This window comes from Podarcis raffonei, chromosome 3 (genome assembly GCF_027172205.1).
Source record: "Podarcis raffonei isolate rPodRaf1 chromosome 3, rPodRaf1.pri, whole genome shotgun sequence".
Taxonomy (NCBI): Eukaryota; Metazoa; Chordata; class Lepidosauria; order Squamata; family Lacertidae; genus Podarcis; species Podarcis raffonei.
In genome coordinates, this window is record NC_070604.1 from 1,315,141 (window position 1) to 1,458,026 (window position 142,886).

The 142,886-nt window shown below is 44.2% G+C and overlaps 2 protein-coding genes and 1 long non-coding RNA gene across 6 annotated transcripts; 1 reads left to right on the top strand and 2 right to left on the bottom strand.

Moving 5' to 3' along the window:
* Positions 1-20,654: 20,654 nt before the first annotated feature.
* Positions 20,655-59,295, bottom strand: CD2AP (CD2 associated protein). Of its 4 annotated transcripts, none has more exons than XM_053380288.1 (18): positions 59,158-59,294; positions 53,052-53,212; positions 47,379-47,532; positions 45,409-45,509; positions 42,733-42,853; positions 42,179-42,324; positions 40,385-40,493; positions 38,850-38,944; positions 35,932-36,036; positions 35,280-35,316; positions 34,637-34,699; positions 31,304-31,463; positions 30,355-30,497; positions 29,209-29,324; positions 28,821-28,910; positions 27,919-28,106; positions 25,953-26,016; positions 20,655-24,167 (listed from the first exon to the last, which is right to left on the bottom strand). In XM_053380288.1, the coding sequence occupies exons 1-18, from the start codon at positions 59,159-59,161 to the stop codon at positions 24,126-24,128; spliced, it is 1,899 nt and encodes a 632-aa protein (XP_053236263.1). In that variant the 5' UTR covers positions 59,162-59,294; the 3' UTR covers positions 20,655-24,125. The 4 variants fall into 4 exon arrangements, with proteins under 4 accessions (XP_053236263.1, XP_053236262.1, XP_053236264.1 ...); XM_053380287.1 differs by having other exon boundaries at positions 42,179-42,366; XM_053380289.1 differs by lacking the exon at positions 28,821-28,910 and having other exon boundaries at positions 42,179-42,366; positions 59,158-59,295.
* Positions 59,296-62,622: 3,327 nt separating this feature from the next.
* LOC128409850 (uncharacterized) lies at positions 62,623-63,640 on the bottom strand. The gene is made up of 2 exons (XR_008329324.1): positions 63,527-63,640; positions 62,623-63,225 (listed from the first exon to the last, which is right to left on the bottom strand). It is a non-coding gene; the product is annotated as an uncharacterized LOC128409850 (long non-coding RNA).
* A 1,261-nt stretch (positions 63,641-64,901) lies between these two features.
* On the top strand, positions 64,902-108,795 carry TNFRSF21 (TNF receptor superfamily member 21). The gene is made up of 6 exons (XM_053380291.1): positions 64,902-64,997; positions 68,944-69,595; positions 79,560-80,066; positions 88,819-89,084; positions 106,213-106,426; positions 107,560-108,795. Exons 1-6 carry the CDS (start codon positions 64,956-64,958, stop codon positions 107,787-107,789), a joined length of 1,911 nt encoding a protein of 636 aa, XP_053236266.1. The 5' UTR covers positions 64,902-64,955; the 3' UTR covers positions 107,790-108,795.
* The last annotated feature ends 34,091 nt before the right edge of the window (positions 108,796-142,886 follow it).

Here is a 142,886-nt window from a genome sequence, read left to right on the forward strand (position 1 = left end):
TTGGAAATATTCTTTTGGCAGGACCGTTGCCCCGGAGGCTTTATACTCTTTGTATATGTTACCAAGAAGTTGTCTAGTCTGTTTACAAGCACTATTGAACCACAATGCACCTATCTTCCTTTGTGTTCGATTTATTTTATGCGTCGGGACAGAGAAAAAGGACGTTAGATCTTCCGACAGGTTCGAGAATAGTCTTAGAGTTTGGTCATAATCATAATAATCCTCGATTAAGCCTGAGTATGCTTGTTTTAGTCCTTGTTGGAAATATGCTGAGTATTTTTGGGCCTGTAGTTCGGACCATTTTATACTTTTGATTTGCAATGTTGAGTTTGTAATCAAATGTGTTGGGTGTCTGTCTCCATCTGGGGTCCAGTCTATAGTCATTGTGGCGACCAACGGTAGGTGGTCGCTCAGTTGAATATTTTCAACTTTAAAGTGGGAAAATTTGGGGAATATGTCATGAGATACTAACATATAATCCAGGACACTGTTTGCAGAGGAGCTTATGTGTGTAAACTCACCCGGTACGTCAGGCGGGCAGTTCCCGTTTAGAATCACTAAGTTTAAACGTAGTACCAATTGGTAAAGAAGGGTTCCTGCTTCATTTACCCTTTTGTCTTTGGAAAGTCTTTGATTATGGAGGGAGAGGTCATTAATGAATTCTGGGGTTATCCACCATTTGGCTTTGATTAAGGACTCCCAGTTTGTTGCAATGCGAGCATTGAAGTCCCCTGATATAACATTGGGTATATTGGGGTATTTGGAGTGACAAAGAGTAAGATGTTCCTCCAAGATTCCCCATTTATTGTATAAGTCTGCAATGTTGCCTCCAGGAGGAAGATAAACATTTGTTATAACAAGTTCAAAGTTTTTCCCCGTAATCAGGGCTGTAATTGCAAAGGTGGAAGCATTTACAAGCGTGAGTTTTGCCTGTATTTTCAAGGAAATTGCTATAACTAATCCTCCACTAGGCCGGCCTCCTTTAGTGGACGGGCATGCCGGTAATGATGTAACATCAAAACCATTAATGTCTACTCTCCCCTCTTCCCATGTTTCCTGCAAGAGAATTACTTGGTGTGAGTTTATTAGTTTTACAAGGTCCGGGTCAGATTTTTCCCCCTTCCAGCCTGCTATGTTCCAGCTTAAAAGAGAGAACGGGAGAGGATTTGACTGAGGTTTGGGTAGTCACAATGGAGAAGGGGGGAACGCTGATCTTGGTGGGTTGTCAAATTTAAAAAAGTCAGTAATTTTCCTTTGCCTAATAGTAGATGACTTCTCTCCTTTTGGCACAGGTGTGCTTCTTGAGCTATTTGTAATTATGCTCTGCTCGCCCGATCCTATAGGGGTAGTGTCCTGGTTTGGTCTAGTCTCCTCTCTGAAATCCCTTATTTTATCAGAGAGCTTATCACCTAGGGGAGCAGAGATTAAGTCAGTACAAGTTTTAACTATTATTGGATTTTCCTTCCGTGGGTATATCATCTTATTTATATGGCCCAAGGGGTCTTCTGTCCAGTCCGTATCGGTAGCGGATTGAACTTCTAAATCATCAGCTAGAGATTCTCCGTCCGATAATGATGACTCCAGGTCAGGCATTGAGGAATGTGTCGAAATTTTGTTTACATTTTGCTGTTCTTTAGTAGGTATAACCATTCCAGCAGGTGCAGGAAGAGCTGGTTCCAGATTAACTAATAGGGGTGGCGAGACGATTGTCTGTATCATTGCCTTGGATTTTATGGACCTATTTTGAGGCTGTGGGCTAAGTTTGAGAAGGTCCACTGAGCCTCCAATGGCCCTGTTGGTTTGAATTTCTTTATTCTACTAGTTTAGTTTCTTCTTTTTCTTCAGTTTTATATAATATTTTGTAATAATTTATGAAGCTCCTTTTTATTTTTTTCTGGATCCTCAATCTCCTCCCTTTGATTATTTATTTTCCCTATTATTTTATCTTTTTGTCTTTTCTTTAGTAACCATGCTAACATCCGCCTAAGCCTAATGCCGAAGACATTTAATTTTGTTTTCTACTTCTTTGTTAATTAAATTCGAAATGTGTGCTTGTAGGATCTTAATATCTTGTCTGGCCTTTTCATTTTTTTGGGTTTTTGACAAAGTCTTTCTCACACTGTCTGATCTGTTTTGTTATTTGCTGTATATTATTTCCCTCTTTCCCCCTCTTTATTGCTGTCAAATCTGTGTTTGGATCTTAAAACAGGTTAAGTTAGAAAGCATCACAGCCATTTCCCCCATACCCCATACCTGATTCCACGTTGCTCAGGGGGGCTTCTTGGCTGAGCCCAAGTAGACTTTCCAGGGAGATGAATATCTGAAAGAGGGGACAAGAAACTTGCAATCCATCAATTTCTGTGGGTGACAAGGGTACAGCATGAGACTCTTCAACTCAGGGTCATGTGTCCCCCATTGGGCAAAAGATTCTTGCATGCTGGGGATTGGACCAGATGAGCCTTGTGGTCCCTTCCAACTCTACAGTTCTGTGATTCTGACTTACATCCAAAGCACAAATCATGGATGAGGATGTTTTTATTATGGTCCAATCTGAGGGCTTAATGGATGTGCTTCCTTCAAGAGAAGGGGGAGGGCTGGACAAGGAACAGATACCACACACCCAGGTCTCTGCCAAAGATGGCACTCCTTAAATTAGAAAACATATTTGAAACCCCCTGGTACCTGCCCACCCATTTTAGCACCATCATTCAGCATTACCATATACAACTGGGAGATCAGGGCCACAGATGAGAAGCTCCGGGCACATCCCACCCTCTCAGGAAAAAGATAGTAAGTCCGCTTCAAGTCTTCCCCCCCCCCAAGTCAAGCTTCCCCTCTGCCAGTCTCTCTCCCCAGGGTGTCACAGGACCGTCTCCCATTATGCCTGGCCTACAATTCCACGGCTGACAGTGGGGGGGGGCGCCCTCCCCTGTGACGGCCACAGGTGGTGATCCTGCCACAGCAAAGTCAGGCCCCAGACCTCCCACCCCAGCGATATCCATTCAGTCAGCCACCAAACACAGCCCCACCCTGCAACTGCACCCAACACTCTCCTACATCCAGGCTGGTATCTCAAAGGGCAAACAAACTGATGCGGGCCAAAGACATAATACTATTCTTGGCTGGGAGAATGGGGACCAGGATGATCCCAGCTAGCCTCTCCTGGCTTAGTCCTCTGCCTGTTGGCTACTATTCTTATAGGCAACCACAACCCAAGGTACCAGCAGAATAGTTGCAGCAAAAGCACTCTAAAACACGCTTTATTGTGGTGTTTCTGCACTCACATTTAGGAATGCCACTCCAATGGAACCCCCCCCCTCTATAGCCACTTGTATGCCTTAAGGACAGCATTTTGTAACTGCTGAGAAAATGGCAAGCCACTAATTAGAGCAAAAACTTCTAATTATCAACACTCTGCAAAGTTAAGACAAATCAGGCTTTTGCTTACATTGTGTACTTTTACATTCAGCCAGATATATTGACGCTCTAGGAGCATTGGGGCCAACTTAAATTATGGTAACATTCTGATAAATGAAAGAGATAACCAGGCAACACAACCTTTATCCTTTCCACCCCAGAGGGAAACTCATAACCAAATTCAGATTGTGAAGAGAGCTGTAGGGGAGTTTTACATTAAAAGTGTTACTTCCAAGAACGAGTATCTGACTGATTTATTTAGCGTTAGGGATTTAATTAAGAACCTATGCACTCATATAAATAGTGACAGAATAGGTCGGAAGATAGATTCTAATTTTGTATTTCCCACACGATACAAATGTCCTCAGGCGGTGTCAGGGATCAGGCTGGGGAGTCCTACTTTGGTGAGAAGTGGTGGGAGCCCCCTCGTCCCGCACAGAACCAGGATCCTGGGGCTCTACAGGAGCAGGAGAGGAGGACTGACCTGGAACAATGGTTTGCTGAGGGGCACAGACGGAAGTTGGGCAGAATTGAGGCAGAACGGGAGGAGAGTTATGTTATGTCCTGAAGTTCTCTTTTTTTTTTTTTAAGAATATTTATTAAATTTTCCAATTTTTTAAACAAACAAACAAACAAAACAAACAGAAACATTAAACACAGACATAAAATTCATAAACCATACTTTTAAATAACAAATTTCTCAGACCTCCTCATACTTCTCCTTCTTGTATCCCAATTAAGATTATTTGTTCAGCAAATCCTTCATTTAAAGCATTACAGCTTATAACATTACCTTATTTTTCAAACCCTTTCTTTTCCCCATCTATGTTCTTATATATTGTTGCAGCTAGAAACCTCTCAGTTTCAATCCAACACCATCTAACTTTCTTAAATTTTACAATGTTTCTGTAAATAGTCCTTAAATTTTTTCCAATCTTCTTCAGCCGACTCTTCTCCCTGGTCACGGATTCTGCTCGTCAATTCTGCCAGTCCCATACAGTCAATCATTTTCATCTGCCATTCTTCCAGAGTGGGTAGATCTTGCGTCTTCCAATACTTTGCGATGAGTATCCTTGCTGCTGTTGTAGCATACATAAAAAAAGTTCTGTCCTTCTTTGGCACCACTTGGCCGACCATGCCCAAGAGAAAGGCCTCTGGTTTCTTCAAGAAGGTATATTTAAATACCTTTTTCAGTTCATTATATATCATTTCCCAGAAAGCCTTAATCTTTGGGCACGTCCACCAAAGGTGAAAGAATGTACCTTCATTTTCCTTACATTTCCAACATTTGTTGTCGGGCAAATGATAGATTTTTGCAAGCTTGACTGGGGTCATGTACCACCTATATATCATTTTCATAATATTCTCTCTTAAGGCATTGCATGCCGTGAATTTAATCCCGGTGGTCCACAACTGTTCCCAGTCAGCAAACATAATATTATGTCCAACGTCTTGTGCCCATTTAATCATTACAGATTTAACCGTCTCATCCTGAGTATTCCATTTCAGCAGCAAGTTATACATTTTTGACAAGGTCTTAGTTTTGGATTCTAGCAATTCTGTTTCCAATTTAGATTTTTCCACCTGGAAACCAACTTTCTTGTCCAAATTATAAACCTCCATTATTTGGTAATAATGAAGCCAATCTCGCACTTTATCTTTCAATTTCTCAAAACTCTGCAATTTCAATCTGTCCCCTTCTAGTTCCAAGATTTCCCAATATTTTGGCCATTTAGCCTCCATGTTAAGTTTTCTCTGAGCCTTAGCCTCCATTGGTGACAACCACCTTGGAGTTTTATTTTCCAATAAATCTTTATATCTAGTCCAAACATTAAACAGTGCTCTCCTGACAATATGATTTTTAAAAGCTTTATGTGCTTTCACCTTGTCGTACCACAAATATGCATGCCACCCAAAAACATTGTTGAAACCTTCAAGATCCAAAATGTCTGTGTTCTCAAGAAGCAGCCAGTCTTTCAACCAGCAAAATGCTGCTGATTCATAATAAAGTTTCAGGTCTGGCAGGGCAAATCCACCTCTTTCCTTTGCATCAGTTAATATCTTAAATTTTATTCTAGGCTTCTTGCCCTGCCAGACAAATTTAGAAATGTCTTTCTGCCACTTCTTGAAACAATCCATTTTGTCCAAAATTTGCAAAGTTTGAAACAAAAACAACATCTTAGGCAATACATTCATCTTTATAGCTGCAATTCGACCCAACAAGGAAAGCTTCAAATTTGACCAAATTTCTAAATCTTTTTTCACTTCAGCCCAACATTTTTCATAATTATCTTTGAACAAATTCCCATTTTTAGCTGTCATATTAATCCCCAAATATTTCACTTTCTTAACCACAGTCAGGCCTGTTTCATTTTGGAACTTTTCTCTCTCTATCGGTGTTAAATTTTTCTCAAGTACTTTGGTTTTTAACTTGTTCAGTTTAAATCCTGCCACCTGACCAAATTCTTGAATTAGTTCTAAAACTCTTTTAGTACTAGATTCTGGCTCCTGTAGTGTCAAGACTAAATCATCTGCAAACGCTCTTAATTTAAACTGTTTGGCTCCGACCTGTATACCTTTAACCATCCGGTCCCTTCTAATCATGTTCAGCAAGACCTCCAGGACCAAAATAAAAAGCAGAGGGGAGATTGGGCATCCCTGTCGTGTCCCTTTTTCTATCTTAAACTGTTCTGTAACCACATTATTTACAATTAGTTTAGCCGTTTGTTCTGAATATATTGCACCAATACCATTCTCAAAACCATGGCCTACCCCCATACCCTGTAGGTTCTTCTTCATAAAGCTCCAAGAAATGTTATCAAAGGCTTTCTCCGCGTCCACAAATATCAAAACAGCCTTAGTGTTTATATTCACTTCCAACTTCTCCAAAATGTCAATTATATTCCTTAGGTTATCCGAAAGATGTCTACCCGGAAGAAAGCCCGCCTGGTCTTTATGAATCTCCTCAATCAATACTTTTTTCAATCTCTTAGCTAAAATGTCAGCAAAGATTTTGTAATCCACATTTAATAGGGATATGGGACGGTAGTTCCTAAGTTGAGTCTTTTCAGTCTCTGTTTTTGGTATTAGTGTAATGTAGGCCTCTTTCCACGATTCTGGTGCCCTTTTCCCCTCCATAATTTCATTACAAACTTCCTTCAATGGTTGCATTAGCCACTCTTTCAACAGTCTATAGTAGCAGGAAGACAATCCATCCGGTCCTGGAGACTTGCCCGCTTTCATATTTAGAATGGCACCTTCTATCTCCTGGTCAGTTATCTCACAGTTCAGGATAAATTTACTTTCTTGTGAAATTTTTTGTAATCCATTCGTCTTCAAAAATCGGTCTATATCCATTTCGTTCTGTGGCCCTTGTGCAAAAAGTTGTTTGAAATATCTCTGGAAGCAATTTCTGATCTCATTTGGATTATGTATGTCTTTCCCTTCCACTTCCAGATTTGTAATTGTATTTAATTTTTGTCTTTTTTTCAGTTGCCATGCCAGTAATTTCCCACATTTGTTTGCTGATTCAAATGTCTTCTGTCTCATTTGTTTAATTTTCCATTCTATTTCCTGGTTCATCAATTCCATATATTGTACTTGAAGTAGCTTTATTTCTTTCAAAATCTCCTGTGACTTTGGCTTTGCTCTCAGTTTCTTCTCTCCTTCTTTTATTTTCTCCAGAATTTTGTCTTTTTTCTCATTTCGACTTCTCTTCTTTATTGCATTCTGTTGAATCAGAAACCCTCTCATCACGGCTTTACTGGCATCCCATATTACTCTTTTTTCAACATTAGTAGCCAAATTCACTTCAAAATAATCTCTCAAAGTTTTTTGGGCCTTTTTGTATACTTCTTCATCTCTAAATAAGGTGTCATTCATCCTCCATCTAAAGGAGCCGGGTGTCATTTGTTTCATCTCCATCTTTACTGCATTATGGTCGGAGCAAGTTTTGGGGCAGATTTCTACCTTTTTTATCTTCGGTGCCATTCCTCTAGTAATCCAAATTTGGTCAATCCGAGTCCAGGTCATTTTTGCTTCAGAGAAAAAAGTTCCCTTTCTCTCTAGAGGGTTCTTAGTTCTCCAAATGTCAATCAAGTCCATATTGTCAGTCAGTTCAAAAAAGGTATTTGGTAATCTCCCATCTTTGGTGATTACTTGTCTTTGTGCCTTGTCCATATTTGTAGAGACAACTCCATTCATATCTCCCATTAAGATTATATTATAGTCCAAATAGTCCAGAAGAACCTCATGCAACTTCTTAAAGAATTCAGATTTCCCCTCATTCGGAGCATACACCCCTACAATCAGGAATTTTTCTCCTTGAAGTTGAATTTCAATAGCCAAATATCTTCCTTGTTCATCTTTAAAAATTTGTTTCGGTGAAAGTTTCTCCTTTGCATATATCACAACTCCTCTTTTTTTAACCTTATCCGATGAAATAAATTCTTGTCCCAATCTCTTATTGATGAGCAACTTCCTGTGTGACCTCATTACATGTGTTTCCTGTAGACAAATCAAATCCAGTTGTTCTTTCTTTAATATATGAAAAACACTTTTCCTCTTTCGAGGGGAATTGATCCCATTACAGTTCCAGCTTAGAAGTTGCAGAGCCATGGTTGATTATTTGTTCTTCCCTCCTACTGCCCCGAGTTGCTCTTCTTCCTCAGTCGGTAGTGTGTCTTTCCCTGGTTCAGCAAGTCCATATGACAAATTTGCTACATCCAAAGTTCCTTGTGAGTCAGTTGGGTCCTGTTCAATCACTCCCTTCTGCAGATTCTCACCTTGTTCATTAAGAAATTTGTCTTTATCCTCCACAGTCCTTATTCTTATTTTCCTTCCTTTAAATTTAAAGGATAGGCCTTGAGGAAATTCCCATCTAAAAGGAATTCTGTTTCCTTTCAGTAGGTCCACCAAATCTCTGTAGTGAGCCCTGACATCCAAGATGAGTTTAGGGATATCCCTAAAAATTTCCACGAAAGAATCTCCAATTTCCAAACGTCTTTGATACTGTAAATTAAGAATTTTATCTCTTTCTTCTTTTGATCTTAACGAGATCAGGCAGTCCCTTGCTTTATTCTTTCTTTGCTTCCTACCAATCCTGAAAGCACTCACTATTTTAATTTCTTCCTTTCCCAAATCCTTTTGCCAAAATTCAGTAAATTCTTTCATAAGAAAGTCCACCAAATTATCTTGTTCCTCTTCTGGTACCGCCCGAAGTTTCAAATTCTTCTCTTTCCCTTGAAGTTCCCACATAGATAGGGCCAAGTCATGGTCCTCAAGCTTCTTATATACCGGTGGAAACCTCTCCTGATTGGCAGTTGCAATTTCTTTTGCTTCTTCGGCTAATTTCCTAGTGGAGGTCGATTCCTCTATAAGTTTCTCAATAGATTGTGTATTTGAATTCACCTTCTTCCCCAATTCATTTATACTTGTAGTATTCAAATCAATTTTTGCTGAGGACCTCCGCTACTTGCTTATTTGTCTCTGCAACTTGTTTAGCTAGGAATTCCAATGATGTATTAATTTTACTTAATGCCTGGGCGATTGGATCTTGAGATGACATAACTTTTGGTTTTTGTTGTGGAACTATAGCTCCTGCCGAACCCGCTGGACCAGACGTTGAGGCCCTTCTCTGCTGATATTGTTTCCCAGATCTAAGCTTTTTTTCTTCCGTTTGTTCTATTTTTCCCTTCTCATCTGCCATATCACTCCCATACAACAGTCCAAGGTCAGTCTCACGCTTAGTTACTTTGTTTTGAAAGGGGATTTCCAGGCTCTGTTATTCTGTAGCACTAAGCTTATTGCAACAAATCTCCTCTAGGGGGACACAGTTTCAATTTCAATTTCAGTGGTAACAAGTATAGTCCTAATAACTCCTCTGTGTTCTTTAGTCAAGCACACTTTCCACCAAAAATAGCTTTTTCTGTCCAAAATCTCTTTATAAGCAATTATTCCCTTCACAGAGTATCAACGTTCTTAACACTTAGCACTTTTGACAGCTGTCAAAAGCAGTCCGTTCCAGGTTTTAGAGGCAGCCGATGGAAATGTCTTTGCAGGAGAATAGTGATCAAATTTCTCCCCTCTGCCCCTGCTAAGCAGAGGGGAATCCTTTTTCTTTAGTGCTGAATTAAAGTCTTCCAGTACGACTTTTAAGGTTTCTACTTTATATTCTCTTTGCTTTGTCTTGTCTACAAATCGGGAGAAGCAGACTTCCTGTTGGTACTTCCCCTTTTCAGTGCCGAATTGTTTAAAAAATTTGTATAAATTTATCTTCTTCCCCCTACTCACGGGTAGTTGTTTTCAGTCCGAATTTCCAGAAAGGCATCGACGCTCTCCGACAATGGCTTGCGGCTTCGCCCCGTGAAGACGGTACGATGGTGCGCGACTCTCAGCTCCGCGCCACTCACCCCCGCTCCGTTCAGAAGCCTTTAAAAAGGCTCCCTTGCAGTGGGGGGGGGCGCAAATGGAGCCCACCGAGCCTCCGCGTTCGCAGGCTTCACCGCCTGCGATTTCTTCGGGTCTCCGCTTCGCCGCAGCGGCCAGACCCACGCTCCACGGGGCCGGTTCCCTCCGGAGCTCAGAGGGGACCCGCCATTAATTGCCGGCGCCGAGCGGAAGTCAAGATTTTTTTGAAAAAATCACTAAGCCCCGGGGTCACAATTTCAGCAAAAATCTGACTTTTGGCAATTCACTCAAAAATGGTGCTAAACGGTTGCTTTCAAATGCTCCCGTGAAAGGTTTGGCGGTCGAAACAGAAGGCTTTTTATCACAGGACAAGAAATCAGCCCTCGACACCTTAACCGGTGGATAAAGATTTTTTAAAACAATCCCTAAGCCCCGGGGTCACAATTTCACAAAAAATCTGACTTTTGGGAATTCACTCAAAAATGGTGCTAAACGGTTGCAAATGCTCCCGTGAAAGGTTTGGCGGTCGAAAGAGAAGGCTTTTTATCACAGGAGAAGAAATCAGCCCTCGACAACTTAACCGACGGAAAAAGATTTTTTTGAAAAAATCACTAAGACCTGGGGTCACAATTTCAGCAAGAATCTGACTTTTGGCAATTCTCTCAAAAATCATGCCAACCTGTTGCAAATGCTCCCCTGAAAGCTTTGGCGAAGGAAACAGAAGGCTTTTTATAACAGGACAAGAAATCAGCCCTCGACAACCTAACCGGCGGAAAAAGATTTTTTTGAAAAAATCCCTAAGCCCTGGGGTCACAATTTTAGCAAAAATCTCACTTTTGGCAATTCACTCAAAAATGGTGCTAAACGGTTGCTTGTAAATGCTCCCGTGAAAGGTTTGGCGGTCGAAACAGAAGGCTTTTTATCACAGGACAAGAAATCAGCCCTCGACAACTTAACCGGCGGAAAAAGATTTTTTTGAAAAAATCACTAAGCCCTGGGGTCACAATTTCAGCAAAAATCTCACTTTTGGCAATTCACTCAAAAATGGTGCTAAACGGTTGCAAATGCTCCCGTGAAAGGTTGGCGGTCGAAACAGAAGGCTTTTTATCACAGGAGAAGAAATCAGCCCTCGACAACTTAACCGGCGGATAAAGATTTTTTTAAAAAATCACTAAGCCCCGGGGTCACAATTTCAGCAAGAATCTGACTATTGGCGTTTTATTCAAAAATGGTGCTAAACAGTTGCAAATGCTCCTGTGAAAGGTTTGGTGGTTGAAACAGAAGGCTTTTTATCACAGAAGAAATCAGCCCTCGACAACTTACCCGGCGGAAAAAGATTTTTTTGAAAAAATCCCTAAGCCCCGGGGTCACAATTTCAGCAAAAACCTGACTTTTCGCAATTCACTCAAAAACGGTGCTAAATGGTTGCAAACAGCACGCAGACCTAGTGGTGGGAGGAAAAAATCCTTAAATAAGAGACACGGGGGAATGATTAATGGACTTCAATGTCTGTACACTAATGCGCAAAGTATGGGAAATAAACAAGATGAGCTTGAGCTCTTGGTACAGCAAACTAAATATGACATAATAGGCATCACTGAAACCTGGTGGGATAAGTCCCACGATTGGAATGTAATAATGGAGGGATACAATCTATTTCAGAGAAACAGACCAGACAAGAAAGGAGGAGGAGTGGCGTTATATGTCAGGGATGTGTATACCTGTGAAGAGATCCAAGATTTAGAACCTCAAAGCCAAAGTGAGAGCATTTGGGTCAAAATTAAGGGAGAGAAGAATAACAGTGACCTCATTGTGGGAGTTTACTATAGATCCCCAAGCCAAACGGAGGACATAGATGATGCCTTCCTGGAACAGATGGCCAAGCATGCAAAAGGAAGGGAGATAGTAGTAATGGGGGACTTCAATTACCCGGATATTTGTTGGATGTCAAACTCAGCCAAGAGCATAAGGTCAAACAGATTCCTCACTGGCCTTGCAGACAACTTCATTGTCCAGAAAGTGGGAGAAGCTACAAGAGGAACAGCCATTTTAGATCTGGTCCTAACCAATGTTGATGACCTGGTTAGTGGGGTAGAAGTGGAAGGATCATTAGGCGCGAGTGATCATGCTCTTCTGAAGTTTACTATACAGCGGAAAGGAGCAGCCAAGCATACTAGGACTCAATTTCTCGACTTTAAGAAAGCCGACTTCATAAAACTTAGGGAAGTGCTGGGTGAGATCCCATGGACAGTAATACTAAAAGGAAAGGGAGTTCATGATGGCTGGGAGTTTGTTAAGAGGGAGATAGTAAAAGCACAACTTCAGGCAATACCAATGAGACGGAAACATGGAAGGTGCCTAAAGAAGCCAGGGTGGCTATCTAAAGAACTTTTAACTGAGTTAAGATTAAAAAAGGATGTGTACAAAAAATGGAAAAGGGGGGAAACCACCAAAGAGGAATTCAAACAAATAGCCAGCACGTGTAGACACAAAGTCAGAAAAGCTAAAGCACAGAATGAACTCAGGCTTGCTAGAGAGGTTAAAAGCAACAAAAAAGGCTTTTATGGGTATGTTCGTAGCAAAAGGAAGAACAAAGAAACAGTGGGGTCACTCAGAGGAGAAGATGGTGAAATGCAAACAGGGGACACAGAAAGGGCTGAACTCCTCAATGCCTTCTTTGCCTCAGTCTTCTCCGATAAAGAAAACAATGCCCGACCTGAAGAATTTGGAGCAAATGATTCAGCAGAGGAAACACAGCCCAGAATAACTAAGGAGATAGTACAAGAATACTTGGCTAGTCTAGATGTATTCAAGTCTCCAGGGCCAGATGAACTGCATCCAAGAGTATTAAAAGAACTGGCAGATGTGATTTCAGAACCACTGGCAGTCATCTTTGAGAATTCCTGGAGAACAGGCGAAGTCCCGGCAGACTGGAGGAGGGCAAATGTTGTCCCTATTTTCAAAAAGGGGAAAAGAGAGGACCCAAATAATTACCGCCCAGTCAGTCTGACATCAATACCAGGGAAGATTCTGGAGCAGATCATTAAGCAAACAGTCTGTGAGCACCTGGAAAGGAATGCTGTGATCACCAATAGTCAGCATGGATTTCTGAAAAATAAGTCATGTCAGACTAACCTGATCTCGTTTTTTGACAGAATTACAAGCCTGGTAGATGAAGGGAACGCAGTGGATGTAGCCTACCTTGATTTCAGCAAGGCATTTGACAAGGTGCCCCATGATATTCTTGTAAAGAAGCTGGTAAAATGCGGTCTTGACTATGCTACCACTCAGTGGATTTGTAACTGGCTGACTGACCGAACCCAAAGGGTGCTCATCAATGGTTCCTCTTCATCCTGGAGAAGAGTGACTAGTGGGGTGCCACAGGGTTCTGTCTTGGGCCCGGTCTTATTCAACATCTTTATCAACGACTTGGAAGATGGACTCAAGGGCATCCTGATCAAATTTGCAGATGACACCAAACTGGGAGGGGTGGCTAACACCCCAGAGGACAGGAACACACTTCAAAACGACCTTGACAGATTAGAGAACTGGGCCAAAACAAACAAGATGAATTTTAACAGGGAGAAATGTAAAGTATTGCACTTGGGCAAAAAAAATGAGAGGCACAAATACAAGATGGGTGACACCTGGCTTGAGAGCACTACATGTGAAAAGGATCTAGGAGTCTTGGTTGACCACAAACTTGACATGAGCCAACAGTGTGACGCGGCAGCTAAAAAAGCCAATGCAATTCTGGGCTGCATCAATAGGAGTATAGCATCTAGATCAAGGGAAGTAATAGTGCCACTGTATTCTGCTCTGGTCAGACCTCACCTGGAGTACTGTGTCCAGTTCTGGGCACCACAGTTCAAGAAGGACATTGACAAACTGGAACGTGTCCAGAGGAGGGCAACCAAAATGGTCAAAGGCCTGGAAACGATGCCTTATGAGGAACGGCTAAGGGAGCTGGGCATGTTTAGCCTGGAGAAGAGGAGGTTAAGGGGTGATATGATAGCCATGTTCAAATATATAAAAGGATGTCACATAGAGGAGGGAGAAAGGTTGTTTTCTGCTGCTCCAGAGAAGCGGACACGGAGCAATGGATCCAAACTACAAGAAAGAAGATTCCACCTAAACATTAGGAAGAACTTCCTGACAGTAAGAGCTGTTCGACAGTGGAATTTGCTGCCAAGGAGTGTGGTGGAGTCTCCTTCTTTGGAGGTCTTTAAGCAGAGGCTTGACAACCATATGTCAGGAGTGCTCTGATGGTGTTTCCTGCTTGGCAGGGGGTTGGACTCGATGGCCCTTGTGGTCTCTTCCAACTCTATGATTCTATGATTCTATGATTCTATGAAATGCTCCCGTGAAAGGTTTGGCGGTCGAAACAGAAGGCTTTTTATCACAGGAGAAGAAATCAGCCCTCGACAACTTAACCGGCGGAAAAAGTTTTTTTTTGAAAAAATCCCTAAGCCCCGGGGTCACAATTTCAGCAAAAATCTGACTTTTGGCAATTCACTCAAAAATGGTGCTAACCGGTTGCAAATGCTCCCCTGAAAGGTTTGGCTGTCGAAACAGAAGGCTTTTTATCACAGGACAAGAAAACAGGCCTCGACAACTTACCCGGCGGAAAATTTTTTTTAAAAAAAAATTCCTAAGCCCCGGGGTCACAATTTCAGCAAAAATCTGACTTTTGGCAATTCACTCAAAAATGGTGCTAAACGGTTGCTTGCAAATGCTCCCGTGAAAGGTTTGGCAGTCGAAACAGAAGGCTTTTTATCACAGGAGAAGAAATCAGCCCTCGACAACTTAACCAGCAGAAATATTTTTTTGAAAAAATCCCTAAACCCCGGGGTGACAATTTCAGCAAAAATCTGACTTTTGGCAATTCACTCAAAAATGGTGCTAAACGGTTGCAAATGCTCCCGTGAAAGGTTTGGCAGTCGAAACAGAAGGCTTTTTATCACAGGACAAGAAATCAGCCCTCAACAACTTAACCGGCAGAAAAAGATTTTTTTGAAAAAATCCCTAAGCCCTGGGGTCACAATTTCCGAAGAAATCTGACTTTTGGCAATTCACTCAAAAATGGTGCTAAACGGTTGCAAATGCTCCCGTGAAAGGTTTGGCGGTCGAAAGAGAAGGCTTTTTATCACAAGACAAGAAATTAGCTCTCGACAACTTAACTGGCGGAAAAAGATTTTTTTGAAAAAATCCCTAAGCCCCGGGGTCACAATTTCAGCAAAAACCTGACTTTTGGCAATTCACTCAAAAACGGTGCTAAAGGGTTGCAAATGCTCCCGTGAAAGGTTTGGCAGTCGAAACAGAAGGCTTTTTATCACAGAAGAAATCTCACCCTGGGCCAGCAGGGGGATACTGTAGATAGTTCAGGTCCACATATGCAAATAAGGGATCGATAGTGATGTTCAGTGATTGGATAGTTACAGAAAATGGTTACTGTGGCGTTCTAGTGGAGCTCTATATAAGCAGGCTGGCTGAGCCCTTCAGTTCAGTTCTGTTCTGGCCTGTGAATAAACAAGAGCTGTTTGAAGAATCGCTGTGTCGTCTGATATATTCACCCACAACTTAACACTGGCAACAAGGATGGGATGGATGGACAACAGAGCACAGCCAGATGCAGCCACCCTCTAAGCGGAGCTGAATCACAGAGCTGAAACATCGAGCAAAATCACTGAACAGAACCAATTCAGAGGTGACCGTTCTGGCTAGAGCACTGTGTTCCATCCATTGTCTCCACATCGGCATCGGAACCATGGCTTCACTTGTGCCTCTACCGCCGTTTGCGCCAGCCTCTGAATCATGGGACTCCTATCTCGCTCGGTTCGACTGCTACCTCCAAGCCAACGAGCTGACGGAAGTATCACAGGAGCGTAAGCAGGGCCTATTCCTCAGCCTCTGTGGGCCTGAGGTGTTCAAGACGGCCCGAGCATTGGTTGCACCTGTAGCAGTCCAGGCAACACCGTGGGACAAGATTCAAGAGAAGCTCCGCAACCGCTATGCGCCAAAGCCATCCAAGATTGCTGCCCACTATGCGTTCTACCATCGGAACCAGGCAGAGGGGGAGTCAACCAACAACTCCACCGCTGCCCTCCAACAGGCTGCAACGCACTGCGAGTTCCGAGACTTAGACGATGCCCTGATGGATCGAATCGTCTGCGGGGTCCGGGACATCCATCTGCAACGGCGTCTCCTCGCCAAGCCAGACCTCACGCTGCAGAAAGCCACTGAGGAGGCTGTGGCCTCGGAAGCTGCCCAGGAGATCCACAAGACCAGCAGCCCGCGTCTTGCTAGGAAGCCAGTTCCAGTGCATCACAGAGGCCAGCAGTGATGAGGCATCCTCCAGTGAAGATGATGACGTGCACCAGACAAAGCGGGAGCGCAGGAAGTTCCAAAAGAAGTCCAAGGGCCAACCGGAATGTGCCGGCTGCGGAAGCAACCATTCCCGTGCCAAGTGTTGATTCAGAGATGCCATCTGTCGGACGTGTTCCAAAAGGGGCCACATCGCTAAGGTCTGCCGATCGGCTCCGTCTGACACCCCCCCTTCACCGACTCGCAAGTCCAAGTCTTCACTCCAGTCTGCCAAGGAAAGCTGTTTCGCTCTCACCAACTGCTGCTGCCCGTCTGGAACCACGATTGGCCAAACCGACTTGCCTATGCGACGCAAGCTGAACGTCATGGTGCTCATTGAAGGAGCTCCATGTGACATGGAGATCGACACCAGGTCTGCCTTGTCCATCGTGTCTTGGAGCACCACCAAAAGACTGGTACCCAGAGTGTCCAAAAGGCAACTCGACTCACCGCGTACACCTGAGAGACAACCAGGGAAACGACATTCCCGTGGTAGGCATTGGCTGGTTCCGGATCGCCTTCAAGGATTTTTCGGGCCTGCTGACTGGTGGTGGTCGAAGGTCAGCGGCCAAGCCTCCTAGGGCTAGACTGGTTTGATGCCCTCGGCCTGGAAGTCACCGGCATCAACTGCATCTCTAACGCAGAGACTGAGGGTCTGCTCAAAGACTTTGCCAAGGTTTTTGATGGCACTTTGGGTCAATATACAGGTACGCCCATCTCCTTTAGCCTTGATCCTGGGCTATCTTATCGACACCTCCAGCCTTCACCTGACCACATCCAAGATCCGTGCTATCCAGCAGGCCCCCATCCCAAAGAACAAGACGGAGTTGCAGGCGTTCCTGGGACTGCTGAACTTTTATAACATGTTCCTGCCCCACAAAGCCAGGGTGGCTGAGCCTCTTCACCGACTCCTCAGCACGAAGACACCTTGGTCCTGGGGTCATCGGGAGACGGCGGCCTTCAACGCGGTCAAGGCTCTCCTTTCATCGGAGAGTGTGCTGGTACAGTACAGTGAAGCCAGGCTGCTGGTCCTTGCCTGCAACGCCTCACCTTTTGGCATCGGCACTGTCCTCAGTCACCGTTTTCCAGACGAAAGAGAAGCACCGCTCGCCTACTTTTCCAGGACGCTATCTCCGACCAAACAGAATTACAGCCAGCTCGACAAGGAGGCACTGGCACTTGTGGCTGGAGTGAAGAGGTTCCATGAATACCTCTACGGCAGGACTTTTGACCTCATCACCGACCACAAGCCGCTCCTGGGCCTCCTCGCTGGTGATCGACCAACTCCACTGGTCCTCTCGCCGCGCATGCTGCGATGGACTGTTTTCCTGGCTGCCTACCACTACCGGCTCGTCCATCGCCCAGGGAAATCGATGGGCCATGCTGACGCCCTCAGCTGTTGCCCTCTTCCAGTGTTTGTGGAAGACCCGGCTCCTGCTTCATTGCTCCTCCTGATTGAGGATCTTCCGGCAGCGCCTGTACTGGCTGCCACTGTGGCCTCCGCATCTGCCCAGGATCGCACCATCAGCCATGTGCTAAGGGACTCACCTGGGAGACTCCCAAGAAACCCTGGTCGAGGGTGCACATCGATCTGGCGGGCCCCTTTCACGGCCGGACCTTTATGGTAGTGGTGGACGCCTATTCCAAATGGCTGTGTCGTCTGATATGTTCACCCACAACTTAACAAGTTAACCGAATCTCCCACACTGGAAGGTATACAGCCTCTTAGTCCCAGGGCTAGGAGACTGGATAAGGTAACATCACAGAAGGCTATTGGTTGAGATTGGGTAAATAAGAGAGGGGGTGGTGTAAGTGGGAGGAACTTAATGGGGAGCACCTGCACTGCGAAAATGGTCGTTTGTTTTTTTGCTGCGTTCATTAAACGTTTCTGATGCTGGCAAGAGACTGCTTTATCTTGCATTGCTTATCTACGGTCCAAGTGAAAAGGAAGCTGGCCCAAAGCCTGACAGGCATCAGGATTCACAGGGGCAGATCCAGATGTTGATCTTTCTTCCTGCCTTGATCCGAAGGTAGATGTTCCCTCCCCTCTTCTTCCCTGGCAGGGCGTGGGGACACCATTTTGGAGTCTGCCCCAGGTGCCAAAGTGCTTTGGCCCAGCCTTGCACACAGCACCTCCAGGTGGCAGCATCACCCCATTGGCAATTTCTTTTAGTGAAGTATCTCTCACACATAATCCCAGAATATGTTGACGGAGCTTTAGCATTCACATGACAAATTACCCACCAATCACAAAAGTAAGGTAATTGTATTTAAGCATATGCCTGTATTGCAAAGCTGATTTCAACAGATAGAAAAAGCGCAAGGGAAGATGTCCTGCTGTCGTTCCTTCAGAAGAGTCTAAAGGGCAGTGTGCTGGAGAGTAGACAAAGATCTGCAAGATCTTACCCCCTCTTGTTCTCCCAAAATGTCTGCCAAAGGAGCTCCCAAGCATGCCATCTTTGGAGCTGGCCACAATTTACCCTTACTGGGAGGTGGGCAAATGTTTTCCCCAGCCTTATGAGGAAAGGTTGAAGGAGCTGCATATATTTAGCCTGGAAAAGAGGAGACTGAGAGGAGATACGATAGCCAATTTCAAATATCTCGAGGGCTGTCACATGAAAGATGGAACAAGGTTGTTTTCTCTTGCTTGAACCAATGGCTTCAAGTTACAAGGAAGGAGATTCTTACTAAACATCAGGAAGAACTTTCTGACAGTAAGAGCTGTTGGACAGTGGAGTGGACTCCCTTGGGAGGAGGTGGGCTCTCCTTTCTTGGAGGTTTGAAGCAAAATCTGTAATGGATGCTCTAGTTGAGATTCCTGCATTGCAGCAGATTGGACTAGATGACCCTTGGGGTCCCTTCCAACTCTACAATTGTATGATCATGTAGCAGGAATAATTAGGAACAGCTGAACTGTTTGCCTTTTCTCCTTTGGATGACATTTTAAATAAATGCCAATCTTAGTGTTTTATGCTCAAAGCAGCTTTAAGGGAAAACAGTGCTTTGACAACTTCTGTGCAAAACTATCACTGGAGAATAAATTCAGTGCACAGGATTTCCCCCTATGCTGTGGTCGGGGAAGTCGGAATACCATAGCAGAACAACTGGAGCATGCAGATGAGCCCCAAGCCATGCCTTGTAAGATAATGAAGAGGAGAAAGTAAAAAAAGCTGGGGGGGGGGAGACTTCACCTCGCTCACTGGCAGGTATCTGTGGGCTCCAGTTCACCATGATCTGAAGGGGCATTAACCAATCAGCTCCATTTGTGATCCTGCAGTTATCCACAGAGGCAATAATAATAATAACTAAAACAAGTAATTTTAAACACAGTAAAAAGGATGACAAATAATTATGTATATCACTTTACCAAGGAAGTTTACAATCCAGAAAAGCTCGGCGAGCAGGCACAGGCCCAGCTCCACTACTGGAAAAGTTCCCATTTATATTACACAACAAATGGAACAATGATGTCTCTTGGCACCACGAAGGAAGGGCAAAGGCCCTCACCGGTTTCAGCCAAGGTGTGAAATAGCCCCAGCCGCTTCCTTCTCACCTGCAGGGCACCTTGTCCTACTCAGCGCACATCCCTCGCCCCACATAGCCCTGTCCTCAGCTGCTGCTCTTCTCTCCAGAGCTGCCACGGGGTGTGCGAAGGCAGTGCCAGCGGAAAGACGAGGCAACATCCCCAGATGCCCATTTCTTTCCAAGTGTCCAGTGCTGGTATTGTTTTGTATGCTTGAACCACAGAAAGGAAGACATGAGAGGCAAAATGTATCTAAAGAACAGATTAAACATTTTAATAGGCTAATGCCATTTGGCTTTAAGAATATACAGTAAAGGATATCTTCTAACAGTCCCCAGTAGAGCTGTGTTTTTCAAGCTATTACCAAGGGTACTGATCAACAATCCCCTCAAAAGAGAACTTTCTCTCCACTTAAAATCTTGTCGTATAGATTTTTTTGTTACATTTAGATTATGAAAACATGCATCTATATTCCTCATATACAAAAATGAAGGGGCATCTATGTCTATGGGGAAAGATTTCCAGTTTTGCAGCTAGGTGTATAAATTTGGATTTTTAAAGAAACCCACAAACAAGAATCCCACGTGACATTGGATTGTCTTTTCCCGTCTGAAAACAAACTGTATGGAGGGCTGGAAATAAGTGAAATGAAAAGAACTCTCACTAGGGATTCTGAAACACCCCCCCCAAAAAAGTTGCACTCAGCTTTCTATAGCTTCCAAATGAGAATATTATGGCAGCTAAAAAGGGCAGAACAAAAGAGAACCATAATAGCCATCACCTCAATACAAATAATGAATATCAGTGGTAGCAATATGGTTGAATTATTTCCATATTGCAGTGTGGACTCTTTAAAGCATGGAAATATTTTGTTCTATGTTACATCTAGCTGAATTACATCTAAGGGGTCTGAATGTTTATGGAGGGAAAATCACATAACATATTAACAGCATATAATTTTATTGTGGAGTTTCAATAGCATGCATAATTTTACAGCACCTGTGAACAAGTCAGTGAAGCATAACTGCTTGAAATAACTTGCATTCTTTGGAATGTCTGCATATGTTCCCTATTTCCCATTATACAATATTAATTTAAGACATATCAGTGAGACCTCTATTGCTAAAAATACTCATAGCAGCATCTTTTAGAAGATTTTTATTATTATTATTATTAAATCAAGTCATTGCACTTCATCATTTATTGCTGCAGCAAAAAAGGCCATTTAATAATTAACACGTCCGATTTCATTGATTGTCAGGTCCTATTCATCTGCTATGAGCTTCAAGGCAGACAAAACTGTCATACAACAACTGATAATTAATACCATTTTGCCTTACACTCTGAATTTTATGTGAAGACCACATAAAAGAACTTTTTCCCAGTAGACTCACTTCTTGTTCTGCACAAGAATAAAACTTCAACAAGCTGGGATCAGAGAGGAGCTATTTCATTGCCCATTTATCTGAGACAGCACAGACTAGTATTTGTGATGCAGCTGAACTACCGCCAGGTTGTAAGGACTAGAGGCAAGGGCCCCTCGCCCAGGGCCACGCAAAACGGGTTGGGGGCCCAAACCAGACAGGACAAATGTAGGCCCCATTTCTACACCTATCTATTTTTATCTGCATTAATCTCTTTTGAATCTTTTTAAAATATTAATATTTTGTGCCCTTGACTTTCTTTACAATATCAATTATCTTGACCCAAGGGTCCTCCTTTGCCTCTGCCAGTGGGGCTCAGAGGGCATCCCTTCAAAATCAGAGGCCCCGACCAACTGGCCCCTCTTCTGTTCTGGCCGGCCCTCACCCAAGTCCGGCAGGCATCTGTGCTTCCACCAAAAGTTCTGTTTGTGGGGAAATACTTCTCCAAGAATGAACATAAGGATAAGGTGTTTTGCCTCCTACAAATTGGGCTTCTGTTGTTTCTTTCCCCCCTTTTTCTTTTTAAAAAACCTTTTAGCACTTCATGGTAGTTTTCTGCAAAAACCCAACAGAAATGGAGAGAAACTGTTCCTCTTTTCTTTTCCACAGATGGTATTTTTTTTGAGAGGCAGTAAAGAAATGCTACTCCTAAAAATTCTTGAAAAGCCTTTTTTATGGCAAAGGAAAGCAGCTGCTGTTTGACAGGAGACAGCAGGAGAGTGTGGCTGGTGTTTCTAAAAAAGCCCAACTTGCAGTGCAAACAAAATCACCTCCCTTTTCCTTCATGGATAATAGAGAAGAAAGGAGTGGCAGTTTCAGTCCTCAAACTGCGCTTTTGTAGAAAGCTCCAGGAGCAAAGCACTCCTGTAAAAATCCCAATGGAAAGGAAAGAAATGGCCCCTTCTTTTTTACATGAACCAGGGCGGTGGAAGAGATGGCTTCTTGCTCCCCCTTTGGGCTTTTCAAGGCTGCAGCAAAAGCACAACTTGTAGGATGGCAGTCACCTGTCTCCTCTGCTTTTCCCTGAGCTTCTGCAGCAGCAACGGCAGGAAGGTGCCGTTTGAACCTTCTGCAGAAAGTCCAACTCTGGGGCAGACACCCTCCTCCCCACGTCCTCTGCACATGCCAGAAGACTCAGTGGGAGGAGGAATCAATGGCAACACAAGTCACAGGTCTGGCTAGTAAGACAAGACAAAAGTTGTTGACCAACAAAAATTATGAATTAGTATCAGATCAGGTTTCCTAGATCTGCCTTTCTTAACCATGAGTCCCCAGATGTTGTTGGACTACAACTGCCATCATCCATAGCCAGCAGCAGTCAGGGATGATGCGAGTCCGGCAATATTTGGGAACTCAAGGTTAAGAAAGGCTGCACTAGCCTGATGGTTTGACTAGTAAGTTAACAAGTGTGAAAACTGGCAACAACAAAAAATCATTAACAACTGATTCATTAGATGTTTGTCATTAGTTAAGCACCAATATGGTAACCAAATAGGCATTTTGTTTTTATACACCCGTTTCCGTTCCTACATTTTAATCCACTAATTCACAAGTGATATACCTGCAAGTAGAAATTCAGATTTCTGCACTTGCTAACAATTAATAATCATTGGTATTCTTATACAACTATGACAAAATACTTATGCCATCCAAGTTTTGTTTAATTAAAGGAGAGCAGTTGAACATGAAAACTACTGACACGGGAAAAGTTAAGATTTCACATTATTTTAATTTGGTTAACTAAAAACCACTCTGAAAATATTGCCTTTTTATACTCTTTTAGAAAAGAAATGAAGGAGAAACAAGAAACAGAATGGGTTTTGTATTTTTAGCATTGGCTTGAATGCAACGTGGAGCCTTTTTAGTTTTCCTCCTTTGTAGGAAGAATTGGGGAGGGGCAAAATGACTCCAAAAAGAAGTCTTTTCTTCCAAAGAAAATCAACTCCTTTCATTTAGGAGCACATTGCAGTACTATGATGTTCACAAGAATCCAGTCTCTACGAATCCTCTTGTGCCTTAGTGTAGGTAGCAGCAGCCCCGGCAAGATTGCATGTCGTCAACAGGTGGGTAGGCCTAAACACTTCACTGTCACATGAAGATTTTAATAATGCTATTATGATTAGTGCTAAAAATCTGTATGAAGCTGTAAGATACTGTAGTGTTAGAATAAAATTTATGAAAGTGAAGAATTGCTTAGCATGCCATGTGCTGCAATATTTAGGCACAACAGGGTGAATTACAAGACCATTTCAACCTTATGCCCACATTCCTTGTGGAAATTAAGCATTGAGCTGGGTGTGGGGGTTTGTGTGGGGTCCAACCCCAAGTCCCTTTCATGACTCCTATAGTGCAAGTGACAGAATATTCTTCTCAAACTATTAAGCAGTTGTGACTTTTCTGCTCCAAAGCAAGAACAACCTCCCAGCATCATCCTGAACTATAAAACAGCATATTATTAATACTCTCACTGCAGACAGGCACAACAGTGTAACCCTGGGTAGAAAGGCAAAAAAATAATTAAAAAAATACAAACATCATCTTCCCTTTAGCATTGTGGGGAAAGTAGTGGCTATAATAAGTACAAGGGTAGACTAGGTGCCTCCCTAGAGGCTCCTTTACAGGGTTTCTTTGCAAAGATATACTGCCTTATATATATAGTACAGATCTCTTAAAAATTAGACTATAGATGCTCAATAAAAATCTAATAAGAACCCCTCTTTTTATACAGATTCAGTAGTATTTTCAAGCAAACCAAGGAAATAAAGGTCTGCGATTCCAGCACAGTAAGAAATAAGGCCCCTCTCCTATATTGGTAAGAAACAAAAAAGCGGTTCATTTTCTTCTCTTAGCTCACTAAATAGAAGATTATATTCATTTATCCTTTTTTTTATGGAATGCTGCCCATTCATTGGTTTGAAGTAAAAAAAGAAAAGTCAAGTTAGCTTCATTTGTATTTTGACTCTGAAATCCTGGCAAGGTCTATGGCTCTTTCATGTCGTTATGACAGCTTTCTTCAGCTTCTCTATTTCCACCTGTGGATGAGACACATTAAAACTTTTAATACAGAAATGAATAACTTTGCCTATATTTTCCAGTAATGCTTAAATACGCGCTACAACATCTTTGGTAGGAAAGCTGATCACCAGAGCCGGGATGGGGAAGCCTGTGCCCCCTCCCCAGATGTGGTCAGACTCCCATCTGCCCCAGGCAGCCTGGCCAGCGGTCAGGGAGGAGGGGAGTTGCAGGCCAACAACATCAGGCGCCCCCAAGTTCTGTATCTTCTATTGTAGGGCTAGTGAAAAGCTTAAGAATTTCAACTGTATTCATTGAGCCATCCAGCCATTGAAACATCTTTGTGAAATTAATGTGCATCTAACCTGAGTTAGGTTTTGTACCATAAAACACTCCAGCAGATAAACATATTTGCTCACAACTGAATGCGTTGAATACAAATGTGAATTGAAACTGTGGTTTAAAAAATAATAATTCTAAAGCTTTTCACTAGCACAAATGATAATAATTTCATGTTATTCATTATCTGCTTCTAGACTAATTGCAACTGAGGCTACTTAAGCTTAAGGTGTGATTCATAAAGAAACATGGCAGAAGCATGGGCTCATCCCCTCAATATTTTGGCACCTAGCATTGTTGGTAGAGCATGAGACTCAATGACAGGATCGTGGGTTCAAGCCCCCACTTTAGGCAAGATTCCTGCCTTGCAGGAGGTACTAGATGGGCCTCATGGCCCCTTCCAACTCTACAATTCTATGAAAAATCTGTTCCTTAATACAAACCTACATCTAAGTGATACAGCATAAAATTAAGATTAATTTAGTCATGAACAGCTGCTAAACAATCTTAAATGAGGTATATACCGTATTTTTTGCTCTATAAGATGCACCAGACCAAAAGACGCACCTAGTTTTTGGAGGAGGAAAACAAGAAAAAAAATATTCTGAATCTCAGAAGCCAGAACAGCAAGAGGGATCGCTGCGCAGTGAAAGCAGCGATCCCTCTTGCTGTTCTGGCTTCTGTGATAGCTGCGCAGCCTGCATTCACTCCATAAGATGCAAACACATTTCTCCTTACTTTTTAGGAGGGAAAAAGTGAGTTTTATAGAGCAAAAAATACGGTATATACCCAGTTTTCTAGAAAAGGTTTTAGCCATTTTGAATGCCCCCCTTCCTGCTCTCAAAACAACACTCATGGAAATGGCAACACCTGGATTTCAACCTAAGGACTTGGAGATATCTCAGGAAAAACAATGCTCCAATATTGTTCCCCCAAGTTTCCTATCCAGTCTAGTGTCTCTACTTTGTATTTGGGGGAATTCTTCTCCCTGTCAGCAAAACGATCAAGTCAATGTGTGAAGCATTTTTTAGTGGCAGAGTTGAATTTAGGACAGAGCGAGCCATGCAGTCACACTGGGCATGCAGCCGAGGAGGGCACCTGCTCAAGGCCCAGTAAGTGCTTGCCTGTCTTTGGGAAGGAGGTGTGAGGACTCTGAGAGGGTCCTAGAGTCCTCTTGCCTCCTTCCTCAAGCTGAGCAAGTATTTACCTGTCTTTGGGAAGGAGGTAAATGGCTCTAGGACTCTGCCAGAGCCCCACACCTCCTTCCCAAAGCCTGGCTCTGCAAGGGCAGTGGGGAGCGCATCAAATGGCCTTGCACAGGGCAGCATATTGCCATGGTCCACCCCCTCCCACCCCAGTAGGGGCTGCTTTATTAAACAATAGCCCCTCATTCAACTTCTAAAAATAATGGAATTATGAAAAACAAAGCCTCCTACTGCTTCAAATAACTTATTCAAACACATTACCTCTAGGTTACTTCGCATCTGCTTCTCTTTCTCCAACTCCCTTTTCAGTTTTTCCAGTTCCTTCCTTTAAAAGTTAAAGGCAAAGCTAGTTAAATTTTGCCATGTGAAATTTTACTTTTTTTTTGTGGTTGAAGACACATGATAGTATATAAACTATGCCCAGACTCAAAGCAGAAAGAACGGCCACAGAGGAAAGCTGCGCAAGTGCTTTGCCTCCAGAATTACACAGTGTGGATCTAAATCAGCAAGAACATCGGCTGGTTTAAATCCATCTCATTCATATTGCTTTACATAGTTCCTAAACAATCGTGCAAAATCTGACCACTAAACTATGTTCATTTGCAACTAGAGAGCATTATTGACACTCATTTCATTTTTATAACTGGGCCTTGCACCATAAACATTTCGACTGCTCCCTCCCCTTTTTTTTATCACTAGAGGGAATGTCTTTAAAATATTACCCTACAGGGTTTCTCATACAAGTAGCACCCATGACAGTTTGTTAGTCAAAAACAATCCTATATATGTTTACTCAGAAGTAAGTCCTGATGAGTTCAAGGGGGCTTTCTCCCAGGTAAGAGGGTAAGGGATTGCAGCCAAAGTGTGGGAATACAGGAGCTGGCACACTGGAGAACGGCTTTCCTCTGTCTTGGCTCAGACCCACCCTCAGAAAAACAAAGAAAGAACTGCCACCACCAACCAATGAAACAAGAAACAAGGAAAACAACCCTTGACTGATGGTTCGAAGGAAGGGCTGAGAGGTATGGAGCAGGCTACAGCACGGTAGAATCACATCACATGCAGGAGTTTTGTTCCAAAGGCAGTGCAAAAATGCTTAACGCCAAACTTCTTGGCTGCTGGCTGGCAAGCAGGGGGCAGCCCTGTGTGAATGTCCTACTTGTTTCTCCACTGCCTTCCCTCAGTTCTCCACAACTGCTTTCCCTGCTCCCTGGGTTGTTGAGGCAAGGAGGAGAGAGCGCCGATAGGCAACCCGGCTCCCTTGGAGAGACACTGAGACAGAAGGGAAGCAAACCCTGAAAAACGGAGGCAGAAGAACAGGGCAGAAACAGGTCTGCAATGGAGCTGCACCTTCGGCCTGCATCCCTGTCTTCCTGCCACTCCTCTGCTGCAACCATTGCTTGGAAGGCCACCACAGGAACCAATCACCCCACCACTGCTGGCTGTCCCAGCCATGGGAGCCAAGTTCCTGCTCCAGACTCTGTCCTCCTCACTGTGGCACCCCAGAGGGGAGGGGAGGATGCAGAGTGGCACCTGGCTTCCTCGGCTGAAACAGTGGGAAGCAGCAAGACAAAAAGGGAGCTGGAGGGAGACCCAGGCAGAAGCTGCTTTTACTTCTGCCTGGAGATCAGCTCGAGCCCAGGAAGTTAAGACTGAATTTGAACAAGTTGAATGCATGTGCGATGTGCCTCCACTGTAGTATAGTTTCCTCAAGTCTCAGGGTATCATCTGAAGGCACATGAGACCCACACCTTAAAGCTAAGGACACCTGGGTCTGCTCAGCGTCTCGATGGAGAACCTTAGAAAAGGCCTGCTCCCTTGCAATCCATAAGGGAGCAAAGGTGGAACATTGGGAGGTATTTAAATGGAATGGAATTGAATGAGATGAATAAAATGCTGGCTAGATAAAAGCTGAAGCCTAGCAGGCTAGTGCTTAAATCTTGGGTGGTCATATCCACACACACATCCCAATTTGTCCATTTTATTAAAAAAATGCAAGATAGATTCTTTTTTAAAACAAACAAACAAACAAACAAACAAACAAACAAACAAACAAGACCTTACTGCCCCTGCTGATCCCCACTTGATGCCAACCCACTCCCCACCCTGCCCTTAAAACATCATATAATATTAATACAGGAGGCTATGCTAAAATCCTTGCACAAAAGAGCCATGACATAAATCTGCTGTATCTTTCACCTACAAATCCAGTGAAATTAGCACTTACCCATGTTCTTTCTTTAGTGTTTCTACGACAGCTAGCAGGTCAAAAACCTGTGACCTGAGGTCTTCCAGAGAAGGCTTCTCCCTTTCATCTATTTCCTGTTTAAGTTTCATTTCCCCAGTAACAGCACCGAGTACAAAAGAATTTGGTCTGGGTGATGAAGACAGAAGTGGCTGAGCAAATAGAGATGGCTGAAATAAGAAGGAGGTCATCTAATAAGTAAATGTGCACTATGCAAATAATGCAAGCTGTCAAAATTGTATATTGAAGGACAAGCAAAGTCTGCTTAATTGCTGCTGACCCCCACCCCGCAAAGAAGTGAAGCTTGAAATACTTCCAGTGACCCCTGGGAAGACAGCTGCTGGGGGCGGGGGAGGCTCACCTGTGGCCCTTAGAAGCTGAGGGACTCCCTCCCATCAGCCCCGGACAGCCTGCACAACAACCAAGGGGGGTGGAAGTGGAAGTGCAAGTGCAGCAACATTTGGAGGGCCACAGGCTCACTCCTGCCACTCGACAGTGGCTTAAAAAGCTGTTTCTTGTATTTCCCACACAGTGGAAAGCCAGGCTTATTTCAGTGTTTCTTAAAACTCTGTCCATCTGACAAAGAGCATCTCCACAAAAGCAACGTATCAATTATGACCCTCATTACCTTTCCCAAGCAATCTTCTAAGCAAGTTTTAAAAATGTATGTTGCTAACAAAGTTAGTGCTAATACTCTGAGGAAATTTTACTTAGAACAGCAGAGAATACATTCAGCTAAAGTGACTTTTTCTACGAGCCACTCAAAATAAATGTATACCCCTTTTCTGTATAGAATCATATTACATGAGTGGATACAACAAAATTATGACCTGCTATTATTAGATTTCTTATTACAACTAACTTAAGCCATCTCAATTCTGCACCTTTTTAACTTCGGGTGGCTTTACTTTGGCACTTTCTTCCTCCTCTTTATGCTCCTTCCCACTTTTCTCTATGCTTAAATTCTGAGTAGTCTAGAGGAAAAAGGAAAAGGGAAAAATCTGCATTCTGTGTGAAGCAAACCCACCTATTTTAAAAGCTAAAAGCACACATTTCCATCTATTACTCCTATTTGTAATATGCATCTAGTACATTCATTCATACATACATTAGACTTGTAAGTGAAAAAATTATGAAACCTGACATTTCTATGTATTATTATTATTATTATTATTATTATTATTATTATTATTACCTATTATTGATTAAATTTATGGTATACCCCCCAATACACAGAAGATAGAGAGAAGACACACAGTTCCCTGTACTCACAGAATTACCGCCGTTGAAGCGAGTGGGAAGCCTCCTGCCAGGCATCTTTGGCCGATTAGCAGTGGGATGTGATAAATTATCTGAGGTAGCTATTATATGATCAAAACTTGAAATTTCTGGAAAAGATTTGAAAACAGAGGTCACAATTAAAGCTCAGAAAACAATCTTAGAGGAGAAGTATAAAATGTTGTCAAAATATATGACAAAAACCATCAACACAATATGACAGCTGGGACAGCTTGGTCGGTGGAGCTGGAGACTCTGAAGCTCCACGATGGGCATTGCAGGCAAGTGGACTAGATGGCCCTCGTGGTCCCTTCCAACTCTACCCTTCTATGAACCTATGATTCTACCAATATCAGTGCAGAAAATAAAGATTAGAGTGGCAATTAATATGCTAAAAGAGGACTCCATATTAAAAATACAGGTGACAATGAAAATTGGGAGCAAGACACAAAACTCAACTGACTCTGTAACTTTCTGATCTCTTTCTCAGAATAAGATTGCAATTAAACATTTAGAAAACCATATACAACTACAAGTGTTAAGTAAATGATTCTATGCGATTAAACAGCTATTCAGCCACTCAAGTCTCAACTTACTGTATCTGTAATGCAGCAACCTGAGTAACAAAAGGATGCATGAATGTATGTATATGAGCAGGGTTGCCAAGTTGTGAAAACTAAGCGCCTTGAGGAGTTCATTTGTGTAAAGCAGGGGTCAGCAAAGTTTTTGTGGCTTGGGCTGGTTCACGGTCCTGCAGACACTGCGGTGGGCCGGAGTGTGTATGCGCGCATGCGCAAATGCTATTTCCGGTGCTCCTTCCGGCGCGGAGGAGGCATGCGCAGCTTCCCATTGGCTGCAGCCAATGCGAAGCGAGCCAGCATCGTGGAAGGCGGTCCCTGCTCTGCTCCGCACTGGTTTAGCCAACTGAGCGGGCGGCAGGGGTCCCCAAGCGGCAGCAAGGGTCCATGTGGCCCATGGGCCTTAGGTTGCCGACCCCAGGTGTAAAGTCTATGTGTTAACCTGCTGCAGTAAAAGCAAGCATCGTACTATGCCACAGACTAACCCACGCATTTATGTCATTAGCTTTCCTGAACAGAAGATTTGTCCGGTTATGCTTCTTCCTTTCTTTTTAAAGCTTACCTGCTTCTTTTAAGTTCTTTATTGCAACTGAATCTACCTCTACTGATTTTGGTCTCAGTGGTAACTGTTCAGAATCTAACTTTGGTTTTGTTGCTGGTTCAATTTCCGATTTTGGTCGCCAGGAAACAACATCCCCATTTGTCCTGTGTTTGAAAGAGAAAATGATTTAACATTAGGTATTACAGCAAAATAGGGAAACAAAAACCCCCCAGCATAATTTTGACAATTTAAGGCTTATTTTTTGATACACGTGTTCATAAAAATAGGCTCATGAATCTAGTTCTCCAAATCTTGGTTTGGAGGCTCAGGAGTGGATCTGGTCCCACCTGCTTCAGTCTCTCCTCTTGCGCATGGATTCTTCCCTTTCATCATCCTTCTAAAATATTCTCTCAAGGAGAATTACACACAGAATAATTTAAAACAGGTAAAACAACAACTACTACTACTACATTTAAAGCAAGACTGAAACCCTAACAAATGGATACTTGTGGTAAAGACCCATTTACCCAGCAGGGAAAAGCCTTTGGGACAAAAACATCTTCAAGTGCTTCTGGAAAGAGCAGCTGGCAGTTGCTTGTCATATCTTGACAGAAATGCTGTTCCACAGAACAGGGGCAACCACAATGTAAACCCTGCTGAGTTGCTGCAGAGGGGGCTTTGGAGAGCTTAGAGCTTGCAGGAGGAGCTCTCCTACAGACTGCAGCGACCTACTGGGTAGATAAGGAATAAGGCAGTGTCTTCAGTAACTGCTAGTTATGAGAGCCACCTCCAGGATCAGAGGCTCCCGTCTCCAAATACTGACCACTGGAGAACAGTGGAAGAGGGCAGTTGCCCTCCTGTTCTACCTGTGGGCTTCCTGTAGGCATCTGGTTGGGGTTGGACTAGATGATCCTTGGGGTCCCTTCCAACCCTACAATTCTGTGGCTTTCACATGTAAGGGCATACTTACTTAGATATTGGTGGTTGCACAACTGGTTTATCTGGCCATTTTAAAGGCGAAATCCCAGATCTCAACGCATTATTTGCCTTGTTTGGCGGGATAGGCTTTTTGGGTGGTACTTGAGGAGCTGCTGGTTTAGATATTTTCTGATCCAAACTTGATTTTTCATCTGGCAAATAAAACAGAAATATCTGTCAGTAGTATTGGGGTGACTGGAAGAAAACGACCTTCTACAACTACCATTAGCTATTTCATAAGCTGACACCATACAAACAATGCAGTTACAATTTTTAGGAGCTTCTCCCAGATATAGGGTGTTCTGAGCAGAGGGCCCCAAAAAGTGTAGCCCTGCTAGGAAGAATTCTGAACAAGGCTGGCTGTGAAAGAAGTAGAGAAAGCCAAAACTGGATTAAGGCCTAAAGCAACAAACCACTCCCTTCTAGTCGGTATTCTCAGATCCAGAAAGTCCCATGGGGACTGAAGCTGGTGTCCAGAAAGTCAAGAGCTGAAAAAAGTTACACTTCTCAAACATCAACATTCATGAACATTATTAAGTTCTCTAAATCAGTAGGTGGGTCAACAAGAGCCCTAGGAAAGGAAGAGCCATGATTTCTAATGGACTCCTTGACTTTTAATCAAAAGATAAAGATGTGTATTTTAAGAATTTCAGAATGATCAGAACAATGAGGAAACTCAAATATATATAAATAGTATCTATATAATACTTAATATAAATGATCAAGAACATTTTTTTTTTAAACCCACTCATACAAAATATCCAACAAGGAATACTATGAACCACCAACTACAGGTACCCAGTAAAAAGTCAATTTCAGCTATGAGTCTCTCTCAAGTTTATACAACTGATTGATGGCTTCTAACTTCTTAGGAAATGCTCTTTATCACTTTTCAGCTGGAATCAACAGCAGTAGTCCTTCCAAAATGGTTGTGTAATATGTACAATTCTTCAAACTTGCTGCATCACTCTTTATACTAAAACTGTTTCCTAATAATGTAATTCTCTCCATAATAATACGCTACATAATATTAAAATTAGAAATACTAAAACAAGTTTCACATCCAACATACTTGTTATCAACTAGACCTCCATATAAAATGCAAACTGGCTGAAAACCAGTCTTAATTCCACAACCCTAAGGAAGAAAACTCACCCCAAATGTATCTCATTGTACATTAACTGTAACATCCTTAAAATGGCATGGTCTCTATAACAGACATGGCTATTTATTTATTTCCTTTGCCTGTCCCCCTACTCCTGAGTCGGTTGGTGAGGGTCCTGCTGTCCCTGAGGAGAGCCAGGCAACAGCAGAATCTTTGCCAAGGGGCTCCTTCCCTTCTAGGTTTGTGCTGAAACGGGTGGACATGATTCATGACAGGCAACGTGCAACAGGCAGCAAGAAATGAGCTAAAGAAGAAGAAGCCATAATCTTTCTCTTATAATGCTTTATAGGCAATTTCTCTAAATTTCGAAAACCTGAGTTTTGTAGTTCTAAAAGCTCTTGGGTCTCCCTAGCTGCTTTGGATACTCACCTGCTAGGAAAGAACAAATCAATTTGCTAAGTGCCCAAAATAAGAGGGTGGAATCTTGTAACTTCTACACGCTGTTGAAATCTCTCCAAGGTTCAGTTTACAAGCTGGCTTGCAGAGCAAGAACAACCCATAGTTTTACAGAAAGGTAGCCGTGTTGGTCTGCCATAGTCAAAACAAAAAAATTTTCCTTCCAGTAGCACCTTAAAGACCAACTAAGTTAGTTCTTGGTATGAGCTTTCGTGTGCATGCACACTTCTTCAGATACACTTGAAACAGAAGTTGCCAGATCCCTCTATAAGGGATAGAGGGATCTGGCAACTTCTGTTTCAAGTGTATCTGAAGAAGTGTGCATGCACACGAAAGCTCATACCAAGAACTAACTTAGTTGGTCTTTAAGGTGCTACTGGAAGGAATTTTTTTTTGTTTTGACCATAGTTTCTTTGTTTACATGAACATCAGACAATATATTGCCACCAAAAAATACATTTGAAGTACAGAACCTGTGTGAAGGGGGAACATGCCAGCTCAAGGTTCTTAAGTGTTTGTTCACATAATGCTTTGATGCTATGTTTTCATAAGTCCACCATTTGTCAGTCTTGACATATGCGGAGCCCTGAGTTACTATCCTGCCCTTCCTCCCAAAGGAGCCCAGGGTAACAAACAAAGCAGTAGAACACCACACCATGATGAAAAATAAAATAAGGAGAAACATTTAAAAATTGTACAAGCATCAAACAATAAAGACTACTGCATGCCCTTGTAGCTAATACTGTAATCCCACAGTTGCCAGGCTAAGTCTGAGGTCTCAAAGAGAACTTGCTCCACCTTCTGGGAGCTACAGTCCAATGGAGCTAAGGTTGGTATGGCAAATAGCAACTGTATCACCACAAAAAAGAGGCATCTATCTGCCCCCCCCCCGCTCTCTCTGCCCTATTCTAATGTTAGATGATTGGCACGTGGGGGCGGTTTGCCCAAAACACATGGCAGGGCTTACTAGACCTGCAGACTCCCCACTGTTGCCCTAAGGGCTCACATCTTCTCTTAAGACTGGTTTTAGAATTGGCTTATTCCAGTTTTAGTAATTAACCTTTAATTGTACACCACTGTGAGCATTTTTTAGCAGAGTGGCAGACTATAAATGTTTAAATAGAGTAGTGTAAAGTAATTCCATAAAACTCTCAGACCTCTGTAGCACAAAGTCTCAATATAAAATAAACTTGGCATGCTATAAATTAAAATCCTACTTGATTGCATCTCCTTTGACTGATAGATAGCCCAGAATTCAATTAAGAACTTTATTCAAGAGAAGCATTAAAAGGGGGTGGGGGGTGAGAGAAACAGTGAGCATGTGCCAGAAGGGGAAAATAAACTACACTGGATTACCGGTCTTCCTAGCTCTGAACTGGATAAACCAGCAGAGCAAACTTGTCCTGGTGTTGCTTCTGCAGTTGGCAGGCCCTTGAGATGGTTGAGAGAGGAGTGACAGAGGAGCATGAAGACAGAATGGCATGTTTTACGAGGCCCTAGTGAGGGGGAAGCCCATGCAGGCGGCGGAAGCACCAAATGTTAAGAATTGGCAAAGATGCAGCGAAGGTTTCCCTGTCAGAGAGCCCTGTGGATGAAGAGGGAAGGTTTCTTGGGGAGTGTAGAGTAGTAGTCAACTACAGAGAAATTGTCAGGCATGGCAGGTTCAGAGACACTGCCCATGTACATTTTAAAAAAATAAATTTATAAACTACTGTGTCAGTCATTTATTGTCTTGATGTGATCAGGGATCAAACTGGCCTTTACCTTTTTCTTCATTCTTAGGAAGAGGAAACTTCTTCTCTGCCATCAGAAATTCTGGCTTTAAACCTGAATGCAAAGCCAATAATTAACTTAGGAACTATGTTTTTTTCTTTTTTGGGGAGGGGGAGGGAGGAAGGGAGAATCAGAATCCTTATAGTTTTTAAGTTTATACAAAAATGGCAGGCAACACAAGAAAGTACAAGTATTTCAAAATGTGTGTTAAGTCCACAGTCCTTGTAAAAAAAAAAAATTGAAATAATTCCATGACATGGTCATGGAAAACCCTTTATACTATTATATGCATTGCTACAAAGGGAACAGTAGGAAAATGTTGGATACATAACATTCAAGGTATCACACGAAAGCAACTCATGTAACACCCTGTGTTTATGCTTACGTACACATTGCGAGTTAAGAACTCATACAATCTCAGCCGTAGCAAGATCTCCCCTATGATCTTTAATACTGGTCAACTGTGTTTAAGTATATTTTAATGTTGGACCACCTTGAGCACTATTTTAAACTAAAAGGCAGGGCTTTAAAAACAAACTTGTGTATCTCCCTCCAATAGAACAGTCTACCAGCCCCAAATCAATTCTTCTTCTTTTAGTCAAAAGTTAAAGAGATAAAATCTTGGTTTGCATACCTGGACCTTTTGCAGGAGGTGGTGGCTTCTTTGGCTTCTGCAAAGGGAACATGATATCAATCACCACTGAGGGTCAATTATAATGCTGAATGCTATATGCTGACTTAGACAATGGTCCCCAGGTGTATCCAGCAAGTCCATTTGCTTTGCTGTAGGTTAGCTGCACGGATTAAGGACACCTCTGGTTTACTGGATGTACCCAGGGACAAACTGTGCCATTACTAGTCTGTAAAATGCCACAGGTATTATAAAATTTTCAAGAGTTGCATATATTTCTGTAACTTAAGTGCTATGACTAAAAAGTAATTTTAAAAGAAATTACCGTATTTTTTGCCCCATAGGGCGCACCTTGTTTTTTTTTTGGGAGGGGGATAAAGAATTCCCCCCCCCAGGCGCGGGGCTGGGGCGGGGGAAGCCCGACTCCTCTCGCTCTCCAGGCTTCAGCGAAAGCCTGCATTCGCCCCATAGGATGCACACACATTTCCCCTTCATTTTTGGAGGGTAAAAAGTACGTCTTATAGGGCGAAAAATATGGTAATAATGAGGCCTAAAGAGTAAAAATGACTAATGAGCTAAATATGTTCAGTATTTGTTCTATTTCTGCCTTGAAGTAGGGGTACATGATTTCTATAAAATGATAGTGAGAACTTACAGGAAAATCTTTATCTGATTCATAAATCTGAACTGCGAAGTTGTCTGGAAAAACTCCTTCTTTTCCACCAAGCTCGCCTTTCCACCACCCAGCCTCTCCAGTATCCTAGAACAACAAACAGTTCTTTGTAAAAACAATTTTAAAAGTTGTAGAATATGTATTTTCCCCCCCAGAAAACACATAGTTTGGAGGAAAATATAATTTACTGCTCAGTTTTCAAAATAAATGCAACTTACACAATGAGAGCCCAGATTTTGTTTCTTTAAAACAACAGCTGTTTAAAAAGCCTGAGCGACTAAGAAAGCCTGGCACCCACAGCCGGCCTTTCACTGCCAAGTCTGCTGTGTACCTGCCTCAACCTCATTTGGTTGAAACATACAAAGCAGGGACTCTGAATAGGATCTAGAGGTTCAGGCAAGCGTATACGGAGGAGAAGGCAATCTCCCAGGTAACCTGGTCCCAAGCTATTAAAGCGTAAACAACAGTACAGTGGTGCCCCGCAAGACGAACGCCTCGCAAGACGGAAAACCCGCTAGACGAAAGGGTTTTCCATTTTGGAGGCGCTTCGCAAAACGAATTTCCCTATGGGCTTCCTTCGCAAGACGAAAGCCCATAGGGAAATCTCCGGGACAGCGGGGAAGCGCAGCGCGTCTTCCCCACTGTCCTCGGACCTCCTCCGAAGGCTGGCGGTGGGGCGGAGAGACCTCCTCCCGCCGCCAGGCTTCGGAAGGCTCCTCCGAAGGCTGGCGGTGGGGCGGAGAGACCTTCTCCCCGCGCCAGCCTTCGGATGGCTGTCCTGAAGACTTGCGGTGGGAGGAGGGTTTTCCTTCCCACTGCCAACATTCAGAATGCTGTTCTGAATGTTGGCGGTGGGGAGGAAAAACCCTCCTCCCACCGCAAGCCCCGGGAACAGAGGAGAAGCGCTGCGCGCCTTCCCCTCTGTTCCCGTACCTGTCCTGAAGGCTTGCGGTGGGGAGAAAAGCCCTTCTCCGCACCGCCAGCCTGGCAAGCGGTCTCCATAGGAACGCATTAATTGATTTTCAATGCATTCCTATGGGAAACCGTGCTTCGCAAGACGAAAAACTCTCAAGAAGAAAAAACTTGCGGAACGAATTAATTTCGTCTTGCGAGGCACCACTGTACTTTAAATTGGGCCCAGAAATAGGCCGGCAAAACAGGCTCAACCACCCTGTCTGTTAAAAACCTTGTGGTCCTATTCTGGACCAACAACAGCTTCCAGACCATTCTTGAAGGCAGTCCCACACTCTAAAGGAAATGTGATCATAGCGCCCAAGCTATTTCCATCTGGCTGTGGTTGCAGCTGGTATATTAGCGAGAAAAGCTGATAAAAAGATCTCTATCTACGAGAGGCCACTTGAGCCTCTAACAACAATGCTGGATCAATAAGCACCTCTAGACAGTGGACCTAATTCTTCAGGGGGAGTGCAAGCCCATCCAGAATGGGCTGAATACCATTCACCTGGGTGGATGACCCACCCACCAATAGTACCTCCATCTCGTTTGGATTGAATCTCAGTTTGTTCACCCTCAGTCCTTTACGGCACCCAAGCACCGATTCAGGTCATCTACCACCTCACCTGCATCTGATGAAAAAGAGAGATAAAGCTGGGTGTCATCCACATAGTGGTGACACCTCAGACCAAATCCCCAGATGACCTCTCCCAGAGGGTTAAACAGCATGAGGGGCGGGGGGAGAACCAGATCCCCCAGGGCCCCATAGCATAAAGGCCAAGGGGCCGATCAACGTTCCAACAGCACCACCTTCTGCAATCAGCCATACAATCAGAAGTGGAACCACAGCTAAGCAGTGCCTCCTACTCCAAACCTCCAGAAGGATACCATGGCTAATGGTACTGAAAGTCACTGAGAGGTTCAAGAGAATCTACAGGGTCTTACTCACCATCCCTCTCTTGGCAGAGGCCATCCCACAGGGCGGCCAAGGCAGTTTCTGTTCCAAAACCATACTAAAACTCAACTGAAATGATTCTAGAAAAACAGTCTCATCCAGGAGTGACTGGAGGTGGCCAGTCACTTACTCAGGAAGGGAATGTTAGTCACTGGCATAGGATTGTTGACATCCTCTGGGTCCAGATTACATTTCTCCACGAGCAATTATCACTTCCTTTAAAGAAACTGGGGCTTCAGTAACTGATGCACAAATTGTCATATGAGTGCATATTTATGCATATGCTTACAAGCATTTACGTGAATGCTTACATATGCATATCATGGCAAACAAGTCTAATAGATCAATTAATGAATGATCATCATCATCACCACAAGCTGTATGTCCAAGCAATCAAAAAATATATATTATAAAGGTTAATTATATAGGGAGGCTCCAATTCAGATGTACAGAAGTCTTAATCATAAAGGTAAAGGTACCCCTGCCCGTACGGGCCAGTCTTGACAGACTCTAGGGTTGTGCGCTCATCTCACTCTATAGGCCGGGAGCCAGCGCTGTCCGCAGACACTTCCGGGTCACGTGGCCAGCGTGACAAGCTGCATTTGGCGAGCCAGCGCAGCACACGGAACGCCGTTTACCTTCCCGCTAGTAAGTGGTCCCTATTTATCTACTTGCACCCAGGGGTGCTTTCGAACTGCTAGGTTGGCAGGTGCTGGGACCGAGCGACGGGAGCGCACCCCGCCGCGGGGATTCGAACCGCTGACCTTTCGATCGGTAAGTCCTAGGCGCTGAGGCTTTTACCCACAGCGCCACCCGCGTCTCTTATAAAACATATGAACCAAGAATAGTCCAATACTGAATATACTTATTTGTTAGTTTGTTAGTTTAAGCATTCAAAACTTAATTTTACTGGACAACATCCAAAAACATTTGAAACTTCACTTTGGCATGCCTAGAACTAACAGAAAAGGAACATGGATGAATGTCTTACCTTGCTTATTATTTGAATAATATCACCTTCTTTAAAACTAAGTTCATCCTCATTAGTACCTTCATAGGCAAATGAGGTCTTGCAATATTCCTTAGCTGAAAAAAGAAGTATAAATATTATGCGTGCCCAGTGCACTCCTGTTGCATGAATGCCAGTGTTTAAAGCTCACCAGTAGGACATTGGGGAGATGGATGGCAACAAAATAGCTAGTAAAATATGCTGAATTTACAGTAATTGAACACAAATGTACTTTTAAAATCCAACATGTAATTGCCCAGAACAAGACCACTGTTTAACATTTAGCTGGCAACAATGTGTTGGTGGTTCCTCAGAACATCAGGGATGTGCCCACAAGACTAGTTAGATGGGCAAATAGCAGTGGGAGGGAGCAAGGATTGGTGAGCTGGAGTTGGCGGCGGCGGGGGGGGGGGAGTCCACTGGTAGCAGAAGAGCAGCAAGGAAAATATAGTCAGCTGTGGCTTCAAATTCTGAGTCATAAAGAGAAAGAGAAGGATAGAGGAAGTGAGCTAAAAGGATAAGAAAGAGAACAAGGAGGATATACAAAGATGCAACATGTGGATTTTATACACCGTATTTTTCGCTCTATAAGACACACCAGACCACAAGATGCACCTAGTTTTTGGAGGAGGAAAACAAGAAAAAAAATATTCTGAACCCCAGAAGCCAGAACAGCAACAGGGATCGCTGCGCAGCGAAAGCAGTGATCCCTCTTGCTGTTCTGGCTTCTGGGATAGCTGCGCAGCCTGCATTCACTCCATAAGACGCACACACATTTCCCCTTACTTTTTAGGAGGGGAAAAGTGAGTCTTATAGAGCAAAAAATACGGTACCTACCATGTGCTTGCATACATTGTCTTGCAATATTCTCTGTCCTTGAAACCCTCATAAAGCAGAAATGCTGTGTTTGTGTGTGGGTATTTTTCTGTCACCCATAAGCTTTACTCCACCCCTGCCAAATTGGTATGGAGACCATGGTGTATGGGGCCCAAGAAGGTGGGCAGCTGCAGGGCTTTTTTTCAGTGGGAACTCACTGGAACTCAGTTCCGGCACCTCTCAGGTGGGCACCATTGTCATTCTAAGAGAACAAGGGAGTCCCAACACCTCTTTTTCTAGAAAAATAGCAGTGGGTGGCTGACAGATGGGGGATTAATATGGCAACAGGAAAGCAGCGTCTTGAGGGAAGGGGTGACGAAAGAGGCAGAATGCTAAACTATAAGCTGAGAGAAGCCTCCCGCGATCAAGTTTGGCAGGCTGGGAGAAAGCCTCCCACAGAGCCTGGGGTTGGAGGGGCTACATTATCATGCTGGTAGTAAAGGGACAGAGAGGTAGACTAACAGCCGGACAGGGAGCTATTCCTATTCATCCGTCAAATGAGGAATTTGTGGAAGCGTTTGAGAAAAACACTGGCTTGCTGAAGTTTTGCACAGCCTTAACAGCAAACCCTTCAATAATGGCTTCTATTTTAAAGATTTAACATGAAGATCACAAAACAATATGAAAATATAAAACAATACCTTTCTGTTTGCTTTCTGTTTCTGTTTTTGCTACCTCAGTTGCAATTTCTGTTTTCGTTGCACCAGGAAATTGGGTTACTTTTGGTCCAGATGGATGAGTAAATAATGGCTACACAAGAAATGTGAAGGTTAAAAACGGTCCCTAGGCAAGAGCCAAATATACTTGAATTTGCAATTAAAGCTCCTGGCCATATGAACAACAAGTTGTAGAACAAGCATTATAATGTAATACATATGGCAAGAATTTTATTCTGGTTTGGAAAATTATTACTTAAGTTTAGGAACAGTAGCAATGTTTCTGACTTGGAAACAGTCACCTGCCAACTAAAATGCTACTACAGTGGTACCTCTAGTTACCAACTTAATTTGTTCTGGAGGTCCGTTCTTAACCTGAAACTGTTCTTAACTAGAGATGTGCTTTCGCTAATGGGGCCTATTGCTGCCGCTGTGCCACTGGCACATGATTTTTGTTCTCATCCTGGGGCAAAGTTCTCAACTCGAGGTAACTCTACCAGGTTAGCGGAGTTTGTAATCTGAAGCGTTTGTAACCTGAGGCGTTTGTAACTCAAGGTACCACTGTACAGGAATCAAAGCAGTGTTCCTTAAAGGTAATATGCAGACATTTACACAATTTGTACCTGCTTTCTGTGCCAAGCTATCTGGATTTGCATTTATATTTCTATGGCTGCTAGTTTAAGAATTAATCCTCTCCAAATGGAGCACACGAATGTGCTTCCTCCAGCTTGGTCTGTGTTCTAATGGTGCACTCTCTATCCTTAAGAGCTGCCAAGGTCTATGATGAGGCTTCAGCATTCCCAGAGGGAACAGCAGCATTGGCGAATGACAGGCGGCAGCACCAGAACCAAGGTAAGCGTCGCATATAGAGAATCATGCAGAACAGACAGCTCTCCATTCACTGTCAAATAGCAGAGCAGGAGAAACCTCTATACTACCAGAATGGGATGATGAAACACCCACAGGGGAGAGAGAGCAAACCTCAGCTATGTGAGGGGGTCTTCTCAAGGCAGCTTTGCACCTACACTTACCACATCAGAAATCATACATACAAAAACTGCTTTACTACCAAGGAATTCTGGGCATATGGAAAGACTGCACTTTCTCTTTCAAAAGTAAGCCTGGCAGGTTACTGACCAATATACTTCCCGAGGTGAATCTGCCCATTGTGATACGTGTATAGCAGAGAAACAACAGCTTCTAATGCGGCAAGTGCCCACCCAAAACTGCCTTGAGAAAAGCACAGCTACAGCAGGAACTGATTTTATCCAAACGTGTTTCAACAGGCACACTTAGAGGACCACAGACGCGACTCCCTACCCTGACTCTTACCTTGACTATCAGTGGACACAACAGCGCCATTCAAACGGAAGGCTGCTCTGCCACCTACAGAAGGGCATTTTTCATTTCATGTAATATCTGAGAACATTTGGCCGTGACTAGTTGAATGGCATCCCAACTTCAGATTTTTTTAAACTGTCACATTTTCAAACTTCTCCCTGTAACGATCAAAGACTAGAAACTAAGGATGTTCCTCTCCCAATGCAAAAAGTGGGATACTGTGCAATTTAACAATTCTGTGCCTGCCACTGCTCTACATAAAAGTCGCCAACAGTAAGTGTTGCAGAAGGTTGTCTGTGAAGCAGCAACTCTTCAATAGAATAAAAATCTTCAGCAAATAAGTTACAATGCTAATAGACGCTTAAGATGCTGAGTAGTAACTAATGTTGCTGTTTTGGAAAAGATGCCATCACAAATTACACATGGAAAATAAAATACCTTCTCTTGCTTCTTCTCTTCTGAATCATTACTGGGTGATCTTGTCTTAAGCTTCACAGAACCTTCTTTAAAAATATCTCCAAACCCAACTCCTCGGATTTTCTTTGGCTGTGCTATCAGTGCAGGCCCAGACTCAGTAATATTCCCTGGTGGGGTTACAGGTGAGAGCGGGTCAGGAAAAACAGGCTCTGTGTGGAAATGTGTGAAAATAGTTAACAAGCAGTGTTAAGGAGGAAAATGTCTTAATACATATGTGACAGCCTGCTTCTAGGACTTGTTTCAAGTTTTACTTTTTGTTTTAACTTGGTTTAAATTTTTGAACTAAAATAGAATTACAGTTGACGGTTGACACCTTCACACATTACAACAGCAAAAAAATCTTGCAGAAATTGCTACATATACCAAGCAACCATTTCCTCAGAAAATAGCAGACCTTTTTCCTTTAGTCTATTAAAATACTGTTTTTATCACTGACCCATTTTGCACAAGTGAAGATTGGAGCTGCTGCCCTCTTCTCCTACCATATAACTGTCTGCAAACAGAAGACGCACTACCTGCATCATCCGGGTCTTCATGGGTTTCTCCGTCATCTATGACCTCCAGCTCTTTTACAAAATTAGAAGGAAATAGTCCTAATTTGCCATTTAGTGTTCCGCTCCACCAGCCTTCTTCCACCTGTAGAAAGGATGATCACAAAGGGAAAATTAACTCACAGCTTTTGTAATATGCCAATTAAAGAAGACCGTCAGGAATTCAATATTGGATAATATGTATCCAATATTAGCACTGGGGGATCAAACAGAACACAGGTTGCTCACAGCGAGGGTTTCTCCTGCCTTGGTATTCAACAATGGCTTAATATCCTGCACTTGCTTAGGAAGGCAGCAAATAAAGTAGTCTAGCTTTCTCCACTGCAGATTCTGCCATCAGTTCTGCCCCACGACCAAGCTTGAGACAGAATGCAGAGAGGAGAGAAAAAGAGAAAGAGCCTTAGCAGGGCGAACCACATGCAGCCCTCGTGAATGGGCTAAAGCAGGGGTTGGCAAACTAAGGCCCGCGGGCCAGATCCGGCCCAATAACCCTCTGGATTTGGCCTGCGGATGGTCCTGGAATCGCTGCTTGGATCAGCGTGATTGTTCAGGCTGCGCCATTTTTGGGGCATTTTTTTTCCGGGCATCGGGGGAGCTGGGCTTTGATTGGTGCCAGCCAATCTGAAGCCTGCCGCCCTCGCGCTGAGGCGCGGCTCAGACTCACCACCCACCCGCCGACCTCCCCATCCCTGTCCGCGCTGTGGGCATCGTGACGGGTGTTGCGGGGCTTTGGCTGGAGCTTGGCGCGCCTTCTGGCCCCACGCCAGGGAAAGCTGGCCCGAAAAGGAGAGGCGCCGCCACTGTCGCCAAAGCGCAGGCAGAGCAGCGGAGGAGGCAGGAAAGCAAGGGGGGAGGGGCCGGGGGACAGAGAGAAGCCCCCCTCCACCACAAGGTCTGAGGGACAGTGAACTGGCCCCCTCCTAAAAAAGTACTGACCCCTGTGCTAAAGAGTAGCATCAAAGGCCCATTTCAAGTTGTTTTGTGCCAGCGCCTGAGAGCAGAATATAATCTTGGATACATCCATGCACCTAACCAGAAGGAATCCTCATGGTAAGTAAGTAACAAATGTCCTGTTCTACATTTTAAGTCAGATATCAAATAATCAGGCGCATCACAGTTACATTCTAATTCGGGGGCAGTGGTTGGTCTAAGGGAGTGAGGGACAGAAAATGAACTTCCTCTGAGGCAAAGAAGCTAATTTTGTGGTGGCCAAGTTGAAATCAGAACACGGAGAGAGAGATGTATAAAACTGCTCAGATGGGTCATCATGATCAACTCACCTGTAAAGGCAGTTCCAAAAGCTAAGGCTGAAGTTTTGTAAGCTTTTTAACGTGATAGACTAGAGTGTCTCTTGTCCACCAACATGGGGCCGTCAAGTGTTGGATTCCAGCTTGCATCAGCCCCAGCCAGTATGGCCCAGGTATCCGGAAGGATGGGAACTGGAGTTCAACCACAGCTGGTGGGCACCGCACTGGCAACTCCTACCTCAAAGTACTTAGAAGTGAGATAAGGCCTGAGGCCAAGGAATGGCTAGCAAGGGGAGCAGGAACTTGCTTTGTCCTGGCGGGAAGGAGTCTCCACTTTCACCCTTTCCAAGCTGGATACTGCAACTAACAAACACCAAACCCGTCCCCTGTCCCTCCTTTCACGTTACACCAGAATTGTTCCAGCAATACCTTGCCACAACTTGTATGGGGGAAGCAAACAGCCAGGTGCTGGGGAATTTCAGGCCCACGACCAGACGTGGTCCTCCAGGCTGCTCTCTCTGGGCCTGGAGGCTCTCCCCGGGCCCTGCCTCCAGGCTATGGCCCTCGCAGGGTGCTTATCCTACTCTGAATGGGCCTTGAACTGGAGCAGGGGCTCTTGTTTGCATGGGGGGAGGGTGACCCTGGAGCTACTAGAAGCTGCATATTCCATGCAGAGGCCCCAAGCCTGTGCCTCTCCCTCTCTACTAAGATTAAACAAGGACTTTCATTGCTGAACTTCAAGCACACAACTAAGGTTGTATTGTTCCAGCAGGAAGTTTAAGCTAGTGTTCATTTTCATGGTAAGTTTGTGTGTGTGATTTTCTGTGAATTGTTTTTATGCAAACTGCTTAAAAATATGAATAATCAAGCAGTATATAAATGTCTTAAATAAATAAAATAGATAAGCCTGAGGTTTTTTGCAGGGTTCCAATTTATCTTCCTGAGGATGTAGAAATGGAATTATCCAATCTGGTGATTCTAAACAGATTACAAGTGCTTCCTGCATTTTGCCAAGTACTTGGAATCTGTCATGATTGAACACTAAGCAAGTTATTTCCATTATTTTCCCATGACGTTTTATATCCCGAAATGCATTTAAGACAGAACCCCCTTACCACCTTCTCAGTCAAGTCTATTTGTTTTATAAAATAGGCAGCTTCACATCCTCCTATCAAATCTAGCTTCCTCATTATTTCACTATGCATACTACATACTTCCAAAATACTCTAATCCTCTAATTTCTAAGTATCTATTTCTAGGTTATCTTCAACTGTCGACATCTTCATTCTGACTATCCCATTTGGTTAATTTCCCAATGTTTATGTGGATAGTTATTTCTTTCTGTGAGAAACAACTTTCATTTTATCCCCCATAATTCTGTAAAATGGCTTACCTCTTCATTAACGTCTATAATATCTCCAAGCTTGAGCTCCAACTCATCTTCATTCTGAGGAATATACTCAAAAAGAACTTTACATTGCCGCTTTTTTGATTCTGTTGAAAGTGAGAAACAAATTAACTCAAAGTGAAGTTTACCTTTAAAAACAATTTTATATGTTACATTTTGGAATTAAGTCATTAAGATATGCATTCTTATAGAATGATCAAGGACTCTCATGGCAGCTTAAAGCCTAACATATTGTTTATGGCTTTGTGGTCTATATGTACACCATGGCGGCTGAATGTTAAGTGAACAAGCAACGGCAAGCCTTAAGGTTCCTGTCCTAAACTAACGGTGATTTGTCATTATGTCCCCAAAGGATGAATTGTTCTTTTTGCATGCAATGATAAACCAGTTAGTTAAAAGCAGGAAGCAGGTGCTTGTAAACTCTTCCTTGTAGCGACACCCTCTGGAAATTATCCTATACACATGCCTTCTTTCTGGTTGCCCAGAACAAGCAATTTTTGTGTGGATCAGTTTGAAATTCATTTGTGAATGCTGAAACGTAGCACAGGTGTTCATTTTAGTTTCATTACTCATTTCTAAACATGAAAAACTGTTGAGAATTGCAAGGGACTCTCAATTCAAGATGGTGGCTAGGAGACATCTTGAAATTGATGGGGCATTTAACAATGAAAGGAACACAGAACTCATTCAATCAATTGTGTCCTGACTTGCATTTGGAACCAAAATTAAACAGATCTGTAAAAGAAATTATACTTATCATTGCACTTGCTGAAGCTGCGTGTGAACAATGGTTCCTAACTGCAGCTATTCAAGTGCAAATACAGGAAGTGTTATGTGTTGGTTTATTAGCAAAACACATAAATATTTTCAGAAATGGGTGTCCTTAAAATCATTAAAGATGAGTTAGCAGACAGCAGTTTCAACAGAAACTGAGTAAATCCACATGAACAGGCAGATACTTGCAGCACGTATTATCTGGTTACAAGGCTCCACGATGTAGAGCATAATCCATGTATCTGTTGAAAATGGAATGAAACAAGTTCATGATCTTCTAAAAGTGTGCCTACAAACATGTTTGTTTGGGATCCCTCTAAGGATTTGCACAAACATACTGCCCAAGGGGACATTTCCTACCCTCTTATTGCAAAGTTGTATGTCATTTGAAGATGCATCCATTCAGTGAGCCATATTTGTGCATCATCATTATCCTCTAGCCATGAGGCATACCTCTTTAGGCTCCGGAGGAAGGCATTTCAGAACAATGTCGAGAAATACCTCCTGATATCAGCACTAATACAGGCCAAATGCAGATATTTGAAGGGATATTTGTAGAGACATTTGGGAAACTTGCTGAAGATCTCTTAAGGACTATTCTCACGGCACCACACACACTTAAGAGCAGAAGGAGTGGCATGGAAGAGTTCTGCTAACGGTTCAATAGAAAACATGATGGAAAAAGCAGATACCCTTGCTGGGTGCTGCCAAGCAGATGGAAAATGACTGGAGTCTAGAATGTAAGAAGAGACTGCTGTATCAGGCTAGGAGCCCATTTACCAGGATCCTGTTAATGATTATCTAACTACCAGCACGTACAAAAGGATTTTCCTGTAGTAACTGTACATTCTAACAGCAGTGGGGCATGGCTGTTAGAATTTGTGATCAGATCTCAACTTCTTCCACCAGCTGAATTCAAAAAATAAATGTAGAAAACATGTCAACATGTGAATAAGAAAAGTATGACAGTATTTGAATTATAATGGTTTGGGAGGGCAGTATAATACCTGCCAGTGGAGTGACAATGTTATCATATATTAAACATGCTTGCATTATTATTTTTTCTGAAATAATTTAGGAAAACAACCTGCAAGACCTATTTGCACATGATCTGAGAGTACCCCAATGATATCACCACTTAACAAGAGATTTATTTGGCTATCAAGGAAATGATTACATACTCCTCTTGAAGCTTTTAGACTGGGAAGTGGGCAGGAATCCTCCTGCTGGAAGCCCGTAAGTGCTCATGCGCTGAACAAGGTTGGCAACATTTCCATGCCTTTCCTTCTTGACTGGCAAATCATCATTCTGAGAGTCCGTCTCTTTCTTAACTTCCTAGTAAAGATAAGAACAGGGGGGCAGTGGGGTGAGAAGAGAGATTGACTACAGGAGCCTAAAATATTCATAACAAGCTATAGCCCTGCACTGAAGGAAGGGAAGCCTCAGACAGCTTGCTTCCTCCTCCATGGAACAGCCCTGTAGATATCTGAAGATGTCTCTCATATCTCCTCTCAGCCTCCTCTTTTCCAGGCCAACATACCCGGCTCCTTCAACCATTCCTCATAATGTACCAGAAAAGGGTCATTCCTGGTCCAAACCATTTATTTAAACCTCTATATAAACTCAGAGTTATCTAAGATTTGCTTTGCCATAACAAATATAGGAGAGATTTGATTTGAAAACACTTTAAAGGATTGACAAAGGCAATGCCACATTTAAGAACTTACCACTGACGATAAAAGTAGAGAAGTAAAGTTTTTCCTTACAGCAACTGTCACATTAGGCGCAAGAGTTAAGGAAATAACCAACAACCAGAGTCTATTTGTATTTTCACTTTAGAAGACAGCACCAAAGCAAAATTGTACCAAAAAACCCAGTGCAAGCTTCCTGAACAAAGCAGGAACACTGTGAGGAGCTCCACTCCCCAGTATGTAAATGCAGATGAGCTGCATCTTCATGAGTTCACGAAAAAAATTATTAACAACTTGCCAAAAAATTAAAAGCAGCATCTGAATCCAAGCATAATAAAATTGAACTAAACTAGGCAGTTATGTAAACCTAGGAAACTTCACATAATTTACAGACATTACATCAGACTAGGTCATGAAATTAAACATTCAGCTTAATTGTTTTTAAAAAATCAGAGTACAATAACAGTTTGACCAGGTTCAACCCACTACTCACAAAAGGTTGTGATTCTCATACTATATCACTGCTTTTAACAAGGGAAAAATGAACTTACTGGTTCTAAAGACATATTTGCTTGAACACACCCAGGTATGTCTGTGCGTATTGTGTATTTTGAACCAAGTTTCAAGCCAAGTTCTTGCTCTGGCCAAAGTTCAAGTATCAACTAGCAAGCTTCCTGGTTCATACCATGTTTGTAGCAGCAGCTGCTGCTGCACAAGGAGATCACCAACCTTTTCTCCAGCAGTGAACTGGAGCTCCAATCACAGCTCATGAGCACAAACAATTAAAAATTAAGAAGTTTTAAAATAAATAAATAAAAAGCTCTTTCATTTGCCTAAGTGCCTTGAACAGATAATCAAAGTAACAGTTCAGTCTGCAATATTAATATCAGAAATATTTATGCAAAAGATTCATTTGCTTGATAAACTGCTTCACAAAGTCAAAATAAATATTTTTAAGAGTACTAGCAGAAAGAACAAATGGTGGGGTGTTCATGACCTATTTACTGGAAAGATAAAGGTTGCAAGTTGAATCCAATGCTGTTCCTGCGTGAGCAGAAAAGGTCTCCATTCGCTCAACAGGACTTCTTCTCACAGCCCCCAAAATCTGCTCTGGAGGCTGGACTGGGTCTTCCAGGCCTACAGTAGCTTCTGGATTACCTGAGGGACCACAGAGATGTTGCTGGAGGGGCAGAAATAGGAATATAATCCATAGTTTACAAAGAATGATGTTATGCAGACAGAAACATACTCTGTGTTGCTGCCTGATAGTGGAAGGAGTACAGGCCAGTAATCTTGCACTGGGTCTTGGGTTAGAAGTGGTTTTTTTGGGGGGGGATTGTTGCTGTTTTGCAGTTATTTTTTTGTATCTGTATTTTAGATCTTATTATGATTTGTGTGGAAATGGTTCAATTTGGCTGTGTACTTTTTGATGCTTTATTTTAATGGTGACTTTTGTTGTATTTGTAATTTTTTAAGCCTCCTTGAGCATGGTTTAGACTATGGGAAGACAGCTTACAAATACCTAAAATGATGTATGTATGCTGTACGTAATCTTGGCAGTGATTGAGAAATCAGAATAGGTACTGCTCTTCAGATGTTCACCTTGTGAGTAAAAAGTGGCAGTTTTACAGGGCTGAACTCCCAGGAGTCCAAAAGCTGCTTTCTCCAGAAGTACTCACGATAAAACCATGTGTACAGCATGTGGCACTCAGGAAATTCCAAGGTGAAACTCCTGCTTATGTGAACCTTCTTGCTGCAGGAGGAAGCAGGGCAATAATGGTAATCTGAAAATGCTGGTGGGGGGGGGGGCAGGGGGACTAGTCAGTTTCAATCTGGAAATGAAATGCTGGGGTGGGGGAGGGGAACATGCTAGGGCTTCAAGTTGGCTTGTTTCTAACACCCAGTTAGAACTGGATTGACGTTCTAATGGTCAGAGTCAGTGAAAGGCAGTTTTATAGGGTACGCTTTAGCCTCTCTGAAATGCTCTTCCTTTGCAAACTGTAGCTCTGTGGCAGAGCAGCTGCTTTGAGTGCAGAAGGTTAAACCCCCAGCATCTCCAGGAAGGGCTAGATCTTAAGATGCTCTGTCTTGTGCTGCAGACTTGAGTTCAAAAAGCAGACAACACACATTCAGTAAATCTCACTCACGGTCACAAGTGGGCAGGACCAAAACCCAGAATGGTTTTGTTATCTATTTCAAGATATAAGAATATTTATTCCACTTACACTCTTCTCTCCACACCAAATACGCCATCAGATACACAAAATCAAACTTCAGAATGCACAGGTAGGGCATCCCCCCCCCGGCAAAAACCCTCTTTTTGTTGTAATTTCCAGTCTTCTCTCCCCACCCCATGCTCAGCCTGCACGCCTAAAAAGCAAAATGATGCAGCAGAATTCAAATAAAGGGGGCAAACCATTATTCTTCCTGGCAAGCCAACAAAAATATAATTATGAGAAGAAATGAAGGAAAATGCAAGAAAAGAGGCCCTTGCACTCTTGAAAAGCAAGATCACCATGAGAAGCCCCTTCAATAATCAACCAGCTCATGAAAGCCTTACAAGTAAAACTTGCCAGCCACAAGGTGTCTCACCCTGAAAGACTGACTTCAGTTGCTACCTGCAAAGTTCTCGATTTAAGGGGAGGTTTCGCCAAGAGAGAAGCAATCCATTTAACCACATTCACAGCTTGCTTATGCAAATCATACCACAATGGAAAGGGTCCCTCCTCAGCACATCAAAAGGCTTCCTGGGAATTTCGAACACTGCCCATCTGCTGATGCTAAGGGAGAGTGACCCTGCTGAGTTGAAGCACTGCCAAAGTGGGGATCCAGTGCTAAGCAGGATCACTCTCCCTTCAGTCAGTGCAAAGGGGGAGTGTGGCTGCTTGGCACTGGGCTCAGGCGCACAATCAGCTGGTGCAAAAGAGAGGGATGCCCCTTGAAACTGGGTCCCAGCTTTGTGCAGCGCTTCAAAGGCTCCTGACAAACAGCTGGTTGCCAGGCACTTTGGGAGCCGCACAAAGCAGGTTTTGGGTAAGCCCCATCCTCACCTGTATGATGGCAGGTGTAGGGCAGGTAGGTGTGGCTTGCCTGAAATGGCCTCAGCGGACAAACGTGGAGAAGCCTGAAGGGGCACAAGGGGCATGCGAGCTGAAGGTTCCTCACCCCTGAGCTAAACGAAGCTTTTGGGAGAACAAAGAAAGCCCACTGCTGCTAAGTTCATTATTTAACATCACCTCACCTGGCAGCTGAGGTAACTTACACTCTCATTCTGACAGGCCAACAACAGCTCTAGAAATTCAAGTTTTAAAATACAGTAGTACCAAATGTGAAAGCAAGATTTTTTAAAGTGTAGGTTAAGGTACCTGTACTGTAGAATTGCTGAGGGTATTCTGAAGTCCATTCCCCTTCTGAATCCATTACATTCCTAATACTTGGCAGGCAATTTGTTTCAGTGCAACAACATCAACAGCATTTCATTACTCAGAATAGGACATCAAGCATGTCATCCTGCTGTTGAGAAATTGTGCCCTTCAGCCCTGATGAAAAATATTCTACATACATCCTGAAAATGTGGAAGTTTGGCTTTGTTTCCTTATTTCGAATCCTTTAGCTTAGGGATGGAGAAACATCAGCCCATGGGCCTGATGAGGCCCCACCAGCAGTCCCAATCTAGCTTCCAGTTTTGTTTCCCCAAACTATACCACCTCCCCCATCATACTAGTGTAGAATCAGGAACCTTAAATTGAGCTCCTGTTTGTGCTTGGGTAAAAGAGGCTTGCTCTTACTGCCCATCAGCTGACTGGCAGTAAAAGGGAGCTAGTTGACATCAGCTGTGCAATCCTTGAAGGGGCTTGCACATTATGGAGCAGGGCCCTTTGCAAGCCTCTTGCTCCTTGCAAAGAGCCCTGCTCAGCTCTTTGAAGCACTAACAATCAGCTGGCAGGTGGTGCTTCAAAGCACCCAGGAAGGCTCTTTGCATGGTGCTTTGAAGTCCCAGCAATTGTCAGGACCCGCCAAAAGGTCACATCATCTGACATCATGGCCGTGTCAAGTGACTGGCTGCCCACCTGCTCATCTGGCCCACAAGGGGTGGAAGAGATCAGGATCTGGCCACTTGGCCAGATCCAATTCTCCAATTCTGTTTTAACAGCTCTTTTCACCACACTCAAGTCATGATATCCAGGGGATCAGAATCTTCTCCATCCCATTTCACCACCAGCTGTTTCTCCTTTTAAATTTATATTATATTATGAGATTTCAAGGAGTCATTATGTTAGGCAAAATAACAAGTAACTCATACAATCCAAATTGCAGAATGTCAGATGGTGGTTGCAAACAACAAAGCAGGTAAATATTCAAGAAGGATGAAAACTTCTATACAGTGCAGAAGAATCTCTGCATTGATTGAGAAATATCTTGGCCACAGATATTCATTCAGATAGTCTTTGAACTTTAGCTCCCAAACCACTCTGTACAAGCTTCTGTGCAGAGAGAAGACCCATTCAAATGGAGCAGTGAGGAAGACAAGACCCAAACCCATTTCTGGACCAAAAGCCACTAGTGAGGTACCAAACATAAATGACTCTGCACACTATCCATTTTCCATCCAACTGCATCTAGTACACCATCTTGAAGTCATTATATTGGTACAAGCTAAATCAGACATAAAGGCTGAGAAAGGGGTAACTAGATGGAGGGATACAATTTTCATCAGTCACCCGTAATGTCAAGTTTGGCCCACTGTGATGCAATATGCATGAACCTAGTAACTTTTTCCTTGCACATTTGTTATGTCAGTTGCAGCGAGGAATACAACTGGCATTAAAGAATAGAATGGGTTCCAATTCAGAGCTTTTGCAAGTTGCAACCTTAAGAAGAAAATGCCATAAAATATAAATAGGGAAAGTCGAATAGTAAGCTGCAATATGAAAGAAAACAAATCACAGCCTTAAATTTACAACTCTTCAGAATATTCCCAGCCAATTTCTAGAACTAATCAAGGTCTTTCTTCCTACAAAGGTTTTCACACACCACTCTAGAATTTCAGCTGTATCATTACTGAAATAGTTCTGATCTCCAAGCTTAATGTCAAGTAGTACAGGTATGATTTAATGTTTGAAGTTGCACAACTGTTATAGTGAAGAATTGCGATGAACTTGCCTTAACAAAGTTGTCAGGAAACATGCCTCTTCGCCCACTGAGCTCTCCTTGAAGCCATCCTTCTTCTTCTAGTTTTGCCACATTCCTTATGATTTCTCCAACTCGAATAGTTAGCTCGTCATCATGCACTGCATCATAGTCATACTCCACAACATACTCAACTAGGAGGGAGAAGAGTCAATAATAATAATAATAATTTATTTATAGCCCACCCATCAGGCTGGGGCTCCCCAGCCACGCTGGGCAGCTGCCAACAGAATATTAAACAGAATCATAGCACTGTAGAGTTGGAAGGGACCCTGAGGATCATCTAGTCCAACCCCCTGCAATGCAGGAATATGCAGCTGGTCCATACAGGGATCGAACCTGCAACCTTGGTGTTATCAGCACCATGGTCTAACCAACTGAGCTATCCAGGCTCTCAATAAAACTTCAAACATTAAAAAACTTCCCTAAACAGGGCTGCCTTCAGATGTCTTCTAAAAGTCAGATAGTTGTTTATTTCCTTGACATCTGGTGGGAGGGCGTTCCACAGGGCAGGTGCCACTACCGAGAAGGCCCTCTGCCTGGTTCCCTGTAACCTCACTTCTCGCAGCCCTCAGAACTGGACCTCAGTGTCCGGGCTGAACGATGGGGGTGGAGACGCTCCTTCAGTTATACTGAACTGAGGCAGTTTAGGGCTTTAAAGGTCAGCACCAAAACTTTAAATTGTGCTCGGAAACGTACTGTATGTAATTCAGGCACATGGAAGTACAAGCCCTACTTGTGTGTGTGTTAACGGAAAAATCCGAGGGCTCCCTTGGACAAAACAAAGACACCAACCAGGATAACTTGGAGCAAAACAGCAGCCTGTAGGTTTGGCCTTTATTGAACTGTTGCAACAGGGTGCTCCCCTCACTTGCAGGAGAGAGGAAAGACACCCAAAAAAATGGTGTGCAAGGTCTTATAAAGACTTTTGAAATTCCCATCCTGTAGATCAAGCCCACCCCCAGAAACATCATGCATACATCACAGAAAGGAGGGGTTGAGGGAGGAGATTTGGTGGTAACCTGAGTGTCCTGTCACCTGGCTGGTTCCCCCTTTCCCCCTCCCCATGAGTACTTTCCAGGTGACAGAGGGGAGTTTGCAGTTTCCTGCCCCCAGAGGGAAGAGCTGATTATTGTCCTTTGTTCCAGTCTGTGCTGAATCCACTCCCATATGGAAGTTCTTTGTGATCTTGATGGTCTTCTGTCTAGGACCATCAGGGTTGGCATAGCAACTGGGCAGGGCTCCTGTGGATGTGCTGGTATGCTGAAGGGATTATGGCTGCCCTGTATAAAACCTTCCATTTTGTAGTCCTTCCTTCATGGAGTAAAATAAAAGTGGAACAGTGCAAATCTGATGTATGGTTGATTTTCTATGAATTTATAACAGAAGCGTAGCGTATGTAGTGTGTGAGTGAAGTTTGTACAAACTGAATGATTGGGGGGGGGGGGTTTCCTGCTACATGTGTTTTTACAAACTGCTTTAATACTCATAACACTCACAAAACCAAAGAGCAGCAACATACCAAGGATGTAAGTTACAAGAAAGAGGCTCAAATGAGAGGGTAACTAAGTTGATATTCAAGATTGTGAAGTGTGTGGCTTTGCCTACATCTGTCCATGCAAGGGTTTGATTTCCAACCCACACCATTCCTGAACCTGCCTTTGCCCTTCCAATCTCTATCCCTTTTAGGCCCATCAAAGCTACTGCCACCTGAGGAAGCCACCCTGGCACCCAGTGTTAGCGCTGAACCCTGTGCAGACCCGAGGTTTCCTCAGATGAGGAGCTGTGCCCTCCAGCAGATATCCACCATGGCCACAGTCTTCATTCCAAGGAGCCATCAGATATGTCTATCTGATGAGGAGAAGAGGAGACTAAGAGCCAGGCAAGAGCTTCAAAGCCGCTGGCAAAGTGTCCACCAGCTGTGCATGGGGCTCCTCAGGAGTACGGGAAAGCACACAGTAATGCTTGCTGGGATCAGAACCCAACTGAGAGCCCCAGTTCCTATAGAAGCTCCCGGACTGAAGCAATTGCTCTTATCAAAGCTTCAGTCCTCCTAACCTGGGAAAACAGACACCCAAATAAGCAGACCAGAGTTTTTTTAGCACTGGCAGGCAAGTCAATACAAAACAAAATAAATCACTTATCAACTGATTAACGACTAACAATTCCCCCCCCCCAAAAAAACACACACACACATCACCGATGCAGGACTGCTTAGTAAACACTGGACGATGGGAATAGGAATCCAACATGCTCCGGAGGGAGACAGAATAAGTAACATTCCTGTTCACCCAAGGCAGGGTGCTAGCCCTCCAGTAGGCCCTCAGGCCAATAAAGCAGCAAAAGAAAGAAAGAAAAGGGGGGGGGGAGATAGAATAAAGTGCACTCAAGAAAGAAAAGAACCAAACAAAAGAAAAGAGAAAGCAAAAGAGGTAAAGGACAGGGCAGTAAAAGGGAGGATGAGCTCTCTGGATGGGGAAATAACTTGACAATAGTGCTCTTGTGGTGGCCAGAAGGGAACTTAATGGGAAGATAGTAATTCCTGCCCCTTGAGTCTTGTGCACTTTCGGGGTGGGGGGGCAGGAGGCCTCTTGTACCCAGAGGTTTGTAGCTCCCTTCCAAATATTGCTTTGTTCTGGTGTGGCCACACAAAGGCCACAATGAAGAATTTAGGTGACAATCCTGTGCATAATCACAGGGAAGTACCATATATACTCGAGTATAAGCCAACTTTTTCAGCAGATTTTTTATGCTGAAAAGGTCCCCCTCGTCTTATACTCGAGTGAGGCGGGCGGCGGCAGGATGAGCGGCCCGAAAGGAGCCGTTTCGGGCTGCTTGTTCTTCCTGCCGCCGCCGCCACCAGGCCTGTGGTGTGGTGAACCAGCTTATACTCAAGTCAGTAAGTTTTCCCAGTTTTTTGTGCTAAAATTAAGTGCCTCGGCTTATATTCAGGTTGGCTTATACTCAAGTATATATGGTAATCTTTATTTACATAGGATTAGGGTGCAAGTCCAGAAGACATGTTTTGTTGTTATTTTAGTTTGCTTGTTTTTTTAAAGTCACAGATTTAGACCTGAAGGTTAAAAGCAAGTCAATAATCAAGAGTTAATTTTAGCCATTTTTGTGTGTCTGCTGTTTTTCCTCCTCTCTGGCTATAAATAGACTGATATAGCGTCACCCACACCACCACAAGCATTTTCTACATATGCCAGCATTTCCCATTTCAGCAACAGGCCTTTTTTTAAAGAATAAAATGGAAAAAAGGCTTCTGGCTAACAGTTCAAGCACAGCAATTTACATTTCAGTAACTTTTGGAGATAAAAATATGAATTATTAATAGTGGTCAAAAGTTTTTATTTCATTATATGCACAAGGGAAATAAGGATTACGTTCTGCATTATTTTATTAAGACTATTGCCTAATACAAGTTTGTCATGGCTTTTGGCTAGAACAATAAATTTATGAGCTGAACTTGGCAAGCTGCTTTGCCACCACTACACGCCCCCCCCCCCCGGCTGCTACTTGCTTATTTCTCTCTCCAACTTACGAAGTAACATTCAACCACTTTAGACTAGTGGAAAAGATTTAGAGATGTTACACAATATGTATACGTATAACACATACATACACACATACTGCATTTTAAACTTTACTTTGTGCCCAAATGGTTATAAAAGGATGACTTTAAATTAGGATAATCAAAGGAAACCTTTACTCAATTTTGCACAAGACTATTGTGGAGTAGATGAGATAAGTATGTTTTAAAGATGTTTCCTACTCATTACATATTCACAGAATGTTAGAAGCATTCTGATGTGTCTAGGCATGTGACTATAGCAAAACATACTTTGTAACACACAGGAAATTCCTTCCCCACCTCATCCCAGTACAGTGGTACCTCGGGTTACATATGTTTCAGGTTACATACGCTTCAGGTTACAGACTCCACTAACCCAGAAATAGTACCTCAGGTTAAGGACTTTGCTTCAGGATGAGAACAGAAATCATGCAGCGGCAGCAGGAGGCCCCATTAGCTAAAGTGGTGCTTGAGGTTAAGAACAGTTTCAGGTTAAGAACAGACCTCCGGAACAAATTAAGTACTTAACCCGAGGTACCACTGTATCACAGCAGAAATCAGTGCACCTTTGGGTAGGTAGGCTGTCCTAAACATCTGTTTGGTAGAGAAGATACAAGCATTTATAATATGCAAGAATTTCTGAATCAGAACTTCTAGCCTAGTTCACCTGTCACACTAAATCAAGGGCGGTTAACCTTTTTTGGCCTCGCAGGCAGAAGGAAGTGATGGCTGAACAGTCACATGTGATTCAGGGACTTAGGAAAAAAGCTTCCCAAGTCCTTCTACCAAGCTGTGCGGGATGAAGATAGCAGAACATGGAAGCCTGAGGCTCTTGTCAGCTTCCTCCTCCTCCTCCTCATCTTGTTAAACCAGGGTTTAGCAAGACATGCAAATCAGGTCTTTTCATCTTTGAAAACTGCCCAGTTAGCAGGAAACAAAGGTAATTAAAATTATGCAAGAGGTAACGGACAACAAATTTACCTCTGAACAAAGAGAAAGGTGTAACATGGAGACAGACAAACTTCAAAGAAAAACTTTTCCTTCTTACTAAGAAGTTAGGCACACAGTGCTTCTTTTGCTACACTATGTGATCACTGACAGCATATGCTGGAATCTTGGGCTTTGCTTCAGTACTTTCCAATTTAGAGGTGGTCAAATGTAGAGCAAAGCCCATCAGCAACAACATCCTCTTCCCAAGGAAGAAAAATAATCAAGTTTTATCAAGCAACATTACAATACACAACATATACTGTATATTATTTCCATATAAAAGAAGCCAGAATCACTGTTGAGCCACGTTTAAAGCAAGTGGTAATTAAAGAGTAAAAACAAGCCATTGGGGACTTCCTCCAGTTACTACATGGCATTTGTTACGTGGATTTTATTATTTTCAATAACTATAGAAAGTTGCTTTTTGAAATGTAGCCTTCTGTAACTTCCACTGCCACCTCCCAAATGTCTTCTCCAAAGAACTGCATGTCATTAGTTTCTCATTAAATTTTTCTACTCTCAATGAATTCTTTCCTAGCTAGCCTCCAACGCTACTCTGTCCACAGGTGTTCTTCTTTCACATGAATATCCTCTCCCTTTTACAATTTTGAAAACATGCATCATTTTGCAAGCGTGCTGTTCCTCAGTATGTTCAGGGGGATTCAGGCTTTGCTGGTATCTTTTTGTGGGTTTATTTCCAAAACCATCAAGACATTCAACAAACACAAACATTTGTTTAGAATTAGGTTCCTCTGGATAAGCAATTATTGACTTCTAAATCGTACACAGGATCAGGTTACATGAAATTTCCCAACTGCCCCTTGTAATTCCAATTTAATCTTAAAGGGAACTGTTGAGAGACAGCGGCCCTTATACTCGACAGAGAAAACCAAACCATCCTTTAACTCCCCCACAGGCTGCAGCAACTTTGCCTGAAACTTTCATCTGAAAGCAAAGCGGGAGGTCAGAGGAGCACGCAGAATATTCTTCAAGTCTGGGGGCTGCTTGACAACCAGAGGCCTTTTGCACAGCAAGGCGGCGCCAGAATCAGGCTCGGAAGAAGTACCTGGCAGGAGGGCCGGGAAGCAGCACGGGAGGCGCAGGCGGCTTTCCCGGCCCCGAGCAATGGGCGCCCATCTCTGGGATGAAGGATAAAGCCTTTTGCCTCCTTCCAAAATGGAGGAGGAGGAGGAGGAGGAGAGGCTGCAAAGGGACCGCCGAGCCCGGCCACTCGCTTCCCGCTTCGGAGGAAGCCCCTCCCGCTTCCCAGGTGGGGCGACCCCTCCGGCTCGGAATGCGGGAGGGGGGCTGTGAAGCCCCTTTGGCGGCAGCAGCAACCGCGGGAGGGGAGCCCTCCCCCCCCCTTGTGCCCGGAAGGCGAGGCAAGCTGCCCTCTCTCTCACGCCGCCAGTCCCTGGTGAGGAAGGGAAGGCGGAGCGGGGGCGGGGGGAGCAGGACCCGCCATTTCCATGAGGCCCCCTCCCTCCCCGCCGCCTCAGGGACGCCCCTTACCCATGCTGCGCGGACCCGGCCGGGCGGAGGCAGCGCGCCGCGCCGCTCGGAGCCCCTCGCCCGGTGCCCGACACCGCTCAGGCCGGACGCGGCGGGTCGCGAGGCCAGATTGGCCGCCGCCAGGAAGCGAGGGAGGGAAGCCCGGCAGGCCCCGCCGCCGCCTCCGCCCTCCTGGGCGCCGCCTCCTCGCCCGGCCGGCGCCGCCCCCGACCCGCCGGGCCAGGCCGCGCCGGAGACGGGCCGGGAGGGGGCTCGGCGGGGGCCGCCAGGCCGAGGGAGGGGGAACAGCACCACGAAAGGGGACCCCCCCCCCGCCGAGAGGCCCCAGGTCCTCGTCTTCATTGGCATCAGCGAGCCAGGTAGAAGTAGGAGTCGCCAAATGTGTCCTCCTCTTTGCTCTTCACGCAGTAACTTATTAAAGGCACATATGCAAAGACTGGAAGTGTTACTTCATATGAAATGTTTGAACTTGGAGACAATAAACTAATACAGTAGTTTGTGAGGGATAAATGATTCCAAGCTATTCATATTAACTTTCTCATTAGAGGGTAAAAAATGCAGCTGTCTCCACAGCAAGACAAGGGGAAGGAAAGTCTCCCTCCATAATTTTGCTTCGAGGATTGCTCAAAACCTCTTTAATATTAAGAATACACAAGCCCAGGCTTTACAAAGTCCATTCAAAAGCAGAAGTGGATGTGTTGGGTTCCCCTCCCAAAATATCTGGGCAGAAAACATGACCCACCAAAGGGGGGGAAAATCAAAGGTGACAAATCAAGCAATCCAGGTTATTTTCCCATAGGAAGGTGGGTGCCTCACGTTTCCAGGCCTTGTGGTGTACAAAATAAATGTATGCCAAACCACACAATGCCTTTAAGGTGTTGATTTACCTCTTAGTAGTCCAGAAATTATTGGTTAACTCCTCCAGAAGGGCAAAGGTCCCAAGCTCTTGCACGGCCTGTCTCCTGTCTGTCTGCCTCCATCCATCCAATGGTGTGAAATTGTAAGACGGGCAGCATTGACATAAAGTTTATCAAGTTACCGTTTTTGTCCATAAAAATGAAAGATGAGCATAGTTCAGGAGCTCCATTTACAGGTAGACCTCACTCAGCAGAGGCTCAGGTGGTACCCACTGCTGGCCATTCCCACCAGAAGCAGCAGGGTTCCTCCAAACCCACATTCCCTCCAGCACAGCTGAGAGCTGGGTCCCATTATTCTGCAAAGACACACGGGTGTGTTGTGCTAGCACCAGAAGATTTTAACCACATTTGCTTGAATTCTAGCAGATCTAGAATGGAGGTGGTTGCCCATGCCACAGCCTGTTCCCATTTATTTCCCTGTATCTTGTTCCCGCTTCATTTGATTGCTCCAAAGTCTGTTCAATCTCATTTTGAAGAGTGACTAGAAGCTCTGCATGGTCTCAGCAGACTCGTGCCTTGAAGGAAAACTCTGCTCTCTTTCACCTGGAGCCATCCTGCCATCTCCCATAGACCATTCTGGGCAGTTATGCTGTAGCCTTTCCTCAATATAATTGTCCTGGTTTTCTTCCCAGGAAGGAGCAGACGACAGCTGAGCACTGTGTGCCATCATCTTCAACTAGGAAGCAGAAGCCCCATTTATAAGGCAGTTTGGCTTCATGAAGTTCGAGACATCGTCTGCTGAGACCAGCAATGTTCAGTGTCAAGGTTTCAGAGCTCACATCCTGCAATGCCAGTAGAGCTGAACCATGGGCGGTTGAGTTTTGACAGTCATAGGCTGCCTGTGCCAGTTTGTATTTGACACTGAACCTCACAAAAGAAATGATAGCAACTCTGGGCCTGGGGGTAAAGAAGGATGTAGCCTAAGGCCCTTTATGCTCTTTCCAGATCTGCTGCCTTAGTAACCAGGTTCAAAAAAATTGCCACCGTTTTGAGAGCATTTTAGCAGCTCACAGAAATGCACCCTACCTTTCTGAAGGAAACTTTCAACTCTTGTTGGCATACCTTTTGAGCAGAAGACAAGCAGGCTGGCCTCTTATGGCACTTAAAGGGTAATACAGAAATCACGCTGGAGTAATCCAAAGGGCAGGAGAAATGGGCAGATGGGCAATTTTTTAATTTCATGTAGCCTTTTCTCCACCCATATTTATTGGTCAAAGCGGGGGGGGGGGGACTTTAATAAAATATTGGGGGCCCAGACAAGCACCACTCTGCATAATCGATAACATGATGCAGTGCACGGACACCATTTGAACAGCAATGCCCAACATCTTGTTTGGCAGCCCCCTCAAATATTTTAAGGGGGGGGTAAAGGGACCTCAGCCCTTAGAAGTTGGCTCCTGTATATGAAGGGAACACCAGACATTTTTTTATATAGAGTACAAAGCTGTTATGCTTAAAATTCTACAAGGAAGGCTCAAGCAGTATGTGGACCGAGAACTCTTTAGAAGAGGCAGAGGAACCAGAGACCAAATTGCAAACATGCGCTGGATTATGGAGAAAGCTAGAGAGTTCCAGAAAGACATCTACTTCTGCTTCATGGACTATGCAAAAGCCCTTTGACTGTGTCGAACACAGCAAACTATGGCAAGTTCTTAAAGAAATGGGAGTGCCTGATCACCTCATCTGTCTCCTGAGAAATCTCTATGAGGGACAAAAAGCTACAGGTAGAACTGGATATGGAACAACTGATGGGTTCAAAATTGGGAAAGGAGTACGACAAGGCTGTATACTGTTTCCCTGCTTATTTAACTTATATGCAGAATTCATCATGCGAAAGGCTGAGCTGGATGAATCCCTAGCCGGAATTAAGATTGCTGGAAGAAATATCAACAACCTCAGATATGCAGATGACACAACCTTGATGGCAGAAAGTGAGGAGGAATTAAAGAACCTTTTAATGAGGGTGAAAGAGGAGAGTGCAAAATATGGTCTGAAGCTCAACATCAAAAAAACGAAGATCATGGCCACTGGTCCCATCACCTCCTGGCAAATAGAAGGGGAAGAAATGGAGGCAGTGAGAGATTTTACTTTCTTGGGCTCCATGATCACTGCAGATGGTGACAGCAGTGATGTATGGAAGTGAGAGCTGGACCATAAAGAAGGCTGATCACCGAAGGATAGATGCTTTTGAATTATGGTGCTGGAGGAGACTCTTGAGAGTCCCATGGACTGCAAGAAGATCAAACACATCCATTCTTAAGGAAATTAGCCCTGAGCGCTCACTGGAAGGACAGATCCTGAAGCTGAGACTCCAGTACTTTGGCCACCTCATGAGAAGAGAAGACTCCCTGGAAAAGACCCTGATGTTGGGAAAGATGGAGGGCACAAGGAGAAGGGGACGACAGAGGACGAGATGGTTGGACAGTGTTCTCAAAGCTACCAGCATGAGATTGACCAAACTGCGGGAGGCAGTGGAAGACAGGAGTGCCTGGCCTGCTCTGGTCCAGGGGGTCATGAAGAGTCGGACACCACTAAACGACTAAACAACAACAACAAAGCTGTTCCTTTAATCTCCATTTTGGGATCCCAGAACTTTAGCAGCCTCCATTTGTTTAAGAGAATAGGAACATGTTAATCAAAAGATGTAGAACTGGTCGTGCAGTTAATTATTATACACAGGAAGGTGGGGTTTTTCTTGCATTGTTCAAAGCAAATATTTTTCTCCACAAGGAAATGCGATGAGATGTCTGTTATTAAGTGTTTGCCGCCACCTCCTCAGCTGTACTCAGGTTCAAGATAATCTCTAGAGCTTTAGTGTAGCAAGTTTTTGGAAATGTTTGAGGAATGATAGCTGACAGCTTTGGAGCCTTTAATCTTCAGCCCCCCAACAACACTCTTGACATCTAAATGATGAATCTTTCAACATCCTTGTCCATTGGGTGACACTCCTGAGATGGAAATTGGCACAGGAGACATACAAGACTCAAAAGTAGAAGCCTCTGACTGAAGGTCATTTCAACTCTTTAAAATATGGCGAGTTGAGGACATGTTCAGTCGCTCCCAGTGAGAGGCTTGCTGGTGCGTTCCTGAAGACTGCCATAGCCTGTAAGAATGTTTGTGGTTTCTGGGCTGCTATTGCCACCTAGGGGTACTGTAAGAAATAAAACAAGTCACAGTGTTCTCATTTAGTAGTGCAATTTCTAGCTAAACCGTTACCAGTCCTAGACCACTTCATTTTGACAGCTTTATTATATTGAGTAGTTTGCTTGTTTCCTTACATGTTTCTATCCTACTTTTCTTTATTGAAAAACAAAAACAAAGCAGCATACTAGATTTCCAAAACACACAACAATCCAAAATCACTAAAAACTGTACCTATGATTAATATTAAATATCACTCAAAAGCATTAAATTACAGCACTCCTGATTTTAAAAGAGAGGGAGCAACTAACCCCTGTCAAAAAGGCCTTGTCTTGTGCCCCAGCCAATCAGTTGTTGTTGGCACCTGTCTCAAGAGACAATGGAGTGTGCCTCTGGAGGTGAAGTCAAACTTCAGCAGCACTGAAGTGACCTCCTCAGCATGCAAGCCTGGCTGCTATCAATGGTGCCTTGAAATCGGCTGCCTTGCTCTCCCTCACACAAGGAGCGATATATTGCTGCGTATTGCCGGGTCAAAATCGTTATCGCGATGTGATTTCAAAACCAATTTTGGTCATTGTATTGAAAAATCTCACAGCGTTAAAACAGAGAATAAAACTTGTGATATCACCATGCAAAATGACAAAAAATTAGTTGGGGGAGGCAAGAGATGGGGCTGCAGGCCCCCTGTGGTCCCTGGACCCCCAAACTGGGAACCACGGCCTTAAGCAATAACTTGCATTGATTGACTGCTCTCTTTAAATTAACTCACAGTTCCCAAGTCGAAACAATAAGCTTTTTACAGTTTACGCTTAGTTTCGGATAATCTTATCAACAGCAATTTAGAACATGTAGAACCACCTCTCCCCAACAGACAATAAACTATTGTAGGTGTGAAGCAATCTCCCATTTCGAAAAACAACAGCAAGACTTTGATTGAGCAATGAAGAATAGGCTTTCTTTAGGAGAAACAGTCAAATACGGTAAGCCCCAAACCAAGCATATCCTAAAACACCTGGTTTAGGAAGTCAAAGGCGGCACCAGGTTTTTGCGCCAAAAATTATCCCGATCCTACTCCTACGCCCCCTCCCCCTCCCGCTAAGGTTACCAGATTTTTTTTCAATGAATCCGGTGTCACTTTTCAACTTTGATGGATTTTGTATGGGGCGGATTTGTAAATCCGGGTTCTGTCCCGGGAAACGGGGGCGCCTGGTCCCCTTCCTTTGCTCCCTCCCCAGGGATCTGGAAAAGCGACTGAGCGCATTTCCGGGCGGCAATTTATCGGGGCCAGAAGAGCCAGTTCCGAGGAAGCCGCTTCGCCGCGTTTCGCGGCTCTTCCTCTCCCGCGGGCCACTTCCGGCCCTGACGCCACAGGAAGGCGATTGTGCTGCGTCCGAGGTGGGGCGGGGCTTCTGCGGAGTGACGTCATGGGAGGGAGAAGCCCCGCCTCCGCCGCTCCCCGCCCATTCCGCGGCGGCAGCAGCAGCAGCAGCAGGAGCCGGCAGCGCGGCGAGCGAGGCGTCGTGGCCTCGGCTGGGTCGCTATGGGAAGCCGGCCGCGCCCGCAGCCCCCGCCAGCCCCGCGCCCGCCGCCCCCGCCCGCCCCGCGCCCGCCGCCCTCGGAGGCGGCCTCTCGCTGAGGCCCCGCGCGCTCCCTCCGCGGGCCATGCGCCGCCCGGGGCTCTGCTAGCGGCCTCCATGGGCGCCTAGAGGACCCCCGGCCCCCGCCCGCCCGCCGCCCGCCATGGGCGCCCCCGGAGCCGCCCTGGTGGCCAGCCTCGTCGCGGTGAGTGGGGCGGGGAGGGCAGAGGCGCTCTGCACATGGGCAGAGGCCGCGGGAGAGGCGGGTCCTGTTCCCGGCAGCGGAGAGAGATGGAGCGAGGCCGGCGGGCCGGCGAGGAGGCGCCCGCGGGCGGAGGCAGCTGCGCTCTTGCGGCAAGCCAGACCTCCGCCCGGGAGCGGGGCATATTCCTCCTGCGCATAAGGGAGCACCGTGCAGGCAGCATTAGGGTGCGGCTGGAAGTCCCGCTGGGGTTGGAAGGAAGGAGGCAGGAGAGGAGCTTCTCCCCGTTCTGGCTGACGTGGGAGCAGCCCTCCTTAAGGGTCGCTTGCTGACCGGGGCCCTGGATCCTGCCATCCGCTGTCCAGGCGCCAAGGAACTGGATTTATTCTGACCCTGCCTAGTACTGTTACAGCAGAACACTTTCATGTTTAGTACATTGATATCCCACCTTTCCTTCAAGGAACTCAAGGCAGCAGCAGCATGCAGGGTTCTCCCCCCATTATCTCTGCCCCCCAAACCCTGTGAAGCAGGCGGGGCTGACGGAATGGCGGCACTGTCACATAGACTGTATCTTGGCAGAGCGGGGAGTTGAAGCCGGGGCTCTCCATTCTTAATGGGGTGCCCCTAGCCACCACACAACTTGGAATGGTATTTTTTCTGGGTATATTGAAAGCATAAGTGTTTGGGGTTCCACATGTATATCTTTGCAACTGAATCCCTCTGTAATGTGTGTGTGCAACTTGTGCAAATTTTGATTGTGTGCAAATAGTAATCCTGAAAGTCCAGCAAAAAGAATTGAAACTGCCATCAGGATACACCATTTGTACAAAAGCTTTTTTAAAAATAGCAAACAATCTTCTTGGGGTTTTCCTGACCAACAGGCAGAGCCTTTCTGAAGTCCAATTTATCCTTTGCATGGTTCTTGCCACCATGCTATCATTCATTTTAATCTTGCGTGCATATAAAAATGACTATTTTATTGTGATAGATGCTGGGGCATAGATTTGTTACATTTTCTCCCATTCTTTGAAAACAGTCTGGTTACCAAAATCTCCAGCATGAGTCTTAAAAGGAAACAACAACAACAAATCAGTGGTTTTGCAGAAGTGGAGGATGAGTGCCCTGGTGGAACTGCATCCATTGTGTGCTCATTCTGGAAGGGGGGGGGACACCCAAGCTGAAAAGCAAAAAATGATGGGGAAATGGCAAGCACTCCCACTGCACCCACCCCCAGCCGTGGTTGTGATTGTGCTTATCTACGTTTTCTGTCAGGGTGAGATTGTAGCTGATGCAGGGGTGGCCAGCTTTGAGTAAATCTCCCTTTCCATTAAGCTAGTGGGGAGGAGCTTCCCCTGCCACTTTGGAGCTGGAGTGTGCCTGGTGGTTTGCAGGGCCAGCCATTGTGCTGGCCTGTCTGCCATGCCATGGGCTTCTCCAGCGGCAGACCTTCTAAGTCAACCGGCTTAGCAGGGGAAATGAGCCCAGGTTTCTCTTACCCGAGTGCAGCAATCTGTACTCAAGGGGGTGGGGGCAGAACATCTCCTGGGATCGAGTGGTCAATCCCAGGACCATTTGCCTAAAAGATATCCTTGCTGCTGTGATCACGCCCCCTCAACTCAGGCCCCTGGGAGATGGAGTGGCTGCAGAAAACACTCTTAAGGGGTTGTGGTTGTTACTGGAGAAGAAGGTAAGAAGGCAGGCCATCTGTGGGGCAGGATGAAGTGAATATCTGGGGTGGAAGCATTTTGTACTGGGGAGAGATTGGAGAGAGAAGAGGAAATGTTATAAGGCCGCTTCCTATGTTCCTTTCTGCAGTCGAAAAGCTTTTGTAACTCTGCTTCATCAAGGGCTCCCTATTAAATTTCCATCTCAGTGGGTTTACACAGTCTTTCCTGCCTTGCCTGAGAAGCCATGTCTGGGCAACCATTAATCCATTAATCAGAATATTAACCCTGGGCCACTCCCCATTTCTCAACTATAAGTACAAAAGCAACAAAATGACCTTCCATTGTTGGTACAGAAATTCTACTCCTAAATCTCTAGAAATCTCCAGTGCAGTCGTGTAGCTGCTAGGATGTGAACAGCCCTGTGGCCATTTATTTGATAAACTTCTAGGTTTTAAATTTCACAGGCAGTTGTGGTAGTTTAGTATTTAGGGCCGAATCTTATTTGGGAAGATATAATGGAAACAGTTCTTTGCTCTTCCAGTGACCATCTTGCTCAAAATGCTGCATACCCAAAATTACCGTCACTTGGTTGACTGCTAAGAGTTCAACAAAAGTGTTAACCACCTGCATGTGCAGGCGAACTGCAGCTGATCCCAACAAGAGCAAGAATGCAGGATAATAGTCTTGAAGGGCACTTAATTCCAGTTGCTATAACCATGTGGAGTGGACTTAAACTTTGCAGCCCTGAAAACTGAGCCAGTTTAATTTAGCAACTCTGTTTTGTTATCTACTGGCGAAAATCTTACGTTGCAAAGTATGATTTCAAAATAGATTTGAATTTTTTTAATTGACACCTCTTCAGAGATCTATTTTATTATGCCAGCATTAAATCTGATGTGCTGGCACTGGGGCTTCTCCTGACCCCCACCCCTAGCTGATGCTCATATGGGGGGGGCATGGGGAAGGAAAAGGGGGGAAGGCCCCATCGTACTAGCAGAAGTCTTTCTGCAGGCTTCTGCGAACAGGACTCATTGGTTGAATCCAGTGCACAATAAAATGGATATTTGAATCAACAGTCATTAGTAACTAATGCATGGAGATAATAAAATAATAGAACTGTAGAGTTGGAAGGGATCCCTAAGGGCCATCTAGTCCAACCCCCTGCAATGCAGGAATCACAGCTGCTGAATCCCTGGTAGATGGCCATCCACCCTCGGCTTAAAAACCTCCAAGGAAGGAGAGTGCACTACCTTCCAAGGGAGCCCGCTGCTTACTATAGCCTGCATAGCCATTTTAATGCCCTTCCTTCTAGTTGGGAGAGATGGGTTTAGAGCTCTTTCCTACCTCATTTAGTCGTGTGTGTGTGTCTCCTCCCCCGAATTATTTGATGTCACCAGCAAGGTTGACCACCCTGCTGTTCACCCCCTTAATGCCAGATAATTTATAAACAAGCTAAAAAGCACTGGCGCCAATATAAATCCCCCCTCCACACTGATTACATCCCTCTATTAGGAAAGTTGTCAATTAATTCCCAGTCTTTGCTTCCTCTGTTTTAGCCCATTTCCAATCTATAAGAGGACTTCCTCTCTTACCCCATGTGTCTTTGCTAAGAAACTTTATCTAACACTTTTTGAAAGTCCAAGTATACTGTGTCTTTCCGCTCTCTTGGATCATTCCTTTCCATGTGTTTATTGACCCTGTCACAGAACTGAATGATTCTTTCACCAGTTTACCCAGAAGTTATGCTAACAGGCCTGTATCTTCCTGGATCCTTTTTCCATTGGCTGCTTAATGTTCTCTGGCAGATGAGGGCACTTGGAGAGGCTGTTTTAGGGCTACAGGAGGAGGACAACAGTTCCGGGATGGGGGCAGCTCAAAGGGTCAAAGGCAGCTTCTCCTCAGTCTTCTGCCAGTCCTCTGCCAGAGGCTTTCCAAAAGGCAATTCAGAGGGAATGGGTTACACCTGCCTGTAAGGAAGAACCCCACAGGGTCTGTACTTGTCTGTCAGGATGCTGTGGAAAATCTTTAAAGTGCCATTAGTAGACATTTTGTTGGCAGCTTTTTAGCAGCTTGCGTATTTCTCCCTTCAGAAGCCGATGACCTGCCTAGAGATCAGGGCAGTAAACTTCGGCTCATGGATTGGTAGATGGGCAAAAACTCTTCCAGGCCGCGAGCCGAGCATGTCTTTCAAATGCAGTTACCTAAATAGAGTAAAGCTGATACGGCTTGCTGTGACCTGCCTTATGGTCTGTAGCTAACTTACATTTATCTCTGTGTTTCAGGGATTTATGTTCCTTGGTACCACTGATGCTCAGTCAAAGCTGACATCTGAACAGAATGCCATAAGCCTCTCTTCCGGCACATACAGCCACTTGGATCGTGCCACTAACACAAAGCTGACTTGTGACAAATGTCCCGCAGGAACCTATGTGTCTAAGCACTGCACAACGACCAGCTTAAGAGAGTGCCGCCCATGCGCCAGTGGAACATTCACAAAGCATGAAAATGGGATAGAGAGATGCCATCCATGTAAAAAGCTGTGTGAGCCGCCGATGGTTGAGAAAACCCCTTGCACTGCTTTGACGGACCGTGAGTGCATCTGTCCGCCTGGTAAATTTCGAGACGGTGATGCTTGCAAATCTTACTCCGTGTGCCGCGTTGGGTGGGGCCTAAAAAAGAAAGGAACTGAAACAGAAGATGTCAAGTGTAAACCTTGCCCTCGTGGCAGCTTCTCTGATGTGCCTTCTAGCATGCTGAGATGCAAAACATTCACTGACTGCTCACGAGCAAATATGGTTGTGATCAAACCAGGGACAAAAGAGAGAGACAACACTTGTGGACTTTCACCAGCTTTTCTGACTGGAGCTGGGCTTTTGTCACGACCAGAAGAGGGTGGAGAACATTACAAAGTTCCTTCTACTTTTCTTTCCAAAGGTAAGTGAACAGCATTGCCAAACGTCTGTAGCTAGGGCATGCAAGATTGGGCAGGAAGTATGGTATGTTACATTTTTGTATATATTTATATCTTTTTTATTATACACATCTTTGTTGTCGTCCCCCATCCCCTCACTTCCCCACTTTTTTTCTCTGTATCACTTTTTCTTTAGAATTGAAATTCAATAAAATATTAATATTAATTTTAAAAAAATTAAGTGTGCTTTTCTGAGAAAGGAGCTGGTAAGGCGTTAGCTGTGTTTTGGAATGCCTTCTGTACAGAGGCACTTCCAGCTGATGCATTACATGGTATTAGAGACCCTTTACCCAGCTCCCAAGCGGTGCAATTATCTCTTGGGTCAGCTCCACACTGGTCAGGGTCTGTTTCTGCCCTGGTGGTGGTTCTGTGTTTAGCATACCATGCCATGACTTTTCTGAGCAGTCTGCAGCCATGGAGATGGGAGAGGCTTTTATCTTGTGATCCTCCTATGCCTGCATCCCTCACAGGGACTCTCATGGAACTTCGTGGGACTTCTGGGTAGATATGCCTAGGATTATATCAAATAAGATCTTCTTTTATCCCAAACGCTTCAGACTAGCGCCATCATGTTCACAATTCTGTTGCTTTGCAGCAGTCAGGAGAGTAGGTGCTGATTGATTTGAATGGTGGCTTGTTCCATTTGGTTTTGCAATTTATATATTGTTATGTAGACACCTCCATGGACACACAGGTGGGCATCCCTCCTTTGGATACAATCCAAACTGCAACCTTCGTAGCTCTTGCATAGCAAGGGTTGTGGAATCAGTTTGTACTCAATGTCCATTCACTGTTATGGATCAAAACACCATTACTGCAAATGTTTGCCATAGCATAAAAATCATAATTGGAATAGAATCATAGAATCATAGAGTTGGAAGAGAGCACAAGGGCCATCGAGTCCAACCCCCTGCCAAGCAGGAAACACCATCAGAGCACTCCTGACATATGGTTGTCAAGCCTCTGCTTAAAGACCTCCAAAGAAGGAGACTCCACCACACTCCTTGGCAGCAAATTCCACTGTCAAACAGCTCTTACTGTCAGGAAGTTCTTCCTAATGTTTAGGTGGAATCTTCTTTCTTGTAGTTTGGATCCATTGCTCCGTGTCCGCTTCTCTGGAGCAGCAGAAAACAACCTTTCTCCCTCCTCTATATGACATCCTTTTATATATTTGAATAATTTTATGATCTAAGTCTATATGTGCTATTTCTTTGGAATGAACTAAAAACTGGGTTGACATGCAATTGGAATATTCCCAATGTTCATCAGATACCTCCAGCCCTTTTCAATACATAAACTATTGTATTGGGGGGATAAAATGTATTTTTGTTAACTTTCTGGCTGACATAATGTAGCAACAGCTAATCTTAGTACAGTGGCACCTCGGGTTGCATACACTTCAGGTTACATATGCTTCAGGTTACAGACTCCGCTAACCCAGAAATAGTATCTCGGGTTAAGAATTTTGCTTCAGGATGAGAACAGAAATTGTGCTCTGGCGGCATGGCAGCAAGCAGGAGGCCCCATGAGCTAAAGTGGTGCTTCAGGTTAAGGACAGTTTCAGGTTAAGAACAGACCTCCGGAACGAATTAAGTACTTAACCCGAGGTACCACTGTATTAATAAAGCTACTGATCAGTTTCGCTGAAACTTACCAGAAAAATAATAAATCAAGATAACAAACTTTTAATAAACGGATAAGAACATTGGGTGGATTATTGTAATAACCTGTAGTTTTATAAGAGTATATATTTGAAATACATGAATAACTTAAGTTAATTTAGAATATGCAGGAAATGTAAAAAATAAATTTAAGGAACTGCAGAAAGAGGAGGAAGTAAGTCAGGGACTTTGAAATGGCTTCAGTGGATCCATCGTATTACCCAGATGTAGCTATTGAAGTCGGATCTGATTGTGGTAATAAAGTATTGTATCAAAAATATGAGGGACTGAATCAAGGTTGTTAAAGTAAGATCCTGGTTCATTGCTGTGCGATACATTATGACAAAGCATGGCTGCCAAACTGAAAGAGGCGAAGCAATAGACGTGGGTGGACTTGAGCCAATATATTCTCTTGGTCTCAGCATAGCATGTTTAGAAAACTTAATTCATTTCTGACACTTTTTCTTTGTAATGTACTATCAATGGCTTTCACCATAAAATCTGGTCATGCCTAATCTAGAACAAGGAGAAAAAGCATGCTTAATGTCATGTGCATGTTTGATTATTTTTGCAAGTTGGGGATCCCTGCAAAACAATGGCTACACTTTGTCAGAACGATGAACAAGGTGTTGGTTTGATTTTTGCTGTTTAGTTTTGGTGTTGTAAACATTTTTGAATATTGCAAAACTTAACTGAAAGCTTAATTGTGCCTGTGACATTTGGGGCTTTATTTATAGCCTTCCCCCCTCTTTTTTTTTAATATTTTATTTAGGATTTTCTTGTTTTACAGAAGTGTAATGCCTCGTATTTTTTTCTTCTCCCATGTAACATTTTTACAAATCCGTTTCATTTGTTGAGGCATTAGGGGGAGAAGAAGAAAAAAAGGAAAAAGAAAGGGGGGTGGAGAGAGGGAAGATGGATGGGGGTGGGGTCGGGTGGCGGTGTTTCTATTATGTTTAATGTATGTAGAGTTTGGTGTCAGCGTTGTTTGTGTTGTTCACTTGTGTTCCTTTGGTGGTGAGAGAGTTTGGGGTTGGCCTAGGGTGTGATTGTTTGTTTGTGATTGGCTGTGGTGATCTTTGTTTTTGTGTGTGAGTGGGGTGGGTGGGTGTTTTGGATCAGGTTAGCCATATTGATTTGTATGCTGTTGGTGGATTATTGTCATTGTCCCGTTGGGCTGTGTATGTGATGAAGGGGAGCCATACCGGGGTGAAGGCGTCTTCTTCTGTTTGTCCCCGTGTCAGTTTCAGTTTATTAGTTAATTATTCCAGTAGGACTGTTTCCCATACTATTTGGTACCATTGGTCCATGCTTACTCCTGACAGGTCTCTCCAGTGTCTGGTTATGGTGTTTCTGGCTGCTGAAAGTAGGTGGGTTATGAGTTCTTTGTGGTGTAAATGGGCATTGTTGTCTTGGAAGATGTTTAGTAGGGCCAATTCTGGGGTGATATCTAATACTTGTTTAGTTATTTTACATATTTCTCGTATGGCTGTTGCCCAGAATAGTTGGATTTTGGGACATTCCCACCACATGTGGAGGTATGTGCCTGTGGAGGTGCACCCTCTCCAGCATTTTGGTGAGGTTCCTGGGCGTATTAGCGCTAGTTTCCTTGGTGTTAGGTACCACCTGTAGGTGAGTTTCAGTGTGAGTTCTTTTCTTTTCGTTGATATGGATTTAAAGGGAGGTTTAGACCACATTCTAGTCCATTGCGTGGGGTTAATCTCATAGCCTATGTCATTCTCCCATTGTTTTTTGATTGCGTCTAGGGGGTTTGTGGGATTTTGGAGTAGTATTTTGTATATTGCGGATACCGTCCCTTTACTGTTTCCCTTTGTTGTTAGGAGGAGGTTTTCGAAGGTTGTCAGGGGCCTAGTTGCTGCTAATTTTACTGTTGGATTGTTTAAGAGGGCATGTAGTTGGTGTTGTGTTAACCAGGGCATTTGGGTGTCTTCTAGGTTGTCTTGTATTTCTTGTGTTGACAAAGGTTTGTTATTTTTATAAAAGTCTATTAGGCGATATAAGGCTTTGGTTCACCAGGTTTTTATCTGGAGGTTTTGTGCTGCATGGTGGAATAATGGGTGGTACGCCAGGGGGATTAGTGGGGATGGGGTTGGGGATAGTTTGCCTATTTGTGTTTTCCATGCTTTGAGCATGGTTTGTGTGTACCTGTTGAGTGTTGTGGGAATTTTCTTTAGTTTGTTTGGGAGGAGTGGGTATGCTGTGGTGCAGGTATTTTCAATTGTGTCCCTCTCTAGGTGTACCCATTGTTTTGTCTCATCTTTGAGTATATATGGGATTATATGTCGTATTTGGTTGGCAATATAATATGCTTCTATGTTGGGGATTCCCCATCCTCCTTCTGAGGTGGGGAGGTGCAGGCATTTGGGGCTTATTCCTGGTTTTTTATGTGAGAAGATAAAAGAGTGTAGTTTTCTCTGCCAACTGCGGAGTTGGGTTGGGGGGATCCAGATTGGGAGGGTTTGGAATAGGTAGGTTAGTTTTGGGGGAGTGATCATTTTGATCATGGCTATTTTGTCTGAGAGAGTGAAATTCATGTTATTCCATCTCTTAGGTCTTCGTTAATTTGTCGCCACAGGGGCTTGTAGTTGTGGAGGTGCAATTTATTGAGGTTTCTGGTTATTTGTACCCCTATGTATCTGAACTTGGTGTGGCAAAGTTTTATTTTGGTGACCTTCGTGAGTTCTTTTTGGGTGTGAGGAGGGGTGTTGAAGCACATAGCTTCTGACTTTGTGAAATTTACCTGTAGGCCCGACACCATTGCAAATGTGTTGAGTTCTCTGATTAGGGAGGTTGCTGTGCTTATGGGGTCTGGTGTTGTGATCTGCAAAGAGCCCTAATTTATAGGTTCTGCCTTTTATTTCCACTCCCTTGATGTCTGTGGCTGCTCGGATGCGGATTGCTAAGGGTTCCAGAGCCAGGATAAATAAGAAGGGAGACAGTGGGCATCCTTGTTTCGTGCCTCTTTGGATAGCTATAGTATTAGAATACATATTGTTAGTTCTGCATTTTGCTGAGGCTTGGGAGTATATTTGTTTGAGGATTTGTAGGAAGTTGGGGCCAAATTTCATGTTAGTTAGTACTGCTAATATGTATTTCCACTCTAAGCAATCAAAGGCTTTGAGGATGTCTAAGGACATAATTGTCAATGGGAGTTTCGTTGCCTTGCTGTGTTCGATCAGGTTCAGTAGTTTCCTGATGGGGTCTGTTATATTGCGGCCAGGGACAAAGCCAGTCTGGTCTGGGGCTATTAACTTGTGTAGGAAGATTTTTAGGCGGTTGGCCAAGATTGATGTGAATATCTTGTAGTCTTGGTTTATTAATGAGATTGGGCGGTATGATTCTACTTTGAGGCTATCTTTTAGTGGTTTTGGGATGGAGACTATTTTGGAGTGGGTCCGGGTTTTGGGGATGGGACCCCCTTTTATGATGTCGTTGAATAGGCGGGGCATGTAAGGCATCAAGGGTTCTTTGAATTTCCTATAGAATTCTGCTGTGAAGCCGTCTGGGCCTGGGGCTTTGTGTGGTTTCAGATTTTTGAGGACCGCATCTATTTCCTCTGGGGTGATAGGGCTGTCCATGAATTCCTGTTCCTCATCAGTTAGGGTAGGCATGGTCAGTCCTGCTAGAAATTTTTTGATTTCCCTCTCTGGTGGGTTATGGGAGGTGTATAGGTTGGAGTAGAATTCTGCAAATTCTGAGATTATTTCTTTGGGGGAGAATGTTATGTTGCCGTCTTTTTTGGCGATGCAGTGTATTCTTGTTTTGAGTGCTTTTTTCCTACATCTATTTGCTAGTAATCTGGAGGTTTTCCCTCCATATTCATAGAAACGTTGTTTAGAGTATAGAATGTTGATCATTGTTTTGTTGATTTCTAAGGAGTCTAGTTCTCTCCTTTTTTGTTCTATAAGTTTGAGGAGTTTTTTAGATCCTGTTTGTTTGTAGCGTGATGAGAGGACTGTGATGTCTTTTTTTTTTTGTCAATAAATTTTTATTCATATTTGCGCATATATACAAAAAAGAAAAAACACATACATACAAATCCACTACATACCTTATACAAATTAATTCCACTCCACAAATCATAAATAAAATAAACAACTATTTTAGACTCAATTGAGCCTTGGACTTCCCTCCACGCCTTAGGTAAGTTTCAGATAAGTTATGTGGTCACGTACTTTATCTCTTTTACATAGTCTTCTCCTGCTGTTATAGTTATTTCAACCCCGCCAGTGTTGTTTGAAATTTATTTCCCATATAACTTAAATACTTATTCCAATTATCATGAAATTTCTGTTCATCTTGGTCTCTTAATCTTCCTGTTATTCTATCGAGCTCAGCATAATTCATCACTTTAACCTGCCAATCACTTATTTTAGGCATTACCTCCAATTTCCAGTTTTGTGCTAACATAATTCTTGCGGCTGTCGTGGCGTATAGGAACAGGATCTTATCTTCTTTTTTTATTTCTTTACCCAGCATTCCTAACAAAAAAGCTTCTGGCTTTTTGGGAAATGTATATTTCAGAATTTTTTTCAGTTCGTTATAGACCGATTCCCAAAAGCCTCTCACTTTACTACACGACCACCACATATGGTAGAAGTCACCTTCTACCTCTCCGCATTTCCAACAACTTTTGTTCTTCAGCTTATAGATCTTTGCTAATTTCACTGGCGTATGGTACCACCTGTAGATCATTTCCCACAGGTTTTCCTTTAGTGCTGAACACGCCGTGAATTTCATATTCTTATTCCATAGTTCCAACCACCTCTCAAAATCAATATTATAGCCAATGTCTATTGCCCACTTAATCATGGCCTCCTTCACCTCCTCATCTTTTGTATACCACTCCAGCAGAATATCGTAAATCCTTGACAATGTTTTGTTCTTACCATCTATGACTTCTACGTTAAATTTAGATTTTTTATCTTCAAATCCTAATTTCTTTTTATCATCCTTTAACAAATCATTTACTTGGTGATATTGCAACCACCCTGTAAATAGATTTTTTATCTCTTCATACGGTCTAAGTTTAATCCCCTGGTCTGTCTTGTACGTTAGCTCTTCATAGGTAGCATTCTTCCCTTCCATATTTATTTTCTTTACAGTTAATACCTCAATTGGCGAAACCCACCAGGGTGTTTTCCTTTCCAATATATTTTTATTTCTTTCCCAGACTTGAAATAATGGTCCTCTAAAGATATGGTTCAAAAAGCCTCTATGCACTTTCACCCTTCCATACCACAGGTACGAATGCCATCCGTACCTGTTATCAAAGCCCTCCAGATCCAGCATGTCTCTATTTTCCAGTTTTATCCAATCTTTCAACCACATTAAGCACGCCGCTTCATAATATAAACTTAAATCCGGTAGGGAAAATCCCCCTCTATCTTTTTTATCCACCAATATTTTCATTTTTATTCGTGGTCTTTTGCCTTGCCAGATGTATCTTGCCAATGCTCTTTGCCATTCTTGACATTGCTTTAACCCTTTAAGTACTGGAATGGTTTGAAATAAAAATAACATTCTGGGCAGAACGTTCATTTTAATAACCGCTATCCTCCCCAAGAAAGATAATCTCATTCTTTCCCAGATTTCAAGATCTTTCTTAATGTTCTTCCAAGTAACCTCGTAATTATCCTTATATAGATTAATGTTCTTCACTGTTATCCACACCCCAAGGTACTTCACGATGTCTTGTTCTATTTTGCTAATTTCTGACGTGGTTTGTTTTTTAAGGAATGTTTTCTCTTTTATGCAAGCTCCTCTGGTGACCGCTTTCATTGCGTCCCATAGGAGGGGGGTTGTTATATTGTCTACATCGTTTTCCTCGAAGTAGTTTTGGAGGGTTTTTGTGAGACTCTCTCTAATTTGTTTGTTTGTAGTTAGGATGGGACTGAAGGACCATGATGGGGTGGTTTGTGTTCCTTCTCCTGTTTTAACGATGACTTCTACTGGGGCGTGATCTGTGATTTTAATGTTACCTATGTTTGTTGATTCCACTGAGGGGATCAGACCCTGTGTGAGTAGAATGCTGTCCAGTCTGGACACTGTATCATGGCGTCCCGGTTGGAATGTATGGCTGATGTCTCCCAGGTTTTGCTCACCCCAGATGTCGTAGAGACCCCTGTTTTTTAGCAATTTTAGTAATTTGTAAGAGTTCCTAGTTGTTGGAGGTTTCCTTCGGAGGAAGGTTGCCCATGGGGTTGTGGGGTGGATATCTTTCAGGGATAAACCTTTCATATTTAGATTGAGGTCCCCTCCTAGGATTGCTTCCCCTTCAGAGAAGGAGAGGAATTTGTTTAGTGTCTTCTGGAAGAATTCTAATTGTTTCGCGTTTGGGGCATATATGGAGCCGATTGTCAGTTTGATTTTGCTGTCTAGTGTCCCTTTAGCGAAAATGAATCTGCCTTTTTTGTCCTTGAGGACTGTTGTGGCAGTGAAGTTCAGGTCTCTACTAAGTATTATGGCTACACCACGTGCTTTCCCTGAGCCTCGTACGACCCTCACCTCAGGTCGCTCAGGAGTTTGCTGCCTTTGAGTGGGTTGTGTATTTCTTGTAGGAAGGTGATGTGTGGTTTCATGGTGTTTATGTATGAGGTGATGCGCTTTCTTTTGATGGGGTTTCCCAGCCCCCTCACATTTAATGTAATTGCTTTTAGGTTAGCCATCTTGCTTATGTAATTGCTTAGGTTAGCCATCTTGCTTATGTGGGGCGATTCCCTGCCAACCCGTTCGGGTTGTCTTGTCTCTCTCTCTTCGTGTTGTTTAAAGAACCAGTGGGGTTGCGCTGACCTAGGGTGTGGTGGGTGGGGGGCTAGTGGGATTAGAGTAAGATTTGGGTTAAAGAGTAGGGGGTAAGTTGTGGAGAGTTTCCTATATGTAGTCATATAGGTGTTTGTTTGGGGTATTTTGGGCCATCTGGCATTTAGCCGGTTGGTCCTAGGTCTCAGCTGGTGTGGAGGGCCGTGTTCAAGGGCAGGCCATCCCCCCTGTTGTTTGTGATGCGGGGTGATCAGCGAGACAGTGTGAAGTGATTTTGTAACGTCGCTGTCAAGTATAAGGTTCATAAGCAATGTTGCCAATGTTTTGAGCAACATTGTTGGTGTGTTGGGGTGGGGATGTGGGTGCTGGTACGCTCTGGTGCCACCATAGTGCTGGTTGGGTATCAGATTTTAGCCTGATTGTGGGTTGTGTTATTAAGGTTGGAGTTGTTTTTCCTTAGTATGGAGTATGAGGATGTTGAAGGTGTGGGTGATGGGGAGTGTGGTTGAGGTCGTCTGGACTGGTGTTGGGGTGGGGATTTCTGTGGGGGTGCGGGGCTGGGGGGGATGTTGATGATGTTAACTAAATCTATGTTTTGGGGGGGGGAGAGGGGGAAAGGGAGGGGAATCACCAGTCCTTCAGTTTGTGGTTTTTTCCTGGTTGCTTCATTCAGCTGGGGTTGTTGTTGTTGTTGTTGTTGTAGGGTTGTCCATCTGCGATGAATTGGTTTGGTTAATCTTGGTCTGGTTTCTTGTGTCGTATGGCCGGCGGGACGATTCTGAGCGTGATGCTTGTCTGTATTGGTTTGCGTTGTTGTGCCGCTTCTGTTGTTTCTTTTTCTTCTGTACCATCGTCCAGTTGTTTGCTGTTGTTTCCTCGTGGTTGGGGCTGTCACTTGGTGGGTTTGTCGGTTGCCATTCCGGTGGGAGGTCGAGTTCAAGGTTCTTTAGTAGTTGCAGGGCCTCAGATATGTTGGTGGCCGTGTGTTGTGTTGTATTAGTTGTTACAATGAGGCAGAAGGACTTCCCCCCACTTTTAGATCATCAAAGCAGCTTGCAGACTTGTTTGGAAAAAATTGTTTAGAATCTCATCAGGGACAGGCTTCCACATACAGACCTTCTATCCTAGAACTATCTCCCTTGCCCTTTGCAATTATTTGCAACTTCTTCAGTCTGGCTGTCTTGGCCTCCAGCAGTCGAGCAACAGAGTGCCCCTTTCCCAGAAGCGCATTCCCTATTAAACAAAATTTGGGGCTGTTGTTGATACCAATGTATGGGTCATGAGGTTCAACTTGCTCCTTCCACCTAGTTCTTCCTGTGGATGCTGTTATATGTATATTTGTTTGCACTCACATAACATAAATGAGAACCCCCTTTGTAAGTCCTCTAGGAATCAATTGTACTTAAAGGGCATTTGGGCCAGAGCTACAGTAAGAGTGGGTAGGTTCTGTACCTGCTGCTCTAACATTGCATTTGTTTTTCAGGTGTGAACGCTTCGGTTTCCAATTTTTCTGCCACCCCTACCCCAAATGTGTCCGTTGACATGGTGGAGCCAACCAACAGCTACAATGGGACTTCAAAGAATGAGACTGTAGTTGTCAACGTGACTGATATGGGATATGCTACGCCTTTGAATCACCAGCAAACCTATTACCATAAGCACGCCCCTCCCATCCTGAAAATACAGCCAGCGCTGGAAATGAGTGGCAGTGTGAAATCCAGCATTCCCTACAACCCCCCCAAGAGAGGCTCTCCAAGGCAGGCTGCCCACAGGCATTTTGATATCAATGAGCACCTGCCCTGGATGATCGTGCTGCTGCTGCTGCTTGTGCTGGTGGTGATCGTTGTGTGCAGTGTCCGTAAAAGTTCGCGAACTCTAAAGAAAGGACCACGGCAGGATCCCAGTGCCATTGTCGAAAAGTCCGTTTTGAGAAAATCTTCCACTCTGACTCAGAACAGGGAGAAATGGATCTACTACTGCAATGGACATGGTGAGTGATGTCGAGCAAATTCCACAAATGGAATTCTGTTCATAACTGAAATTGTTCATCCTGTTTAACTTAAAACAAGAGTTTTGCAGCACATTAAAGACCATGCTATTGAAGCTGGCATTTTTCAGTTGGGGAAAAACAGCTTTGTGGCAAGATGGGATGGCAGCTTGGAGTAGGAAAACAAGCGATGGGGATAGGATCTTTCCCACCTCCACCTGCCCCAGAACTAGAGATTAGAATCTCCCATGGCTACTTTTTGGAAAGAAGCACGGCCATTCCGAAACAGCAGCTTAAAAGTTGCCTCTGGTTTGATCCTAAACTTAAAGCACTATGGAAGTGGAATGGCGTGCCTTGACGAACTTTGTATTCGTAAAAGCTGTTTGCTATTAACTCCCGAGCCTCTGTGATGTGGCAATTATCTCAAAATGGCTCAGCAGGTTAACGCAAATGCTGATGTGGTCCATTTCTCTTGCGTGTTTGCTGGCTTATCTGCCTGTGTCTGTGCCAGGTGTATTCTTGCATTACTTAAGGCACGGTTCTTCAAATAGTTCCTATAAGGATACTAGTATAAATGCATAACATTTCCATTGTCTTCAGCAGAGAATAAAGTGAGAAAGCCCAGAATGGCTATCATAATACTGTTGATAGATCAGTCAGCTGAAAAATGTATGCAGGCTTCCAAGTTAGTTTTCTTATTCAGCAGAATAGAAATATGCTCAAGGTTGTGGAGAGTCCTCAGGACTACTTTGAATTACTGTCTTCAGAGATGGCTAAGCCCCAGTTCAGGGACCCAATCTGCCCCCTTCCCAGGAAAAAGAAATAAAGTAGGCTGTGCTGGGGTGAGCAGAGCCCAGTGCCTGCTGCGCAACTGGGACTTGCACAGTTGGGTGGAGATCAGCTGAAGAGAGAGGGCTTATTTGGCTTGTGGGGGGTGGTTGCCCTCATTTCTGGCTCCCCCAGCTGTGTGCATTGTACCCTGCAATGCTGGCAAAGGTAAAATTTAGCTCTTGGGTCAGGAAAAGCTAGCCAGCCCTCCATTAAACTGTGCCACAATTTTATGGACCCCTCAGCAGGTTTAATCTTCCTCAAAAATATATTCTGCTACAAAACTTAAATACAGAATCAGTGATTATACATCACAGATGGTTTTAAGACTTCCACCGCGTTTATATATTTGCAGCAGGAGCTCCAGAGAGAGAGAGAAGCTATGCTTCTGGCCTTCCCCCCCTGTGATACTCCACCATTGCCATTAGTTTTAGTCTTGCCCACAGATGGCATGTGACCCCACCCAAAAACCCTAAGAGGATGTGGGGTGGAAATCTATCTAATGTCTTCCTTTCTTTCTAAAATTTATAATAAGAAAATTCTACCTCTAGCACACTTTTGTGCCCCCTTTGGCAGGCCCACTTGCAGCTTCGCCCCCCACCTCTGGCATTAAACCTGAGTAGGGAATTCTGCATTCATTCATAAAGCCAAGGCTCTTCTCTCCGCCTCCAGTTACTTTTGGCAAATGGGAATTTTTCCAAGTGATTACATGAAAGTGGGGTGCTGACTGCATCTTCCTCAACTTGAAAAGCTTCTCTAGAGGCTGTACTCTTTTCTTTTTCTTTTTAAACAAACATAGACGCTGCCTTCACTTCACTCTAGGGGAGGCTCCATGTTTAACATGAACTGCCTAGTTCCTGGAATATAGATTTTCAAGCAACTTATAGGGTCTTCACCTGAGTCACCCTGCCAGTGCGTTCTTTCTCTGGAATTTGCCGATAGCTGCCTCCAAGCTGGCTAATGCTTAATGGCGATATGCAAGTATCCTGGGGCGGGAGCCTACCTGTTAGCCTTTGCTTGCTTGATGCCTTACTCCTCCCCAGGAGGCAGGGAACCAAACAGTAGCCACTCTTAGCAAAACAGGTCACTGTGGCGCACGCTGCCAGAAAGGGCTGCCTTTCCTAGTTGTTTCAGTCTGTTGCTCTTAATTGATCCCTTTGCCCTTAATTTGCCCCTTCTTCTTTTAAAAAAATAAATGTTATTGTTGCAACACAAACACACACAACATTAAAGAATAAACTTAAAAAGAAAATACTGTACAAATACAAGTACGAATATAGACACAAATACTAAACAAATAATAAACATATCACCATATTTCACTTCTTGCTTTCTCCTAATTGACTTCCTTCGTCCTCAACGCGGGTTTAAAACCAGAGCAGCGCACAGAAATGCTGTTTGCCTTCCTGCTGGAGTGGTGCCTATTTATCTACTTGCACTTCGTGCTTTTGAACTGCTAGGTTGGCAGGAGCAGGGACCGAGCAACGGGAGCTCACCCTGTTGCGGGGATTCGAACCGCCGACCTTCTGATCGGCAAGTCCTAGGCTCTGATTTAACCCACAGTGCCACCCGCGTCTACTTTCATATTTAATAAACTGTTTCCTTCTCATTTCGTTTTCTCCTACTTTTCTTTCTATTTTAGACTTTTACAGCTTAATTTGTTTTGCAAAAGTTAATCAAAACAAGTCCACGTATTAATTTGAGGACACTGCTTTTTAAGATAATCTCTATTTTCCCCATTCCTTTTGAAATTTTTGTTTAGACTGACCCCTAACTGCATCTGTCATTCTAGCCAACTCAAAGTAATCACATAATTTTTCTTGCCATTCTTTTTTTGTTGGTCTGACTTGTTTTTCCAATTTTTGGCAATTAGGATTCTTGCTGCCGATGTTGCATACAGGAATATTTTTGTGTTTTCCCCAGTGATATCTGAATCTAATATTCCCAATAGAAAAGCTTCTGGGTTGTTGTTGTTTTACGAAAGTTTATTTAAATATTTTCTTCAACTCCTCATATACCAAATTCCAGAAGTTCTTAATTTTATCACAGGTCCACCACATATGTAGGAGCGTGCCCGCTGCTTGATTGCACCTCCAGCAGAATTTAGATTTTGTTTTATACATTTTAAATATTTTGCGTGGTGTTAAATACCATCTATAAAACATCTTTAACAAAATTTCCTTTATCGTCTCACAAGCTGCAAATCTCCAATTCTCTTTCCATAATTTCCCCCATGATGATAACTGAATAGCCCATAATTTCCCCCATGATGATAATCATTACCTCTTTTACTTGTTCATCCTTCACCTCCCACTCTAGTAAAGTTTCATACATTTTTGAGATTACCTTTGGCCTATTTTGTAACAATTCTTTGTCCTATATTCGAATTTCTCTTGCAAAACCTTTTTTGTTATCTGTTCTGAACACTTCCGAACAGTGTTCTGATGGTGGTACTGAATCCACCCTGTTTGGTGATGTTTTACTTCCTCATATTTTTTCAGTTTCAATTTGTTATCTTTTTCTTCTAGTAATTAATTTGCCCCTTCTAGGCAACTATGCAAGTTGAGCCCTGAAGGAGAAAGCTGGACTGGGCAGGGCTGACAGGGGGCAATGAGGTAGGGTGTTCATGAGCAGGGGGACAGAGGGCATCTTTCCCAAGCACCCCCCCAAAAAAGAGGGGGGGACTGAAGCCAGCACAGGAAAGGAGGATGGAATCATGGAAATTAAATGGAAAAGAAAACAGGGAGGGTTTAGATAAAGGAGGAAATTAATTGGAGCATATGTGATTATTATTATTTTTTAAGATCCATAACCTTGGTTTAGTTGATCCATAAGCCTATAATCTCATGGAAAGTAGTAGCATAGAAAATGTTTATATCCTACAAAATGATCATTTTAATATTTTTTCCCAAGTAAATACCACCCAGTCTAATGAGACTTAGTTCACATACGTAAAAATGAAAGTTGGGATTTGTGACTTTGCCAACTGCTGCGATTTGGGGATAAGGGGAAAGCCGATCTGCAATATCTGTTCAATGAGAATGGCAGTCTGCAAATACTCAAAACTACCATATTTTTCGCCCTATAGGACGCACTTTTTCCCCTCCAAAAATGAAGGGGAAATCTGGGTGCCTCCTATGGGGCGAATGCAGGCTTTCGCTGAAGCTTGGAGAGCGAGAGGGGTCGATGCGTACCGACCCCTCTCGCTCTCCAGGCTTCAGGAAGACACCCGCAGCCTGCTTCCCATAGCGCTAGGCGCGCTGAAAGCACAGCGTCCAGGAACACATCCGCAGCCTAGGCAACCCTGCGGGAGTTCCCGCAGGGCTGTCTAGGCTGCGGATAGCAGCCTGTCGCCCGGTGCGAGGGGCGCCCTGAAGCAGAGCGCCCCGCGCGCCGGACAGACATCCGCAGCGTGGGGAGCCCTGCAGGAGGTTTTCTTTTAAAATAATATTTATTAAAGTTTTAAAGGTTACAGAAAGAAAAAGTAAAAAACACAATTTTAAACAAAAACAATACAACACATCACAATAAAGAAGAAAAAAGGATGAAAAAAAGAAAGAAAAAACAGAAAAATAAAATCCATTAAATTTTTTTTAAAAAAACAAAGAAAAAATACAGCGAATCTTCCCATAACTTATCTTTCATTAGCTTATTTCCTTGACCTCCTCACACCTCCCTTTTTTGTATTCTAGTTCGATTATCTGTTTCAGCAAATCCTTTCCATCTTTTGAAATTTTTGTCCTGTAATTTATCTTAATATAATGTAACTTTACTTTCCCTCCTTTCACCAATTAACAGTCAGTTTTTCCCAAATCCTTTATAACATTTCTGCTAAAGCCATATAACATCATTCCAACATTCTTCTAACATTCATTAATTTTACAATGTTTCTGTAAATAGTCTTTAAATTTCTTCCAATCTTCCTCTGCCGACTCTTCTCCCTGGTCACGGATTCTGCCAGTCATTTCTGCCAATCCCATAAAGTCAATCAACTTCATCTGCCATTCTTCCCGGGTGGGTAGATCTTGTGTCTTCCAGTACTTTGCAATAAGTATTCTTGCTGTGGTTGTGGCATACATAAAGAAAGTTCTATCCTTCTTTGGCACCAATTGGCTGACCATGCCCAGGAGAAAGGCCTCCGGTTTCTTCAGAAAGGTATATTTAAATACCTTTTTCATTTCATTATAGATCATCTCCCAGAAAGTCTTAATCCTTGGGCATGTCCACCAAAGGTGAAAGAATGTACCTTCAGTCTCTTTACATTTCCAACATTTATTATCGGGCAAATGGTAGATTTTTGCAAGCTTGACTGGTGTCATGTACCACCTGTAGATCATTTTCATTATATTCTCTCTTAAGGCATTGCATGCCGTGAACTTCATACCTGTGGTCCATAACTGTTCCCAGTCAGCCATCATAATATTATGTCCAACATCTTGTGCCCATTTAATCATAGCAGATTTCACCGATTCATCCTGAGTATTCCATTTCAACAGCGAGTTATACATTCTTGACAAGTTCTTAATTTTAGGATCTAGCAGTTCTGTTTCCAATTTTGATTTTTCCACCTGGAAGCCAATTTTTTTGTCCAAGTTATATGCCTCCATTATCTGGTAATAATGAAGCCAATCTCGCACTCTATTTTTTAATTTTTCAAAACTCTGCAGTTTTAATCTGTCTCCCTCTTGTTCCAAAATTTCCCAATATTTCGGCCATTTGGCCTCCATATTGAGCTTTTTCTGAGCCTTCGCTTCCATTGGTGACAACCACCTTGGGGTTTTATTTTCAAGCAAGTATTTTCTTATCCAAACATTGAACAGTGCTTTTCTGACAATATGGTTTTTGAACGCTTTATGTGCTTTAACCTTGTCATACCACAGATATGCATGCCACCCAACTACATTGTTAAAGCCTTCTAAATCCAGCACGTCAGTGTTTTCAAGAAGCATCCATTCTCTCAGCCAGCAAAAAGCGGCTGATTCATAATAAATTTTTAAGTCTGGCAGGGCAAATCCACCTCTTTCTTTAGCATCAGTTAATATCTTAAATTTTATTCTAGGCTTCTTGTCCTGCCAGACAAATCTAGAGATATCTCTCTGCCACTTCTTGAAACACTCCATTTTATCCAAAATTTGCAATGTTTGAAACAAAAACAGCATCCTTGGCAATACATTCATTTTTATCACAGCGATTCGGCCTAACAATGATAGCTTCAGGTTTGACCATATTTCTAAATCCTTTTTCACTTCCATCCAACATTTTTCATAGTTATCCTTAAATAAATTCACATTCTTAGCGGTCATGTTAACCCCTAGGAGTTCCCCGCAGGGCTCCCCACAGTGCGGATAGCAGCCTGCAGCCTGGGGCACCCTGAAGCAGAGCACCCCTCGCACCGGACAGACATCCACAGTGTGGGGAGCCCTGCAGGAGTTCCCCGCAGGGCTCCCCACGGTGCGGATAGCAGCCCGGCACCCGGGGCACCCTGAAGCAGAGCGCCCCTCGCGCCGGGCAGACAACGGCCAGCCCCACAAGCTCGGGGGACAGCAGGGAGGCGCAGTGCCGTCATCCCACTGTTCCTCGATCTGGTTCGGTTTCCCCGACCTGGTTTTGGGGGGGAAATAAAGGGGGGGAAATTTCCTTTATTTCCCCCCCAAAAAACTAGGTGCGTCCTATGGGACGAAAAATACGGTAGTTTGCAGCTTTAAATTGCCTTTGTCCTGCTCCCCTTGCCCCCCTCTCAGTCCTCCTCACAAGCTCTTCCAGGTGATTTTTGTTAAGGATGTGGTGTTGTTTTCTGTCCATGTTTGGGTTATTGTGTGCTGAGCCTAGTTAGCTTTTTGTTAGAGAAAGGCACTCCACGCATGTTCAGAGGTACTGGCTTGAGTTGGGCTGGTGTTAGACTCTGTAGTGCGGAAGTCTCAAGCTTGTTGAAAGCCTAACGTAATATAGTGAATAAGAGCAATTATTTATCAGCTGGCATTCCCCCTGCTTCAAGTCTCAGCACTATCATGAACTCACAAGGTGACTTGAGGCAGGCCACAGTCTTACACCCCCTTGATGTGACAGTCTGCCTAACTTTCCAAAGTATTGTAAAGATTGCTGTGATATATATTCCAGGGAGTTGTTAGACTGCGGAGAAAACAATCATTTTAAGGAGTAGTAGATTTATTGTGGCATAAGTTTATGGACTGGAGCTCACTGCATGCATCTGTGAGTACTCTGTACTACAAAATGTCATGCTGCAATAAAGCTGTTTGTTTTCCAATGTCAGAAGATTCTTGCAGTCGGTGGAATTCAGTGAGTTTGGCAAGAGTTCCCTTAAGAGATTCTTTCAAAACTGTTAAGGGAACTCTTCTCGAACCCACTGAATTCCACTGATGGTAGCAGATTGGCAGGGCGAATGGAGGTGGATCACCCCCACTTGATAGAGGCACTGACAAACGCAGCATTCCTCAGATCCAAAGATCTTCCAAAGGACCGCTGCAATGTCCTACAGGGGCAGTGGGAGGGCAGCCCCCCTGCGGCATGAACAAGGCTGTCTGCCTGAGGAAGGGAAGACTGATGAGCCAGAAGAGGCTCTAATGGCCTGTTGGCTTGCTTGATCAAGAACTCCATTCTGAAACTGCAGATGGGCTTTCTGTGCAGCCAGTTTGCAATGGGGGCACATTTCACAGCTGTGTTCTGAGAGACTTGCAGCCAAAATGCCTTATCATGCTGGAACTTCAGCTCATATGTTGCGTTTGTATTTTTCATCTCTTCATCAGTACTAAACAAGGTACCTGGTCCCTGAGTTTTGTTTTAAAGCTGCTCTTTGAATAGAAAGGTCACTGCTTGCAATAAAAGGAAAGTTTTATTTCCTTATACTAGTGAGTTGGCTGTGCAGTCTCTCAGAATTTGGCATCAGCATAAATGCCAGAGTAATTCTGAAATACATTTGAGTTGTAACCAAGTGTTGAAGGTGGAAAGGAAATCATGGCTATCATCTTCAGTCCTCCTCAATTTAATATATATCTTGATCTTTCAGCTTCAAATTCTTCTATGTGGTGCATGGCTTCCATGCTCCTGGTGGCAACAAACAAGTCTCCTTGTCCTTTGCTCCATTGCCAACGGGAAGCAGAAGCAGAAGACAATTGGCTGGCAGCCTTTGGCAATGAAGACAAATTAAAGGAGCCCTCCCACCACTTAGAGCATATGGGAAAGGGATGTTGAGGCCCAAAGTAAGCTGGATCCACAGGTTGCAAGAGGTATTTTCCTCATGTTCTCTCCTCTGGAACTTCACATAGAGGGAAATGGGGAAAGGTGCCTTCTGGATGTCTGTAGAGCCCTGAGGTTCTGTATGGATAGATAAGTGAGACAGTTTCTACTAAGCTTTCTCCAGAGGTGGTCCAGGTCATCCATCCTTTTCAAATCCCAAAACTCTTCCTATTATTATCTTTTCAGTCATGGGGGAATGTTGCTCCCCATGGGCCCAACTCACCACTGCCAGACTCCAGTGGATAGAACTTGGGGTTCTAGTAAAAAACAAAGTAGATCCTGAAAGTCCAAAGTCTGCCCATCTCTGCAGTATGGGAATTGCAGAAGCACAAGCAACAATACCCATTTTTTAAAACCCTTCAAGTTTAGGTGAACCAAAGTGGCATTGCCATAACTGCATGAGGCAATGATCAGGGCTACTCATAGGATCCCCAACGTGGCACATTTTTGGAGGACTTAAGGTGGCACCCTCAACTATTAAGAAAGCCAGAGCTTTGGTGTTGGCCTCTCAGTGAACCTTCTGGTTCAGAAAAAATATTAAACAGTAGACTACAAAAAAGCTTTTGAAATACCGCTGTGAGGGACCTTGTTGCTTGGTCCGAATATGCAACGATGACCCCTGGGAATACTAAGCGAAATTCAATTTTCTTTTGGTTTATCACCTGTCAAACAGGCATTGACATTCTGAAGCTGGTGGCAGCCCAAGTTGGAAGCCAGTGGAAGGAGATCTACCAGTTCCTGTGCAATGCAAGCGAGCGGGAGGTGGCTGCTTTCACCAGCAGCTATTCTGCAGACCACGAGAGGGCCTATGCAGCTTTACAGCACTGGACCATCAGGGGCTCTGAAGCCAGCCTTGCCCAGCTGATCAGTGCTCTCCGTCAGCACCGGCGCACGGATGTGGTGGAGAAGATCAGGGGCTTAATGGAAGACACGACACAGGTAAGATACACATGTAATGCTTGGCTCTGTTAGCTCGCGCCCAGCACAATCCTGACCATCTCAGCTCAGAGGTAAGACCTATTGGATTCAATGGGACTTACTTTCAGGTAAGTGGAATTAGAGCTGCAGCATTAGTGAATTAAGGCTCAGTCCCTGCTGCTGATTTTGAGACCTACAAACAGGATAGCCCTTTGTAGGGTTTAACTACCTTCATAGCACCATAGACTTGTAGAACTGGAAGGAAGACTGGTGGTCATCTGGTCCGGTCCCCTGCAATGCAGGAATCTTAACTCATATCTTTACATTCCTGGCAAAATGTTGCCAGTTTCTTATGGCCTGAAAGATTTTCCTCAACGATCTGATGGAGCTCCACTTTTTGTGTACCATGAATTCATGGGACCTGGAGGAGATCACACTTCCCGTTTTGAGAGGTGGCTGTGCCGATAGACAATAACGGAACCCTTGTGTTCTATCCCCCCTAGGACCAGACCTTCGCCTCCTTCAGGCATCCTGGTATTGGTTACAGGTGTCAAGCAGGAATTGTACAGCAAAATACAGGGAGCTAGCAGAAGAATTCCCCTTGTTTCCTTGTTCCTTGTTCCTTTCACTCCATGCTTCTGTAAGCAGTTGGAAGCCCTGAAATGACACTAGTACCTACCAGTTAAGCAGTGCATAATGTACCGTAGTTTTCGCTCTATAAGACGCACCAGACCACAAGACGCACCTAGTTTTTGGAGGAGGAAAACAAGAAGAAAAAATTCTGAATCTCAGAAGCCAGAACAGCAAGAGGGATCACCGTGCAGTGAAAGCAGCAATCCCTCTTGCTGTTCTGGCTTCTGGGATAGCTGTGCAGCCTGCATTCGCTCCATAAGACGCACACACATTTCCCCTTACTTTTTAGGAGGGAAAAAGTGAGTCTTATAGACTATATGGAAATGGCTGAGATGACTGGCAGAATCTGAGACCAGGGAGAAGAGTTGGTGGAAGAAGATTGGAGGAAATTAAAAATTTATTTACAGAAGCATTGTAAAATGTATGAATGCTGATGACATTGAAATAAAATTAAGGGGTTCTAGTAATTAAGAGACAAAAATTTGAAATTATAAATTTGGGAGGTAAAATATACAAGGATAAAGTAGTAGGATACGAATTTGCTGAACTAATTGTTAAAAAGGGATATAAAAAAGGGAGGCGAGAGGAAGTCAGGAAAATAAGCTAATTGAAGATGAATAATTAGAAAAGAGTGATTTGTGTTTTTTTTTATTCTATTTTTTGTGTGTCAATTGTTCTTTTTCCCCCCTTGTTAAATGTTTGTATCTTATGTATTGTGAAAGTTTGTATTGTTGTGTTTTATATTTTCTCTGTGTTTTTATTGTTCTTTTTTTCTATTGTTAAACTTAATAAAATATTATATTAAAAAAGTGAGTCTTATAGAGCAAAAAATACGGTAGTTTAAAGTTGCTTTCTGAAACAATTGGCCAGTGTCAATCCTATAGTTAAGCAGCAAAGTGGGACTTTACCACTATCTTCCAGCAATCTCTCAGTGTTATGGAGATCCTGATTATACCACAGAGAGTGCACCATTTCATAATGCCAAGTCAGCAGCAGGTGATTTTCTACACATTTGTTTAAATCAGGTTTGCCTCTGCCTTTTATTTTTAAACTGTATTATACTTTTCCAAGCACGTTTCTGAGCACAATTCAAAGTGTTGGTGCTGACCTTTAAAGCCCTAAATGGCCTGGGTCCTGTATACCTGAAGGAGCTTCTCCACCCTCCTTGTTCAGCCCAGACACTGAGGTCCAGCTCCAAGGGCCTTCTGGCGGTTCCCTCACTGCAAGAAGCCAAGTTACAGGAAACCAGGCAGAGGGCCTTCTCGGTGGTGGCTCCCGCCCTGTGAAATGCCCTCCCATCAGATGTCAAGGAAATAAGCAACTATCTTACTTTTAAAAGACATCTGAAGGCTGCCCTGTTTAGGGAAGTTTTTAATGTTTAATGCTGTATTGTGTTTTTAACATTCAGCTGGGAGCCGCCCAACTGATGGGCGGGGTATAAATAATATATTATTTATCATTATTTTTATTATTATTACTTATGGGCATTCATGTTTCCTTTTTGCTGGAAATCTTCTCTCTGAAGAAAGACCTGACTAACGCAATATGTGGGTTGTTGGTCCAAAGCCAGAGGCTTTTCTGACAACATTGAGCTTTTGTTCTTGTTCCTGTTTTCCCTAGTAAATATACTTTGCAGTAGATCATGGTGTATCAAAAAGTTTTGTGTGTTATTGTGTTCCTTTCAGTGGGGCAGTTTTTTTACGAACAGGGTGCTGCATGAGTGACTCCTCAAGTCTGTTTTGTGTTATCTGAAATTTGCTCTCCTAGGCTTCGTTCTTGTGGGTGCAAGATTCTCAGCTGTAACCTGAGCAGAGTCATCTGTGCACCAAGCTTGGCTTCTGATTCATTGTTTTAAATAATGAATACCTTTGTCTCACCATGTTATGCGCTGCAGTTCCTGTTCTAATTTTAAGCGGCAGAAAGCTAAGCATTTTTCTCTAACCTCTTCTTAACTATGCCACATACAGCTGTTGTCTCTGTGTTCGGTGCTAGATGAGTTCTTGCATCAAATATTTGTGTCTAAAAGCTTAATGCAACATCACCCTACCTAAAATCATGTCATGAATATGATTCTTTGTCTGTTATGTTTCTGTGGGAACTCAAAGGAACTGCAGGATGTGGTAGTGGGTGCAGACTTCAACTTGTATCTTAAGAATTCATTCCTTCGTTCATTCAAAGCTTCACAGAACAGCTTACATATCAATATGATGAACAAAGACCCTGCCCTCAGGCTGGCAGTGTGAAAAGACCTAGACACACGAGGAAAATGGACTGTCTTGTGAGGTGCTGGGCTCTCCTACCTTGGAGGTGTTTAAGCAGAGGTTGGTTGGCCATCTGTGAGGGAGGGATGCTTTGGCTGAGATTCCTGCATTGCAGAGGGTTGGACTAGATGACCCTCACGGTCTCCTCCAACTATGTCCCTTCTATGACAAAGGAATGGGGTGAAGTGTAAAGCAAGTAAATTCAGACAACAAATTCCTACTGCTTCTTCTTAGAAAAACCATATGGATTTGAAACAGGTGGATCACAGTTCGAAGCACAGGGCTTGTTGGGCTTTGCAAGGGAGCCAGAGGTTGAAACGTACCCTTACAAGGTGTGGTCTTGGTCTTGGCTTTCATAGGCTTTTCTGGTTGCAAATGTACATTTTCAGTGGGTGATATCCAGCCAAGTCATAGTCTGAGTACTTAAAGTAATTCACTTAAGTCCATTGATTTCAATGGGCTTACTGTGAACATGGCTGACATTGACTATTGCTCAATGCCTCACCCATGCCCGATGAAGTCTCCAAAGTGAAAGGAATACAGTGGTACCTCGGGTTAAGAACTGAATTCGTTCCGGAGGTCCGTTCTCAACCTGAAACCGTTTTTAACCTGAGGTACCACTTTAGTTAATGGGGCCTCCCACTGCCGTCACACGATTTCTGTTCTCATCCTGAAGCGTTTGTAACCCGAGGTTCCACTGTAGTTTCCATGGGGCGGATGGTGGGGCTTCAGTGCCTTGTGTGTAATTAATTCCTTGGCTCATCCCTATGACTACCGGAAAGAGAATAAATGAGGTAAAATGAGGAAGTGTGTAGATTTGCCCAATTCAAGCCAGTTGCAGAATTTGGTTACTTGGTGCAGAAGTTTGATAACAGTTTTGCATACAGTCTTGGAGGTGACAGAAAATCAGTCCTGGGTTGTTGTGTTTAGTATTCTGTTAGTATCCATTCCTGCTCCAGTAGGATATCCGATAAGAAGTCATCATCGTCTGATTGTCCCAGTGCAAAATCCTGGACACTGTTCATTTGAGTCCTCTGGTGTGGCATGTTTAAAAACCACTCTGTGCAGTACATGGGGACAGGAGAAACTGCCTTTTGCTGAGCTCGGCTGCTGGTTCATCTCTCTCAATACTGGGCTGGCATCAGCTCTCCGGGGTTTCAGAGGGGATAATCCCAGCCCTGCCAAGAGGGACCTTCTTCTGCATGCCGAGCAGGTGCTCTGCTGCTGAGCTACAGCCCGTCCTTCTCCATAGCAGCCGTTTGTCCAAGAACATCAAGTGTGTACAGGACTGACTGACTCTTTGGCAGAAAGCCAGCGGTGTTTCATAACAGCCTCCTAGTGTTTTGCTTACAGTACATGTACAGTCAGCAGATTTACATGACATTTTTCCTGCATAAATTGGGCTTCTAAAAACTATTATTGCATGAATGCCATAAAACTGAAGGAAAGGAAAGCAGTCCCCTTGAGTGCATCTGGCTGGCTAGGTGGCTCTTTGTGTTCCCAGACCCTTGTCCCCATCGCCAGGATACTGTAAGTTGTTAGGGGTTCAAATAGACTAATAATCCCTAATTCTTCCCCTCCCTTTTTAACTGACACTCTCAATGTTTCATAAGTCCTGGAATATTGGTACTGTCAGGCTGTTCAGGTTCTTGTTTGCAAACTAATACGCTTCTGTGTATATGGGAGGAGGGGGAAAGGGCCCTAAGTATGCAGAAATGACTGACTTGTTTTGGGTGGTTTTGCTTTGCTTTGCTTCCCAACCAACGAAGTTTGGTATTAAAGGTAAAGGGACCCCTGACCATTAGGTCCAGTCGTGGACGACTCTGGGGTTGCGGCACTCATCTCACTTTACTGACCGAGGGAGCCGGCATACAGCTTCCGGGTCATGTGGCCAGCATGACTAAGCCACTTCTGGCGAACCAGAGCAGCGCACGGAAATGCCGTTTACCTTCCCGCTGAAGTGGTACCTATTTATCTACTTGCACTTTGTGCTTTCAAACTGCTAGGTCGGCAGGAGCAGGGACCAAGCAACGGGAGCTCACCCCGTCATGGGGATTCGAACTGCCGACCTTCTGATCGGCAAGCCCTAGGCTCAGTGGTTTAACCCACAGCGCCAGCTGCATCCCTATGGATGCTTGCAACAAAATGCTGCAGTGTGACAAATCCCCCAACAGGAATGCTCCTGTTCAAGCTGCGACCAGTCAAGAGCATTATGGGGGCTTCCCTGCGCCCCACAATTCTGAAAGCTTTCATTCTGTGTCAGAGGGTTTCAACTTTCTTGGGTCCATGGCTCACTTGACCAACGACCTTCTTTCTGCGGGACCCCCGTGGGGTTCAGGAGCCCAGTTAGGTCACCCCTTGCCTGCAGCACTGGCAGCCCCTCACTCTTTTTCAAACACCCTTCCTTGTGGAGTGTTCCCTCAGCCTCCTCTCCTCTCACCTCTCCTTGGGATTCTTTTGGGCAGCCACTGCTGCCGCCCCGAATCTCTTGAGGTGCCTCCCAGAGGAGCCTGTAGCCAAGGCTGCTGCAGCATGCAGCTGTGGAAGCCTTTGGGAGGCAGAGAAGCAAGAGGCATCAGAGGAGGGAGGGAAGGAAGGAAACAGGGCCAGAGGGCCGTGTTGCCCAAGGCACCCCTAACCATCATGCAAGGCACCCCCAGGTGCCACTGCACAGGGGTTGAAAACCACTGTTCTATGTGATATAACATGTGGAAACCACCAACAGGGGTACACAGGAACCGGGCCACCAACCAGCAGCAAACTCCGACTCCTGAAGACTTGTTGTTGTTGTTGTTTGGTCGTTTAGTCGTGTCCGACTCTTCGTGACCCCCTGGACCAGAGCAGGCCAGGCACTCCTGTCTTCCACTGTCTCCCGCAGTTTGGTCAAACTCATGTTCATAGCTTCGAGAACAGTGTCCCACCATCTCGTCCTCTGTCGTCCCCTTCTCTTTGTGCCTCCATCTTTCCCAACATCAGGGTCTTTTCCAGGGAGTCTTCTCTTCTCATGAGGTGGCCAAAGTATTGGAGCCTCAGCTTCACGATCTGTCCTTCCAGTGAGCACTCAGGGCTGATTTCCTGAAGAATGGATAGGTTTGATCTTCTTGCAGTCCATGGGACTCTCAAGAGTCTCCTCCAGCACCAGAATTCAAAAGCATCAATTCTTCGACAATCAGCCTTCTTTATGGTCCAGCTCTCACTTCCATACATCACTACTGGAAAAACCATGGCTTTAACTATACGGACCTTTGTTGGCAAGGTGATGTCTCTGCTTTTTAAGATGCTGTCTAGGTTTGCCATCGCCTTTCTCCCAAGGAGCAGGCATCTTTTAATTTCGTGACTGCTGTCACCATCTGCAGTGATCATGGAGGCCAAGAAAGTAAAATCTCTCCCTGTCTCCATTTCTTCCCCTTCTATTTGCCAGGAGGTGATGGGACCAGTGGCCATGATCTTCATTTTTTTGATGTTGAGCTTCAGACCATATTTTGCGCTCTCCTCTTTCACCCTCATTGAAAGGTTCTTTAATTCCTCCTCACTTTCTGCCATCAAGGTTGTGTCATTTGCATATCTGAGGTTGTTGATATTTCTTCCGGCGATCTTAATTCCGGCTTGGGATTCATCCAGCCCAGCCTTTCACATGATGAATTCTGCATATAAGCAGGGAGACAATATACAGCCTTGTCATACTCCTTTCCCAATTTTGAACCAATCAGTTGTTCCATATCCAGTTCTAACTGTAGCTTCTTGTCCCTCATAGAGATTTCTCAGGAGACAGATGAGGTGATCAGGCACTCCCATTTCTTAAAGAACTTGCCATAGTTAGCTGTGGTCGACACAGTCAAAGGCTTTTGCATAGTCAATGAAGCAGAAGTAGATGTCTTTCTGGAACTCTCTAGCTTTCTCCATAATCCAGCGCATGTTTGCAATTTGGTCTCTGGCTCCTCTGCCCCTTCAAAATCCAGCTTGCACTTCTGGGAGTTCTCGGTCCACATACTGCTTGAGCCTTCCTTGTAGAATTTTAAGTATAACCTTGCTAGCATGTGAAATGAGTGCAATTGTGCGGTAGTTGGAGCATTCTTTGGCACTGCCCTTCTTTGGGATTGGGATGTAGACTGCTCTTCTCCAATCCTCTGGCCACTGCTGAGTTTTCCAAACTTGCTGGCATACTGAGTGTAGCACCTTAACAGCATCATCTTTTAAAATTTTAAATAGTTCAGCTGGAATACCTTCACTTCCACTGGCCTTGTTATTTGCAGTGCTTTCTAAGGCCCATTTGACTTCACTCTCCAGGATGTCTGGCTCAAGGTCAGCAACCACACTAACTGGGGTGTACGAGACATCCATTTCTTTCTGGTATAGTTCCTCTGTGTATTCTTGCCACCTCTTCTTGATGTCTTCTGCTTCTGTTAGCTCCTTTCCACTTTTGTCTTTTATTATGGTAATCTTTGTACAAAATGTTCCTTTTATATCTCCAATTTTCTTGAACAGATCTCTGGTTTTTCCCATTCTATTGTTTTCCTCTATTTCTTTGCATTGCTCATTTAAGAAGGCCTTATTGTCTCTCCTTGCTATTTTTTGGAAATCTGCATTCAATTTTACTAGACTTTTTATTTTTACTAGCCTGCTAAAAAGGCTAGTCTCTTGTAGTTCGGGAGAGGAAGGGAGGCCTTCCTCTGTGCTGGCCATAAATATAATGTCAAGGCCCCCTGAAACCTGGAACCCATCCTGAAGGTTGGTCACAAGAAACTGAAATATGTATCTGGACCTCTTGTTCATTTTTCCTTGTTGCTTTCCCTGCAGAAGGGTATCCTGGCCATTTGGTTGATAGAAGTCCAGAAAAATTGGTGGAACTCTTTATGTGATGATGCATGTGCTGGCAAAGCATGTTTGTGTTGGCAAAATAGTTATGCCCCTAAAAATTTGCAGCACAGTTTTATTTATCTTAGCAATGGCAGAGTTAAGAATGTTCTCCAGTCTCCCCATAAAATGAGTGGGAACTAAGTGTACTCCATTTTTGCCAGATTATGCTTAGTTCCTTTCCTTTGTACATTCTGTGTCCTAAACAGACACACTAGGATGTCACACTAGGAGAATCCCTTTAGGTAATTAATATCATACTACCTTCTAAAGGAAGTGGTGCAATGATCAGAAGAGAAAGGAAGTGGTGCAATGATCAGAAGAGAGCCGGCTAAGTAGGAGAACAAGATGCCCGAGAAAATATAAGTTTCCAAGCAGTAGCAAAAAATTGGACATGTTTTTCTTAGGCAGCTGTGACAGCTGGGAAGTTGGAAGGGTTTTTTTTACAGCTCTGCATTCATCAATTACCAGCAGCGCAAGTTGTGGCTTATGCTAGAAAGTAATGGAATTGGGTCGTTAATCTCTTTAGTAAGCTGTACTTAAGTCTTTTCAGTCACTTCCACACACATCTTAATAGCTTCAGGGAAGTACAGCAAGGTCTTTCCTTTGTAAGCTCACCACGAAAAGTGAACCCATGGAAGGTGTCCCTTTGGTTATGATAACTTCAGACGCTTGCAAATATGTCTTTCACAGTATTTCTCCAGTTCAAGCAGTAGCATCAGCTTAGTGGGAAAATGCCAGTTTATTTTATTTTATTTTATTTTTTAAAAGATATTTATTGAAATTTTCAAAAAAATAAAAACAAAACATAAAAGGAAAAAAAACAATTAGACACACATACAATTTACATTTCTTACTGTCAATGACCAATTTCCTTGACTTCCCCACACCTCCCCTTCTTGTATTCCAGTTCCAATTTTTAGCTCAGCAAGTTCTTGTCCCCAAACTTTGCCTTATTTTCTCTAAATCATTTTAGTTAACCAATTTTAACTTATAAACCTCAATCTTTATACATCAATACTTATTCTTCAAAATCTTTTTCTAGATTCACCCCATCAATTTAATTAACCAATTTTAACTTATAAACCTCAATCTTTATACGTCAATACTTATTCTTAAAAGTCTTTTTCTAAGGTCGGCCCCAATTCCCTTCCCCGAAATCCCCATTTTTATGTTAGTGGCAAAACCAAATTAATTAAAACAGAATATAGTTATACACCCTTTGGATTCCCAAAGCCCCACCACCCCCTTTCCCGGTTTCGAACCCCAACAAAAAGTCCATCAGTCCATCTGCAGTCAGCCTGGCGACCTCACGTCCGAGGCTCTCAATTCTCTCTCAATTCCTCTCTGCCGGTTTTTTTGATAGTCCTTTATATTAAACTCCGAATCTCGAAGGAGCTCTGTCCCAATAAGGTCCATGTTTCTTCCAGCCAGGCCTCCGTATTTAAAAATGGAGCCAAAATCTTGTTTCCTACTTCTCTTAAGTCCAAATGTCCCAAAAGCTCCAGTTTCCACTTTAGCCAAGTTTGTATTCCATAGGTCTTCAGATCTCCACATAGGGAGATCTCTCCATTCTCCATTCTTCAATTCAAACCAAATTTTCATCATCCTGATCTTATTTTCCTTTATATCCATCTTAACCGGCCTCTGGGGAAAATGCCAGTTTATTTTATTCCATTTTCCATGAAAGCAATTTCCCCCACATCTTCCTTAGTCAAGGAATTTGCATCTTCTCTGTCTCAAGCACTGGTGGCGCTCAGACTGCAAGGCTGGGACGCAAGCATTCCAGTTCATACATCTTGATTTGAAGGCTCCAGGTGTTAGGGAATAAAGACATATATCCAGTGACTTTGGCACTTGTGCACTTCATTGGCCTCGCTGCCTTGCTATTCTGTGCTCCCACACTCAGAATTCCTAGATCTACTCCGCTCCATTTAAATTTTATCTTCATCCCAAAGGGAGATTTGTTCCAAACCAGACCCTCATTTCTGCTCTGAGTAAAATTTAGTTGTGTGGACACTGGTTTTAGAGGACAGCATAAAGTGGGCAAAATCAAAACCTGGTAGAATGGAGGGCGTGATTGTTGTGGAATTTGGCCTCAAGTGTCAGTGCAAAGGCGCCTGTTTTTGCGCCATTTTTGCAATTTTCGTGTTCTTTTAGGACCACTTTTGCTGCTTTTAAGGCCCACTTCTGCATGTGTGTGCAGTTGTGTGTGCCTTGAACTCACGTAAATGGCAACTTGCCTGTACCAGTTTCTGGGAGTCACAGCTGGAGAGAATGCTGTTGTGCTTCTGTGCATCTCATAGGTAGCTGGTTGGCCACTGTGAAAACAGGAAGCTGGGGGTTAGATGGGCCCCTCCCTTAATCCATCACATTTGTTCAATGTCCTTATCTACAAGAAATATTCAGCTAAGAAGGTGGCAGTTGTCTAAGCTGGGCAAAGCATGTTGCAGTCTCCATTGAGCTTGATGAACGTATAACAATAAAAACTGAATGGATCAGTAATACCCGCAAATGATTATTGGTCATTAAAATTGTCCAGAAATCTAAGTCTTAAAAAAATAAAAAGAAAGGTATTACTCTGGCAAATATGGAGCACTTTCCCTTTTATTTTTCAGTGTTATTGGAACCCAGAGAATTCCTGCTTAGGACGCAAAGTATCCTTCTATAACACAGCTGGCCCAATCCACATTTGTATGGCCTGGCTGTAGAAAAATGTTCCTTCAAGGACAAAGTGCTTTTCAGATTTGAGGTGCATTTTACAATGAGCACAGTTGCACTGGCTCTTCAGATAGCATCTCCAGCCAGGCTTGTTCTCAGAGGCATCGATGATGCAATGTAGGTTAAAGCAGGATTAGCCTTCTAGACTTCTGTGAAATCTGGATCGCCAAAGGCAGCACAACCTCACAAGTAGCCCCCCCCCCCTCTCTCTCTGTGTGTGTGTGTGTGTGTGTGTGTCTGTCAGTGGTTCTGGTGGGATTTAGCAGCTAGCAGGTGCAGTTTCGGATAGCTGTAATGCAAAGTGACTGTTTCTGGAAACTTAAACTATACACTATCTTCTTGAGCTTGCCCTATTAGGAAAGGGAAGGGAATTTAGTTGAGGACAAATGCAGTTTTGGAAAAGACTCAAGAAATTATGCAAAGAGATTCTCTTTTGCAGAAAATGTTCAATTGTAGTCTATTTCCATGAAAAGTCAATTTTTACAAATGCACAAGACAATGAATTGAAGCAATCATGTGAAACTGGGACATTTCAAAGTCTTGTGGCATCCGAATGACTTAACACATTTGTCGCAGCAGAAGCTTCCCGAACTGCAGTCCGCTTCATCAAATCACGAAGTTTTAGCATGTGTATATACAGGTGAAACTTGGAAAATTAGAATATAATGGGAAAGTTCATTTATTTCAGTAATTCAACTTAAAAGGTGAAACTAATATATGAGATAGACTCATGACATGCAAAGCGAGATATGTCAAGCCTTTATTTGTTATAATTGTGATGATCATGGCGTACAGCTGATGAAAACCCCAAATTAACAATCTCAGAAAATTAGAATATTAAATGAAATCAGCAAAACAAGGGCTGCAAATAGAGCAATATTGGACGTCTGAGAAGTAGAAGCATGCATATGTACTCAGTACTTGGTTTGGGCCCCTTTTGCATCAATTACTGTGCTGTGACATGGATGCTATCAGCCTGTGGCACTGCTGAGGTGTTATGGAAGACTTCTTCAATAGCTTCAATAGCAGCCTTCAGCTCTTCTGCTTTCTTGGTCTCATGTCTCTCATCTTTCTCTTAGCAATGCCCCATAGATTCTCTATGGGGTTCAGGTCAGGCGGGTTTGCTGGCCAATCAAGCACAGTAATCCCATGGGCATCGAACCAGGTTTTGGTACTTTTGGCAGTGTGGGCAGGTGCCAAAGTCCTGCTGGAAAATGAAGTCAGCGTCTCCATAAAGCTCGTCTGTGGAAGGAAGCACATAGTGCTCCAAAATCTCCTGGTAGACGGCTGCGTTGACCCTGGACTTCATGAAGCACAGGCTGATAGCATCCATGCCACGCTGCATTGAGGCAGTAATTGATGCAAAAGGGGCCCAAACCAAGTACTGAGTACATATGCATGCTTCTACTTCTCAGACGTCCAATATTGCTCTATTTGCAGCCCTTGTTTTGCTGATTTCATTTAATATTCTAATTTTCTGAGATTGTTAATTTGGGGTTTTCATCAGCTGTATGCCATGATCATCACAATTATAACAAATAAAGGCTTGACATATCTCGCTTTGCATGTCATGAGTCTATCTCATATATTAGTTTCATCTTTTAAGTTGAATTACTGAAATAAATGAACTTTTCCATGATATTCTAATTTTCCAAGTTTCACCTGTAGACATGATGGTGTGAGCGGGGAATTGTAAATAGCAGGGTCTTGGAAATTGTTGAACCTTTCTTTTTTTAAAACACCCACATGTAATATTTCTGTGAGATTTGTCTGCATTACAAACCACGGTTTAGTATGCATCTGATCTGGGCCATAGTCACCTTGGCTACTGGGCAAGCTGGCTGTAGTTGTTATGCAGGTGCTATAATTAATACAACACTTTCCATTTACACAGCTCTTTATCTCACCTGGCCACAACCTTGTAAGGTAGGCCAGCAGGATTACCATGTGGACTGAGGCTGAAAGAATAGTGACTGGCCCAAGACCATCTACAGTGGTGCCTCGCAAGACGAAATTAATCCGTTCCGCGAGTCTCTTCGTCTTGCGTTTTTTCGTCTTGCGAAGCATGGCTATTAGCGGCTTAGCAGCTATTAACAGCTTAGCGGCTTTAAGAAAAAGGAAACAAACTCGCAAGAACTCGCAAGACATTTCGTCTTGCGAAGCAAGCCCATAGGGAAAATCGTCTTGCGAAGCGACGCAAAAACCGAAAAACCCTTTCGTCTTGCGCGTTTTCCGTTTTGCGAGGCATTCGTCTTGCGGGGCACCACTGTACTGGGTTTGTGACAAATGCGAGATTTGAATGGAAGCGAGTTGAGTCCTGCTTGATCGTTTCACTTCCCCAGCTCTGCATGTGGTTGGAAATTTGAGCTTCTAATCTGCTCTTTGGCTACAGAATCCACCCACCTCTGGTGAAAATAAAGGAAGGGGTCAAGTATGCCCCTGGGAGAAATTCTGGCAGACTAGACACCTACCATTTTGATGTTGGCGCTGATAAGGAAAAGTTCTGGGGTGAGAGACTACTCAACAGCCCAGCTTGTCGGCGTACAAGTCCCCCACGGGTCCATGCGGTCAGTAAAAGAGGGAAATTCTAGCCAAACAGTGGTCAGTAGATCATGATCTTTATTGTTGCTCAGCAGGTCCCCACAGGAGTAAGGAACCCCGAGCATGGGGCAACATTGACTTTTAAAACTTCCGACAATATCCCAGAATACAGTTCATACAGCATCATTGATACATCATCTTTACATCACTGACATGTCACAAAAGGGGAGGGGTCGACAGAGGTTGAACTAGTTCAACCTTGGCAAACATGTCCAGACGAGACCTTGGTACAAGATTAGCAAAGGCAAAACATGTCCAGGCGCCTCTCATGGGTTTGTTTTTGTTCGCATTTTTTATTATGTGTTTTGTGTTTTTTATCTCGTATTTTTTACGTTGTGAACTGCCCTGAGATCTATGGATAAAGGGTGGTGTACAAATTTAATAAATACATAAATAAAAATATTTTTAAAAGACAGGATTTTAGCAGAGAATTGCATGACTGGGATCTGACTGTTTAGCCTGAAGGCTGCCTAGAAGGAGACACACAGAGTCTGGAGAGTCGTGGTGGATTATACTGGGTTCATGGAGATATTTTATTAGCAGTCATGGGAGCTAATTGCCTTGAGTAACTGAGGGTAACAGTATCTGCTCTCCTGGGCGTCCTCTTCTGTCCTCCTATGACCCCTTTTCATTTCCCGTTTCCTTCTGTATCTCCCTTCCCTGCCAGTGCCAGCTGCTCCTGACGCAGGCCCAGTCAGCCGCATTGCACAGAGGCAGCCCTTTCTTTGGGAAGGACCAAGAAGCTCTGGGGCCCAGATGCTCCATGCTGCAATTTAGGGAAGCCACGGGGCTGAGAAGCAGTTTAGGAACCTGCTTCTGGGCCCAGTGGAGATTGGGCCGACTGCTTGAACGAACGGCTCAGAATGTGTTTTTATTGCCGTTAAACCTTCTCAGTTTAACAGCAATGACTTCTGTATATTGATGATGCCGACTGTGGAATATTTACTCATTTTGCGTCTCGTGTTTGGGCCATGTATTGAGGCCTTTTTACTGGTGGTTAGCAATATTAATCTCTTTTGACTTAAACTGCCAGGAATGCCACAGCTACGAATGTTGGGTTGATCAAAAAAGTAGCAAGCTATCTCTAGTTAGCAAAGCAGTAAGCATTTGGATGTTTGCGAGACCTAGCACCCTTGACGGAATGCTTGTGAGCTGGAGGGAGGCAAGCAAGTCCTGTGCTCACCTTGGTCCAAAATAAAAAAAATTCCGTCCAGTAGCACCTTAGAGACCAACTAAGTTTGTTATTGGTATGAGCTTTCGTGTGCATGCACACTTCTTCAGATACACAAAAGCTCATACCAATAACAAACTTAGTTGGTCTCTAAGGTGCTACTGGACGGAATTTTTTTATTTTGTTTCGACTACGGCAGACCAACACAGCTACCTACCTGTAACTAGAACTATGGAAGGCATCACCTTGGTCCAGTGAGTCCCACCACTGAAAGGCCCTTCTGCTGACCCTGGGGAATGGAACGGAGGCGGGCAGATACTCCCTGAGCCCAAGTAGAGCAGAGTTTTCTCCTGGGGATGCAACCCGGGGCTCAAATGTCATTCTCCCCAGTGGAAATGACGTGGATAAGGTTAATTTCCACCTGGGGCTCTGTGACTCGTGGTCCTGGCAGGAAAAGGCGCTCCACCAGTATCTGCTGAGGAGACCTGCTGCTCTCTTCCCTGCCCCGTGGCAGTTCCTGGAGCTTAGGGAAGGGACAGGCAGCAGAATACAGTGGTACCTTGGGTTACAAACACCTCAGGTTACAGACTCCGCTAACCCAGAAATAGTACCTCGGGTTAAGAACTTTGCTTCAGGATGAGAACAGAAATCATGCTCCAGCGGCAGTGGGAGGCCCCATTAGCTAAAGTGGTGCCTCAGGTTAAAAACGGTTTCAGGTTGAGAACGGACCTCCGGAACGAATTAAGTTTGTAACCAGAGGTACCACTGTACTGGGCTTTGGGAGCAGTCCTTGAACTTTGTGTGACTGTTTCGTTTGAACACTGGCAAATAAATGGACCCTTTTGGGCCGAGCAGTTCAGTTGCTTGTGCGTTCCTATTTCCAGCGAGGAAGGCAGTAGCTATTTGGCGGAAATGCATTTTTAAGGCTTTGATCATGATTGAGCCTGAGCAAGTGGCTTTTCTTCTTGCTTTAATACAATTCTAATTCCTATTAATTCTCTTTCCTTGCCATATTCAAATATATGTACAGGCTGTAGCTCAGAAGCAAAGCACATATCTGATGCCGACATCCATTGTCCCCAACACCTTCCATTAAAAACATCTCTGGTTGCATGGCTGGAGGTAACATGCGGCCGCAGGAACATTTTAGCTTCTGCCTTTGGCATTGTCTCTGAGCATGTCTTCTCTCTCACACAGTGTTCTGTATTCTGTAACACGTAAAGACATTGTAGCCTAGCACCTTCTTTAGCATGCTAATTTCCTACCCACAAAGGGAATTTCCAATAGGATGAGCCCCTCCTGCGATCTGGTCCACCTCATTCTGCTGCCTCCTAGCCTCCATTACGTGTGCTCAAGCACAAAACCATGCACAAGGGCGCTCATTCAGAGGGGGAAGAAGAGAAGAGGACGGAGCTACCAATCATCTAAGCTACCAAATATCAAAGCCCAAACAGCTGCTGTGTAGGAAACTTGTTTCTGCTTCTCTATTTTTGCATGTGGAACCTGCACGTGCTCAGCTGAGTTCACTTGAGTTTTAAGACATTTTTACATGAATGCTGCTTTGTTCAAATTGAGAATTGAATTGGCTAGCTGAGCACTCTGTGTGTGCATGTGTTTATTCTCCTTTTGTTCTTGGGAACCCTCCTCCCCCCTTTAAAGCAAGGCTCTGTGGGTGAGTCAGCGTTCAGCCCCGGCTGCAATAGACGTGCTCTTGATGTCAGAGCATTCGGCAGGATGCTGGCATGCACAGAGGGTCCTAAGAGGCTCTTTGTCCATCTAGTGGTTAAATAATTCAGTTTTGCTTACACCCCCCCCCACTTTTACTGTGTCCACTTCTTTAAAAATTCACTTAAAAGTATATTACTTTAAAAGCCCCATTGGACGTTCAGGTTCCAAAAGAACATTCTCAAACCGGAAAATCACTTCTGGGTTTACAGTGTTCGGGAACCAAAATGTCCGAGTTCCAGGGCGTTTGACAACCAAGGTACGACTGTATCTTCTTGGGGAAAGGGCAGCCTCTTCTTACTATTCAACACAGGCACTTTTGTGCAAGTTACTGATGCCTCAAAGCCATTTATTAGTTTTAGTGTTTAACGGAAACCCAAATGAGTAACTGTACATTCAAAAGTAATTGTTATAAACTACTATAAGATGGCATGCAGTTTCATAGTGCAATGAAACCAGAGCTTTTGCCCTCCTGAAGAGGGTCAAGCAACTGCCTCAGGCAGCAGCAACAGACAAGGCAACAGGAAGGGAGCTTCAGAAAGCAGAGGGTTGTCTGTTGCTCCCTCCCCTAGTCTGGCGAAGTGGCAAGAAGCCCTTGCAGAGTCCGGCCCCGAGCCCCTCACCCCGCATGCTCAGCAGGGAAGCTTTGCAAGGGGTTCTCCTTAAGGTTGTTCCACCCAGCTGTGAAAGTTAGACCGTGGGGTGCAGAGAATGACCTGGCCCACCAGCCCAGAAGGGTTCTCCACTCCTGCTCAAAACCAGCATTTATTGGCCTGTGATTTTAAACCTGAGTGAGAGAGAACCTGCACTGACTCATCTTGTGTGTGTGCTCTGAAGTCAGCCCTGTTGCTGCAACTGCTTCATCATGAGGATCAATCATTGCATTTTTCTGCCCCTGAATGAACAACAACACACACCCCCCAAAAAAGGTACAGGAAAGATTGGCAATGTCCTGCTCCTTTTATTGCCCCCACACTCAGTTGTGGAGTGGAGAATTTCTTTAGCTAATAAGCTTTTCATGTTAATGCCGAATAATTCTCTGCAAGCAGGTTGTTTTAAGTTCTCCTAGAAGTGGATTGGCTGATGGTTCTTCTCAGCCCTGCAGGGTGTGACCTCTTGCACTGCAGAGATGCAATACTGCTGACTCCTCATGTCCGATGCATTTTGCGTCCTTGTCTTTCAGCTTGAAGTTGACAAATCGGCTCTTCCTGCAAATCCTGCTCCTCTAAGTCCTAGCCCAGCTCCAAAGCCAGATGCAGCCATTATCCCCGTGGACCCATCTCCCTTGGAGAAGAACAAGTGCTTTTTTGTGGATGAGTCAGAACCGCTTCTGCGTTGTGATTCAACCTCCAGTGGCTGCTCTGCTCTGAGCCGAACAGGCTCCTTTATTACCAAAGGTACTGAATTTTGCCAGTCTGAAATCTCATCTCATGCTTTAGTGTTTTTTGTCAGACTTCAAAGTAAATGGAACAACAGTAACATATTAGGAATGCAGACTTAGATTTTGTTGCCCAAAATACAGCAGTGTGTGTTTCTAAACATTCCTTTTGATGATTATCACCCATACAGCAAGTTATCTACAAAGAAGTTATCTACAAAGCAGCTTTGTTGTTGATTTTATGCCATGCCAAACATTTTAAAATAACTGCAATTGTTAGTTCCATTTTTTCCTGTCATTGCTCAAGGTGCTAAGGGAACATACACAATTCCCTCCCACTACTTTATCCTAACAAACCTGTATGGCCCAGGTGGGTCATCTGGGGTACCATTTTCCATAAGCCAGGCAAGAGGATGCTGAGCTACCATGATAGAGGGGTTTGGAAGAACCTTAGCCCAAAAATGCTGGAATCTGAGCTGATAGGAAAACAGGATAGAAATAAGAAGCCCAGGGTATTGCAAACAGGCCCTTAAGTGGGCAGGAAGTGGATTCCACATGAACCAGATATGGATGGATTAATGAGCAGCATTTGCATAGCAAGTTTAGGGATGGGGTGGGCTGATTTGCTGCAAGAATGCAGATTTCCCTGTTGGGTTGGATCCAGACTTACAGAGCAGTGCAAACCCTTGTTATTCCAGGCTGGAGGGGTTTGGGATGAAGTGGAGGTGTCTTTCCATTCAGTTCTGCTTGGTTGTGCCGTTGGAGGTTTTACTGTTTCATCCTTAGTCTCTGTTAGGTGCTTGCAGCTATCAGGCTGCCCTTAGGACTTTGGGATAAGCAAGAAGTGGGTGGTCTCCATTTTTCAAAACATTAAGCTCATCTGTTGCTGCAGTCTCTGTTACACACAGATTTCTGGCTAGGCAGAAAGCAGGTGTAAAGAGAAATATGACAGTCTTAATAGTATAGTAGAATTTCCTTTGATTAAACAGTGTCTGCTCTAAGCACGCTGAGAGCCTGGATCCAACCTCAGGAGTGTAACTTATAGTTTGGCTCTGTGTTGAGGCTTCAGTTTGCAGCTGCAGAGGTTGCTGTGGCCAAGGGACTTTTGGCAAATCCTGGGTTAATAGCAAAACACCCTCTTTCTTTCCACAGAAAAGAAGGATACTGTGCTGCGACAGGTGCGCTTGGACCCCTGTGACCTGCAGCCCATCTTTGACGACATGCTTCACATACTGAACCCAGAAGAGCTGCATGCCATTGAAGAGATCCCACAGGCAGAAGATAAGCTGGACAGGCTTTTCGAAATTGCTGGTGTCAAGAGCCAGGAAGCAAGCCAGACTCTCCTGGATTCGGTCTACAGCCACCTGCCTGATTTGCTCTAGACTGGCTCACCAAATGATTGCACGCTGCACACATATTCTGGCTGCTACTTGCGCTCGCTTGGCGCCTGTTAAAGTCAACATGCCAGCAGGATATTTTGTAGAACTTGTGGCCAGTATTTTCTCCTAGGTTTTGCTTTTTTCTTCCTTGCCGGAGGAGGGAGGGGCAATGTGCACCCTTTCATGTTTATTATCTGAATTAAAAGGTCTTGTTTCCCCCTCTTAATTACAACATTTTAACCTGTCATTCTAACCACTTAAAAACAACCACCACAGATATTATTTTCAATTTTATCTGTTGAATTTGGACTGGCTTCATCTACTTCTAATCTCATCATCAATTAGGGGTGTTTTTTGTTCTTCTTTTGATGTTTTATGTGTGGGTTTTTTTAACTCCAACTTGAAATATATATATTTTTTCTCATGGCAGGTATTTTTAATTCTCATTTACTGCCCTGCTCATAACTGGAAGCTTATGTGAAAAACGGTTGTCAGTTTGATCAGCTTTTCTTAAGACGTTATAAAGAAAAAGCACCAGTACTGCTGGATGATTCCAATTGTTGATGTTTTACGAGCTCCTTGTATGGTTTCCAAGTGGACAAAGCAGATATTGGTGGGCGACTCCTCCAAAACATGTTACATGTAATTTCTCCAGCCTTCAAGATAATGACATTTTGGCCTGCAGATGAATGTAATTCTGTCCACTCAACTCAAGAGGAGTACTTTGCCTTGCCATTTTAGGATTTCAGTGGGCTTGGTAATTTGGGTCATTTTTGGAGTAGCACCTGGAGCTGGACTCTGGAAGGTAAACAAGAACCCTGGCAGGGCCACATTTCTCATTCTACAAGACTTATTGATTTGTGCTTCAAATTTTTGTCTTTTTGTGTGTGTGTTTTTTAAAAAAATCTATACGGATGTGGCCAATAGGTTTCAAATACCTCACTTGGTCTTTGCATTTCCCCCCTCCACACAGACATCACTTTTTATTAAAAATGCTGCATTGTAAGAAGTCTGCCTCTATTATATTTGCAACTACTATGCCAGTAATAAACCAGTCCATGGTAATGCTTACTTTGGAGAGGGTGTTGCAAGGTGGAATGTCCTACCTTGCCGGGGGGGGGGGGGGGGAGGAGAGGATGACGTTGAAAGAAACTTGCCTTCTGGTATACTAATTTATTAATAAATAGGTGTTTGCTATGTGATGATGTTTCTGTCTTAACCGCCATCCTTTGTTGGATACCTTGAAAACAGAGTTCTCAATGCAGTGGCTGGGATTTGAATGAGTACGTGTCCTGTCCCCCCCCCCCCCACTTGTCCAGTCTTGAGACTGCAATTCTGTACTCACTTACCAAGCTGCTTTAGATCCTTTGGGAAATGTTTCTGCCGTGCCTTGAAGTCTTTCTACATCTTCAACCATGAATGAGTTCAGGTATCCATTAAAAACACCAAATACCTGTTTTGCCTTAAACTAGTTGAATTTGGTTTGAGCAGTTACACATTCCTTGTGCTGCTAATCATGGCAAGGAAACCAGAAATATTTTGTGTCGCTGGAGGTTCTGCTAATGGGCTTAATGGATGTTGCAATCCTTGAACAAAGAACAGAGTGAGCACAACTGGAAGGAATGTGGAGGCCAAGTCTCTGTATTGTTTCCTGTCTCTGAGTCACAGGGATCTTTCGGCAGGCTTCCTTGGCTGGCAAGCCAGCAGCCTCATTTCCCCACGCTTCTGTCCTGGCCCTGCATATCCAGCTGGAAAACACAGCTTTTCCTGCACTTTCTAAAATAAAGGTATTCCCTGACATACTCCGCAAGAGTATTAATTAAAGGGGCAAGTATGCTCTAAATTTTGCCACCGATGGGAAGCTAAAAGTTGCTAGGCGTGTCTGTCTGCTTTAGAGACTGCCTTTTGCAGTCCTGGTGAATTCCTCTTCAGTGGACGTAAAAAGACTTGGTTGGTGTGTCAGAAGTGAAGAGTCTTTGGGGGGCAGGTGGGGGTGTCCAGAGACAGTCTGGGACCCCAAGAGGCATTTTCTGGGCTACATTGACAACCTAGCTATACCATTCTGATCAAGTTGCTGTGGAGTACAGTATACTCAAAACATCAATTTTTGTGGAATCAGCTCAATTTTAAATCTAAAGTGACACTGTGTGGATGCAAAAGCAACTTTCCACTGACTTTGCAGAATGAAACATTTGTAACTGTTGCATTCATCTCAAAGATCCTTTACAGCACGGGTGTCAAACACAAGGTCCGTGGGCTGAATCCGGCCCGCCAGACCTCGTCATGTGGCCCGTGTAGTCGCCGCTGGCTGCCAGCCTTCACCTTTTATTCTCGCTTTTTTTTTTTGTGAGACAAGAAAGCCGCCTCTTCAGCGCATGCGCGGCAGCCTACAAGCCAGAGAACGTCTGCCCTCTAGCGGCGCCGGCCATTCTATACAGGAAACCTCCACTTTACATGCATTCAGGAAACCTCCACTTGTTTTTATATTGAGCGCATGCCATAGTCCTACAGATACAACCGGCCCTTTGAGGGTGACCAAACTGCTGATTCGGCCCCCGATGAATTTGAGTTTGATACCCCTGCTTTACAGCATTCCAATAAGCATTTATAATCTAATCTGTGAACTAATGATTTCCTCCAGCAACACAATATAGGAGATGCCGAGAATCTCAGAGGTAGGAGTCTAAAGATAGACTCCGAAAAGCATTGCCATTCAGTGCTAGCAGAAAAGAATTATCTGAACAGCAAAACTCATAATGGCAAAAATTCACCTGACCCTGTTAATTGAGCTGACATAAATCCTACTATCAGCCTCCCTCTTGTACAAAAAGGCTGCTTCTCTATTTTCTAATCAGAATAACCCATGAAATTAATTTGGCATGAGCATGTGACTCAAACTAAGGGATGGGATACTATAGACCAGGGCCTCCCTAGCTGTTGTAAGCGCACATGGAACTGGTCCTCATATATATATAATTTATATAATGCCACCCATAAAGGGGTTGCCAAGTAGGTCATCTCCAAGACTACCCATGAAAGGGTATTAGCAGAAAGAGAGACTTGCACCTCTCGGCACCAACAAAATTGCCAGTTAGAATATAAACTAGATAACTTTATAGTGCCCATTGACTTTAATTTGGAGTTTGACCAATTGATCACCTAGCCAGAAATTCTGATATGGATGATTCAGGCCTACTAATAAACTATTCATCTGCATGCATGGCTATTTTAAATTCCACTCATTCATGTACAAAACCATCAGCCTGTCTTTAGTGCCTAATTGCACATCCCAATGGATATAAACCTAATGCAAACAGCAGCCCTTACATCTCTAAACCAGGCAAGAGAAAGCCATTTGGCCTCATCAGTGAGTTAGTCCAGGGTACAAGTACAATGGGGACGCGGGCGGCACTGTGGGTTAAACCACAGAGCCTAGGACTTGCCGATCAGAAGGTCAGCTGTTTGAATCCCCGCGACTGGGTGAGCTCCCGTTGCTCGGTCCCTGCTCCTGCCAACCTAGCAGTTTGAAAGCATGTCAGAGTGCAAGTAGATCAATAGGTACTGCTCCGGCGGGAAGGTAAACGGCGTTTCCGTGCGCTGCTCTGGTTCACCAGAAGCGGCTTAGTCATGCTGGCCACATGACCCGGAAGCTGAATGCTGGCTCCCTCGGCCAATAAAGTGAGATGAGTGCCGCAATCCCAGAGTCGGTCATGACTGGACCTATTGGTCAGGGGTACCTTTACCTTTACAAGTAGAGTGGTACCTCGGGTTACATACGCTTCAGCTTACAGACTCCTCTAACCCAGAAATAGTACCTCGGGTTAAGAACTTTGCTTCAGGATGAGAACAAAAATCGCGCGGTGGCAGCATGGCAGCAGCGGAAGGCCCCACTAGGTAAAGAAGAAGAAGAAGAAGAGTTTGGATTTGATATCCCGCTTTATCACTACCCGAAGGAGTCTCAAAGCGGCTAACATTCTCCTTTCCCCTCCTCCCCCACAACAAACACTCTGTGAGGTGAGTGGGGCTGAGAGACTTCAAAGAAGTGTGACTGGCCCAAGGTCACCCAGCAGCTGCATGTGGAGGAGCGGAGACGCGAACCTCTGGAACTTAATTAAGTACGTAACCAGAGGTACCACTGTACAATAGTCTAATCTGGAGGAAACCCAATTTTTTCCTAAGCAATAAAAGCCTTTTTCAGCATCTTGTTGTTTAGTCGTTTAGTCAAGTCTGCCTCTTCGTGACCCCCTGGACCAGAGCACACCAGGCACTCCTGTCTTCCACTGCCTCCCGCAGTTTGGTCAAACTCATGCTGGTAGCTTCGAGAACACTATCCAACCATCTCATCCTCTGTCGTCCCCTTCTCCTTGTGCCCTCCATCTTTCCCACCCAACGACAGGGTCTTTTCCAGGGAGTCTTCTCTTCTCATGAGGTGGCCAAAGTATTGGAGCCTCAGCTTCAGGATCTGTCCTTCCAGTGAGCACTCAGGACTGATTTCCTTAAGAATGGATAGGCTTGATCTTCTTGCAGTCCATGGGACTCTCAAGAGTCTCCTCCAGCACCATAATTCAAAAGCATCAATTCTTCGGCGATCAGCCTTCTTTATGGTCCAGGTTTCACTTCCATACATTACTACTGGGAAAACCAGAGCTTTTACTATACGGACCTTTGTTGGCAAGGTGATGTATCTACTTTTTAAGATGCTGTCTAGATTTTCAGCTGTGCCATATCAATTACTGTTTGAAGCAATTAAATTTGTTAAAAGGGAAAGGTAAAGGTACCATTAGGTCCAGTTGCGGATGGCTCTGGGGTTGCGGCGCTCATCTCGCTTTACTGGCCGAGGGAGCCGGCATTTTCCACAGACAGCTTCCAGGTCATGCAGTCAGCATGACTAAGCCGCTTCTGGTGAACCAGAGCAGCACATGGAAACACCATTTACCTTCCCACCAGAGCGGTACCTATTTATCTACTTGCACTTTGACGCGCTTTTGAACTGCTACGTTGGCAGGAGCTGGGACAGAGCAACGGGAGCTCACCCCGTCATGGGGATTTGAACCGCCGACCTTCCGATCGACAAGCCCAAGAGGCTCCATGATTTAGACCACAGTGTCACCCGTGGTCTAACAAATTTCTTACTAGCCTTAAATTATCTGCACTCTGCCTATGGTGAATAAAACTCACCTGACCTGGGTGTACTAACCTTTTAGCATCTATTGCTGTTAGTATCTTGGCACGTACATTAAGAAAAACAGCCTCTATTATGCATGGTGAGTACTGTCTTCACCAGGTTTGGGAATAATAGATGCTTCTTTGTGGAGAGATAATGTGCTCACTGGAAGGACAGATCCTGAAGCTGAGGCTCCAGTACTTTGGCCACCTCATGAGAAGAGAAGACTCCTTGGAAAGACCCTGATGTTGGGAAAGATGGAGGGCACAAGGAGAAGGGGATGACAGAGGACGAAATGGTTGGACAGCATTCTCGAAGCTACCAACATGAGTTTGACCAAACTGTGAGAGGCAGTGGAAGACAGGAGGGCCTGGTGTGCTCTGGTCCAGGGGGTCACGAAGAGTCGGACACAACTAAATGACTAAACAACAATGTGCTCAATGACCAGGTTTTAGGCACGTTAACTGCTCATCTGACATTTCCCCTAACAGATACCGTATTGCATTTCATCTGTGCAGTGATGTGCAACCTTGAAATTTACCCTCAAGGTTGTTGAGAGTGTGAACTACACAAATCTTTGTTGCGCAATATACAGCTGACCTAGCCTGGCTGTCTGCTTTTAACATGCTGACACCATGCAAGTAATGTCACTGTGGCTGGCACACTGTGGCCTGGTTTGCATATCACTTGAAATCACAGTTAAAATAAACTATGGTTTAATGGGGCTGTGCTAAAATCACAGGAGCTTCCCTCCTCCTTGCTGCTGCGCTGCCCCAAAAAGCTTAGCATTATGGCTGAACCCAAGATCACAGTTGGTTTCTCTCCAAACAAACCATAAGTACCGTAGATTCTGGTGTATAAGGCGACTTTTTAACCTCGGAAAACAGGTTAAAAAGTCGGGGTCGCTTTATACGCCGGGTATGGGCGGCACCGAGCGGAGCCCGCCCTCACCCCCCCGCGGCGGTGGCAGCTCTGAAGCAGCAGCAGCGGGCGGCGGGCTCAGCTCCACGCCCGGCGGCTTTCTCCCGACGGGGAGCTGCCCAGCGTATTAGGCAACTGGGCTTATAAGACAAATCCCCAAATTGCAGCTGCTAATTTGGGGGGGGGGTCATCTAATACAGTGTTCCCCAACCTTGGGCCTCCAGCTGTTTTTGCACTACAATTCCCATCATCCTTGACCACTGGTCTTGCTAGTGAGGGATGATGGGAGTTGTAGTCCAAAAACAGCTGGAGGCCCAAGGTTGGGGAACACTGGTCTAATACACCCAGTCAACCATATGTCAGGAGTGCTCTGATGGTGTTTCCTGCTTGGCAGGGGGTTGGACTCGATGGCCCTTGTGGTCTCTTCCAACTCTATGATTCTATGATTCTATGATTCTAGGTCTGTTCCTGACTCTGCTTTCACATTAAATGGAAGTTTGTTTTAACTTTGGTTTCGAGTGCTATGTAAAATAAAACACTCTGCACTGCATATCGTGCTTCTGAACTGCCTCAGCCTTATTGTCTCAGACACCTTGAATGGCTCCATACGTTGGGCTGCTCACCAGAACAATTTCAAACCTGTAGCTTTCAGGTTTTAGCAGTTGCCTAATCATCATTATATCTACAGAGGGCAGAAGGTAAGAGACATATCAGTTCTGAAAACACTAGCTGGTGACTTCCTGTAAAGGAAACCTATTAAGGTCTGCAAAGATTGTTCTAGGCTTCTAGCTAATGATTAATCCAAGCTAATCCTCTCTATTGTCATATTTGCTAGTCTTAGTCAATTTGAAGTTTCCACTGAATTTCACCTGCAACACAAGTTGAAGGCCCACCAGGGACTGCTGCAGGCCACAAAATATGGAGGGGACAGCAGTGGCCCCCCATGCCCTACCAGAAACAAGTGTTGCTAGAACTTGGGGTTTTGTTCATTTTTGAAAAATACATAAAATTCATACAATTATCAATAATAAAAATTAACAATAATAATTTAAAAAGGTGACAGCGGTACAATTAGGAAGGTGCAGGACTCAAACTGGAAGTGTCTCTGGTCTGATCAAAACTCTTGACATTAAGAGCAAACAGGAATCGCCTCAACTTGTGCTGTAGGTGAAATTCAGTGGAAACTTCAAATTGACTAAGACTAGCAAATACAGTGGTACCTCGGGTTACATACGCTTCAGGTTACATACTCTTCAGGTTACAGACTCCGCTAACCCAGAAATAGTGCTTCAGGTTAAGAACTTTGCTTCAGGATGAGAACAGAAATCGTGCTCCGGCAGCATGGCGGCAGCAGGAGACCCCATTAGCTAAAGTGGTGCTTGAGGTTAAGAACCGTTTCAGGTTAAGTACGGACCTCTGGAACGAATTAAGTACTTAACTTGAGGTACCACTGTATGACAAGACCTGGCCCTGCAGCTGTGCCTTCCAATCTAAGGAGCACGTTGCTGCTTTGATTAAACATGGGGGGGGCTGTTAATAAAGGGGGCTTGCAAAGCCTCTTTTTTTTGCAGAGAAGTTGGCAAGTTCACTTTCAAATGGGGATGTTGCCTCTTTTAAGACTTCCTTCCAGCTGCACTGTTTGTGAAACTCTTGCCAGCAGTTTGATATTCACAGAACGAAGCAGCTCTTCTGGGATCCGAAGGGGCCAGGAAGCACTGACTCAGCATTTCAGCAAAGATCAAGGCAGCAGTAGCAGCAGCTAGTTGTAACCTTTACGGGAGGTTGGTCCTTGCTCCAGAACTACCTCCCCACGTGTGAGGTGGACGCCATGGACTCTTCTTGAGTTTCTGGGAGTGATGCAGACGGCAGCTGCCATCCCTCCAGGTTACCTTTTCTCCTCATTTGCTCCCAGACTCCTCATTTGTCATGGCAAAGCCCAAGACACCGATGAAAAGAGCAATATTTAGACACAGGAGCTATTTCTGAGAAGCTACAAAGAGAAAATAGAAGGGTCTGGGGAAAGCAGTCTGAGGCAGGAGGCCAGAAGACCAGTTGCAGGAAATCACATGTGGGGAGAGGGCTTCTGGGCTTGAATCCTGCCTGTGATTTTCCCACAGAACTCTGGTTGGCCCCTGTGGGAACTGGAAGCTGGACAAAATGGGCCATTGACCTGACCAGGGCTTTATTCCAGCCTAAGTTGTTGCTTAAACAGCTTTAACAGCCCTGAGGTCATCGTGTCTTCAGTCTCATGCTTCTCTTCTTACTCTTGGAAGCCACGCTTTGTGGTGGGATGTCCGTATATGCAGGCCTATGCACAGGGGTTTTTTTCAGTGGGGACTCAGTTCCAGCACCTCTTTTTCTAGAAAAATAGCACTGGACCTGATCCAGTAGACTCTTCTTATGTGAAACCGCTCATTAGGTCTACCTTAGCAGTCAGTGCTGTAGAAATAAGAACTCTAGCAGGTGGGTTATTTGTCCGCTGCCCCCCTCTCCAGTGGCTGAAAGGAAAAGATGGCCTTCCGTACGGCTTATTGAGAAACAAATGTCCCAGATCTGTATTGTTCAGATGCATTTTAGAAACAGAGATACACTCTTCCTTTTTGCAAGTGAACTTATACAAATTCCTCTCCTATGCCTTGTGAAAAGTCTTGTGAGAAACACAACACAAATGTGTTTCTGGCATCACTTTCACACCCCAAACTGAAACTGAGCACAAAGATACCAAATCCTCTACTGACACGAGTTTCTGTGGGTGGGGCATCATTGCGCTAAGAGGTTGACCTACTGCGGACCCAGAAGTCCCTGGGTCCCTGGCTGCCCATGGGAAGCCCTGCCTTTGAAAAAGAGGGGGAATAATCTAACGTGATCATCAAAGGCTATCGTAGTGCAACAGGGAAACTGGAATGGAATTGGAATAATATATGCTTAGCCCTTTGAACACAACGCTGTAACACTGTAGTCCTCTTCCCTAGGCTCCTAGCAAGGAGTACGCCTCACTGTAGGCAATGGGCTTTGCTTTTGAGTAGATTACATCCTAAACACTATAGAAATGCAAATAACAATGTTTTATTCCTACGTGGTAATAGCACTGCCATAATTCCCACAAAGGTGACCCCGGTTTGAGTGTCAATTTCTCAGTTTGTGGGGTGGCACAAAACATGGGGTTTGCCGTACAAAACTAGCACAAAAGCTTGGCACTTGTTTGGAGTCAGTCAGACAAGGCTGGATTTTCTGGCATTAACTTGTAACCCTAATTTGTTTTGTCAATTGCTTGATTTGGGGGGTGGCACAAAATGTAGGATTCATTACACTAAAGAGCACAAAACATGTGCAGAACTTTGGCAACAGTTTGGGGGTCACATGTTAATGAAGCTCTCTCTATTTGGCAGCTCCACAACCTTTGTGCCAGGGGGGCATATCTGAAACACAACACCCCCGTTTTGATTTTCTCTGTCCTGAGGGCAGCTGCTGCACATATATGTCAACAAGGACCAGTACCCCCCCCCCGGACCTCTGCCCTGCAATGATGCAGATACTGACCCTCTCACTTCTCCGGGAGTCCTTGGCAGATCAGGGTGTCCCAGAGGCATTTGCTAGAATTTTGAAAGGGCAAAGTTGTATATTACAGTACGGACTTGGAACCATTTTTAGCTGCATGGGAATTCATTTGCCAGCAATGAGACCATTTCCAGTGGCGTGCCTAATCCTGCAACGTGGAGAAGGTGAGTGACTGCCTGCTCACTCTGACGTACGTGCGCTTCACTTTATAATGAAAACAGAAACAGCCGAATCCTTGACAGCAGGCAAAATATTTAGAATACAGTGGTACTTTGGTTTACGAACTTAATCCATTCCGGAAGTCCGTTCTTAAACCGAATCTGTTCTTAAACTGAAGTTCGCTTTCCCTAATGAGGCCTCCCGCCACCGGTGCCCCTCCACTGTTTGGATTCCGTTCGTAGACCAAGGTAAAGTTCACAAACTACTTCCAGTTTTGCAGAGTTCGTAAACCAAATCGTTCGTAAACAGGGCTATTCTTAAACCGATGTACCACTGTATATGTTTGTATTTTATACGCTTACACCCATTTTTCATACATCAGTTTTTTGATGTATCAACCTTTAAATGCCTGCTGAAAAAAATTCCCTTCTTTTTTAAAAAATGAAACATTTCATTTATTCATTTAAAGTATGTCTTCTAATGTTTAGTTCAAACATTTCAAAACCACACTTACCTAACAGACCCCATGGTGTTGGACCATAAACATAGAAATCTATTCAGACAAAGCACAGAATACAATACAACATTCTTCTGAGGAGAAAATAGCACATAGAAAGCAAATGGATGAAACATAACCTTTAAGCTCAAACATTTCAAGGATATTATCTTTTGTTCAAAGTAATTTGCATTTATTGTTGATTCTGCATAGCTCTCAACCACGTTATATAAAGATATATTTTGCAGCCATTGATATAAAAGGTTCATTAGACTGCAGTGCCCAACGTCAGGAAAGTTCCAGAATTTCTTTTATTTATTTTTATTTTTGTTTTTGTTTTATTTTCCCCCATGCTTATTTCCATACTTATTACATACAAAAAAATAATAATACTGAAAAGGGGTACAACACAATCTGTTAATAAGATAAAAATTATGATAAAAATTTGTGATTGCAATTTCATGTTACAATAAAAATAAAAATCTCATTATCTTTTATAAACAACCTCCCATTTATTCCTTAATTCTTTTTACATAAATTTACTGCCATAACAAAATACTATTTTTTATGTTAATATTTTCACAATTTATAAATGTTTGTATTTATATAAGCAATTAATAAAAACTGCTGGGATCACTCAAAAGCTGCTACAGATTTTAACATGGTATAATTTTGTTCAAGATATGTTCTGAAGGCCTTCCATTTTGATACAAATTCAATTCTCGGTTTATTTTTATTTTGTTCAGATGCACTATCTAATTCAGCATATTCAATCAATTTTTGCATCCACTCTTGTCTAGAAGGAATTATGTCGCTCTTCCACCTTGTAGCTATAAGAACTCTCACTGCCACTGTTGAATACAAAAAAAAACTATTTAAATTTTTTAGGAATATCTGAATCAGTGATGCCTAACAGATATTCCTCTGGTTTCCCAATAAATGAGATTCTTAACATTTTTTTCTGGTTCAAAGTGGATTTCCTTGCAAAATTTATTTATTTTGCTACATTACCACCATATATGGTACAGTGTGCCTGTTTGGTCTCCAGATCTCCAACAATTACTTTTGGCTCCTTTGTACATTTTGGCTAATTTCCACGGAGTTAAATAACACCGGTGTTGCATTTTTAACAAGTTTTCCTTATGGCATGGCACGTAGTAAATTTCTTCCACAGGTTTTCCTATTGGGACATTGTTATAACATACCCAAAATCTTGAGACCATTTTATCATGGCTGTCAGGGAACTGCCATCAGTACTGGAGGGGGAGCGCAAAAGCCAGAGGGATTCCAGAGAGCGTCCAGGGATCGGGAGAAGCAGCCCATCTTCTGGGGAAGAGAATCAGCGTAGCACCAGGGGAGCAGCTGGGGGAAGTGGCGAGGCGGTCCCATGACTCCTTGCCTGGGACCAGCGGGGAGAGTAGGGGTCCTCCGTTGCCCACGCCCTCCCTGCGCAAAAGGCTTTCGCGCAGAGAGGGTAGGCGGAGACTAGGCATCAAAGAGCTTCTTTGCTGGAAGAAGTTTAAGAAACGCCCACTCACGGATTCTGCCAACGATTGAGTCTGCCACGGGTGAGTGGCTGTCCGGACAGAAGAGGTTCACTTTGGCAGCCCAGCCAGGTGTTTGCGCCCAGCCGGGGAGATAGACACCTGCTTACGCACGAGCAACCCCTTAGAACCATTACAATGGCTGATGTAACTTCCTCCTCCTCGACTTTCCAGTCAAATAGGAGGTGATAAGCTTTAGAGAGGGTTTTACTTTTTGAATTTATTATGTCGGATTCAAATCTTGAGGTGTCCTTGGTGAACCCTTTTTGTTTATCTACTTTAAATCTTTTGAATATTTGATAATATTGGAACCAATCTGTAATGACATCTCTTAATTCCTCAAAGCTCTTAAGTTCCAATTGGTTCTCTTCTTCTTTTAAAAGTGTTTTATAGGTAGGCCAATTTTCCAACAATTTTTTTTTCTTCACCACTGTGGCCTCTACTGGAGAGGCCCACCACGGGATTTTGAACTCCAACCAATCTTTATGTTTCTCCCAAATTTTAAGAAGTGATCTCCTTATGATATGATTTGAGAAATCTCTGTGTATTTTTGCCTTTCCATATATTAAATAAGCATGTCAACCCCAACGGTTATTATGTCCCTCCAAGTCCAACATATCCATATCTTTCAAAATGCACCATACCTTCATCCACATGAGGCAGGCTGCCACGTAATACAATTTCAAATTGGGCAGGGTGAAGCCACCTCTATCCTTTATATCTATTAAAATTCGATGTTTAATTCTGGGTCTCCTGCCCTTCCATATAAATTTAGATATTTCTTGTTGCCATCCCTCCAGGTTACCTTCTCTCCTCAGCCTACCTCACTCAGAATTGGGATCATTTGAAATAAGAAAACCAGTCTAGGGAGAACATTCATCTTTATGATCGAAATCCTACCAAGGAAGACAACTTCAGCTGAGTCCAGGTTTCAAGGTTGTTGTTTTTTATTTCTTGCCAAGTTTTTATATAGTTATCCTGTATTTAATTTAGATTTTTGGAGGTAATCCAGATGCCCAAATATTTTGCTTTCTGGCAAATCTTCAGTCCCGTAGCTTCTTCTATGCCTTTCTTTTCAGTTGTAGGTACATTTTTAACTATTAACCTAGTCTTATTAGTGTTCAACTTAAAGCCTGCAACTTCTCCAAAGTTGTTAAACAATTCTATTACTCTTATCAAACTTTCTTTGGGATTTTCAGTCATGACTAGCACGTCGTCTGCAAATACTCTGATCTTATACGTGTTATTGCCTAAGGTGATACAGTTGTCTTCCCTAATTTGGTTATTTAATCCTTCCATTATTAATATGAAAATTAGGGGCAATAAGGGGCATCCTTGCCTAGTTCCATTACTAATTTTGCATTCCTCTGAGATATTACTGTTGATGATTAGTTTTGCCTTTTGATCAGAATAAATTGCCTTTATTCCTCCACTAAAATTTTTGCCGAATCCCATTTCTTCTATCAATTCTTTCATAAACCTCCAAGACACATTATCAAAAGCCTTCTCAGCATCGAAAAACATGATGGCCTCTGGTTTTCAGTTTTAAGATCCAAGTATTCTAATACATTTATCAGTGTTCTTATATTGGCTTGCATATATCTTCCAGGGAGAAAACCTGTTTGATCTTTGTGAATTATCTCCTTCAACAATATCTTTAATCTGTTTGCTATGATATCAGCATAGATCCTATAGTCGTTGCTTAGCAGAGCAATAGGTCTATAGTTAGCGATATTTGATGGTTCTGTTCCTTGTTTATGGATGACCGAGATATAGCTCTCCTTCCAAGAGTCCGGTAGCTTCCCAGTTTTAAGGATCTTATTCATTAAATCTTTTAGGGGTAGGGATAAAGCATATTCTATTTTTTTATAATAAACAGCTGGAAGACTGTCAGGACCTGGTGTCTTCCCTGATTTTGATCTTTGAATAGCATGCTGTACTTCCGTCACTGTAATGGGGGAATTCAAAGTTATTAATTTTTCCTTAGAAATTATTGGTAATTTACATGTCTTTAAGAATACCTTAATTTTTTTCATTCTTCTCCGGGCCTTCTTTATACAGTTTTGAATAGAAGTTGACAAAAAAATTATCTTCTGCCAGGCCTATGTAGTCAATTGGTGTTTGTTTTTAATTGTTTGTTTGTTTTTTGCTTTTAACTTTTTTTTTAATTTTTATAATTTTATTGTTTGGTTTTATGTTTTTATATTGTTGTAAGCCATTGTGATACATTTTTATGATACAGCTGTATATAAATATACTGGGAACTAAGAACAATTGAGCCTGTAGATACTTTCCTTCCACAGCTGTGGATGCCAGGGCAACAGGGGCTGTGATGTCACCACAGGAAAAAGTCCCTTTGGCAGGAAGCTTTGGAAACAGAGGATGCCAGAGTGACCAGGGGCAGAAGGAGAGTGCTGGCAGCAGATTGGGGAGGATTTGTTTCCTGCAAAGGCTGCTGGGAAGCAGGAAGAAGAAGTGGGTAGAACTCTATGCTGGCTGGAGGAGGCTCCACCAAGAGACCGGGGGGTGAGACAGGGCTGGCTGCTGCTTTGGACCCAAACTGGCTGAAGCTACGTGAGGAGCAGCGAGAGACGCTCTCGGGGTGTAATGTTCTGTACTTCCTCTGCGGTGTAAATATGTGTAAAATGAGCCATATTTCATAAAGACATTAGTCTCATTCCAAAGGAACACAAACCCTGGTTACATCTAAAGACCCCTGGACTCTTTCTACCGCTAGGCAGAGATTGGGGTTGTGTGTGGCCTGTATCAACACACATTACAAGTGTATGTCCATTATCTACAATGAAGGTAAGGAAACAGCAAGTGGATGAATTCAGTCCTCTACAATTTTCAATTCTGTGGAAGGCAAATGTTCTCAGCAAATTTGGAACATTGCTTTTCTTCAGCAAATTTTCATACCAAGTTTATGCATTTTTGAAATTAATATACCAGCTCTTAATCTCACCTGCCCACCCCATACAAAAGAATGACAGAGCCTCCCAATTCCCCCCTGGGAACTTTCCCCTCCCCGTCTCTCACCTGGGAGATTTCCTCTTTCCTTCCTGAATGTTAACTGCTGTACATGTACAGCATCCATGAACATCAGTTTGGCCTCATATAGATCCAGGATACATAGATGATTCTTTTTCTATTTCAAATGCATGCATCCACTCAATAGTTGCCTGCAACTCCCATCCTGCTTGCCTATGGCTGCCCTCCACCGAATATCCCTTTCAGGAAGAGGGAACTAATACAAGGTGCCCTGTTCACTAACGGCAACTCAGGTCTGCACAGCAATACAGCACCTGGCTCAGCTGAAAGACGTCATCACAGTGCTACTGAATCAAGCTGGTACTTTGCCCAGTTCTACCTTCTGAGTAATTGGCCCTCTGCTCCTGAGAGTATTAAAGCTGGTAGGAGAGAGCCTTCATCCAGAGACAGCTGTCATGGGAGTAAGGCAGATAAGGAAATGGAAGGATGCTCAGAGACGAAAACAAAACAAGAGGGTAAGAAATTAGGAAAGATATTATTCAATCACTGCTTCTCAAAACAGCTTACTGAGCATTAATATTGAAAAGGTCACAAAATTCACCAGAATAAAGAGAAGAAAAGACTTTACTTTTAATTAAGAGAGAAACATTTGGCCCCTAGGAGAGTGAATATATTTCTAATAACTTGATTACTAGGCAGAAAAGGGATGGATCCACATTACAAGGTTAGTTCTTTGTCCTACAAACAGTTGTGATCCCCTCATTCCATAGATCATGGCAAGGGCCATGCAGACTTTGGCTCATGTAGACACACTGGCAATGGTGAAAAACCTTATTCAGGTGGAAAAAACCCCCCAACCTTAAAAAATTCAACATAATTATGTGTTGATTCTCACTCTAAGACAGAGGGGAAATGACAGATGTGATATGAAAAAAAAGAGTTATGTTAATCAGCTCCATCCTGGGCTCATGGGAAGAATCCTGCCCAGGTCAATGCAAAATCCATTCTTGGGATGTATGTTGTTTATGCTCAATAGTTTGATTCAGCCCATGGATTCCTGTGGGCCACACAAAACTGCATGGTGTCTTCTATGGAACTTGAAAGCAGCTCAAGTCAACCACATACGGGTTGGTTGGAATCAGTGCCGACTGAGTTCTGCCCCCCTCTTGATGATGGTTTCCCCCCTTTGGTCCAAAGGGACCCCCTCTAGGAACAAGGCCTGGCTTCTTTCTTCTAGGCTACTCAGACTTTGACCTAATTCTGGAGTCTGCCAGTAATGCTAATATTTACTGGGGCAGCTGGAGTCTTTGCACTGTACATGTGGAACCATATAATAACTAGCAGATTGCTAGTAAAAAGCAGCCCGGAGGAATTAAAAATACAACTTTCTGATGGAGGAAGTGACTGTTCAGCTCTCAGTAAATAAGGCAGTGCTTGGAAAGTGAAAACTCTTGTTTGCAGGCCCAGCTGGTGCCAAGTAACAAGGCTGCTTTCACCTGCCAGCAATATTTTTCCATGGTCATTGCCTCACAAAAAGCCGCTTGTTTGCTTCTGATGGCGAGATCCTGACCAAGTGATCCAAAATAAATGAGGGCATGTTGACACACCGATGAAAGTTTGAAATGTGGATGGCTAACGTAAGGTATTGTTGACACAACTTGGTCAGTTATGGGTGGCAGGCGGCCTGGTTCTCCTTGTACCTGAAATTTGCAAAACTGATCTTAACATTGTGAAATGAGCACAGAGCACACGGGATAAGATGCAAAAGGTCTGGATGAGGTCTGTATATCCTGAAGGACAAAATGAAGGGTGTGATGGGTTAGTTGTGTGAGTCAGCTTTTGGACCTCAAGTTCTTTGGAGGAAGAGTTGGATACACATCCAATATATAAATAAACCTGAATCTAGAGGGCTTGAAAGGGGCCAGGGTGGCACTGGATTAGAGCTAGTTTAATTTTGCTCCTAAAGATTTTCCTCCAAACTAATGCTATTGTCAAATACATTATAGATATTGCCTAAATCTTCACATATTTATCAAAATATTTGTGTTTTATTTGTGTTTTAGAGTGCAATCCTCTATGTGAGTTAGGCATGAGTTACTTTCAGGCAGTTCTACAAGCACACTTTGCGTGAGAAAGAATATGCAGCTGATGACTGGATTGCATATAGAGCAGTCATGCCCCTGACAAGTAAGAAATGTCCAGAGGGAGGAATCAACTCTTCATTGTGGAAAATCAACTTTCAAGTTAGGGAAAGGCATGTCCATCAGTCCTCTGTCTCTCAGCTTCTCCTAGGTGTGCACCCAGTGAGGCAGTGGCTGCAACAGAGAGGCCTCACTCTTGCCCCCGACCTTGGCTTGTGCATCTCCCCCACCCGAGCTGTGTGCAAGCTGTGCAGACTCCACCTGCGTGTCACCTGCTTCCATCCTTGCCTGGCCCTTGGAGGCAGCAGAGCAGGAGAGTTGGGGCAGGGAAGGAGGATGTGGGGAAGCCCCTGACTCTCCACCCACAGGCCTATCTCGCCCTCCTCCTGCCCCTGTTCCTCACTCTCCAGTCCTGCAGCTTCTCTGCTCAGATCACTGATCCCTTCTTCCAAGCCGGTCCTGACCCCCACCTTCTTGTGCTGCCCACTCCTCAGTATCCAGGCATGACTCCTCAGCGCAGGGGCGAAACTGGGTCAAAGACCCCTGCACACGCATTTGTGTACACATACACCCCGTGTGGGAGGCCCAATGGCACCCCTTTGGGGGCTTCACCTGGGGCAGAAAACCTGGCTGGTCCCCCTGTAGCTATGGCTCTGCCTCAGCATCCAGCCAGGCCTGGAAACAGCTAAATGAAGAGCATGAAGCCAGCCAGCCATGCAGAAGGATATTGAGGATAAGGATAAAGCTGCTTTTCTTTTCTCTTGCTTTCTGTCTTTTTCTTTTTTCTGCCTTTCTTTCCCTCCCTCCTTTTTAATTAAAAAGGAACGTGTCCCCTACAAGAAGGCATTGACTTGCATCTAACTCAATGCTGTAGATTTTGTCTCAGTAGCCATTCCTACGCTATCATAGAATCTGATGTCTCTAGAAATAGAATGTGGGTCATGGTGATCTGGACTGGAAGCTGACCTTAAACTACCAGAGAGAGATTTATGGACCAGACATCTGCAATAATAGAATTTGACACTGACATTTTTGGCTTGGGCCATTGACCAAAATATTAATGACTTTAGAATGGTACTGACAGGGAATGGCCATACAGACAGAGGGCAAGTTATTCACAAAGTTCCTTTAACTTGATTCCCTGCATAGGGCGAAGTTGCTTCAAAGTTGCATTTGCACTGGCAGCAACTGTGTCATTTCGCCAGTGCTCTGTTGCAAGAAGCGCCATGACTCCCCTGAACATATTAAACTCCTGCAACAACTTCCCACAGCAGTCTGGAGCACTGCAAGGACTGCAAGCACGGCCTATTGTGGAGCAATTACGAAATTGAGGCTACCTGAATTACTTTTAAAAAATGGAACTACTGTATAGCAGGTTCTAAAATACAGTGGTACCTTGGGTTAAGAACTTAATTCATTCTGGAGGTCCGTTTTTAACCTGAAACGGTTCTTAACCTGAGGTACCACTTTAGCTAATGGGGTCTCCCACTGCTGCCACGCAATTTCTGTTCTTATCTTGAAGCAAAGTTCTTAACCCGAGGCACTATTTTTGGGTTAGCAGTGTCTGTAACCTAAAGCATCTGTAACCTGAAGCGTCTGTAACCCGAGGTACCACTGTAGGTCTAACCAAATCTGAGTGGATGGCTTTCGCTCGGTATGAAAAGGACAGCTAATGCTAAGTTAGCAAGTACTTGTTTAATTCCATGTGTGGAAGCACCAATAAGATATCTACCCACAATACAAAATAAGGGAACTGAGCATTCTATGTTCTTGTTTATATTATATATTTTAATGCTGTGAGCTGCCCTGAGATCTAGGTGTATACAAATCTAGGCAGTATACAACTGTATTTAACAAATAATGAATATGTTGTTGTTGTTTTCCCAGGACAGGTTACAGCAATTTAAATTCCAGTATTAAAAACAAATTACACTCACAGGCATAGGGTGGGTCCTGAAAACAGGACAGCCGGGTGTATCTTCAGCATTGCTGAATGATGAGGTCCTCTCCTGGGCTGCCAGCACCACACAATTCTGAGGGCACCAAGAGGTCCCTCTGCTGATCTTAATGAACTGAGCATCACTAAAGCCCAGCTGAGTTTAAACCAACAGTTGACTCAATGAATAAAACACTAAATACAGCACAACCAGTTACACACCCAAATTTAAAATTCCATTATGCCAGTTTCTATTTTTAGTTTTCATAACTATAACAAAGCATATAAAAATAAAAGCAACATAAGTGAAATAATCCAGTCTCTCCAACAGAATTCTTACACTGATCTTATAAAATTCCACACATGCCTTGACTAGTGTTATTAGGAAGGTAACAGCTCTTTTCAATCTTATTATTATTTACCCGACCTTCAAATAGATGTCCCAAGATGGATTACAATCTAAGCACAATACTAAAAACATTTTGAAACAACTTGCTGCTGGCATCATCCATCCGTCTTGAGGGACAATGGGGCGCCCCTCCCAGGGCAAAGTCAAACCACCAGAGAATCACAGCACCCGCTGCGGCTGTAGAGACCGGCAACTCATAACGGCTGCCTCCGGTTTTTGCACTGTAGTGACTTCTCTGGTGTGCAAGTCTGGGCCCTGAGTCTGGATGTCCTGGGCTGCCCAGATGACAAGTCCCCTGGCCTTGCAAAGCACAGCAAGACGTTTGGCACCCACTTGGAGGCAGGAGTTGCTGGAAGGGGGCATATAAGGCGCCACCCAACCACTCCACTCCAGATCTGTGTAGGTTTTAGTCCTTAGCCTTTTCTTCTTGTGTGCCAAAGACCAGGGTACAGAGTTGTGTCTTCAGCATTTCCTGGGAGCCATATAGTCAAGATGCTACACAGACCTCTGTGGAGAGTGGAGCTCACAATTTAGGAGGCACCACAGGGAAGGCCCTCTCCAGGGCCAGCCCCCAGCCTCCGAGGGGGGAGGAACTACCAAGAGGACCCCCTCGGTCCATCTTTGTACCCCAAAAGGTCTGTAAGACTATCTTGATATCCTTATTAAACAGCAAACAAGAGGACTATACCGTATGCATTTAGTAAGACAGGAGATTTCCGCCCTTTGGTTGCTGTAGAAAAGACTGTTTTATCATTCATATAATAAACATGATCAATGCACCAAAAGCAAGGTTTCAAATCCCCAAATGCTGCAGACAATCATCTCTTTCTGCCCTTCAGCACAAAACCATGAAAAGTAGAGAAATTACTATTAAATCCTGCCTGTTCTTCCATGAAGATATTATTTTCCTCATCATATTTGATTTTAACCTCAGCTTCTTGTCATATCAAACAAAATGATCAATTATTCACTGCCATACATTCACTTTTCCCCCTCCAAAAATGAAGGGGAAACGTGTGTGCGTCCTATGGGGCGAATGCAGGCTTCAGGAAGCTATCCGCAAGGCTGGGGAGCCCCGCGGTCTCCCCAGGCTTGCGGATAGCAGCCTGCACCCCGATTGGTGCAGATATCGGGCAGCCCCACAAGCTCGGGGGACAGCGGGGAGGCGAAGCGCCGCCATCCCGCTATTCCCCGACCTGGTTTGGAGGCTGGCGGTGGGGCGAAGCAAGCTTGCTTCTCCCCATCGCCAGCCCCACAAGCTCCGGGGACAGCAGGGCAAGCCGCTGCCCCACGGAGGCTAGAGAGGCTGTCCCTGAAGGCAGAAGAGGGAGACGGAGCGCTCCGTCTCCCTCTTCTAGCTTGGGGATGGCTGTGCAAAGCCTCTGCAGGGCAGCGGAGTGCGCTGCCCCACAGAGGTTAGGGAGGCTGTCCCTGAAGGCGGAAGAGGGAGACGGAGCGCTCCGGCTCCCTCTTCTAGCTTGGGGATGGCTGTGCAAACCTGGGGGGGAAAGAAAAAATTTTTCCTCGATTTCCCCCCCAAAAAACTAGGTGCGTCCTATGGGCCGGTGCATCGTATAGGGCGAAAAATACGGTATTTTGCAAAGGAAAAATAATTCTAGTTAATAGTTCCATCTTTAAAGCTACAATTTTGCCTTAATCTTATATTCCATTCTATCATTTCAGCTGTTGTAGTACTTCATCCTTAATGAAAAATACTATTCTCAAATATTTTATAGCTAATCAGAAATCTAGATATTTCTACCAGTCATTTTATTTCTAATTATGATCTATACAAATTATTATTCAGTTTTCTTTACATTAATCCAATATTGTCAATTCTTCCAAAACCTTTCAGACAGTTTAAAAAAATTATTCTGCATTAATCTATGTTACAGTCACAGATCTTGATTTCTTGGTCTTACATCTTCTGTCCTAATCTTTTACTATTATTTCTTCCTGTTAAAAATGGTTCTAAATATAAATCAGTTAAGCCGAGGAATGAGCAAATGAACTTTTGCTGTGAAGGGTTCCATTTACACTGCTATGAAGGAAAGCATGGCAAAGAGACAGAATACTTTTTCATTATATTCATCAATTTATACTGTGAATACTACCTTCCCTCAAGTTGCCGTGTGTGTGTGTGTGTGTGTGTGTGTGTGTACAGAAAGAGAGAGAGAGAGATTTCTATGCCACAGTCACACATCTTGACAGATAATGCTGCCTGCTATGTGCATGATTCACAAATGTTTTGGTTCAAGTTCGAAGAAGGGTCGTTCTGTCCACTGTTGTGTGTCTACTCAGAATTCAGTTCCACCCTGTTAACTTCCCAGGCAGTAGGAACAGAACTGTAGCTGGATGGACACTGTCTGGTGCATTCAACAAATTTTAGGGTTCATCCAGGGAAGGAAAAGTAAATCTGTTTTGAGCTGCCCAGCTGCCTCCGTTTTTCATAGAATCATAGAATCACAGAGTTGGAAGAGACCACAAGGGCCATCGAGTCCAACCCCCTGCCAAGCAGGAAACACCATCAGAGCACTCCTGACATATGGTTGTCAAGCCTCTGCTTAAAGACCTCCAAAGAAGGAGACTCCACCACACTCCTTGGCAGCAAATTCCACTGTCGAACAGCTCTTACTGTCAGGAAGTTCTTCCTAATGTTTAGGTGGAATCTTCTTTCTTGTAGTTTGGATCCATTGCTCCGTGTCCGCTTCTCTGGAGCAGCAGAAAACAACCTTTCTCCCTCCTCTATGTGACATCCTTTTATATATTTGAACATGGCTATCATATCACCCCTTAGCCTCCTCTTCTCCAGGCTAAACATGCCCAGCTCCCTTAGCCGTTCCTCATAAGGCATCGTTTCCAGGCCTTTGACCATTTTGGTTGCCCTCCTCTGGACACGTTCCAGTTTGTCAGTGTCCTTCTTGAACTGTGGTGCCCAGAACTGGACACAGTACTCCAGGTGAGGTCTGACCAGAGCAGAATACAGTGGCACTATTACTTCCCTTGATCTAGATGCTATACTCCTATTGATGCAGCCCAGAATTGCATTGGCTTTTTTAGCTGCCATGTCACACTGTTGGCTCATGTCAAGTTTGTGGTCAACCAAGACTCCTAGATCCTTTTCACATGTACTGCTCTCAAGCCAGGTGTCACCCATCTTGTATTTGTGCCTCTCATTTTTTTTGCCCAAGTGCAATACTTTACATTTCTCCCTGTTAAAATTCATCTTGTTTGTTTTGGCCCAGTTCTCTAATCTGTCAAGGTCGTTTTGAAGTGTGATCCTGTCCTCTGGGGTGTTAGCCTCCCCTCCCAGTTTGGTGTCATCTGCAAATTTGATCAGGATGCCCTTGAGTCCATCATCCAAGTCGTTGATAAAGATGTTGAATAAGACCGGGCCCAAGACAGAACCCTGTGGCACCCCACTAGTCACTCTTCTCCAGGATGAAGAGGAACCATTGATGAGCACCCTTTGGGTTCGGTCAGTCAGCCAGTTACAAATCCACTGAGTGGTAGCATAGTCAAGATCACATTTTACCAGCTTCTTTACAAGAATATCATGGGGCACCTTGTCAAATGCCTTGCTGAAATCAAGGTAGGCTACATCCACTGCGTTCCCTTCATCTACCAGGCTTGTAATTCTGTCAAAAAACGAGATCAGGTTAGTCTGACATGACTTATTTTTCAGAAATCCATGCTGACTATTGGTGATCACAGCATTCCTTTCTAGGTGCTCACTGACTGTTTGCTTAATGATCTGCTCCAGAATCTTCCCTGGTATTGATGTCAGACTGACTGGGCGGTAATTATTTGGGTCCTCTCTTTTCCCCTTTTTGAAAATAGGGACAACATTTGCCCTCCTCCAGTCTGCCGGGACTTCGCCTGTTTTCCAGGAATTCTCAAAGATGACTGCCAGTGGTTCTGAAATCACATCTGCCAGTTCTTTTAATACTCTTGGATGCAGTTCATCTGGCCCTGGAGACTTGAATACATCTAGACTAGCCAAGTATTCTTGTACTATCTCCTTAGTTATTCTGGGCTGTGTTTCCTCTGCTGAATCCTTTGCTCCAAATTCTTCAGGTCGGGCATTGTTTTCTTTATCGGAGAAGACTGAGGCAAAGAAGGCATTGAGGAGTTCAGCCCTTTCTGTGTCCCCTGTTTGCATTTCACCATCTTCTCCTCTGAGTGACCCCACTGTTTCTTTGTTCTTCCTTTTGCTACGAACATACCCATAAAAGCCTTTTTTCTTGCTTTTAACCTCTCTAGCAAGCCTGAGTTCATTCTGTGCTTTAGCTTTTCTGACTTTGTGTCTACACGTGCTGGCTATTTGTTTGAATTCCTCTTTGGTGGTTTCCCCCCTTTTCCATTTTTTGTACACATCCTTTTTTAATCTTAACTTAGTTAAAAGTTCTTTAGATAGCCACCCTGGCTTCTTTAGGCACCTTCCATGTTTCCGTCTCATTGGTATTGCCTGAAGTTGTGCTTTTACTATCTCCCTCTTAACAAACTCCCAGCCATCATGAACTCCCTTTCCTTTTAGTATTAGTGTCCATGGGATCTCACCCAGCACTTCCCTAAGTTTTATGAAGTCGGCTTTCTTAAAGTCAAGAAATTGAGTCCTAGTATGCTTGGCTGCTCCTTTCCGCTGTATAGTAAACTTCAGAAGAGCATGAAGAACAAAATAAAATGAAAAGGCAGAAGAAAACTGGGAGGGGTGGCTAACACCCCAGAGGACAGGAACACACTTCAAAACGACCTTGACAGATTAGAGAACTGGGCCAAAACAAACAAGATGAATTTTAACAGGGAGAAATGTAAAGTATTGCACTTGGGCAAAAAAAATGAGAGGCACAAATACAAGATGGGTGACACCTGGCTTGAGAGCAGTACATGTGAAAAGGATCTAGGAGTCTTGGTTGACCACAAACTTGACATGAGCCAACAGTGTGACGCGGCAGCTAAAAAAGCCAATGCAATTCTGGGCTGCATCAATAGGAGTATAGCATCTAGATCAAGGGAAGTAATAGTGCCACTGTATTCTGCTCTGGTCAGACCTCACCTGGAGTACTGTGTCCAGTTCTGGGCACCACAGTTCAAGAAGGACATTGACAAACTGGAACGTGTCCAGAGGAGGGCAACCAAAATGGTCAAAGGCCTGGAAACGATGCCTTATGAGGAACGGCTAAGGGAGCTGGGCATGTTTAGCCTGGAGAAGAGGAGGTTAAGGGGTGATATGATAGCCATGTTCAAATATATAAAAGGATGTCACATAGAGGAGGGAGAAAGGTTGTTTTCTGCTGCTCCAGAGAAGCGGACACGGAGCAATGGATCCAAACTACAAGAAAGAAGATTCCACCTAAACATTAGGAAGAACTTCCTGACAGTAAGAGCTGTTCGACAGTGGAATTTGCTGCCAAGGAGTGTGGTGGAGTCTCATTCTTTGGAGGTCTTTAAGCAGAGGCTTGACAACCATATGTCAGGAGTGCTCTGATGGTGTTTCCTGCTTGGCAGGGGGTTGGACTCGATGGCCCTTGTGGTCTCTTCCAACTCTATGATTCTATGATTCTATGATTCTATGATTCTATGATCACTCGCGCCTAATGATCCTTCCACTTCTACCCCACTAACCAGGTCATCAACATTGGTTAGGACCAGATCTAAAATGGCTGTTCCTCTTGTTGCTTCTCCCACTTTCTGGACAATGAAGTTGTCTGCAAGGCCAGTGAGGAATCTGTTTGACCTTATGCTCTTGGCTGAGTTTGACATCCAACAAATATCCAACAAATTTTCTCCTCTACCAGACGATGCACTCTCTATTCTCTTCACAGGTGTTCCACATTAGTCACAGAAAATGTTTATTGAAAATTTAGCACCAAGTAGTGATGTATTATTATATATTTCCTGACTGATGCAGTTCCCAGAGGAAAGATGACAACAGCGCCTCTGTCTCTGTCTCAAGGGCTTCTATCCCCACCTGGAGGCAGCCTGGAACAGCAAAAACACGGAATGAAAAGGTCAGCCAGCTCTATTGTGATGTCAATATAAACACAGAAACAAACCCTGAAATGCAATATTCCTTTATTATCATATCCTACATTTCAGTTTATTTCCTGTTAATTTTTTATTCTCAGTTCAGTGAAGCAGAGCTTGCAATGGCTGATGATGAGGCTCCTGTGAATTGCTTGGAAATTGCTTTAAAACTCCCAGGACTTCAAAATGGCATGCGTTTTGTAAGCAGAACTCTGAGAGGTGCACCTAAGGGAGGACAACTCTACATAGAAAAAAATGGGGCATGTTTATAATATATTGGTAGGTGCAGTAGAAGTCATTTATTAAAGTCCACACACACACACACACACACACACACACACACACACACGGAGACCCTTCTCTCCCCCCCCTTATCACCCAAGTCATCTACTGCAGACAAGAGAGGCCTCCTCTTTCCTTCTGCCCCCCTTCCTCCCCTGCCTCCAGCCTTGGGCAGGATCTTGGGCAGGGCTGCCTTAAGTATATCCGGGGCTGTGGTGCAAAGATCCCTCTGCCCCCCCTTTTTAAGGAAAGGAACAACTCTCCCCAGAGTTGTTGACCTTTGTTTTGGGAGCTGACACCATGCTTACACATTATCTTGAACAAGTCCTTAGAACAAAATAAAATGAAAAGGCAGAAGAAAATCTAATGAAGTCCTCAATTCCAAAGCAAGACTCATTCAAGACTCAGCAGTTCTTCTAATTCATCCTCATGATTCAAATCACCACATATCAAAATGTTAAAGCAATCATCAATTTGTTGTTCTTTAAATAAATTAATAAAGACACAGGCAATTTGTGTTTAAGTACAAAGCTGACGTTTTCAAATGTTGTGTGTTTGTGTGTGTGTAAAGCAGTGGCATCCTGAACCTAAAAAGGACCCAAATACTTGGGTCACAAAGGCTGCAGCCCTAACTGCACTTACCTGAGAGTAAGCCCTGCTAAATCTAATAGGACCCTACTTCTGAGTAGACAGTAGGACTGCAGCAAGAAACACAGTTTGGGAATTAGGGCTTTCTGTTTTAAGTCTCAGCCAGATGAAAATGTAATATTGGAGATTAGGGAGAAAGGAATATGAATAGATTGGGGGAGGGGGTGATGAGAGACCAAAAACCACAGGTTGCAAGACAAGGCACACTTTCTGGGGAGCAAGGCTCACACACAGTTGCTTGGGGCGAGGACTGCAGAGGGACCATAGTTGGGTTGTGCGTGTGTTTGTTTTTCAGAAAAATGTAGAATTGGAAGAGACCCTGCGGGTCATCTAGCCCAGTCTCCTGCAATGCTTTTTAGCTTGCATTGATCTCAAAAACCATCAGTGCCTTTTTTTTTTAGTCGGATAGGCAGTTAACAGGCTTGTTTCACAAATAAGGGAGGAGGAGGGTTGCTGGCTTGGTTTGCCTTTGTTCTAGTTTCTAGCACGTGCTTAGTACCGTAATTTCAGGCTGTGAGCTGCCCTGGTATCTATGGGGGGAGTGCAGTAGTAGTAGTAATAATAGTAATGGTGATGATATTTTTCGCAGGGCTTGGAGTGGGTGATGGCCGGCTGCTGGGATGAATGGGGTCGGTGCGTAATGGTCTGGCTTGCTTGACAACCCCTAGGGACCCTCTTGGTGGTGGTGGGGCACAGAAGAAGCCCACTCCCCAAGAAGTAGAAGAAGAAGAAGAGCGATGGGAGGAGGCTTCCCTTCCCCGGGATAGAGTTGCCCCTAACATTAAACACAGGGCACAATTCCAGGGAGAGAGAGAAACCAGGGCAGCAGCTGCTACTTCTCACGGCTCGGGCGGGTAAGGGGACCCTGCAAGCAGAGCTGCAAACCCAGGAGGAAGAAAGGGGGCAAGTGGGGGGCGCCTCTCTTCTCCTTGCGCTCCGCTTCCCCCTCGCTATTGCCCGCCTCCCTCTTCCCACAGGGCAGGCGAAAGAGAGAGAGAAAGAGAGCGCTGCACACCAGCCAGCCATATAGTTGGCGGGTGCAGGGAAAGGGGAGGCCAGCGGCAAAGCCGCACAGCTCCCCCGCTCGCTGGGGCGCCCCTGAGAGGCCAGTGCCCTGGCATAAGGCGCCAGTAAGCCCAATAGGAAACACGGTTCTGATCTTGGGAAACAGCCAATAAAAGCAGTGCAATGACAGACTAGTGCAAATATAGTATAGAGAGCTTCTTTTGTACACACACACACACATTTAAATATTTTACTTATTATTGTTATAATAACTTTGTGCTGAGGAGTCAGTGAAGAGGCTCAGCCACCATGGCTTGGTGGGGCAGGAACATGTTATAAAAGTTCAGCAGTTCCAGGAACGCCTGCAACTCCGTCTTATTCTTTGGGATGGGGGCCTGCTGGATAGCGCGGATCTTGGATGTGGTCGGGTGAAGGCCGGCGGCATCGATAAGATAGCCCAGGAACTCCACCTGTGGAACAGCGATCTGGCACTTCTCCCTCTTTACCTTGAGCCCGACCTCCTGGAACCTGGTCAGAACGGCACGGAGGCGCTTGAACAGCTGCTGGTGGGCGTCTGCAGACACCAAGACATCATCAAAATATGGTACCACGCCCAGAAGCCCTTGCAGGAGACGCTCCATAAGGCTTTGGAAGATGCCAGGAGCCACACTCACCCCGAACTGCAACTGGCGGCAACGGAATGCCCCTCGGTGGGTGATGATCGTCTAGGCTTCAGCAGTGGCATCATTGACGGGAAGTTGTTGATAGGCTTGGGCAAGGTCCAGCTTAGCGAAGACCTTACCCTCACCCAGGGAATGCAGCAGGTGTTGGACAACAGGAACCGGATAAGCGTGCTGCTGAAGTGCCCTGTTGATCGTGCACTTGTAGTCAGTGCAGATGCTCACCGACCCGTCTGGCTTGACAGGTGTGATGATGGGGGTTTCCCACTTGGCATGGACAACCGGCTCCAAAACTCCTTGGGCGATCAGCTTGTCCAGTTGTTCGTCCACCTTAGCCTTGAGAGCAAACGGAACCCAGCATGGCTTTAGCTTGATGGGGGTGACTTGTGGATCAAGGCTAAAGGAGATGGGTGTACCTGTATATTGACCTAAAGTGCCGTCAAAAACCTCGGCAGTCTTTGACCAGACCCTCAGTCTCTCAGGTGTACGCGGTAAGAGTCGAGTTGCCTTTTGGGCACTCTGGGTACCAGTCTTTTGATGGTGTTCAAAGACACGATGGACAGGGCAGACCCGGTGTCAATCTCCATATCACATGGAGCTCCTTCAATGAGCACCGTGACATTCAGCTTGCGTTGCGTAGGCGAGTCGGTTTGGCCAATCGTGGTTCCAGATGGGCAGCGGCAGTTGGTGAGAGCGAAACAGCTTTCCTTGGCGGACTGGAGTGAAGACTTGGACTTGCGAGTCGGTGAAGGGGGGGTGTCAGACGCAGCCGATAGGGCATCGTCTAAGTCTCGGAACTCGCAGTGCATTGCAGCCTGTCGGAGGGCGGTGGTGTAGTTGTTGATTGACTCCCCCTCTGCCTGGTTCTGGTGGTAGAACGCATGGCGGGCAGCAATCTTGGACAGCTTTGGTGCGTAGTGGTTGCGGAGCTTCTCTTGGATCGTGTCCCACGGTGTTGCCTGGACTGCTACAGGCGCAACCAATGCACGGGCCATCTCGAACACCTCAGGCCGATAGAGGCTGAGGAATAGGCCCCGCTTATGCCCTTGTGATACTTTCGTCAGCTCTTTGGCTTGGAGGTAGCAGTCGAACCGAGTGAGGTAGGAGTCCCATGATTCAGAGGCTGGCGCAAACGGCGGTAGAGGCACAAGTGAAGCCATGATTCCGATGCCGGCGCAGAGGGCGATGGATGGAACACTGTGCTCTAGCCAGATCAGTCAGCTCTGAATTGGTTCTGTTCAGTGATTTCGCTCAGTGATTCAGCTCAGTGATTCAGCTCAGTTCAGAGGGTGGCTGCATCTGGCTGTGCTCTGATGTCCATCGATCTCATCCTCGTCGCCAGTGTTAAGTTGTGGGTGAACATATCAGGCGACACAGCGATTCTTCAACAGCTCTTGTTTATTCAGAGGCCAGAATAGAACTGAACTGCAGAGCTCAGTCAGCCTGCTTATATAGAGCTCCAGAACAACGTAACTGTTGCAACTTTCTAAAACTATCCAATCACTGAACGTCACTTTTGAGCCTTCATTTGCATAACTATCTTCCCTGCTGGCCCAGGGTGAGAACATAGCAAAAAACAACAAAGCCAGTGGATACCTGCCGAAGTCTTCAAAGTGGGTAGAATTCAACTTACACAACAACTTCACAAGCTCATCGAAAAAGTCTGGGAGAGAGAGGAGATTCTAGCAGACTTTAGGGATGCCAAAATTATCAATCTCTTTAAAAAAGGTGACAGAACGGATTGCCGAAACTATCGAGGCATCTCTCTATTAGCTGCGGCTGGCAAAATTATTGCAAGGATCTTAGCAAACCGTCTCTTAACAATATCCACCGTCTCTTAACAATATCCGAGGTGACCCTTCCTGAATCCCAGAATGGTTTTCGGCCTTCTAGGGGGAAAGTGGACATGATTTTAGCACTCAACAGCTTCAAGAAAAATAAAGAGAGCAAAACCAACCCCTGTATATGGTATTTATTGCCCTGACTAAGGCTTTCAACACTGTAAATCATAATGCCCTGTGGACTGTCCTTCTGAAAACTGGCTGCCCAGATAAATTTGTGAACATTATTCACTCCTCCGTGATAATATGACAGCAAGAGTCACGGATAAGAATGGCTCTCAAAGTGAACCATTCACAGGGTTGCGTTATTGCCCCAACTCTATTCATTATTTTCATTGCCATGATCTTACACTTTGTCAAAGGGAAACTCCCCTCCGGAAAAGAAATCATATATCGAACAGATGGAAAGCTCTTCAATCTGAGCAGGCTGAAAGCAAAGAGTAAGGTTACCGTAACTTCTGTCATAGCTTCATTATGCTGAAGACAACGTAGTGTGCGCACACTCAGAGGATGACCTCCAAACCATCCTAAATATCGTCGCAGAAGCTTACGAAAAGCTTGGCCTGTCACTCAACATCCAAAAAACCAAAGTGCTGCACCAACAAGCACAAAACAATCTCTCTGCAGTGCCACAAATGCAACTCAATGGAGTAACATTGGAAAATACTTCTCCTACCTGGTCAGTTACCTTTCCACAAGGGCCGACATTGATGTCAAAATCCAACATTGCCTGAGCTCTGCAAGTACAGCTTTCTCCTGATTGAAGTGTTGAAGCAATGATTCTTCAACATCAACTTCATTGGACTGGTCATGTTGTGCGGATTCCTGATTATTGTCTTCCAAAGCAACTACTCTACTCCGAACTTAAAAGTGGAAAGCATAATGTTGATCGTCAACAAAAGAGGTTCAAAGACTCTCTCAAGGCAAATCTTTAAAAATGTAGTATAAACACCGACAACTGAGAAACACTGCTTGCGAGTGCTCCAGTTGGAGAGCAGCCTTTACCAAAGGTGTCTTGGGTTTTGAAGACGCTCGAACTCAGGACGAAAAGGGAGAAACGCGCTAAGGGGAAGGCACACTTGGCAAAACCATACTGTGATCATCTCCCACCCGGAAACCTATGTCCCCACTGTGGAAGGACGTGTGGATCTAGAATTGGCCTCTACAGTCACAGACTCACTGTTAAAACCGTGTTCATGAAAGACAATCTCACTTGGCTATGAGTGATCGCCAAAGAAGAAAGTGCAATACAAATGTGACACTAGATGGCGACAGTGAGCTAGGCAAAATTCAATGTATTTTTCAATTTTTTTAATAAAACATATGTCTGTAGATTCTGCCAACGATTCCAAGGGAGCACAGGGCAGTGTTGTGCCCTCAGCAGCTGCCCACTTGCTGACCCTGGAGTGGATGAGCAGTTCTTCAAACCCCTGGAGCGTCTGAATTGAACAGGAAAATATGAGCGCTGCCCAAGCTCCCAGCTCACACAAGACCAACGCTGCTTCTTTCTTTAGTATAAAAGTCTTTATTGAAGTTCAGTTTCACTTCCACACGCGCAGTGTGCAACGCTACATCTGTACCTTAGACCGCCGAAGCTCCATCTGAATCTCCTCCCCCCTGACACCAGTTTAAGATTCTAGCCTTACTCCACCTCTTCCTCTGTTCCTTCCTTCTCTGGGTCCTCCTGCTAGTCGGAGTCTCACTCTTCCTAGACTCCTCTGACGCTGAGTCCCCTGACTCTTCCCCCTCCCTCCTTTGGGCTTTTGGACCTGGCTCCCAATCCGGGTCTTCTGCTGTCCCGCGCTCCTCCACATTTGAACTTGGCGCGCGCGCGCAGCCTCCCACTTTCCTTCTGACCGTTACACTTGTGTCACTGCCCCCTCCTTCGGGGAGGCTAGCTGGACCTGACCTTCCCTCCGTTTCCCCACTTTCCGATGGGGGCGTGGTCAGCCCTGACTCATCTTCTCTCCCCGCTGGAGGAGAGGCTGGTCCTGACTCATGTGACTCTTCCCCCCCACTGTGCTCTGGTGGGGGAACTGGTCCTGATCCTCCGCTGCTCCCTTGGGAGTCCTCGCTGGCCCCTTGTTTCTGGAGCGTCCCCCCTGGGACCCCCCTTGCCCTTACCATAGGCGCCCCCTTCTGGGAATCTTCTGATTCGCTGGAGAAGCTCATGGAATCTCTCGGGTCACTGTCATATTCCCCTACGCTCCCCTCGGATTCCTCTCCTCCGCTCTCTATTTGCTCTCTCCCCTGTGCTTCTGCTCCTGAGCCTCTGACAACCATGCAGCCAACATGAAGCATCTTTAAAGTCTCCCTGGCAAAAGGGAGTCAGTCTGATGCTGCATTTTCCCACTGAGGTCAATAGAACTTAAGGACAGGATTCACCGATCACATCCTATCAACGGAAGAAGCCCTTATCTTCTCCTGCTCTGCCCTCTGCAATTGGCTCTGGGCGGCAGGAGAACCCCAAGAACAGCACACAAGGAAAGGGGGGGGGTGTAATTCTTTTGCAAGCAGAACAATCAAAATAGAGCAGCTGTTACGTCCCCTCTAAGAGTGCTTAAGCTATGCTTAGGAGATTCTGATTTAAGATTAGGTGCCCACTTTAAAGTTATTTCCTTTTCTCCCAGTTGTGGGAAGAGTTGGTTGACACAGACTTTTCATTACTAAAAAAGTTTGTAGTCTTTTGTTTTTAAATAACACCAGCAGCTTCTCTGGGTGACTTTTAGAAGACATCTGAAGGCAGCCCTGTATAGTGAATTTTTTTAATGTTTGATGTTTTAATTTGTTGGAAGCTGCCCAGAGTGGTTGGGGCAAACCAGTCAGATGGGCGGGGTATAAATAATAAATTGTTGTTGTTGTTGTTGTTGTTGTTGTTGTTGTTGTTGTTGTTGTTTTACAGATTCCCTGCAGACAGAAGCTGAAGGAAACAGATTGGGTTGCATAACAATGATGAATGACATGCAAGGGAGAAGAATGCTCTGTGGGACAAACCCCTGTCAAAGGAAATGAAACTGTCACTTGTTTGCTAAATGTTGGATACCAAGTGTATATAAAACTGAATTAAAAGTAACAGAATGAGTTTCATCTCCAGTACAGTATATTGGATTTATTTTTTTTGCTCAATCTCAGAGTCCAGTGCGTTCTCAATAGTTGCTCAGTCAGTTGCTAAGAAGGGGGAAATAAATAATCACTCTAGCTGTTATAGTTTTCATAAAAAGGCTAAAACCTGCAAGATATAGTGCAGTATATCTTCTGTTGGCCTTGCACTTCTCCTTAGTCTTTCAGGTCCAAATCTAACTGCAGAGGATATTGTGCCTGAAACAAGCAAAGCCTCTGTCTTCTTTTCACAGGAAGTCCCTGTCCCTCACCCAAGTGGAGAAGTGAAGTCAGTTTTGTAAACAAGAGTCTCCCATGGAACCTTGTCAAAACCCTTGCTGGTATGCTATTTAAAAAGCCTTCCTTGATCTACCAGATCTGGTTGCTAAAAGAGAGAGAAGACTGGGCTGACATGACTTGTGATAGAGAAACCCAGACAATGTTGTATCCATGTAGTATGAGGGTTAACCACAGGACAACAAAAATGGCCATGAAGGATACCCAGAAGACCTTAACACCTTTGCTGCAGTTGAGCACATTTTCTTTTAATTTTGTTATTTTAAGCTGACACCATTTTAATTATCTCTTTTGCTGCTGTTTCACTTTAACATTTAATTGCTGCTCATTTTATTGCCTTTTGATTGCTATTAGCCGCCTTGAGCATTGCTTTGGTAAGTGGAAAGGCAAGATAGTTTTGTTTCCCTGGGCCCAGGATCCTTAAGGCCGAATCCTGAGGATCCCCAAGGGCAGCAGGAAGCCAAGGGAGGACAAATGCCTGGAGAGAACTCCTCTGATTTCCTCAACTGCGCAGCAACCGTTGCACTCATCCAAGCTACAAAAATCATTTACCTTCTTTAATGTAATAACCGGGCCTGGAAAGGAATGGAAAAAATCCAGTCTGGTCTGAAACGGACAACAGTTAATTCCATGGAAGCAGAGGATGCAGGTTTTCCTATGACAGGAAGAGCTCTCAGAAATAATAACAAGCAAGTTGTCGTGCTCACCTAGGAGTGCGTGTCTGGAATGTGGAGTGGCAAATTCTTGACATTGTATAAACATCAAGGTGGCGCATTCCTGCCCTTCAGATTCTGGCGTGACGGTCCTGGCCTCTCAACAGTCCTTGTAATACTGTTCCACTAACCAAAACTGAAAGTCAGCATTTGCACCCAGAGAGTGTGTCATTTTAGGGGGTGAAACTTAGTTTTTGCAATTTTTTTCAGTGAGAGGTCTTAAAAAGACGGCTTGGGGTATGAGTAATTCAAATCTGCTATTATTTTTGTGATTAGACAACATTTAGCTTAGTAAATCTATGTTTGATTAAAAAGCACGTTTGTTGGGGGAGACCTAGGTTTTTTTGGGGGGGAGTTATTTGTCCTGTCTTCACGCTTTTTACGATGGAGGACCGCTGTAGTCACCCCCAACGACACGTTCTCAAGATGGAGGGTGAGGGAACAGACGCAGTCGCCTGCGGTTCCTGCGCAATGTTTGCCATCTTGCCAAAGGTTGCAGGCAGCTTTACCTGCAGCAATTGCATGTTGATTGCTCTCTTAGAAGACAAAGTCCAGCAACTGGAGGAACGTGTAGCTACGCTCCAAAGAATTAGAGAGCTGGAGCTCTTCTTGGAAGCAACAGAGCACACCGTCTCCACCAAGGAGGAGACAGGGGACTCCCCTGAGAAGGAGGCTAGTTCACCAACACAGGAGCCAGATATATGGAGAAACGTGACTCAAAGAAGTAGGAGGCCCAGGGTTCGCTCTGATTGTTTAGAAATACGCAATCGCTTTGAGGTCCTCTCCCCTAGCATGGAAGACGAAGAGCAGACTCCATTTGAGGATCTCTCCCTCATTACAGTCGATCAGGTATATGAAGACGAGCAGCAAAGTCAGTCCTCAGGGAATGTGCAGGCGACCTTGGAACAGACAGCTCACGCAAGAACCCCGACCAGACCTAAGAGGAGGCGTGTAGTGGTGATAGGGGATTCCCTACTGAGGGGAACAGAAGCAGTGATCTGTGGGCCTGACAAGATGTCTCGGGAAGTGTGTTGTCTCCCCGGGGCTAAGATCCAAGATGTAACTGAACGACTGCAAAGAATCATAAAACCCACTGACAAATACCCCTTCCTCTTGGTTCATGTGGGAACCAATGACACTGCAAGCAATAGCCTCCAGAAGATCAAAAGAGACTACGAGGCTCTGGGCA

What these genes read in the sequence shown, in the direction of transcription:
- CD2AP (XM_053380287.1), bottom strand. An exon ending in TTATAGACGTTAATGAAGAG is followed by an intron (nt 42,854 to 45,408) that starts GTAAGCCATTTT and finishes TCCTTTCTACAG; the next exon opens with GTGGAAGAAGGCTGGTGGAG. An exon ending in TGAAGACCCGGATGATGCAG is followed by an intron (nt 42,367 to 42,732) that starts GTAGTGCGTCTT and finishes ATTTCCACACAG; the next exon opens with AGCCTGTTTTTCCTGACCCG.
- TNFRSF21 (XM_053380291.1), top strand. Translation starts at nt 64,956, where the DNA reads ATGGGCGCCCCCGGAGCCGCCCTGGTGGCCAGCCTCGTCGCG. An exon ending in CTACTACTGCAATGGACATG is followed by an intron (nt 80,067 to 88,818) that starts GTGAGTGATGTC and finishes CCTGTCAAACAG; the next exon opens with GCATTGACATTCTGAAGCTG. An exon ending in TAATGGAAGACACGACACAG is followed by an intron (nt 89,085 to 106,212) that starts GTAAGATACACA and finishes CTTGTCTTTCAG; the next exon opens with CTTGAAGTTGACAAATCGGC.